This window comes from Theobroma cacao, chromosome 3 (assembly GCF_053813885.1).
Source record: "Theobroma cacao isolate CCN51 chromosome 3, ASM5381388v1, whole genome shotgun sequence".
NCBI classification, from domain to species: domain Eukaryota; kingdom Viridiplantae; phylum Streptophyta; class Magnoliopsida; order Malvales; family Malvaceae; genus Theobroma; species Theobroma cacao.
Window position 1 is genome coordinate 5,186,684 of NC_142641.1, and position 144,179 is coordinate 5,330,862.

General features: G+C 31.6%; 4 protein-coding genes and 5 long non-coding RNA genes across 11 annotated transcripts; 5 read left to right on the forward strand and 4 right to left on the reverse strand.

Moving 5' to 3' along the window:
* Positions 1-18,267: 18,267 nt before the first annotated feature.
* Positions 18,268-19,254, forward strand: LOC148763513 (21 kDa seed protein-like). The gene has a single exon (XM_088805064.1). It carries the CDS (start codon positions 18,374-18,376, stop codon positions 19,031-19,033), a length of 660 nt encoding a protein of 219 aa, XP_088661190.1. The 5' UTR covers positions 18,268-18,373; the 3' UTR covers positions 19,034-19,254.
* A 6,060-nt stretch (positions 19,255-25,314) lies between these two features.
* LOC148763514 (21 kDa seed protein-like) lies at positions 25,315-26,294 on the reverse strand. The gene has a single exon (XM_088804451.1). The coding sequence runs from the start codon at positions 26,197-26,199 to the stop codon at positions 25,540-25,542; it is 660 nt and encodes a 219-aa protein (XP_088660577.1). The 5' UTR covers positions 26,200-26,294; the 3' UTR covers positions 25,315-25,539.
* Positions 26,295-32,056: 5,762 nt separating this feature from the next.
* LOC148763515 (uncharacterized) lies at positions 32,057-39,520 on the forward strand. Of its 2 annotated transcripts, none has more exons than XR_016025558.1 (3): positions 32,057-32,156; positions 32,789-32,868; positions 39,415-39,520. It is a non-coding gene; the product is annotated as an uncharacterized LOC148763515 (long non-coding RNA). The 2 variants fall into 2 exon arrangements; XR_016025557.1 differs by lacking the exon at positions 39,415-39,520 and adding an exon at positions 33,738-34,008.
* Positions 39,521-49,039: 9,519 nt separating this feature from the next.
* Positions 49,040-51,498, reverse strand: LOC148763516 (uncharacterized). Its single transcript, XR_016025486.1, has 3 exons — positions 51,382-51,498; positions 50,646-50,725; positions 49,040-49,803 (listed from the first exon to the last, which is right to left on the reverse strand). It is a non-coding gene; the product is annotated as an uncharacterized LOC148763516 (long non-coding RNA).
* A 12,043-nt stretch (positions 51,499-63,541) lies between these two features.
* Positions 63,542-65,725, forward strand: LOC148763517 (uncharacterized). 2 transcript variants are annotated; one of them, XR_016025540.1, is made up of 3 exons: positions 63,542-63,655; positions 65,051-65,169; positions 65,544-65,725. It is a non-coding gene; the product is annotated as an uncharacterized LOC148763517 (long non-coding RNA). The 2 variants fall into 2 exon arrangements; XR_016025541.1 differs by having other exon boundaries at positions 65,528-65,553.
* Positions 65,726-94,822: 29,097 nt separating this feature from the next.
* On the forward strand, positions 94,823-96,731 carry LOC148763518 (uncharacterized). Its single transcript, XR_016025510.1, has 2 exons — positions 94,823-94,952; positions 96,530-96,731. It is a non-coding gene; the product is annotated as an uncharacterized LOC148763518 (long non-coding RNA).
* Positions 96,732-98,305: 1,574 nt separating this feature from the next.
* Positions 98,306-99,298, forward strand: LOC18604297 (21 kDa seed protein-like). The gene has a single exon (XM_018129749.2). It carries the CDS (start codon positions 98,417-98,419, stop codon positions 99,074-99,076), a length of 660 nt encoding a protein of 219 aa, XP_017985238.2. The 5' UTR covers positions 98,306-98,416; the 3' UTR covers positions 99,077-99,298.
* An 8,208-nt stretch (positions 99,299-107,506) lies between these two features.
* LOC148763519 (uncharacterized) lies at positions 107,507-109,427 on the reverse strand. Its single transcript, XR_016025524.1, has 3 exons — positions 109,300-109,427; positions 108,567-108,650; positions 107,507-107,708 (listed from the first exon to the last, which is right to left on the reverse strand). It is a non-coding gene; the product is annotated as an uncharacterized LOC148763519 (long non-coding RNA).
* A 20,726-nt stretch (positions 109,428-130,153) lies between these two features.
* LOC148763520 (21 kDa seed protein-like) lies at positions 130,154-131,138 on the reverse strand. The gene has a single exon (XM_088804383.1). It carries the CDS (start codon positions 131,041-131,043, stop codon positions 130,384-130,386), a length of 660 nt encoding a protein of 219 aa, XP_088660509.1. The 5' UTR covers positions 131,044-131,138; the 3' UTR covers positions 130,154-130,383.
* Positions 131,139-144,179: the final 13,041 nt, after the last annotated feature.

Sequence of the window (144,179 nt, forward strand, 5' to 3'; positions counted from 1 at the left end):
AACGACCCGGCTATGTGCGAGTAGGGAGTGCGCATAAGCCGATGATGATGATGACTCGGTTATGACAATGAATGAAGTAGGGTGGTGTACTTGTTGATATATGTTTATATATGTATATGTGATAACAAGTTTATGGTTATAATATATGATTGTTTTGAATGTTGATAACTTGATTATTGTCAATGTGTTCACTTTGATGTGTAATATGGTAAGAACGGATTATGTGGCATGTGAAAATCAATTAATTGTCATTTCCCCTTAATCTCGCTGTAGTGAGAAACTCTCGAGTGGTGGGGGCATAAACCAGCCTTGTTTCTCGCTGCAGCAAGATTCAATCTCATTGCAGCGAGGAAATTTCGTTGCAGCGAAAATAAATCTCGCTGCAGCAAGAAACTCTCAGGTTCTAATGCAGTACTTTTACTTTGATGAAGATTTTGACCACCTTCCCGTCCAAACTGGGAAAAGTGGTAAACATAAAAGTTATAGCCCTACCCTTTATCTTTCTAATGGTTTAGAAATCAGGTCAATTGGACTTCTGTAACAGGAGATATACTAGAAAAACTGAAATACATGCAAACTGACACTATTTCTCGCTACAGCGAGAAACTTTCTATTTTGGCAGCCCGAATCTCGCTGCAGCAAGAATGAACTTCACTGCAGTGAGAAACTTGCTGCCATGCTTGCTACCTTACTTGATTTTGACCTACTTTTCACCCATTTAAGTTCATGGATTGATCATGGGTTTGTGAAACACTATGAGGGTATTAATCAAAGTTTGAAATGAGGGGTTTTTAGTAAGAAATTAAATCAAGTGCATTGTTTTTGAAACAAGTGTATCATGATTTCCAAATTCTTCCTATCTATTGCTTGTTCCCTTCCTATGTTCGCTCACTGAATTTATACTTACGTTTTTAAACTTCATATTTTCATATTCAGAGGCAGTTGGGACCTAGATTGAGTCGCACACATATGCTCGCCTTCTTGGTAAGTACTATGGCATCTCAGTAGCTATACCTTCACCCACGATCACTCCACTAACGGTCAAGAGTCTTATGCTTGTGTACATGTATAAGTAATGAAGACCACTAAGATTCATGTAAAAAATCAAATATGTATATTTGATTACTGATGCCATTGTAAGGTGGCAAATGAGTGATACTATGTTAGCATAATACAAATGTGAATATTGGATTGCCATAAAACGTTACTGAAATATTTAAAATTGAGAATTGAAATATGTGGCTTTCGAAATGATGGTTGAGAATGATGATTGGGATTGCGTAAAAAGGCTTGCTTTGGCTTAGTGGGCTATGCCCATTAAGCCCATGCACCAATCATAACTTGGAATTTGGGCTGTGACACATACGTCCTTTTAATTTGAGAATTCGAGGAGTCTCTGCACATCGTTTGAATGCTGAAAAAGAACTTGATGGAAAACCATGGTACTATGATATCATGTAATACATTAGTCACCAGGTGTATCTTGAGAATGCTACAGAAAATGACAAGCGATTTCTCAAAAGGTTAGCAATGGGTTTTTTCCTCAATGGGGAGGTACTCTACAAAAGAAACCAGGACCAAATTCTCTTTAGATGTGTGGATGCAGTCGAAGCTAGTAAAATAATAGAAGAAGTCCATGAGGGATCATGTGCAGCTCACACCAATGGACATATGTTGGCCAGACAAATTATGAGAGCTGGATACTATTGGTTAACGTTGGAAGCAGATTGTATAAATTTTGCTTGGAAATGTCGCAAATGCTAGATTTATGTTGATAAAATCCATGCTCCACCATCTCCATTACATGTCTTCACAACACCGTGACCTTTTTCAATATAGGGAATGGATGTGATTGGGCTCATCACTCAAAAAGGTTCTAATGGACATCAGTTTTTATTAGTGGCCATCGATTACTTCACAAAATGAGTAAAAGCAGCTTCTTATGCTAATGTAACACAAAAGGTGATATGCAAGTTCATAAAAAGGGGGATAATACATCGATATGGGCTTCAAAAAAAGATCATTACCAATAACGTGAGCAATTTGAATGATACAATGGTAAAGGAGGTTTGTGCTAAATTCAAAATCAAGGATCATAACTCAACAACATATCGCCCAAAAATGAAAAAAATAGTAGAAACAGCGAACAATAACATCAAAGGATTATCGAAAAAATGAGTAAAGTTTATTAAGATTGGCATGAGAAACTTCCTTTTGCTTTACACACATATCGGACTTCTGTGCGTACCTCCACAAGAGCAACTCCATACTCATTAGTATACGGTACAGAAGCAATTCTATCCATGGAAGTGAAAATTCCATCATTGAGGGTGTTAATGGAGTCAGAATTGGAAGAAGCTAATTGGGTCCATTTTCGTCATGAACAACTAAATTTGATTGAAGAAAGAGGACTTGCAGCATTATGCCATGGCCAAATGTATCAACAAAGGATGATGCGGGCTTATGAGAAAAGAGTTCATCTTAGGTATTTTGAAGAAGGAAAGTTGGTTCTTAAAAGAATACTTTCCAATCAAAATGATTTTGGGGGAAAATGGATGCCAAATTAAGAAGGGTCGTACGTGATAAAAAAGGCTTTTTCAGAAAGAACTCTAATTTTAGCTGACATGGATGGAGGAGATTTGCCTAATCCGATAAATGCGGACGCGGTAAGGAAGTACTATACTTAAAAAAAAGACAAAACAAAAAATATATAAATAAAAAGAAAAAATGAGAGGATTTGTGTTGAAAACCCAAAAAGGGCAACTCGTATCCAAGGGAGGAGGCTCACGCTAAACACCCATAAAAGGCAACTTGAGGCTAAAAGGAGAAATATAGGGTGAAAATTGAATATGTTAGCTTAGATGAAATACAAAGGTGAGGTAAAAATACACTAAGAATAGAGCTTAACAATTTCATGAAACAAGCGGAAGTTGTGAAGTCCACAACCTACAGATTTGCTCAAAGCATCAATTGAGGACAATTCTTGAAGTCAAAAGATCATATTGTTTACTCTGAATGGTTTGAGTGTTAATTACTTAAAAGATCTAATGTCTGTTCTGTGAATTCCTTTATTCTTGAGTTATTTGCATTTTTATATATGAAATTCTCATTCTCTTCTTTATTTCAACCCTTTCGTTTTTTTTTTACCATCACATAATTCCACATACTGATTTTCACGAAAATGAATGATGACTGCTAAAAGAAACAAACTAATTAAGTAAGAAATTACATTCATTGTTCAATAAAAGACTTAACGATGAGGTAAAAAGGATGAGGAGCCTCAACATGAGAAAAAGGTCAAATGTCTAAAGAAAGGATGCTTAAAGGAAATCAGGAGCTTCCTAGAGTAACCAGAAAAAAGGTAAACAAGCAAAGATGATTGGAAGCTATGGAGAAAAGGTTGGATGAAACAAGAAAAAGTCTAAGAAACCTTAATGAATCATAAACATGAAAGCATTTTATCATGCATACATGTCTAATCATGCACATGATCATTTTCAAGCAAGAGTTTTGAGGTTGTAAAACTTCAATTAAGATGAAAGGATTTGAGTTTTTCATTTTTATAAAACAACCAATGAAGAAAGGATTTAAGCGTAATTGACTTGGTAGGAAAAATTCCAAGCCAAATTCAATTGACGCCAATATGAGTCTAAGTCCATTCTAGTTGGTACAAAGATGATGTTAACCTAATTAAGTTGGCATTAGAAAATTTGATATCGAACCTGTTGTGAGATAGGTCGAGCCTAAATCAAGTCTAGAAATTTTAATTTTTAAAATCAAACCTATTGTGAGATAGGTCAAGTCTAAGGATTTCAATTTTTCAAATCGAACCTACTTTGAGATAGGTCAAGCCTAGGAATCTTAATTTAAAAAAAAAAATCAAACCTATTGTAAGATAAGTCAAGCCTAGATCAAGTCTAGAAATTTTAATATTTAAAATCAAACTTCTTGTGAGATAGGTTGAGCCTAGGTTAAGTCTAGAGATTTCAATTTTTCAAATCGAACCTGCTTTGGGATAGGTCAAGCCTAGGTATCTTAATTTAAAAACAAATCATACCTGTTGTGAGATAGGTTGAGCTTAAATCAAGTCCAGGAATTTCATTTTTAAAATTGAACCTGTTGTGAGATAAGTTGAGCCTAGGTCAAGTCTAAGAGTTTCAATTTTTAAATCGAACCTATTTTGAGATGGATCGAACTTAGATTAAATTTAAGAATTTTGAATGATAAATTGAACTTAGTTTGAGATAAGTCAAGCATCGTGTCTACGTCTTTACACAATCCTTGATTCTCAAGGATACACAAATAGAGGCAACTGTAGTCACAATTAATTTTTTATTTTTATGAGCTTTTATTATTTTGTTATTTTATTTTTAGTTAATCTCAAACCCAATGTAAAGTTGGGCTTGGAACTTTAGTCTGTGGCCCAAAAATAGACCCAAAAAACAGTGAAATTATAATTTCAGATCAAAGAAACTAAACAAATTTAAAAGCAATAGTTAAGGATTAAAACTTACTAAAATACAAATTATTCTGTAAGCATAAAGAACAAAAAAATGAAACAAAACAAAACAAAAAATAGACCAACTCAACAAGGTGTGTTTGCACCCTGCCAAGGACACCCTTACTGTACTAGATGTAAAAAATTCACGTCTGGCAATGGCCTCATGATGCTAGGGATAACAGGTGGTTGCATCCCAAACACCAAAAAGAGAGATATAAAGCTGCCTTTTCTCAACTTAATAAGGCAGCCGAAATTTCAAAAAAAAAAAGAAACCTTCGCAAGAAAAAATCACAGCTTTGAGCCTAGCCAAAAACCCTAAAAATTTGAGAAAACCCTAAAACAAAAACCCTTGAAATCCTTACTACAAATCCTAAGTAACCTAGAGCCGAAAATATTAGCTTTTGTCACGACTCGGAACACCCATCGGGCTCATGACAACAATCGTAACGTCTCGATAGACACTCATTACCCGAAATGCAGATCGAAACCCCGTAAGGCTTAGCATCAGCTTCTGCATCTCCCCGATGAGCGACAGTTATTAAATCTCGCATTTCAAGAAATCATAAGTCATTTCCAAGTCACAACAATATAATATTTTTTTTTGGCTCACAGGGGCATTTTCGTCATTTTTCTTCAAAAATACCAAAACCAGCCAAAAACATGGTGTGTGGGTGAAAAACACATGTTTCATAATTAAAAGTAAATTTAGATGTCTAAAATAATTATTTGAAATGAAATTATAATTGTTTGAATAAAATAATAATATTCAATAAAATATTTTATTTTCTAAATAAAAAAATAATATTTATAGAGAAATTTGTAATTTAATTTCTGTAGTGTAAAAGCTAAATATATTCATACATACTTTAAAACAGATAACTGAAATATAAAATTACTTTTACAGTGACACGTGGGCCCTCAACTAACCAATAAGGTGCGAGTCTGTGAACCTACAATTTTGTCGATGCAAGGCTAACTGAAGTCCTTGATGCAATCTGCTATCTACCAGCTATCCCGAGCCTGAAATGTGGGGAATTGAGGGTGGTGAGATTATAAAATCCCAGTGAGTAAACAGATACCATCTAAACCATCTAAAGTCGAGTAAATGGAAACAAGTAAGATATTCCATTCCAGTATGTTTTTCATAACATCAATAATCAATTTACTCAAATAATCAACTTGGTTTATGTATTTCACAAAACTTGGCTCCTGCCAAAATCATTCTCGGGGATGCCTTGGCCTAGGCATCTGACCGAGACCACCAAGGCTGTTAAATGTCTTTACATCCGAAATTCTAGCCATGCCTTGGCATTGGCTGAGTCTCACTCTCACGCGGTGGTCCACGTGAAGTGCACTCAAATCTTTACCTCTAGAGAAACCCTACACACGGCTCTCTAATCGAGGTAAGGTATATCTGATTCTGTGCCCCCTCTCTTAGGTTGGTCCACAGAACCTCCATTGCAGGGATTATGAATTATTTTATCTACCACCTGATTTATAAAATCTTTTTCTGCATGACATGGCAATTTATCGCAATATAGCCTCTCAAGGCTGAATACATAGTATATATAATTTTGATACAAACACAGACTTTGTCATTCATGCTCACATATTGCTATAAGCCATATAATTTAAAACACAATTTATAACGCAAGCGGGCAGTCTCCAATTACTCTACTTTCAAAACCAGTATTTAATTTTTCAGAAAATTTATAAAATCATTTTATAAAATCACAATTTTTCCAAAAATATAGCAATTTACCATTTAAACCCATTTTCTATAAAATCACACAATTGAATAAAACTACTCTAGATAATTAAGACGATAATAAATTTACTCAAAGGTTTCAAAAGTTCAGATTTCGGGTGTACTCAGCTTAGTGATCCCCAAGCATAATTTCCTTGCCTTTGTCGAAGGGCACACCACCTTGACACAATATAAAATCAAGGAATTCACTACATTGCCCTTAAATTGAAATAACTAATTTAGATCACTAATGCATGGTATGAAATGCAAAAGGTCTAAATTTTGCCTAAATACCGTATTGACCTATTTCGGTCTTTTACCTGATAAATTGAAATATGCATCCAATTTAGCTCCAATTGATCCCATTTCTTTTTCTAATGCTTCAAATCACCAATGTCCAGCCAAATAACCCAAAAATCAGCAAAGCCACACTCATATTCCTTCTTGGAAAAATTCGGCCAAAATGGTGCATCATTGTCACAATTTTTCCTACTTGATTTTCTTTCCATAATTCATTAATTTTCATATAAAAAACCATGATTTCATAATCAAATAACCAAAAATAACATCACATTCTTCCTCACCATTGACTTGAAAATTCAGCTAAGGCTAGGTAATGGGAAAAATGAATGTTTTTCTACATATTTTGTTTACTAACATGCTAAACTAACACTAAACACTAACATATATCAAAATCAAATCAATCCAACAATTTTCTCTCTCTAGACCCATATGACCAGCCATGAAATCACCATGAAAACATGCAATTTAATCATGGAAACTAAGGAGAAATGCTTGGGAATAAGAAAACTCAAGCTTAATAGAAAAAATCTTACCTTTTTCACTTAATTTCCTTGAAAATTCACACTTTTTCTTTGATTTTCTCTCTCTAGGGTTTGGTTTTTGTTTTCTCTCTCTTCTTGCTGGTTTGGCCGACCATAGGGTGAAAGATGGGCTGGTTTTTGTGCCTTTTAAAAATGAAAAATAATAAATTAATAAAGGCATGACACGTGGCATAATGTCATTGGCCCTTTTTTTTTTTACTTTTCATTTTAATTTTCCACCACACCTTTATTCCATCTTTAGCCATTCCCACCATAATTAAATTCCACAAATTTGACAAGTGTTGGTGGTGTAAAATTACCATTTTGCCCTCGGTATGGTAAAATTACCGTTTTGCCTTTATACTCCAAATTATACCGAAATTAAAAATTTTCACTTCTAAACCTCAAATCATACTCAATACTCAAATCATACTCCAATATGTCGAATGGGGCCAAAAAAATCTTTTCTAAAATTCTCATTTTGTCCTCAAGTGGCAAATGACCATTTTGCCTCTAGATAGTGAAAATTCTGGTTTGACTCCAAATTGATCCTCGAACTCCAAATCACCATTTTAAATCATTCCTGGATTGTGAAACTCTTAGTTTCACCTTAAAATTTCTATTTGAACCAGTTCGAGGCTTAATCGACTTAATGGTACCATTATGGGCAATATCGTCTTTTAAAAATTTCTTGAACTTCCTAGATATGCAAACATTATATTGAGCATGTAAATGATGTCGTAATTATTTTATAAAACAGGGTTTGATAGCTTTCCTATTCTACCAACCTAGCAGCAACCAATAACCACAAAAAACCAAAAAATAAAAACCAAAAAACCTGCGAAACAAATATAAGGCAATTGAGGGGGAAAGATTTTCCTTTTTCTTTCTTTCTCATGGATTTAAGGGTGAGATTCAGAGTTATTAGGGTTTGGTTCAGAAAAAGGAGATGAGGTTTAGAGGGTTTTGAGTTGAATTAAGGTTTGGGGTTTAGTGCCTCGAGTTGTGAGGGAGAGTGAACAAAGGGAGTTTTTTGTTGAGAGAAAGGAAAAATGAGACATTTTTTAAAGAGAGGGAGGAAAACTAGTGGCTAGAGAGAAATAGAAAATGGGAAAATGAAGGGAGGAGGTGAAAAGAAAGCTTTTATACCTAAGGTTGGAGGATAAAATGGTGTTGTTTTGGTGAGGACATTTTAGCAACTAAAAAGCTTGAAACGACATCGTTTTGGAGGAAGGGGGTTGAGTTCTTAAAGTAGGCTTGCGGGCTTCCTACTGGTCCAGTCTTCCTTGGGTTAATATGGGCTCAAGCTTTGGGTAAGTAGTAGATCTTTGGTTTATTGGGTTTTCTATTTTGGGTATTTGAGTTGACTGGTTTCATTTAGAAAGTTCTTAATATAGTTTTATGAAAATAATATATATGGAAAAAAATACATAGTAAAATAGTAAAACTAAAATATATTATTGCTTTAGTATGAATATTAGAAATAGGGCAAAAAAATAAAATAAATAAAAGACTATAAAATAATAATAATAATAAAATATTTTAAATATGATTAATTATAAAAAGAACATGAACTTAGATAAATATTTAGTTAAAAATATATAGTTTAGGTAAGTTAAATATACATAAATATAAATTAGATTCCTAAATAAGAAAATATTTATGATGATAGATCTAGCCAAGGTAAAATTTATAAAAAAATAAATGTTTAGTAAAAAAGAGAGATTTAAGTAGAAAAATAGAAAATACCTATTTTTAAAAAAATAGACCTTTATAAATGAAAGAAAATATAAGAAAAATAAAATATATTTTAGTCATAAATGAAAATAGGTTAGATAGACAAGAGAAATTAAATATTTAGTTACACAAATTTATATAGATGTATAGATATATATAAATGAAAATATATGACATAATATGAAATTCTAAATATTAAAAAATCGAATGATTATTTTGAGTTAATCTGATGATGGAATTTCATCAGAAAAGGCAAAGAGTTGTCATTTTCGAGATGAATTTCCTAGGTGTGGAATTTAAGGAGAATTTTCACCAAAACGATTGGATAAATCTAAATCCTATATTCCAATACCCATCAATTCAAATAATCATTTTAAACGTTCAAAGAAATAAATTTATATAATATTATACCTAAATATAAATCAATATAGTTAGTTAATTAGTTTAAACAATTATTGCAAAATAAAGAAGTTAATTGTTTGTTCAATAAAGGAATGTATAGTTCAATAAAATATATTAACCCATAATATTAATTAAAAGTTGTCAATTTAAATAGAATGTTTCTAAAAGAGGTATATACAATAAAAATAAATAAGGTAGTAAATTACCCTAAACTATTAAATATGTTACGACGCGAAACTCCCATCGGGCCCGTGACAATCGCTGCGACGTCCCGATAGGCACTCATTACCCTGAATGCCGATCGGAACCCCGCAAGGCTTAGCATCAGCTTCCGCATCTCCCCGGTGAGCGACAGTTATTAAATCTTGCATTTCAAGAAATCATAAGTCATTTCCAAATCAAAATAATAAAATATTATTTTCTGGCTCACAGGGGCATTTTCGTCATTTTTCTTCAAAAATACCGAAACCCGCCAAAAACATGGTGTAAAAGCTAAATATGTTCATACATATTTTAAATCAAATAACTAAAGTATAAAATTACTTTTACAATGACACATGGGCCCCCAATTAACCAATAAGATGCGAGTCTGTGAACCTATAATTTTGACAATGCAAGGCTAACTGAAGTCCTTGATGCAATCGGCTATCTACCGACTATCCCGAACCTGAAATGTGGGGAATTGAGGGTGGTGAGATTATAAAATCTCAGTGAGTAAACAGACACCATCTAAACTATCTAAAGGCGAGTAAATGAAGACAATTAAAAATAATTAACTTCAGTAAATTTTTCACATCACGAATATTCATTCAACCAAATAATCAATATGGCTCGTGAATTACTCAAAACTTGGCTCATGTCAAATCCTGTACTCAGTGACACCTGGACCAGGGGTATCTAACCGAGTCCGCCAAGCCTGTTAAAAATTCATATTTCGCATAAATCATATTTTTATTTTGAAACATAGCCGCTCCTTGGCGTTGGCTGAGTCTCACGCTCACGCGGTGGTCCACGTGAAGTGCACTCAAAAAGCTCACCTCAGGAGATACCCTACGCGCCTCTACGACTAAGGTGAGAATATAAAGGAGTTTACCGTGTCCCTCTAATAGGTTAGCCCACAGAACCCCCCACCACTGCAGTAGCTAATCTTTTATCTACCACCTGATTTATAAAATCTTTTTCTGCATGACATGGCAATTTATCGCAACCTAACCTCTCAAGGCTAAATACACAGTACAAATAATTCTAACACCAAAATCAATTTAGCCATTCATGCTCATTTATTGTCATAAGCCATTCAATTTAAAACCATAAATTTACAACACAAGCAGGCAGTCTCCAATTACTCTATTTTCAAAACCAGTATTCGATTTTCCAGAAAATCTATAAAATCATTTTATAAAATCACAATTTCTCTTAAAACATAGCAATTTACCATTTAAATCCATTTTTCATAAAATCACACAATTGTATAAAACTACTCTAGATAATTAAGACAATAATAAGTTTACTCACAGTTTCCGAAAACTAAATTCGAGTACTCCAACTATTACTCCTCGAATGCGATTTCTTTGCCCTTTCCAGAGGATTCACCACCTTGAGAAATTGCACAATTAAGAGGTTTACTACTTTGGTACTAAACCAAAATAAACTAATTTATACTACTAATGCATGATATGAAGTGCAAAATATCTAAATTTTGCCTAAACGAGATGTTAGCCTATTTCGATCTTTTACCCGATAAATTGATATACGCGTCCGTTTAAACTCCAAATTAATTTTTTTCAATTTCTATACCTCAATTGCACCCAAATTGACTTAATGTTCCTCAGTGTGGTGCAAATTATCAGTCTCGATAGCAAATTACGAAAATACCCCTAGTGGGTAAAAATTCGTATTTTTGCTCCGAAAATTTCAATTATATTTTTAGGCTCATAATTCATCATTATTCATCGTAATTCCTCAAATAAACATCAAGATCAGCAGCCAATATTCCCCTAGAAAATTTGGCATAATGAGTTTCAATGGGAGAAAATTATTTCTTTAGCTTATTTTTGCTATATTTCAATATAACCTAACTAAAATCACTTAATTCAATTAAAATCAACCAAAACTCAAGTTCAAAACTCATCCATGGAGGTTTGGCCAGCATGGGTGTCCATACCCACTTTCTAATTTTGCATGGAAATGAGAAAAAAATGCATGGGTAGTGAAAATCACAAGGAAAATCAATGAAATTTACCTTTTTAATGCTTGATTTCTTGATTTCTCTTGATTTTCCCCAAATTTTTTCAGCTAGGGTTCTTATTTCTTTTCCCCCTTTTTCTCTCCTGATTTGGACAGCTGAAGAAGATGAGAATTCTGGAATTTTGACATTTTTAAAGGCTAAAATTATATAATATTATTTTATTCATTTTTTTTGTTTTATTAATTCCTTAAATTCTAGCCATCCATTTATTTCCAAATTTTCACCATACACTTGTCCCACATATCCATAGCTTAGATAAAATTCTCAGACTTATCCAAAGTCTTGGTGGAGTAATTTTTTAAATTTACACTTTTGCTCCCGTAAAAGTCAAAAATTACATTTTTACCCCAAAAACTGAAAAATTACCCATAGACATATTTTTCATCCCTTATACTCATACCATTCTCCAATTTATCAAATTTGATCTAAATTCTCTCCAAAACTCAAATTTTATCTGTGGGTGGAAAAATTACGATTTTGCCCCTACACTCCAAAAATCACCGAAATTAAACTTTTTCACTGCCAAACCCTCAAATTATACTCCAATACTCAAATCATACTCCAATAAGTTAAATGGGGCCAAAACAATCTTTTCTCAAAATTTCCATTTGTTCCTCAAGTAGCAAATGACCATTTTGCCCCTAGATAGTGAAAATTTCGGTTTGACTCCAAATTGATCCTCGAACTCCGAATTACCATTTTGAGTCATCCCTGAACTATGAAACTCTTAATTTCACCTCAAAATTCTTATTTGAACTAGTTTGAGGCTTAATCAACATAATGGTACCATTAGGGCCAATATCGTCTTTTAACGATTCCTCGAACTTCCTAAACATGCAAACATTCTATTGAGCATGTAAATGACGTCGTAATTATTTTATAGAATAGGGTTTGACAAAATAAAGTATTATATAAATTACAAATCAACTAAATTTATAAACGCGTTTATTTAAACATCATTCATAATTTTATTTTGGCATAGCATATGACTTATATTTTGTTAATGGGACGGGAACTCCAATTATGGGATTTTATTGAAGGACTAGTAGAGATGAGTTCTTCTTGGGATATATCTAGGTGAGGAAAACTTTGAGACTTCACCAAAACGTTGGAATGGTCTGCGAATGATTTTTCGATACAAGATTTTCGCAACTCATTTTTTTTAAAAAAAAAATTGGTAAATATGACATCATTTTACAACTGCATCATGTGCACTCATAAAATCAAATAAAAAGCTTTAATTTACTAATATAATAAAGAATTAATTAAGTAAACAAGGATTAGGGAAACATAGGAATAAAATCAATGGTTTAGGTTATAATAAGATAATTTATGATTAAATGGTACTATTCGTGGAACGGGCACTACGAGGGTGCTAATCCTCCCCCGTGCGTAATAGTACTCCCGAACCCAACTCTAAAAATTCAAGACCAGTTCATTGTTTTTTAGACAGACCTAAAATCAATTTAAGATTCCATCAAGTAGAACAAATTTAATAGGTGGCCAATCACACCTAGATAAAAAAGATTGGTGGCGACTCCTAACATTTATTTTTCCACATCTAGTAGTCGGGTTCCCAGATCTGCACATTATGACAATAATGATAAAAGGTGCAATTGGCCTGAGTTCATTGAGTAATGAGGCTTCAATGTGGAGAAAATTATGAGCCCTCAAATTGCCTAGGAAAATCCTTGTATTTTTGTGGAAGGTTTTGATAGGTGGTTTTCCTACAAGGAGTACACTGATTAGGAGAAGAATTAATGTTGAAACTGATTATCCCATATGTAGAGGTGAATTGGAAACAAATACTCATATTTTATGTGAATGTACATTTGCCAAAGTGATTTGGCTGTGTACTACATAGGCTTTTAAAGACATATCCAATCAATGTGCCTTGGTTGGAGATTGGATAAAGATGTTGTTGCAGCAAATGGATAAAGTAGAAATTGAGGAGATTGTGTGCATTGTGTGGGCTCTCTAGAAAGGCCAAATGAGAAGAGGTTACTGAATGAGATTGTGAAATTGGGAAGTGAAATGAGTTTATAGTTCCATAATGCCATAGTGGTGCAAGGTTCGAACCAAATGGCTTATTTAGTTGAAGAAAGACGATGGAGGCCGATTGGTTTTAGGCTATATTATGATGCATCGATATTTGATGCAAATGGTGAGAAAATGGTTAGGGCAAGCTTTATAGTACGAAACTCTAATGGAGATTTTGTATTAGTTGGAGAAGTAAGGATTGCCCATCATCTACATGCTTCAATGGCATAATTAAGCTCTTTACATTGGTCGCTTTTGACATGTTGCAGTGAAAGGGTGCTAGTGTTTGAAGCTAAAATTGATTGCTTATAGGGGGTCAATTGGATTAAAGGTAAACATTTCAATGGGGATATGGGGCATATTATAAAAGACTGTTGTTTAGTTTGGAGCAAGTAAGATGTATGGTAATATTACACTGTATAAGGGAAACTAATTCAGTAGCTCATGAAATTGCAAAAACAATAAAAGAGCTACATATGGACCATGTATTATGAAGGAAGATGTCTACTTTTCCTATAGTTGTTCAACAAGCTATTAAGGAGGATGGGTTGGTGGAGTTAAACTAGTGATAATTTAGATTGATATGATTGATGGGTATTCTTTTATCCTTCTCATGGGTTTTGTCACATTGGGTTTTCTAGTGTAAAGGTTTTTAATAAGTCTTATATTCATGTCATAGGAACGTTACAATGTTAAGGGCTATGGTTGTATTTATTTTATATGTCTCACGTTGTAACTACTATGGTTTTTCATTATGAAATGAAATTCTTGTTTCTAAAAAAAAAATAACACTCTCGTTGTCTCGTAAATACTAATTAATTTAACTTTTAATAGTAAAACTTTTTCAATTTTGAGTTCATTTATTTTAAATTAAAATATATAAAAAAGTTAATTAAAACTATTACTGAAGAGCTTTTCAAGTATATTTTTATAAATATGTCATCATGTTTTAATTATTCTAGCATTCTTGGTTACATACTTTGTATATAAAAATTTACTTCTACATATTTTTTTAAAAATATAATTTTAAATTATAAATAAGTAATGTTTTAATACTCAATTGGAAAACCCTAGAGAAAAATTCTAAGCCTTATTTTCCTTCTCTAGCCTTCATCTCAGTCTTGTATCAAGCTTTGAAGAATCATTCACTTGAAAATCCTTGAGAAAATATTTCTTCTCTTTGTACCAAGCTTAAACTTCTTAGCACTCAGCCTTTGTAGAGGCATTCTTGCTATACTTTATACTTATTTTGTAAAAGTTCTAATGTAACTTTGAAAAGTTATTTGTGGATTTATGGTTAACCCCATTAAAAACCTATTGTTGAAGGGTTTCACTTGCTCTCATGAAATAACATTGTTAAGGGTTTTGCTTGCTCTTGTGAAAAAGCGTGTTGAGGCTCCCCTTAAAAAAGCTTTGTGAGGGTTTAACGCTTGATCCTTTAAAATGCACATTTTCTTAAGTGGATTTGAAATTTCTTGATTTCCAAGGGAGTGGATGTAGGCATTAAAGAAAGCTGAACTACTATAAAATCTTTGTGACTTGATTTTAATTTTTCGCATTGTGATTTATTGGTTACATTTGCCTTAGAAAAATCTTTATTCTTGTTTTGCCTAAAGATTTGATTTTTACAATTTTTTTTAAAAGGTTTTTTTTAAATACAAATTCACTTCTTTTCATATATATTGCATTGAGCTCATGCTCAAGGGCGTAGGGTAATAGGACACAAAAATTTTAAAATTTTTTATTTTATATATATTTTTAATATTTTTCAAAATAATTTTGTATTCAATAATTAATATAAAATAATTTTTATTTATTATATTTTTCTTTTCTCTTTTTCTTTCTATTATTATTTTTTTTGTTCTATTTGCTAATATATTCATAGTTTTCATAGATTTTCTTTTGTAAATTTCTAGGAACCATCAACCATGTTTTTCTTCTTTCTTCTTTATTTTGTAGGTTTTATCTTGTACTTGTCATGTTCTTCTTTTTTCTGTTATATGAATTTTATTTTGTATAATGTTAATCTTTAAAAATTAAAAAATTATTATGTAATTCTCAAATATAAGTTATTGTGTTGCACTGTTGGCTATTGCTTAAAATTTCATCAATATATAATTTTTTATTAATCCTGCTTGATAGATTAATTCGTCTTGTTTTGACTCTTTCAGTTTCCACAACAACTATAAATAGAATTTTTTTCAGCAATGAAATTATGAAAATAAGACTTTGGAACAAATGGGTAATGAGTTTCTTATAGATAATTTAGTTATTTATATTGAAAAATACATTACTAGTTTTTTTAGTATAGAGTTAATAATTGAAGAATTAAAATTTAGGAAATATTGTTGAGCACAACTTTTTCTAAAAGATTATTATAAATCTTTCTTTTCTTATTCTTTTGTATTTACTTGCTATATAAAATTATTGTCTATTATGAATATTTTGATTGTTGGTTAAATTTAACATCTTAGTTTTAAAAATTTTTAGCTCTTATTTCTTTTCCCCTTTATCCTCTTCAATAAAAATTGGCTAGCTTCACCCTTGCTTATAATACTAACAAAATTCAAATTGTATGCAAAGGGAAAAGAAAATAAAAAAAATGTAAATTGTTTGATTGATTCATGAAAAAAGAGAATAGGCAAAAAGTTGAAAACCATGTGCAAAGGGAAAAAATAGAGTTGATGCTCTATAGTTGCTATAGAAATTGAAAGCGTTAAAATAAGTCAAATCAAACAATTCAGGAAAGGATATACAACTGATTTTTCTGTCTTTGACATTAACTAACATAACTTTGAAAGCGTTGAAACACTTTGCACACACGAATCTCACTTAATATCAAATTCAAAAAGTTAAATGTAAATGGTTTGATTGATTCACAGAAAAAAAAAAAGAATAGGAGAAAGAGTGAAAATCATGTGCAAAGAAAAAGAAAAGGCTAAAGGGCTTTAAAAATATTCAAACTGTCTGCAAAGGGAAAAGAAAATAAAAAAAGGAATGTAAATTGTTTGATTCATTCATGAAAAAAGAGAATAGGAGAAAGGGTGAAAACCATGTGCAAAGAGGAAAAAAAAGTTAACGCTTTGTAGTTGCTATAGAAATTGGAAGAGTTAAGATAAGTCAAATCGAATGATTCAAGAGAGGATATACAACTAATTTTTCTGTCTTTACATTAACTAGCATAGCTTTGAAAGAGTTAAAACACTTCGCAAACATAGATTTCACCTATTATCTAGTTCAAAATGCTAAATGTAAATTATTTTATTGATTCAAAAAAAATAAAATAGGAGAAAGGGTGAAAACCGTGTGTAAAGTAAAAAAAAAAAAAAACTGAAGGGTTTTAAAAAATTCAAGCTGTGTGCAAAGGGAAAAGAATTAAAAAAAGGAAAGTAATTAAGTGTTTGATTGATTCATGAAAACAAAGATAAAAAAAAAAGGGTGAAAACCATGTGCGAAGGAAAACAAAAGAACTGAAGGGTTAAAAAAAATTCAAAGCATATGCATAGGGAAAAGAAAAAAAAAAAAAAGGAGCATAGAAAGAAAAGGAATGTAATTAATTGTTTGATTAATTCACGAAAAAAGAGAACACAAGAAAGGGTGAAAATTGTGTGTGAAGGAAAACAAAAGAGTTGAAGGGTTTAAAAAAATTCAAACCATGTGCAAAGGGAAAGAAAATAACAAAAAAAAGAGCCTAGTAAGAAGTACACAATGCACATGAAAAAAAGAAAAAATTTATAAAATAAATTAGATGACTTGTCAATATTCCAAAACAATTTATTTGATTTTAATTAGGGATATGCTTGGTTGAGGGGAATGGAATAGCCATTCCTCCCCTATTATCATTCCTAAGATAAAATTACATTTGATTCAATGGAATGGCTATTCCGAATTGCTAAGAATAAAAAAAAAAGTTGATTAGACAAAAATATTATTTTACAATTTAATAAATTACCTTCTAAAATAATACCAAACCTATTTTTTCTCTCTCTTCCTTACTCTTTCTCTCTCTAAAGCACAAAAGAAACAAAATTTTTTTACTTTATTTTCAAAAAAGAAAGGAAATGAAAATATTTAAGTATTATTTAATATATTAATATTATTTAACTACAATAAATATTATAAAGAAAATTATTTAATATTATTATTTGAATAGAATAAACGTAATAAAGAATATTATTTAGTATTATTTAAATTTAATAAAGAATATATTTTTTCTTTTAATATTAAATATTATTTAATTATAGCAAAAGGTATTTTGATTTTATTACTTAAAATATTTTTATTTTTGAACAAAATAAATTCTTTAATTTTAATAAAGGGTATTCTACGAAAGAACAATTCTATTCCTCCTCTATTCCATTCTGTGAACCAAATGAACTCCAGGGGTGACAAAATTATATATTTCTAATTTTCTATATGCAATAATATGATAATTAAAAATCAAAAGATGACTGTCGCTGCCTTCAAGTGAATAAATTACTAAAATTAGTTAATTTTCATACACATGGTTCTATGTGTTACAAACTAATTTTACTATATAAAGATTACCTTTAGGTGCATAATGCATACCAAAACCAAAAACATTCCTAAAATATATAAGAACCATAATTCCGCGACACAATTCTAGTTTTTTATTTTTTAATAAAATTAAAATAAAAACCCATCGCTCGTGTCTCCCGAAAATAGCCATAGAAATAAATGGTGGGGACCAAAGAATTACGAAAAATTTTTGAGTTTAAGTGCCTAAACATGCAAAACAAATTGGTCCATATATGAAAGGTGTTATTTAGATGTTCGGGCCTTGATGAATTGAATAATTAGAAAACCAAGCAATCAGCATCCACAAACAACACATATCGGGCAAAAGATTAACCATGAAGACCACAATAGCTGCAGCTTTGCTCCTCTCTCTCTTTGCAATACAATCTGATTTCTTTGGGGTAGCCAACGCCACAAATAAGCCCGTGCTTGACACCGACGGCGAAGAGCTTCGCACGGGTGTTGAATACTACGTTGTGTCAGCATTATGGGCTGCTGGTGGTGGCGGGCTAGCTCTGGGCAGGTCTAGAAATCAAAGCTGCCCAGATATCGTTGTTCAAAGACGATCTGAACTTGACTATGGTATTCCGGTGATATTTTCACCAGTCAAACCCAACGATGTTTTTATCCGCGTATCCACTGATCTAATCATAGAGTTCGTTCCCCTTAGAGACAGCCTCTGCTTGACAACAGCTGTGTGGAAGCTTGACGACTATGACCAGTCGACAGGAAAATGGTGGGTGATAGCCGGTAGGGTTGCAGGTGATGCTGGTCCTCACACTTTTCCTAATTGGTTTAAGATTGAGAAGAATGGAGTTTTCGGTTACAAATTTACTTACTGCCCTTCAGTCTGTGATTCATGCACAACTCTATGTAGCGATATTGGAAGATATGAAGACAATGGACAAATACGGCTGGGTCTCGGTGACCAAGGATGGCCCTTTGTATTTACAAAAGCAACAAGGGCGATAAAACAAGTTGTTGGGAAGCAGTAGCTCTAAGTTTATTATGAAATTATTCAAAGTAGCAGTTCTTGCTGTTAGCTTTGAATAAATAAAGTTAAAAGTGTGTGCATCCTAGAAAGCTGGTTGTAATGCATAGTTGGATGTTTTTGTTAAGGTTGCCTTTGTTTGAGACTGGATATGTCCTCACTGGGTCTATCTTCACAACCTCTTTCCAACCTTATGAATAAACAATTTGCATCTTGGCTGAGCAATATGGAGTATATATTTGATAAGCTGACTTATGCTTTTTCTGCCGTTACGTATTGATTGCACTCATGAGCTTTGCGTATTGCAATCCCTCCGGTATTGTTGTCCCTTTTAAGTCTGTGAGGTACGGAAGGGGGGAAAAAAGAGGAAAGAGAAAAGAAAAAATAAAAAAGAATAAAACATGGGGAGGTTAATTTACGTTTATGATAAAATTTATTAAGTCAGTATTAATATTAAAGTTAATAATAATAGTCTCTTTGTCCCGTAAATACTATCTTAATTTAACTTTTAATAGTAAAACTTTTTTAATTTTGACTTCATTTTATTTCAAATTAAAATATAAAACAAAAAATTACTAAAAACTATCAGTGAAGAGCTTTTCAAGTATATCTTTATAAATATGTAGTTTAATTATACTAGCATTCTTGGTTACATGCTTTGTACATAAATATGTACTTCTATATTTTTCTAAAATGTAATTTTGAAATATAAATAAGTAATTTTTTTTGTTTTTTAATTTATAAGTAATTTATTATTAGAAAAAAAGACAAAATCCAATGAATAATAGCATAAAAAGGTAAAAACTTATTTTTGATAAATTTCATAACTAATTCATTTAGTAACTAGACACAATTTAAGATATTTTAGACCTACTTTTACTTTTATATAAGTTAGCTGGAGTCTCATTTTCAAGTCTAAATCTGATTTGCAACGTGACTGAATTGGCAGCCTAATCAAGATGCCTACAAAGTCGGTTTTCAAGTGGAGGATGGCCCGCCACATTCTCCTTATATTTGGCTGTATCCAATTAGGATAGTTGGAGATTAAAAAAAAGGATTTGATAACTCAAAAAAAAAATGGTAATTCGATTATATTTTAATTTATTTAAAAAATAATTTAGTTTAATCTGAACTTTATCATAATATTTTATTATTAGAGAGTATAAAAGTGGTAAGGATATATTTTGTCCTCAGAAAAGTTTCACACCTCCTATTTTGCAAACTCATGAGGTTCATTTAAAAGCAGTCGGTGAGACATATACAGCCTATCCATTCAAATCTTATTGCAAGTTGATATATAGATTTTCATTTATTTGCTTGATAGATTTTGTCTTTATCTTCTTAATTATTGTAATAAATTAGTCACGTTGTTGTTCAAAGCTAAAACCAATAGCACGAGGCCATCTATTTCTCCTTGACGGCATGTGATAAGTTGATTGCTACTTATGGTGAGCATTCGGCGTCGGATTCAGACATGTTATTTTGGTGCCAACAAAAATTATATTTTATTTTATTCTTTTCCATAATTATGTATTTCACTACATTTCTTAATATAAAAAAATAATATATAAAATTTTTGGAGCCTAGAGATCCACCTTTGCGAGCAATAGTGATGGTATTTGATCTACGCATGAATACCTTTTTTTCTAAACATATAATATATTAATACAAATTGTGTTCGCCCACGAGAAAAAATTTATTCATACTTTATATGACTAATATCATAAAACCAACCATAAAGTAAAGCCCTTTGATGATGTTAATCTAAGTTTTCTTTATATTTTAAACATCTATGTATATCACCAAAACTTTATTCAATCTTATTGTTATAAGACTAAGTATAAATTATATAAATTATAGATTACAGATATAACTAAATTGAAATTTTTTAAATATAAATTGTCAAATTGATTAATTGTTTCAAAGATAAGCTTAGAATTTTTCTCATTATTGCAAAAAAAAAAAAAAACACCATGGCATATTTGTTGACTTATAATATATCTATGGAAAGCGACGGTGAGACACAGTCCTTTCATTTCATTTAAATCTGACCACGTGATAATATGTAGCATTTGATTTATTTATCAAATTTTGTCTTGTCTTCTTAATTATTTTATATTCAAAAATAAAGTATTGATAGTAGCAGGCATCTGTTTCTCCTTTAACGATAAGAAAAAAAAAATCAGCAAAGAAGACAATAAAAGAAAAGGAAACATCGTTACGTTAATGATGTGAACGGCTGATACCTACGTGTGAGTTGGAAAATACTTCAAAGCAGTTAGATAATTTTTCTTCTCAATTGCTAGATCATCTTGAAGAACTTTAGTTTTTGTTCTTCTTTCTTTCCCACTTGAATTATCTATTTTTAATTAATACCAAATGAGTGGAAAATATTTTTTAATGTATCAAATCTTGTCATCAAATCTCCCAACTCTTCATGCGTTGCCAAAATTATTTTTATTGTACTCTGATGTTATATTTATAAATTCTATGGTACAAGTATGATTTTCATATATTAACTTCTCAGCAATGATAAAAAATTTAAACTATAATAACTTGAGTAAGACATATTCCAATTATGGTGTGGCAGCTTAAGGGGATGATTGTAATTTAAATACATGTTTAGATGTTTGCCAAGTATATTATAATCAATTATTTTCAATATAATGTTTTAATATGTTTGAAAGTTTTGTTATTGTAATTATTTTCAATTAGGTTTATCTTTTATGCATTGTCATCTATGAATTCTATACATTATCAGTGAATTAAATCATATCACTAATTAATAAATAAATTTAAAAGTTGAGAAATCTCAAAAATAAATATTTATAATTTTAAAAACATTTATTTTAAAAATTTTTTAAACTTTTATCTTGTCAGAATATATATATAAAAACCCTTCATAAATATAATGGCCACGTTGTTATAAAAACTGACAGGGCAGACAGTGCATTCATTGAGGATAAGGAAAAAGGCCCATGAACATTTGAACAAACATTATTTGATGTGATAGGTTGATAGATACATGGGTGGACAGAGAATGTTTCAATTATTATCAAGCAAGTGGCTTACGTATTGCCGCATAATTTTTTTTTTTATTTATCTAGAAATGAGAGGGTCCTGTGTTTTTTAAATAAAGGAGTGATGTATTAATTAATAAATTAAATATTTGAATGTATATGTATTGTGACGTTGTTATGGATAAAAAATTTAAGTTATTGAAGTTTTTATTATTTATTTATCTACTTTTGAAAGTAAAAAGATAAAATAGATATATTTGATATATATTGAAATAAATAATTCTTTTAGAATTTTACATTTAATATATATATTTACATTATATGATAAATACATAATTTTAATTTTATATAGACTCATTAATTGAGTTATAATTTGTGTTACATTTTAAGTGTTCATACTTTTTAATTTAATTATTATATTGTTGTTGACCTTTTGTTCTTGTTCTTGTTTTATAAAATGTTTACAAAACTAAAATAAAAAACCATTAACAAGTAATAAAAATATTAATTAAACAGAATCATTTTATAGCATTAATGAAAAATGTTTAACCTTTTTTTACATCCTAAAAATTTATACCAAATTAGAACAAAATAATTGGTAAATGAATTAAAATTCCTCGTAAGTTTAACTTTCTGATTTTATATGCAAAAATAATTACAATAATAAATCATTTAAAAAGTGACATATGCAAAATTTTAATCAAATATATTGTGTTTCAATTATAAAGTGGGATTAATGATAAGGCGTTGTTGAATTCATTTGAATTATAAATTGGCCCTTAAAATGATTAATAATTTTTTTTGGAGAAAATGAAGGTAAATAAGAAATTATATTTATTAAAAAAATAAAGAATTAGTATCTAAAAATGAAGCAATATAAGAAGATAGTCCTAGATAAAAAAAAATGTATATTGATCAAAATTATATTTATAATTTTCCTAATTATTAAAATTTTATTCCTTTTATTTTGTTGATCATTTCGTCCGGTGCCCAAGGGCGGAGCTAGCCAAATTTTATTGAGGGGGCCAAACACAGTTGAATAAAAGTTAAAAATTTTAAAAAACTAATATATTAAATTTGATCAACAATAAAAATATTGATAATAGAAATATGAAACTAAATATAAAATTATAATTTGTAAAATATAATAGTTAAAAATGATATATAAGATTAATAGTTTCTTCCTATATAATCAGAATTATTTAAATACTATAGATTCAAGATAATTTCATTTCAATTAAATATAAAATGTAAAGCATATAAAAAAATACTCAAGTTAATTTTCTCTTATATAATCAGGATTAATTAAAAAATGATACATTGATGAAATTTTAAAAAGCAATGTAACACTACAACTTATATTTGATAACTATATAATAATTTATTAATTAAAAAATGATACATTGATGAAATTTTAAGTAACAATATAACACTATAACTTATATTTGAGAACTATATAATAATTTATTAATTTTTAAAGATTCAAATCATAAAAAATAAAATTTACGTAGCATAAAAAAGAAGAGCATGACAAGTAGAAGGTAGATACTACATATTATATGACAAAAAAGGAAAAAAAGAATATGATTAATGGTTTGTAAAAATTTTTAAAAAAATTATAAAAACTTATAACACATGAACAAATAGAATAAAAATGAAATAAATAAATAAATATAAATAAAAATAATAATATAAATTGAAAAAAATATTTAAAGTTGGCTGAGATATGTGAAATCATTTTATTATTTTTTATTTATATTAATTATTAAATAAAAAATTATTTTGAAAAGGTCATTAATAGAATATATAAAAAAGATTTTAAAATTTTTATATGTTATGAAAATATTTTAAAAGTTTTGGGCCCCCCCATCACATAAGAAGGCTCCGCCTCTGCCGGTGCCCATTCTCACAAAATTAATAAATTATAAGCAATATCGGCATTTTTTTTTGTCCATACGTTAATCTTATCTTGTATCTTAATTGTGCATTTATTGAGGAACTTGACTGCATATATGGATAAGAAGACAAAAAATTAAATAATATCACAAATGGACAATAGCTGGTATTATTATTTGGAGAATTTGATTTTTAAGTATTTTGAATAAAATTAAAATAGTATAAATAATCACAAATAATTGAAATAATTTTTAATTGGATCAATTTAAGACTTAGACACCAATAAACTCAAGAATTTGAAATTTATAAACTTAGTTTTTCAAAAAAAAAAATTCGATTTTTAATCGAAATAGGTGTTTTAGATAAGAAAATTTGTGTTTTGATTTATGAAAACATGTTAAAAATATTTTAATCGGTGTCAAATTGTTTAAAAAAAAATAAGGAGAGTTTAGAGGATTTGAAGTTTTGGTTCATAAGTAACAATAACATTTTAGACATTAAAATGAAACAAAATGTTTTTGAATATGGCATGTAACAACAATATTTTTTTAATATGACGTATAATAACAATATTTGTTTCAACATGGTGTGTAACATGTTTATGTACATGACGTATAACAATAATATTTCTTTTTTTAACATGACATGTAACATGTTTTTGTACATGGTGTATAACAATAATATTTTTTTTTTAACATGACGTATAACATGTTTTTATATATGGCGTGTAACATCATGGCATGTAATTTTTTTAACGGTAATTTTATCCAATTTGACTAAAAATAGTTAAAATTATAAAAAAAGTTATTTTTGAAAACATATCATCTTTAAGGATTAATTTTAAAAATGCCCCAATTAATGTATATTCTTTAATATGTTCATATTTATCTTATTCCCCATTATCATCATGGCATTTATTCATGAGATGTGACTATTAAATTGAATGTTTGATACTTGCTGGCTGCCCCATTTTTGTTTGTTGCTGTGTTAGAGTTCCTGGTGTTTGCTGGATTTTTCAAGCTTTTTCCGAATCTACAATTGCTCTATTTTTGGCACTCAGATGAGCGCTCTAAAGTTCATTTGTATTGGTTTATTTTGACTACTCTGTTTGGGCTTTAGTAATTGATGAGTGCTTCAAAAAAAACAAAAACACCCCTAAGAAAAACATGTAAAAATGTTCATTGTGAGCACTTTTCTCTTGACTCTAGTAGTGGATTTTAAATTCCTTACTATATATCTTTTGTTTTTATTGAAAGACACTGTATACTTTTTGTTGGTTTGAAGCATATGCAGGTCATCGGCGCAATACAAAAAAAAATGCAGTAAAAGCACAAGCCAGCTTCTAACATAGTATATTTATACAAAAATATTGCTGAGGCAAGAGGCAAATTATTTATTCATAAAGCTGAAAGATCACAAAGCTGGGCTGTGAAGACAGACCCTTTAAGCACCTCCACCCTCAAGCAAGACTCTGACTACATATCAATACATTGCCGGCTTTTGGGGAAGCACAGAGCTAACCTTTTATTTAGTGGAAAGTAACGACCGGCTAGTAGTGCTACTAGGACGTACACTTGACACATAAAACTTAAAACTAATGCTTCGCATTAACAACTTGTTTTATTGTGTTTCTTGCTTTCTTAAATATCCATGGCCATCCATTTTCACTGAGAGCCAAACGCACCTGTCCATCATGTCCATGTCTTCCAAAATCGTTGCATAAATGTATGCATGAATCACAGACTGAAGGACAGAACCTAAATTTGTAACCGAGTGCTCCGGCATTCTCAATCTTAAACCAACTAGTCAAAGTGTTATGACCAGGATCACCTTTAACCCCATCAGTTGTCACCCACCATTTGCCTGTCGAGGGGTCATAATCGTCAAGCTTCCACACAGTTGATGTCAGGCAGAGTCTGTCCCTGATGGGAACGAACTCTATGTTTACATCAGTAGATAAGCGGACAACACCATCTTTGCCATCCGCATTTGAAAAGATCACGGGAATACCATCGTCGTCGGATCGTCTTTGAACGACAATTTCTGGACAGCTTTGACCTGTAGCCCTTCCTAGAGCTAGCCCGCCACCACCGGCACCCCATATTGCTGACACGACGTAATATTCAACCCCTGTTCGGAGTTCATCACCATCACTATCAAGCACCGGAGATTCATCAGGTCTGGCTACCCCAAAGAAATATGATTTTGATGTGAAGGCAAAGAGGAGTAAAACTACAGCTGTTGCGGTCTTCATGGTTAATTAATATGTTGCTGGATATGTGTTGACTTGGATGCCAATTGCTTGCTTTGCTACCTCAATTTATAGAGGAAGGCAAAGGATGCCTATCTCGGTTGGAAGCCATACATTATCTTGTGGTATTCATAAATCATCCCAATTCATGAATTCCTCAAAATTTCAAAATAACACGTTTCAAACATGGAGTCGGGAGTCGGGACCACCTTTTTTTTTTTTTTATTTTGTTTTTTCTTTCTTGTTTCTAAAGTTAAGACCACTTTCGTTTAATAGCACGAATATGGGTTAAATACCAAAATGGAAAAATGAAATTGTGAGAAATGACCTTCGTAGTAAGGTCACTTCAAAAACGACCGTCATTATAATTTTAACTGTTTTTAGATAATTTTTTGTAAGACTTGATAAGAATACCCTTTAAACCAATTAATCTAAATGAAGGCGTGTCTCGATTTTTTTCTCTTCTCTCACTATTTAGATAAAAATTTCAAAATTAAATCTCGATTTAGCTATCCTTTCGTCCAGCTCTCCAATGCCATTGGGATATATATCTCGCCGTCTAGCTCTCCAACGCCATCGAGGTCTATATCACTAGCAAACTTTCTCATGATCCCAAAGTGTAGAGATGATATCAAGATATTTGTTATGTGTTTTTGAGTTTATTTAGGGTTATTCATATAACGTAAAAGTTGATGGGTAAATTATATGAGTTTAGAAACTTAAATCTGGCTGGGAGTAGCAAAATAGATCAGTTTATAGACGATGCGTGAATATTTATTAGGCATTGCGTCACTAGATATTAAGGTGTGTGACTGGATATTAGGAATCGTAATCTATTTATTTGGCATCACATGATTGAATATTTGTTGAGCATTGCGTGACTGGTTTGTGGCATTACGTGACTGAATATTTGTTGAGTATTGCGTGACCTATTTGTAGGCATTACGTGACTTGTTTGTATGCATTGCGTGACTTTATCTACCAAATGCCGAAGGTGATTATCTACTAATTCAGCCCCCTTAAAAACAAATTCTGTAAAATTAGAAGAGAATTAGCCAAAAGTTCTTTGGTAAACTGTTTAACAAAATAAATTATATAAGTTATAATTTCGGTTAAAATTACCATAAAGGATATTTATGTCATCTTCAATCATCTAATAAGCTATAATGTAATGCTTGAAGTTTATATATAATTTAAGATGTTAAAATCAAAGAAATCAAAAAAGAAACGGAACAATTTTCATACTTGTATAGTAGCAATAGTATTAGATTTTGGTTGATCTAGCAAGCAATCGGACCATAATGCTTAAATTCTGAAAAAAAAAAGAGAAAAGAGGAAACGATGTATGTAACATCAAAATCCTTTTAAGTAGTGCATAAGAAAGAAAACCTTTAAATAGTATCTGAATGCAGTTTTGAATTTTAGATTTTTTTTTCACTTAATCTCTGTAAGAACAAAAAAATTCTAGATTTTGATATTCTGTTGTTGAGTCTTTTATTTTTTTTGTAGATTTTATAGAGAGAGGTAAAGGAGAGAGAAATCATGATTTACGTTAGAGAATGGTAATTTGTAGAGGGAATGAGAAGAGAGAGAGATTGATTGAGAAAGGGGTATTTTATGAAAAATTAATATATTTTTAAAAGAAGAGAAGAGAAAGCTCCTCCCTCGAGCTTTTCTTTAAGCTCTTTTTTTTTAAAAATTTTGTTCTTAAAAGAAGCTACTTTTTATTAAGAATTTCTCGAAAAATGATGTTTATCCTGACTTTTGCTTTTAAGAAGTCAATAAGATGAAAAAAGGCCAGGCCGAATAGGTACTTAATAACCAAATTAGCCCCCCTTAATTGCACTTATATCGGTGTAGAAACTAAAAAGTCAATGTTCATGCCTATAAATAAAGAGAACCATTAACTATTTTAATCAAATTCAATTATCTTAATCAAATCAAATAATTGTAAAATGGCCTCCAAACATCTAAGACTCGAGAGTGAGGAAGATGCTACCTCCGAGGAGGAGGAGATGCCTTTGAGGGAGTAAGTGGAGAAAATCCTGCAAGAGATGAACGCCTTGATCGACAAGTTGGTGGCCAAGACATTTGACCTAGAGGCTGATATCCTGGCCAACAACAAGATTCTCGTTGAGATATATGAACTAGTAGATGAACTTAGGAAGTAATGAACTACGATTCAAATTTTTTTTGTATCATCTCTTTTTATTTCAAAAAATCTAATTAATAAAATGTTAAGAATTTTCATTGAGCACATATTTTCTTATTTTCTTCGTTTAAGTTATATTATGTTGAATAACTTCATGAGCGAATGTTAGGTATTGCGTGACCTATTATTAGGTATTGGGAGACTGGGTTATAAGCACTACATGAATTGTGCAATGCACATCTTCTGTTGAGACATTGCGTGACTAGTTTGTATGTATATGGTGACGTGTTGTTATGTATTGCATGACGTTAGATCAATACGTGGATGGTTATGTTGGCATAACGTGAGTGGATATTAGGCATTGAGTGACTTATTATTAGGTATTGCGAGACTGTCGGTGCGTGACTAACTTGTGCAATTTATCCTTTGTTTTGAGGCTTTGGTTCACTAGCTTTTAGGGTTTACGTGACTAGTTTTTATATATTGCGTGACCTGTTGTTATGTATTGCATGAAATTGGGCCATTACGTGACTGGCTATGTTGGCATAATGTGTGTGAATATTACGTATTAACTTATTATTAGGTATTGAGAGATTGGTGCTGTGTGACTTGTGCAATTCACCTCTTGTTTTAAGGCTTTTGTTCATTAGTTTTTTGGCATTGCATGACTGGTTTTTATGCATTGCGTGACATTAGGCCAATACGTGACTGGTTATGTTGGCATAATGTGAGTGGGTATAAGGCATTGAGTGACTTATTCTTAGGTATAGTGAGACTGGCAGTGCGTGATTGACTTGTGCAATTTATGTCTTGTTTTGAGGCTTTTGGTCACTAGTTTTTAGGCATTGCGTGACTTGTTGTTATGTATTGCGTGACATTGGGCCATTACGTGACTGGTTATATTGGCATAATATGAGTGGATATTACGCATTAGGTGACTTATTATTAAGTATTGCGAGACTAGTGCTGCGTGACTTGTGCATATCACGTCTTGTTTTAAGGCTTTTGTTCACTAGTTTTTTGGCATTGCATGAATGTGTATTAGACATTGCAACACTTATTTTCTATTAAAATTTCAACAGTCGACCAAATGTGACTTAGGCATTACATAAGTGATTTTTATGCATTGAAGGGTAATTTTTGATAAATTGATTGATTGTGGCACTTATTTCCTGTTATGTCACGACCTGGAACTCCCCTTGAGCCCGTGACAATCGTCGTGGTGCCCCGATGGGCACTCATCTCTCAAAATACCAACCAGAACTCCGCAAGGCTTAATATCAGTTTCTCATTTCCCCCGGTGAGTAACCGTTGACAAATATTATGTTCCAAAGGATTTTGAGCTATTTCCAACTTAAAACAGATAAAATAAAAGTTTTTGTCTCACATGGGTGTTTTGGTCATTTTTCACTGAAAAATTTTGAAACCAGTTTAAAATTTAGTAAGCAAGTACTAATCGCATAATTCACAATCAAAAATAAGTGTAAGCACCTAAAACCTTTATTTAAAATGAAATTATAATTATTTAAATATAGTGAGAAGATAAAACAAAATATTCAATAAAATATTTTATTTTCTTATAAGCAGTATTTTTAGAGTTATACGTAAATACTTTTTGTAACATAAAAGCAAAATAATTTCATTCATAATGTGACACATTAAACCAATGCATTTAAATTAATTTAATTTAATTTACAATATCAAGCGGGCCCACGAATGACTAGAAGTGAGGAAAACGGTGAACCTACAGTTCGAAGGACGCAAGTCCAATGGAAGCCCTCGATGGAATCAGCTATCTACAGCCTACTCTGAGCCTGAAATGGGTGAAAAGGAGGGTGGTGAGATTATAAAATCCCAGTGAGTAAACAAACATCATTTAAATAAGATAAAGCCGAGTAAAAGGAGACAATTAAAATATCCCATCATTTTAAGTATTTCACAATTTGAAAATTTATCCCAACCCATGCAAACGGTTGTATTTCATTTAATTTCTCATTAAGGCTTATGACTTCCATAAACATTTGGCTCATGCCATCAAATAGTACTCGATGACACCTTGATCAGAGGCGTACACTCGAGCTCGCCAAGGTTGTTAAAATTTCGTATACACGTAAAACATATTTTTTTTTTAGTTTGAAAAACACAATCATTCCTTGGCGTTAGCTGAGTTCATCATCACGAGGTGGTTCGGCGTGACATGAACTCTGTCCATACCTCAAGAGATACCCTACGTGCCTCTCCGACCGAGGTACATATATATATCCGGATTCCGTGCCCCTCTAATAGGCTGGTCCACAGAATCCGCCTACTGCAGCAAGCTAAACCCACCATACAATAAAATTTTGACAGCATGACAAGGCTAATATTTTACTATCCAGCCCGCAAGGGTAAAATAAAACAATTCATACAATTCATAAAACATAGCCCAACCAGTCATGCCAACACAATAACAATATAACATAAGCCATCAATTTCCAATCATAAATTTATAACATACTGGTGGTCTCCAATTACTCTATTTTTAAAATCATTATTTAATTTCAAGACAATTTATAAAATATTTTCATGTAAACACATTTTGTTTGTAAAACACAAATATTTACCATTTAAACTCATTTTCATAAAATTTCATCAAAATCGATTAAAAACATACTTTAGATAATTAAAATGATGGTAAGGTTTGAAATACCCCATACTTTGATATGGTGATAAATAAAGTTGATCGAATGCAAATTGAGGTCAATTAAAATGTTTAGAAGTGATAAAAGACGAAAGGAGTAGTTTAGGATAAAATATTTCGCAAGGGAGAAAATAATAATAAAATAATAAAAATTTTATCAGAGGAGAATTTGTGAGATAAAAGGCGATTTGGAAGTCAAGTGAGGCATAATAAGGTATTTTGGGTACCAAGGAGACAAGATAAAATTTTTAGAATAAAATAATATTTTATTATTAAAATAATATTAAAATATTAATATTTAGCCGGATGTCGAAGTCAATCAAGCAGAAGGATCATATGGTTGATCCAAGTGGGGGAGAAGATGACAAGCCCGACTTTATAAAAATATTTATCATGACATACATGTGATGGATAGCATGTTTGCATGCTAGAAGAGTTCCGAAAAATTTACAAAAGTCGGTATTGTACCTAGAGGTACAATAAAGTTGATTTAAGCCTCGAACTAGATGAAATAGAGAATTTACGATGAAATTAAGAATTTTAAAGTCCTAGAATGGTTTAATATGGTGATTCGGAGTTTGAGGATCAATTTGGAGTCAAACCGAAATTTTCACTATCTAGGGGCAAAATGGTCATTTACCACCTGGGGACAAAATGGAAATTTTAGAAAAGATTTTTTTTGGCCCCATTTGACTTATTGGAGTATAATTTGACTCATTGGAGTAAGATTTGAGGTTTAGAAGTGAAAAATTTTAATTTCGGTATAATTTGGAGTAAAAGGGTAAAATAGTATTTTTGCCACCCCAAGGGCAAAATTGTAATTTTCCACCACCAGGACATTTTTCCAGCACATGGTCTTCCTTTATCCTCATTTTGACCATTGACTAATTGTGTGGTGGAGATAAAAAGGATTAAAATTTTTAAATTTTAAAAACGGGCCAATGACATGATGCCACGTGTCATGCCTTTATTAATTTATTATTTTCCTTTTTAAAAGGCACAAAATCAGCCCATCTTCCACCCCATGGCCGGCCAAACCAGCAAGAAGAGAGAGAAAATAAAAACAAAACCCTAGAGAGAGAAAATCAAAGAAAAAGTGTGAATTTTCAAGAAAATTAAGTGAAAAAGGTGAGATTTTTTCTATTAAGCTTGAGTTTTCTTATTCCCAAGCATTTCTCTTTATTTTCCATGATTAAATTACATGTTTTCATGATGAATTCAATTCTGAAAAAATGGGTTAGGAGAGAGAAACTTGTTAGATTAATTTGATTTTAAGTTATGTTAGTGTTTTAAGTTAGTTTAGCATATTTAGAAACAAAACAACAAGAAAAGAACTTATTTTCTCCCACAATCATTAATGGCTGAATTTACCATGTGTTGAGTGAGGATAAATTTGATTTTCATTCTAGGAGAATTGGTTAAGAAATGATGAATTATGAGCCTAGAAAAATAATGAAAATTTTCGGAGCAAAAATACGATTTTTTACCCACTAGGGGTATTTTCGTAATTTGCTATTGAGACTGATAAATTGAATCTCATTCACAGTCATTGAGGTAATTTGGTTATAATTGGAGTGTAGAAAGTGAGAAGAATTGATTTGGAGTTAAATTGGAGATAATAGGCCGAATTAGGTCAACACTGCATTTAAGCGGTAGTCGGATAAGTTATATATCCTATCATGCATATATACCGAGCCTGAATTGATTTTATAATGGTCAAGCATTGATGTGATGAATTATGTATTGTACATTGTGGATAGGTGGTGAGCAAAGTACACTGGTAAAAGTACAGAAATTGTGCTTGGAGACTGGGATTATGAGTATATCGACTCCTAGAACTGTGAGTGAACTTATTATCGTCTTAATTATCTAGAGTAGTTTTATACAACTATGTGATTTCATGGAAAATGGGTTAAAACGGTAAATTGCTATGTTTTAAGAGAAATTGTGATTTTATAAAATGATTTTATAAATTTTCTGAAAAATCGAATATTGGTTTTGAAAATAGAGTAATTGGAGACTGTCTGCTTGTGTTGCAAATTTATGGTTTTAAATTAAATGGCTTATGACAATATATGAGCATGAATGGTTAAACTGATTTTGGTGTCAGAATTATTTGTATTGTGTATTCAGCCTTGAGAGGCTAGATTGCGATAAATTGCCATGCCATGCTAGAATGAATTTTATTGAATTGGTGGAATATATATTAATTATTTACTGCAGAGGGGGTTCCGTGGACCAGCCTATTAGAGGGGCACGGTAAACTCCATTATATTATTACCTCGAACGGAGAGGCGCGTAGGGTATCTCCTGGGGTAAAGCTTAGGGTTCACTTCATGCCAAACCACCACGTGAAGGGGAACTCAGCCAACGCCAAAGAACGACTGTATTTTTCTCAAACTAAGAATATATTTTAAGTGTATACAAATTTTAACAGCCTTGGCGGACTCGGTTGGATGCCCTGCGCAAGGTATCACCGAGTATGAGTTTTGGCACGAGCCAAAGTTTTAAGAAATTCATAAGCCAAGTTGATTACTCGATTTTTATGGATTGATTTTATTTGGTTGAAATGAACTGAAAGGTAATGAAATTACAATATGATGACTTATTTTAATTGTCTCCATTTACTCGACTTTAGATAGTTTAGATGGTATCTGTTTACTCACTAGGATTTTATAATCTCACCACCCTCATTTCCTCACATTTCAGGCTCAGGGAATTCCATAGTTAGCTGACTTTGACAAGGACTTTCATTTGGACTCGAATCGGTAAAAGCTGTAGGTTTCCAGCTTCCGATGCATTTTGGATAGATGTGGGCCCACGTGTCACTATAAAAGAAATTTTATGCTTTGGTTGTTTGCTTTATAATATATATGAATATAATTATCTTTTACGCTATAAGAATTATGTACCGATAGTTTTATGAAAATTATTTTGTAAGAAAATAGTTTATTTTGTTGAATATTTTTATCATATTCAAATGGTCAAATTTTCACTTCAAATGAACATTTTAGATACTTAATTTTTTTAAATCATTAAATATATATTTTCGACGTACCTACTACATTTTTAGCAAGTTTCGAGGTTTTCGACAAAAATGACGAAAATGCCCCTGTGAGCTAAAAAAAATATGTTGTGTTATGATTTGGAAATGATTTGTAATCCTTCGTATTTTTATTATTTGATAACTATTGCTCACTGGGGAAGTGCGAAAGCTGATACGAGAGCCTTGTGAGGTTTCGATCGACATTCGGGGTGAAGAATGTTTGTCGAGGCTTCGCGGCGGTTGTCACGGGCTCGATAGAGAGTTCCGGGTCGTGACAAGGTTACTCAAAGTACTAGGAGTTCGATATACTCCTATTCTCGGTCTTCGGGCACAATCTCTCTACCCTTGTTAGAGGGCTCACCACCTATACATCATACGTGACACGAATTTTAATAAATTGTGTCAATTTATCATAAACTATTTTAGGCTCTCTAAATCTAAATGAATGCATGAGATGGGATGCAAAATGTCTGATTAATCACTTAAATGTGATATTCGACCTAAGTCACACTATACTCAGCCTAATCGGCTAAAATCTCCAATTTAACTCCAAATCAATTCTTCTCACTTTCTACACTCCAATTATACCTAAATTACCTCAGTGACTGTGAATGATATTCAATTTATCAGTCCCGGGTCAATAATCACACATGTCTATACATTAGGTAAAAATTCGAATTTTCACACCAAAATTTCCCATTTAATTTCTAGCCTCACCAAACATCAAATATCACCCAATAATCATGAAATATCATCAATTTCAGCCACAATATCCTCCCTAGAAAATTCAGCCAATGATGGTGATGGGGGAAAATGAATTCTTTTCTTGTTGTTTTATTTCTAAATATGCTAAAGTAACTAAAAACACTAACATAACTTAAAATCAAATCAATCCAACATCTTTCTCTCTCCATACCCATTTTGACCAGCCATGAATTCACCATGAAAACATGAAATCTAACCATGAAAAATAAGGAGAAATGCATGGGAAAGGTAGATCACAAGTCAAAATCAAGAAATTTTACCTTTGATTGCTTGATTCCTTGAAATCCACCAATTTTTCTTCAATTTTCCCACCTAGGGTTCTTGTTGTTTTTTCCTTTCCTCCTTTGTTCTTCTTTGGCCAGCCATATGAATAAGAAAATGGGCTGATTTGCATTAATTTATAAGCCAAATATTTAATGGTTATAAAATATGCCACGTGTCACCATTTCATTGGTCCATATTTATTTCTTAACTATTAAGCTTTCTCTCTCCACCATATAAATTCCTTCAATTATCCATGATAAAATTGGGTAAAATTCATTTGCTGGACAAGTGTTTTGGTGGTGAAAAATTACAATTTTGCCCCTAGGGCGGTAAAATTACCAATTTAGCCCTATACTTCGAAAAATACCGAGATCACCATTTTTTTTTAACTTCCCAACCTCAAATCATACTCCAATGAGTCAAATATGATCAAAATTTTTTAAAAAATTCCCATTTAGTCATCGAGTGGCAAAATTACCATTTCACCCCTAGATAGTGAAATTTTCGGTTTGACTCCAAATTGATCCTCGAACTCCAAATCACCATATTAAACCATTCTGGGACTTAATATTCTTAATTTCATCTTAAATTCTCTATTTGATCTAGTTCGAGGCTTAAATCAACTTTGTTGTACCTCTAGGTACAATACCGACTTTTGTAAATTTTTCGAGACTCTCCTAGCATGCAAACATGCTATCCATCACATGTATGTCATGACAAGTATTTTATAGAGTCAGGCTTAACATCTTCTCCCCTACTTGGATCAACCATATGATCCTTTTTCATCACTGATTTCGACATCCGACTAAATATTAATATTTTAATATTATTTTATTAATAAAATATTATTTTATTCTAAAAATTTTATCTTGTCTCTTTGGTTCCCAAAGTTCCTTATTATGCCTCAATTCGCATCCGACCAACTTTATTTATCACCATATCAAAGTATAGGGTATTTCCTGTTAAATTTCAACAGTCTACCAAATGTCAAGCTTATGATTACATACGATGGTCATTGGGTCTATGACAGTTATAAGGGTGGTGAGACACGAGTGAGGGGTGTTGGGAGTGATTTGTCATTTTGGGCCTATTGAAGCTGGTTGAAGAGGTTATTAGGGTCTACTTACATAATAATGAAATTGAGCTACATGCATCACTTAGTCATACGGTAGGGGTTTCCTGCACAATTATTAGGGATGATGAAGATGTAGCAAGTATTCTGCGAGATAAGAGGGTAGTTGTTGTGTTTGTGACAATTAAGGCACGAAATGCAAACGATATTCCACATGAACATGGTATCCAACATAGTAATCACCTACAACAAAATGTTAATTATTCTACCACACTATGCATTTCCTAACAAACAACCATGGCAATCACGTTTGACGTATCCTCATGAGTTTGAGCAGCCCGGCACACATATGAAGTGTTTGCATAATAATAGCATTGTTTAGATAGCTAGAGTAGAAGGTTTAGGGTTTTTAGTTAAGAAAGGGAAGAAAGGGTCTAGGGAAAATGGATAATTGTGTTTTCCCTATCACACAATATCTTATCAACTAGTCAAACATTCCATAAGTCATGCTATTGGCATATGCATACTCATGAACTCTGGAATGTAAATTGTGTAATCTTTCTAAAAAAGATATGAATAAAAAATAAACAAAGTTACTCTGCATTTCGACAATTGTAAAGCCAATAACTTCGTTTTGGTTAAAGCTAATAGCTTCATTACATTGCATTTCGACAATTGTTGCAGTATTTTAATGTTTATCTTGAGAACCTACTATGTATATTTCTGTTGTTACTATTTTGGTTAATGGCTAGGTACATAGGGTATCTTGAATCCATCAACACTATACATATATGTTACATTAGGTTGCTAATGGCTTTTGAACAATTTGTTTAAAGTAACTTTATTTATTATTGCCAATAGCTTGAAACAAATTGTTCAAAAGCCATTGGTGTCAAGCCCAGCTCTATTATATACTTGCCATGTCATTCATATATTTGATAACATGTTTGCATACTTGGAATGCCTTGGAGAATCGTTAAAAGTTGATATCGTACCTAGTGGTACAATTAAGTCGATTAAAATCTCGAACTAGTTTGAATAGAGATTTTATGATGTATTTGAGAGTTATTGAACCTTAGAATGTCTTAGTATGGTGATTCGGAGTTTGAGGATTGATTTGGAGTTAATTCGGGAATTTTCATAACGTAGGGGCAAAATGGTCATTTTGCCACTTGAGGGTAAAATTTGAATGTTGGACGAAATTTATGACCAAGTTTGACTAATTGGAGCATAATTTGAATTTTAGAAGTGAAAAATTTCAATTTTGACATTTTTTGAACATAAAGGCAAAACGGTCATTTTACGTGTCCACGGGGACGTAATTGGAAATTTTAGAATTTCACAATACCATAACACTTGTCAAGCCCATGAATTTCACCTATTATCATTTTATACTTGGAATAATTAAGAAATTACATGTGGTGGTAAGCAAATACTTAATTGTTAAGTTATTAACCATGGACCAATTACATGGTGACATGTGGCAAATTTTAATCCTTTTATAATTCTCTTTAAAAACCAGCACACACTTCTCCCATTTCATTCTTCATGGCCGGCCAAAGTAAAGAACAAAGAGAAAAGAATAAGAGCAAACCCTAGAGAAGAAAATCCAAGAGAAATTTATTGAATTTCAAGGAACAAAATAATCAAAGGTAAGATTTTTCAATTTTAGCTTAAGATTTACTTTACCCAAGCTTTCTTTTTCATTTTCTATGGATGAAACATAAGCTTCCATGAGGGATTGCATGCTGGCCGAACTTAGGGAAAGAGATTTTGATGGTGGATTTTGCTAGATTTCATGATATCTTAGTGTTTTTAGTTGTTTAATGATGTTTAGCATGAAAAACAAGCAAGAAAATCACATGCCCTTCAACAACCCACTTTGGCCGAATTATATGGGTGACATATTGATGATGGATTTAGTTGTATTTCAAGTTATTTAGCTAGTAATTGATGATTTATGGTATCGGATATCAAAATCAGAATGAATTTCCATTATAGTGAATTAAGTCACAATTAAGCTCATTGAGGTACTTAGGTGTATTTGGAATTTTGGAAGTGAAATGAATATATTTGAAGTTGAATCGGATGTTTTGGTTAATTTAACAGTGTATAGTTTGAGTTAGGTCGAATACAAATTCAATCCAATCATAATTGAACCCACGTAGAACACCATCTTTAAGTGATTATTCGAACAATTCTCATTCAATTTCATGCATTCATATAGAGCCTAAAATAGTTTTATAATAGTTTGGCACAAATATATTGCATTACGTATCGTGTATTATGTATAGATGGTGAGCCCTCTGATAAGGGTAAAGATATTGTACCCGAGGATCAAGAATAGGAGTACTCCAAACTTCCGCTATAGTGAGTAACAGACTTTCATCTTAACTATCTAAAGTTGTTTCTACTTGTTTTTATGTTTTAAAAAATAATGAGTTTAAATGGTAAATTATTATGTTTTAAAAATTGAATTGTTGGTTAAATGAAATGAGTTTTATAACTTGTTTTGAAATTGAATACTGGTTTTGGAAATTGAGTAAGTGGAGACTATATACTCGTGTTTTGATATATGGTTTGAATTGGTGGCTTATGACGATGTGATGGCATGAATGGCTGGATTTGTGTTTTGTGTGGAATATATAAACTGTTTTGTTTTGCCGTAACACAGGTTGGGTAATATCATATTAGCCATGTCATATTGCCAAAATTTTTATTGATTTGGTGGGATAATTGATTAGCTTACTGCAGTGAGCGGGTGTTTGTGGACCAGCCTATTAGAAGGGTACGGTAAGCCCCGTTATATTTTACCTTAGTATGAGAGGCACAAAGGGTATCTCCTAAGGTATATTTAGAGTTCACTTCACGCCGAACCACCACGTGAGAGTGAAACTCAACCAACGCCAAGGAACGGCTACGTTTTTAAATGTAAAAACATGTTTTATGTATATATCGTTGTAACAGCCTTGGCGGACTCGGTTGGAAGCCCGGGCCAAGGTGTCTCCGAGTACGAGTTTTGGCAAGAGCCAAGTTTTAAGAGAGTCATAAGCCTTACTGATTAATTTTGATGAAATGTAATTGTTTTATATGAATTGAAATGAGTTTTGAATGTTATGAATTATATTATGATGGGATAATTTAACTGTCTCCATTTACTCAGCTTTAGATGTTATAGATGAACTTTTGCTTACTCACTGGGTTTATAAAAACTCACCCCTTCTTTTCACCCATTTCAGGCTCAGAACAGTCTGTAGACAGCCGATTTTGTCAAGGATTGCTTTGGGATCTGCATCCTTAGAAATCGAAGGTCTACAGTCTTGCATATTTTCGGTTATATCAGGGCCCACATGTCATTGTAGAATATTTTGTATACCTGGCTGCGTGTGCCACTGCGTGTATGAATTTATTTTGCTTTTACGCTACAAAAATTATTTACGCAGAGTTCTATAAATATTATTTTATAAGAAAATGAAATATTTTATTTAATATTTTTATTTAGTTTGATTTGCCACAATTTCATTTTAAATGGATGATTTAGATTACTAAAATTATTTTTAGATACGAAATGTATGTTTTTCGATCGTATGCTGTATTTTTACTAGGTTTCAAAATATTTGGGTAAAAATGACCACAATACCTCTGTGTGGTAGAAATTATTTTTTTGTTTGTTTTGATTTAAAAATAGTTTATATTCCCTTAAAACATGATATTTAGTAACTATTGCTCACAGGGAAGATGTAAAACTGATGCGAGAGCCTTGCGAGGTTTCGATTGACATTTCGAGTAATGAATGTCTATCGAAACATCGCGGCGGATGTCACGGGCTGGAAGGGAGTATCGGGTCGTGACAATTGGCAACCCAATGTAACATATATGTATAGTGTTGACGGCTTCAAGATACCATCGTACCTATCCATTAACCAAATACGTACCTATCCATTAACCAAAACAATTTAATATTTAAACTTTTACCTTTTTACAATTATAAAATAAAATTTTATTATTAAATGATAATCTATAAATATATATAATGAAAATAACCTAAATATAAATCCTTCGTCTGAATGGTGTTAATTCTATAACTTCAAGATAGAAAATGATTCATGTAATACAGTGACTTGAATGAATAAACCTTGAGATGCACCTTAGAGAATGCAAAAATGGTTACTACACATGAAAAGCTTGATAAAAAATCAAAGAGTTAATATTGGTGGGCCTAGTGCCTTTATTGCCCATTTTTGAGTATGACCAATGATCTTGGACTAAATTCGTAATGCATAAGAACAAGATGAATTTGTGATAAAAATTTTGGGATTTGAAAAGTGAGATCAGGAATTTGAGTATGGAGACAAGGGGTTGTTGAAGTATGGATTCCGAACGTATATACAAAGTCGAGATAACTTGAGAGAAGAAATTTTGGAAGAGGCTCACGTTACCGCCTATATAGTACATCTAGGAGCCACTAAAATGTATCATGATTTAAAAATGGTTTACTGGTGGCCGGGGATGAAGAAGGATGTAGCTAAATGTGTAGCCAAGTGCTTAACTTGTTAACAAGTTAAAGCTGAACATGGGAAACCCCCAAGTTTGCTACAACCATTGCCAATTCTCGAATGGAAATGAGAACACGTGACTATGGATTTTGTGACGGGATTGCCCCGTGTTAGTGGAGGATATGATTCAATATAGGTAATAGTGGATCGATTGATCAAATCGGCTCACTTCATTCCAGTAAAAACTAGCTATGGATCGGCTAAGTATGCTAAATTTTATATTTATTATATTGTACGATTGCATGGAGTTCCTATGACCATAGTGTCTGATCGAAGGCCATAGTTTACTAATAAGTTTTGGAGAAGTTTACACAGAGCTTTAGGCACTCGTTTAGACTTTAGTACTGCATATCATCCTCAAACGGATGGTCAGTCAGAGCGTGTGATACAAACGCTCGAAGACATGATAAGGTCAATTGTATTGGATTTGGGAACCACGTGGAATCAACAATTACCTTTAGCGAAATTTGCATATAATAATAGCTACCAAGCTAGTATCGGAATGGCTTCTTTTAGAAGCATTGTATGGACGAAAGTACAAATCGCCCATTGGATGGTTTGAAGTGGGAGAAAGGAAATTGTTAGGTCTTGATTTGGTGCAACAAGTAACTGAGGTGGTGAGTTTAGTAAGGGAATGTCTAAGGATAGCCCAAAGTAGACAAAAGTCTTATGCAGATAATAGGCATCGTCCATTGGAGTTTCAGGTGGGAGATTTTGTATTTCTGAAGGTATCTCCCTTGAAATGAAGTAAAAGATTCAGGAAGAAAGGGAAATTGAGTCCAAGATATATTGGACCTTTTGAGATTCTGGAACAAATTGGGTCCACAGCATATCGGCTAGCCATACCGATGGAACTAGCTCTAGTGAATCCTACATTTCATGTGTCTATGTTAAGGAAGTACATTAGGGACCCGACACATGTTATACGTTATGATTTGGTTCCATTGGATAAAGGATTAACCTACGAAAAGTAGCTAGTGGCAATATTAGACCGTCAAGTAAAGCAATTGTGCTACAAGGAAATTGCCTCAGTAAAGGTCTTGTGGTAAAATTGTTTGGTGGAAGAGGCAACCTGGGAACTCGAAGAGGAGATGAATAAGGAATACCCACACCACTTTCATGACTAAGGTATGCATTACCAACCCATTTTATTTAAATTCGAGGACGAATTTGTTTTAAGTGGGGGAGACTGTAACACCCTGTACCCTCATTTAGTAGACAAATAAGACCCTATCAATTTAAGTGCCATAGAGCAGGAACGGGTAAAAAGAATATTTTAGAATAAAATATTATTTTATGAATAAAATAATATTAAAATATTAATATTTTATCAATTGCAAAAATTGGTCCGAAAGAAGGATAATATGACTAATCTAACTGGAGGAGAAGAAGTAAGAAAGAATTTTAAAGGAAAAACGATATTAGTGGGGCTCGCGCGTTTTTATTAAATTAAGCTAGCTCGAGTAAGTAAATATTTAAATATTATGATGATACCCCGTTGAAGTTCAACTTCGATATTTTGATTGTATCTGTGTAAAGGAATAAAGATAGAAGGAAAATTGAATTTAAAACGTGGTGGGAGGACCTAATTGTAAAAGCTAAAAGTTTAGAGGGTATTACTGTAAACAAAAGAAAGCTTGAGGATTTATATGTAAATTTTAAGATTTAGAGATAAATAGGAAATTATTGGTCAAAGAAGAAAAAGTCAAAAGACATTAAGCATGGGCAAGCCACCCATGAGGACATTGTAGGGAGAAAAGAAGAAGATAAAGATGAGAGAAAAATACAAGTTAAGAAATAAAATAATAAAAAAATATATATGATAAAATAAAAGATGAGTGGGTAGCCGCCCATGTGAGAAATGAGGGAGTCAAGAATCTATTTTAAGCTTGTCTTCGGATGTAGGGGTTGATCATGAAAAAGAAATAAAAAAAGATAAGAAGGAATCTTTGAGAAAGAATAAAGAAATGAAAGGAAAAATGGTAAAAAATGTAAAAAAAAAGTGTGTGGCGGGTGGCTTGTGAAAGTGGCTTTTTGCCATGTGATTCCAACCTTCAAAACAAGTGTAAAACAAAGTCAAGGAGGCCATGAACCTTGGACAGTCCTCCCATGATGAGAGAAAAAATAAAAAACATGGGGAACCCGCCACACACTTTTCTTCACCTTTTTCACTATTTTTCCTTTCATTTCTTTATTCTTTCTCAAAGATTCTTTCTTATCCTTTTTAATTTCTTCTTCATGGCCAGCCCCTACATCCCAAGACAAGCTTAAAATAGATTTTATCATTTAAATCTCATTCTTTCATTTCATTTAAATCTTACCACGTTGTAATATGCAACTTTTGATTTATTTACCAAACTTTGATTTATTCAGCATTAGTACCTATTTTTTTAATTTACTCTTATGTTAAACTTATAAATTCTATGGTACGAGTATGATTTTCATATATTAACTTCTTAGAAATGATAAAAAATTTGAATCTATAGTTATTCGAGAAAGACATATTCCAATTATGGTGTGGCAGCTTAAGAGGATAATTTTGTTTTAAATACATGTTTAGATAACTTAAATATAAACCATTGGTTGATATAATAGTCACGTTATTCTAAAAATCGACAGCGCATTCATTGAGGATAAGGAAAAAGGACAAAGAAAATCTGGGTCCAACATTATTGATGTGATAGGTTGATAGATATATGAGTGGAAAGAAATTATTCCAATTATTATCAAACATTAATTATATGCACTCATTGATCATGAGTCTTGTGACTTTAGTAAGTGAACAAGAAAACATTATGTTGATCTACGTGTTGTCGCATCATTATGGATAAAAGATTGAAGTTATCCACGTTTTTGTTATTTATTTATCTATTTTTTAAAGTAAAAAGGTCAAAAAATATTTATTTTTAGATGATAAATATATATATATTTAATATATTTATATTTCAAGTAGAATATATTTCATTTGATAATATTCAATATTAGAAAAGAATATGATCCTTAAAAAAAAGTACTTTATTTCAATTTTTTTCTTAAAATTTATTTTATTTTTATACTTTTTACCTTTGTGGTTACTTGTTTAAGGGACCATTCTTATACATTTCACAAATTTTATCGTTGCTTTTCTCATTATCTTCTCTCTTCGTTATCTTTAACAGCTATAAAAATGAGTGGCGCAGATATTTTTGTTTTTGAAAGGTAAGATAGTCCAAGGACTACCACAAGGAAACCCAATCTCACTAAAACAACACAATACAAGGTACTGAACAATCAACTAAGTGCAATAACCAAAATCAACAAAAAATCTCGACATAACCTACTAGGCCATAAATGAGTTTATATGTCAAAGGGAGAAAACAAAACAAGGAGCCATTCAACAATACCTAACCAAATCAACCTTAGCAACCCACTATAAAAACAAGAGGAAATTGTGGGAAATGACCTTTGTAGTAAGGTGACTTCAAAAATGACCGTCTCTATAAATTTAACTATTTTTAGCCGATTTGTGGCACGACTTGACAAGAATACCCTTTAATCCAATTAATCCAAATGAAGGCGCATCTCAGTTTCTTTCTTTCTGCTCTTCCGCCATTCAGCTTAAAATTCCAAAATTAAGTCTCGATTTAGATTAAGCTATCTCTCCGTCCAGCTCTTCAGGGCCATCGAGGTCTATATCGGCAACCATCTTTCTCACGATCCTAAAGTGTAGAGATGACATCAAGGTATTTGTTATGGGTTCTTGCGTTTATTTAGGGTTATTCATAGAATGAAAAAGTTGATGGGTAAATTATATGAGTTTGGAAACTTAAATCTGGCTGGGGGTAGCGAAATCAATCAGTTTATAGGCGATGCGTGAATATTTCTTAGGCATTAAGTCACTGGATATTAGGGTGGGTGACTGAATATTAGGACTCGTAACCTGTTTATTTGGCATTAGGTGCCTGAATATTTGTTGAGCATTGCGTGAGTTCTTTATAGGCATTACGTGACTGAATATATGTTGAGCGTTGCATGAGAGTTAATACGTGACTGAATATTACCTGACTGAATATTTGTTGAATATTGCGTGAGTTTTTTATAGGCATTACGTGACTGAATATTTGTTAGTGTTGCGTGACAGGCGTTACGTGACTTAATATTACATGACTGAATATTTGTTGAGCATTGCGTGACCTATTTGTAGGCATTGCGTGACTTTAGCTACCTAATGCTGAAGGTGATTCTCTATTGATTATCTTCAATAACCTAATAAGCTCTAATGTAATTCTTGAAGTTTATATATAATTTCAGAATTGTATAGTAGCAATAGTATTAGATTTTGGTTGGTTTACCATGATGCCTAAATTAAAAAAAAAAAGAAAAGAGGAAACGATAACGAATTTCTTGGAAAAGAGAAAAGAGGTAACATTAAAATCCTTTTTGATTAGTGAAAAAGAGAGAAAACCTTTAAGCTGCTTTTTATTAAGAATTTCTTGAAAAATGATGTTTGGCCTGGCTTTTGCTTTTAAGAGGTAGATAAGATGAAAAGGCGGGTCAAATAGGTACTTAATAACCAATTCAGCTCCCCTTCATTGCATTGATATGGCTATAGAAAATGAAGAGTCAGCTTTCATGCCTATAAATAAAGGAAACCATTAACTATTTGAATCAAATTCAATTATCTTAATCAATCTCAGATAATTGAAAAATGACCTCTAGAGATCCAAGAGTCGAGAAGGGGAAAGAGGCAGCCTCCGAAGAGGAGGAGGTGCCTTTGAGTGTGAGGGACCAGTTGCACATATTCTTGAGTGTAAGGGACTAGTTGCACATATTCTTGAGTGTGAGGGACCAGTTGCACATATTCCAACAGGAGATTTAAGTCCTCATCGAAAACCTGATGCAAAGGACTTTTGACCTGAAGGCTGCCATCCTGAGCAACGAAAAGATTCTCGTCGAGATAGAGTTCAAAGTAGATGAACTTATGAAGAAATGAGCTACAGTTCATTTTTCTTGTATCATCTCCTTGTATTTTCGGGGGGTGTTTTTAATAAAATTTGAATACAATTTATAGCAATTTTTATGTTCATTGAGCACATATTTTGTTGAGTTATTTTCTTCGTTTAAGTTATATTATGTTGAATAACTTCGTGAGTGGATGTTAGGCATTGGGTGACCTATTATTAGGTATTGGGAGAGTGGGTTATACGCAACGCGTGAATTGTGCTATGCATATCTTCTGTTGAGACATTGCGTGAGTAGTTTGTATGTATATGGAATAGAGTACCTATGGTGACGTGTTGTTATGTATTGCGTGACGTTGGGCCAGTACGTGACTGTTTAAGTTGGCATAACGTGAGTGGATATTAGGCATCGATTGACTTATTATTAGGTGTTGTGAGACTAGTGGTGCGTGACTAGTGCAATTAACCTCTTGTTTAGAGGCTTATTATTCATTGGGTGACTTATTCTTAGGTGTTGCAAGCATGGCGGTGCGTGACTGACTTGTGCAGTTCATGTGTTGCTCTAAGGCTTTTGTTCAGTAGTTTTTTAGGAAGTACATGACTGGTTTTTATATATTATGTTACCTATTGTAGCAAGAGTTGTGGCGCGGGACTTGTGCAATTCATGTGTTGTTTTGAGGTTTTTGTTCAATAGTTTTTAGGCTTGCGCATATGTATGGAGTTTGACTGTGGATTACTTGTGCGATTCACCTCTTGTTTTTTAGGTGGTAGCGCTTCTTCTCTGCTTTGCTCGTAAAAAGAGGTTTAAAACCCCTCAGCAAGTAATCCACGGTCAGACTCCACACATATGTGCCCTATGGGAATGCATTCCACTCATCGATGTTCTCGACCAGCGACAACAACCATGGAACCACAGATTGTCTGTAGTCTTGACCGAATAAAACATCGGTCACGATCAAGATGAGGGCCATCTTGCTCGCGTCTCCCTCCTGTTGAAACTGCCTTCCCTTGAACGTATCTAAAACCTATTGGATCTTCACCTCCTTCCTCGGTCCTTAATATCTTAGGTGAATTCCTGAAACAGAATAATTAATCCAAGTGTGGAGCATGGATTATTAAGTAAATCAACATATATACATTAAAGCATTACAGTTGACCCAAAATAATACAGAAGGAACCCATGCAGATAAATTTCATGCAATTATGACACTCGTGCAATTTCCTACAATAATAGCCACGCAATGCCTAATCAATTAGTCACGCAATTACTAACATTAAATCACGCAATTCTAAGAACAACTAATCGAATCACGCGCACACTAACTGATAACATAGAAACCAGTCACGCAATGACCTATCAATCAGTCAAGCTAAGTTGAACCTTTTTTCAATCACACAACCCCAACATGACCTCATGCCAAAATCCACTAACGCAAACGGTGCCAATCATCTAAGCACGCCCTCACTCATGCAATATCCAAACCCTCAACCGAATTCCTAACACATACACATCAACCAGTCACGCATGGCCGGTCACCTTTCCACCCCTAAACACCAACAATACCACCTTCATGTTTATATTCAAAAATTTCAAACAACAAAAATATCAATATGAACGTGCAATATGTACAGGTTTATGCTCAAAAACCTTAACCCTAAACATGAACAATAACCATTCTATCAAAAACCTCCACATGGTTGAAAATAAAATAAAATAATTCATAAAAAAATATTATACCTTTCTCAGCGTAATGTCAACTTCCTCACACTGCTCAATATGTGAACTACCTTTGTGCGAATAATAACCACTCCAAAAGGCTCCTACCACTACCAAAATGCTCAGAAGTTGAGCTGTTGAGGAATGCTTTTGCAAACTTACTTATGAGGATATGTACGGTCTCTCGATGAAACCGAAGAGTTGTGGTCCACATAAAGGACACACTTGACCCGTTAATAGGTTTTGGGTTGAAGCGCAGAGCCTAGTGAAGGGGTCGGTTTCATTAAGAACAATTTTGTCCAATTTTTTTTTCTCTTGGTTAAAAATAGTTAAAATTATAAAGAGGATCATTCTCAAAAACGCCTTATACCTAAGGCCCATTTAAGAAGAGGACTCTAAAAACAAAGTTTGAAAAAGCATAACTTTAATTAAACTTAATAGAATTATGATCATCATCACCCATACAATGAATGGACAGCAACTCTTTCTTGCTCCCTTAGAACACCCTATTTGACCAAAAAATCAACTTCACCGTTAGGACTTCTAAGCACATATTTGGACTTCACATTATTAATTTGAATTTTAAACTTTTCAATTGCTAAAATATGAAACCTAAACTTCTCATTTTTAATGGGATCTTCAAGAAATTTTTGGCTCAATTTCTGGACTATTTTTTGAACCTAGAAGCATGATTTTGTTATATTCCTAAGCTTTATTGAACCTTATTGCTATAAGATTAAGTACAAATTATATAAATTATAATTTATAGATATAACTAAATTGAAATTTTTTAAATATAAATTGATTAATTATTTTAAAGATAAGTTTAAAACTTTTCACATTATTGCACCAGGAAAACGTTATATCGTATTTGTTGACTGATGATGTGCCTATGAAAAGCAACGAGTGAAACACAATGCTTTTCATTTCATTAAAATCTTACCATGTGATAATATGCGGCCTTTGATTTATTTACCAAACTTTGATTTATTCAACATTATTACCTTTTTTTTTAATTTACTCTTATGTTAAACCTTTAAATTCTGTGGTACGAGTATGATTTTCATACATTAACTTTTCAGAAATGATAAAAATTTAAATATGTAGTTATTCGAGCAAGACATATTTCAATTATGGTGTGGCAGCGATTTCAAAAAAAAAAATTTATGGTGTGGCAGCTTAAGGGAATAATTTTATTTTAAATACATGTATAGATGTTTGCCTAGTGTATTATAGTCAATTATTTTCAATATAATGTTTTAATTTGTTTGAAAGTTTTGTTATTATAATCTTTTATTACATGACTGATATTTATTAATCTATTAACATGTTTTATAATTAGATTTATCTTTTATGCATTGTTATATATGAATTCTATATATTATAAGTGAATTAAATTATATCACCTCATTTATAAACAAATTCAAAATTGAAAAATCTCAAAAACAAATATTTAAAATTCTAAAAATATTTATTTTGAAAATTTTTTAAACTTTTATCTTTTTACATTTATAAAATAAAATTTTATAATTAAATGATAATCCGAAGACCAGTAAGAATTCTTGTGTCATGTGTAACTTTTTTGGAATGAGAGGTTGAAGTATAAATTGAAGGATTGGAGTGGGACAAAAGAAACGGGCGGAAAACCGACATTGCATTCATTGAGGATTAGGGAAAAAGACAAAGAAAATTTGGTTCAACATTATTTGATGTGATGAGTTGATGGATACATGAATGGAAAGAAATTGTTCCAATCACTATCAAGCATTAATTAGGCACACATTGATCATGGGTGTCACGACCTGGAACTCCCATCGGGCTCGTGACAACCGCCGCGACATCCCGATAAGCACTCATTACCCCGAATGCCGATCGAAACTCCGCAAGGCTTAGCATCAACTTCCGCATCTCCCCGGTGAGCGACAGTTATTAAGTCTCGTATTTCAAGAAATCATAAGTTATTTCTAACTCAAAACAATAAAATATTATTTTCTACCTCACATGGGCATTTTCATCATTTTTTATTTTTTTTGTTTTTAAAATTTTGAAATCCGTAAAAATGTAATATGTAAGTGGAAACACATATTTCATGATTTAAATTAAATTTTGAAGTCTAAAACATTCGTTTAAAGTAAAATTATAGCTATTTGAATATAATAAAAATATTAAATAAAATATTCTATTTTCTTAAAACGCAATATTTTCAAAGTCTTCATAAAATAACTTTTGTAGCGTAAGAGTAAAATAAATTTATTCATATAGTAATAAAGATAATTAAAGTATGAAATTTCATTTACAGTGACACGTGGGCCCTCAACTAACCAAGAAGGTGTAGAGCTACGAACTCTTACTTCCTATGATGCAACTTCGAGATTAATTCTCGTCTTAATCAACTATCAACAAACTGTCCTAAGCCTGAAAAATGGATAGGAAGAGGGGTGAGATTATAATTACATAATCCCAGTGAGTAAACAATTATCATCAAAAGCATCTAAAGCCGAGTAGATGGAGACAATATAAAAACGTTATATCTCAATAATGTTCATAACACAAAATTCGTTTCAATCTATACCAAATAATTTCTTTTCATCAAAATTTTTCGGCTTATGAATTTCTTAAACTTGGCCCCTGCCAGAATCATTCTCGCGGGTACCTTCGTCAAGGTATCCCACTGAGACCGCCAAGGCTGTTCAATGACCCATACCCATAAACATGTTTTCACATCTAACACACAGCCGTTCCTTGGCGTTGGCTGAGTCTCACTCTCACGTGGTGGCCCGTACGTGAGGTGCACTCAAATCATACCTCAGGAGATACTTCACCCAACATCTCCCCCCAGAGGTAAATATATAATTGAGTTACCGTACTCCTCTCATAGGCAGTCTACGAAAATCCCCACCACTGCAGTGACCGTTTAATATACCACCAGACCCATAAAAATTCCAGTAGCATAATATGGCAAATAAAATGTAATTCAGTCTACCAAGACCAATCCCAAAAATTTAGCCATCATGCTACTATAGTGTCATAAGCCCCAATTTCAATAACATATAAAATCATAAATTTCAACACAGTCTCCATATACTCAATTTTCCCAAAACAATATTTGATTTCAAATCCAGTATGAATCTCATTTTTATTAAAAAAACATTTTAATTGGAAAACATAATATTTTATAATTTAAATTCACCATTCAATAAAAGCATTAAACAAGTATAATTACTCTAGATATTTAAGACGATAAATTGTCCACTCACAGCTCTAGGAGTCGATGTACTCCTAATCCCAGTCTTCAAGCACAATTTCTGTACTTTTACCAGTGTACTTTGCTCACCACCTATCCACAATGTACAATACATAATTCACCACATCAATGCTTGACCATTATAAAATCAATTCAGGCTCAGTATATATGCATGATATGATATACAACTTATCCGACTATCGCTTAAATGCGGTGCTGACCTAATTCGGCCTATTACCCGATTAAATTGATATACGCGTCCATTTAAACTCCAAATTAATTTTTTTCAGTTTCTACACCTCAATTGCACCCAAATTGACTTAATGTCCCTCAGTGTGGTGCAAATTATCAGTCTTGATAGCAAATTACGGAAATACCCCTAATGGGTAAAAATTCATATTTTTGCTCCGAAAATTCTCATTATTTTTCTAGACTCATAATTCATCATTATTCATCATAATTCCTCAAATAAACATCAAGATCATCAGCCAATATTCCTCTAGAAAATTCGGCCAATAATGGTAATGGAGGAAAATAAATTCTTTTGTTGTTGTTTTGTTCCTACATATACTAAACTAACTTAAAACACTAACATAACTTAAAATCAAATTAATCTAACAAGTTTCTCTCTCCTAACCAATTTTTCAGAATTGAATTCATCATAATAACTCAATTTTCAACCATGAAAATCAAGAACAAAAGCATGGGTAAGCTAGGTATCAAGGAAAACTAAAGAAATTCTAACTTACCTAGCTTCTTTCCTTGATTTCTTCACTTTTTCTTTGAATTTTCACCTAGGTTTTCTTGTTTTTCGCTTTGTTCTTCCTCTCTTTCTCTCTCTTCCTTGCTTGGCCGGCCATATGAAGAAAATGGGCTGATTTTATGCCTTTTTAATAAGAAACAATAAAATAATAAAGGTATGACACATGGCATTTTCTTATTAGTCTATTTTTAAAATTTTAAAATTTTAATCCTTTTTATCTCCACCACACAATTAGTCAATGGTCAAAATGAGGATAAAGGAAGACCATGTGCTGAAAAAATGTCCTGGTGGTGGAAAATTACAATTTTGCCCCTAGGGTGACAAAATTACCATTTTACCCTTTTACTCCAAATTATACCGAAATTAAAATTTTTCACTTCTAAACCTCAAATCTTACTCCAATAAGTCAAATTATACTCCAATAAGTCAAATGGGGTAAAAATAATCTTTTCTAAAATTCTCATTTTATCCCCAAGTGGCAAATGACCATTTTACCCCTAGATAGCGAAAATTTCGATTTGACTCCAAATTGTTTCTTGAACTCCGAACCACCATATTAAACCATTCTGGGACTTTAAAATTCTTAATTTCATCGTAAATTCTCTATTTGATCTAGTTCGAGGCTTAAATCAACTTTATTGTACCTCTAGGTACAATACCGACTTTTGTAAATTTTTCGGGACTCTCCTAGCATGCAAACATGCTATCCATCACATGTATGTCATGATAAATATTTTTATAGAGTCGAGCTTGTCATCTTCTCCCCCACTTGGATCAACCATATGATCCTTCTTCTTGATTGACTTCGACTTCTGGCTAAATATTAATATTTTAATATTATTTTATTAATAAAATATTATTTTATTCTAAAAATTTTGTCTTATCTCCTTGGTACCCAAAATACCTTATTATGCCTCACTTGACTTCCAAATCACCTTTTATCTCACAAATTCTCCTCCGATAAAATTATTATTATTTTTTCACTTGCGAAATATTTTATCCTAAACTACTCCTTTCATCTTTTATCACTTCTAAACATTTTAATTGACCTCAATTTGCATTCGATTAACTTTATTTATCACCATATCAAAGTATGGGGTATTTCAATGGGTCTCATGACTTTAGTAAGTGAACAAAGGTATATGAATGTGATATATGTGCTGTCGCATGTTATGGATAAAAGATTTAAGTTATCCTGATTTTATTATTTATTTATCTGCTTTTGAAGATAAAAAGATAGAAATAAAGGTAGAACATCTTAATTTGTTAAATTTTAGTTAAAATTTTAAACGAATTTATTAATTTTTGAAATGAATATTTTATCTCAAAAATGAAAATACTATTAACAAAAATTAAAAAAATAAAATATTTTTTATCAATTTTAAAAATTATTATTATATTTTAAAAAAATAAATAAATAAAGCACCAATCTCCCAAGAATGGGGAGCATCGATTGGTGCCCCCCTCCCGGGGAGCTTAAGAGCTTCCCATTTGAGGAGGTTTTTTCTTTTATAATTGATAAAAAAAATTAAAAATTTAATAAAATTATATAATAGTAATTTTAAAAATTAATCAAAGATAAAATTATCATTTTTCTCCTATCACATCATCGAATTGATAAAAACATTAATGATTGACTAATGGTTAGACTAGGGTGTCCAGTGAAAAATTTTTTTTTAGGGTGGAGTGTCTATTTTGAAAACTAATGGACTTCTATACAATTTCGATCAAAACTTAAGGGTTTAGGGTATTTTACCCTAAAAGAAAATATATATTAGATATTGAAATCAATAAATTTTTTAGAATTATGCATGTAATATACATATATATATAATTCTTTTTAATGATAAAATACATGATTTTAATTTTATATAGATTAATTAATTAAGTTATAATTTGTGTTACATTTTAAGTATTCATACATTTTGATTTAATTATTATATTGTTGTTGACCTTGTGGTTTTGTTTTTGTTTCATAAATTTTTTTAGAAAATTAATATGTAAGTAACCAATAACAAGAAATAAAAAACTAATCAAACAAAATCTTTTTATAGCATTTAATGAAAAATGTATTTAATTTTTTTACGTCCTAAAAATTTATACCAAATTAGAACAAAAAAATTGAAAAATGATTTAAGTTTAATTTTTTGATTATATGTGCATATAATTACAATAATAAATCGTTTTAAAGGTGATATATTCAAAATTTTAATCAAATATATTGTGTTTCATTTATAAAGTGGGATTAATGACATGTTGTTGTTGAGTTCATTTGAATTATAAACAGGCCCTTAAAATGATTAATAATTTCTTTTGGAGAAAATGAAGGTAAATTAAAATTTATATTTATTAAAAGAATAAAGAATTAGCATCTAAAAAATAAAAGCAATATAAGAAGATAGCATTAGCTAGAAAAAAAAGTGTATTGATCAAAATTATATTTTTAATTTATATTATTCCTTTTGCTTTGTTGATTATTTACATCCACTATTCATTCTAGACGTGGCAATTTATATTTTAATGTCTTTATTGTGTCGATACGATTAACACATGAAATATGATAAGGTTAAATACCAATACGACACGAATAATTATTCGTATCAGCATTTGAAACACGTACACGGATATATTTAATAACCGTATAACACGACACGATATGACTATCATGTTTATAAATCCTGTTAAGATTTTTTATACAACACAACAAGATTAATAAATATGATTACCATAATTTTTCCTAACAAGTTTAATATGATTAACTTAAAATATTTACAATTAAATATAATTTTATTATTAAAATTTAAAATCAATAATTACAAAAATAATTATAACAAAATAATAATAACATCAAATATAATAAAATTTAACATAAATAACATACATAAAATTCATTATCATATTAATAAAATTTATCATTAATATTAAACATGTCATTTACACACGTTTAAACACAATAATACGATTACTATGATTAATTAAACATATTTAAATATATTTTAAATGAATTAATCATATTTGACATGATCAAGACACAAAATTTAATATCATATTTTTTTGTATCATGTTATCATATTTTGTCTAAATTCTCATATCTAATATATTCTCATAAAATTAATAAATTATAAGCTATACGGACAATATTTTTTGTCCATACGTTATCTTATCTTGTATCTCAATTGCCTCTCACTATTATCGTCACAAAACTTGTGCATTTATTGACGAACCTGTCAAGACCAATGATGACAAAACAAAATTGACAAGACCTTATGTTACCTGCCACGTATGATATATTTTTCTAATTTTATTTGATATTTTATCCATATTTATACTATACATTTCATACTTACGTCAAGTACACATTATAAAAATAAATCAAATAATAAATTTTAGGTCATAAATAAAATTAAAAATTAAACAATAAATTAGGATTAAACGAAGTGGGATAAAAATAAAAAATTGGTAAATAATAAATTTACCAAGCTTTATCTTCTCTTTTAATTATTTTATATTCAAAAATAAAAAATTGATATATAGTAACAGGGCGTCTCAAATAAAGAAGTCACGTTGCTGTCCAGAGCTAAATGCAATGATACAAAGGCATCTGCTTCTCCTTTAATGGTACTAGCGCGTGGTCACAAGCTCTTTTAACATTTTCTGACTTACGATTTTCGTCCGTATGTCTATTATTGCTATCGATTTTGGTCTTCATCTCATAACCATGCAATTGAATGAATAACTTAAAAAAAAAAGCAACAAAGGTGGCCCAACCTTGAGATGAATTATGAATATGACACGATGATGCATGGCTTCCAACCTCTATGAAAAAAAGGTGCGTAAAGGGTGTGTCTTCACAGCCCAGCTTTGTAGTCTTTCAGCTTTATGAATAAATAATTTGCCTCTTGCCTCTGCAACATTTATGCATATACGATGTTATAAGCTGGCTTCTGCTTTTACTACCATTATTTTAGTATTGCTCTGACGACTTCCATATGATGCAATCAACAAGAGAAAATTGCTCACAACGAACTTTTTTTCATGTTTTTAATACAAATGTTTTTCTTAGGGGTCTTTATTGTCACGACCCGGAACCCTTATCGGGCCCGTGACAATCGCTACGACGTCTCGATAAGCACTCATTACCCCGAATGCCGATCGAAATCCCGCAAGACTTAATATCAACTTCCGCATCTCCCCTGTGAGCGACAGTTATTAAATCTCGCATTTCAAGAAATCATAAGTTGTTTCCAACTCAAAACAATAAAATATTATTTTCTAGCTCACAGAGGCATTTTCGTTATTTTTTTTTTAAATTTCGAAATCCGTAAAAATGTAATATGTAAGTGGAAACACATATTTCATGATTTAAATTAAATTTTGAAGTCTAAAACATTCGTTTAAAGTAAAATTATAGCTATTTGAATATAATAAAAACATTAAATAAAATATTCTATTTTCTTAAAACACAATATTTTCAAAGTCTTCCTAAAATAACTTTTGTAGCGTAAGAGTAAAATAAATTTATTCATATAGTAATAAAGATAACTAAAGTATGAAATTTCGTTTACAGTGACACGTGGGCCCCCAACTAACCAAGAAGGTGTAGAGCTACGAACCCTTACTTCCTATGAGGCAACTCCGAGATTAATTCTCGTCTTAATTAACTATCAACAAACTGTCCTGAGCTTGAAAAATGGATAGGGAGAGGGGTGAGATTATGATTACATAATCCCAGTGAGTAAACAATTACCATCAAAAGTATCTAAAGCCGAGTAGATGGAGACAATATAAAAATGTTATATCTCAATAATGTTTATAACACAAATTTCGTTTCAATCTATACCAAACAATTTCTTTTCATCAAAATTTTTCGGCTTATGAATTTCTTAAACTTGGCCCCTGCCAGAATCATTCTCGCAGGTACCTTCGTCAAGGTATCCCACTGAGACCGCCAAGGCTGTTCAATGACCCATACCTATAAACATGTTTTCACATCTAACACACAGCCGTTCCTTGGCGTTGGCTGAGTCTCACTCTCACGTGGTGGCCCGAACGTGAGGTGCACTCAAATCGTACCTCAGGAGATATTTCACTCAACATCTCCCCTCGGAGGTAAGTATATAATTGAGTTACCGTGCCCCTCTCATAGGCAGTCCACGGAAACCCCCACCACTGCAGTGACCGTGAGGTGCATTCAAATCTTACCTCAAGAGATATTTCATCCAGCATCTCCCTCCGGAGGTAAATATATAATTGGGTTACCGTGCCTCTCTCATATGCAGTCCATGGAAACCCCCACCACTGCAGTAACCGTTTAATATGTCAAACCCTGCTTTATAAAATAATTATAATATCATTCACATGCTCGATAGAATGTTTGTATATTTAGGAAGTTCGAGAAATCGTTAAAAGACGATATTGCCCCTAATGGTATCATTAAGTCGATTAAGCCTCGAACTAGTTCAAATAGGAATTTTAAGGTAAAATTAAGAGTTTCACAGTTCAGGGATGACTCAAAATGGTAATTAGGAGTTCGAGGATCAATTCGGAGTCAAATTGAAATTTTCACTATATAGGGGTAAAATTGTAATTTTTCCATCTGCGGACAAAATTTGAGATTTTGAGAGAATTTAGATCACATTTGACAAATTGGGGAATGATATGAGTATAAGGGATAAAAAATATGTCTATGGGCAATTTTTCATTTTTTGGGGTAAAAATGTAATTTTTCACTTTACGGGGGCAAAAGTGTAATTTTTAAAAATTTGCTTCACCAAAACTTTGGAAAAGTCTAGAAATTTCATGGAGGACATGGATAAGTGAAGAGGATTGAGTGGTAGAAAAAGAAAGTAAAAAAAAATGGCTAGAAAAAAATAAAATAATAAAATATTCAAAAGGTAAATAAAATAATAATATTTTATTAAGCCTATTAAAAGGCTTGAAAGTTCCAGAATTCTTCATTGGGATGGTCAGCCAAAACCAGCAGGAGAGAGAGAGAAATAAGAACAAACCCTAGAGTGAGAAAATTCAAAGAAAAAGTGTGATTTTTCAAGGAATCAAGTGTTTAAAGGTATGATTTTTCAAGCTTAGCTTAAGATTTATCATTTCCATGCATTTCTTATCATTTTTCATGGTTGAATCATGTGATTTGAGGATGAATTCAATTCTGGAAAAATGGGTTAGGAGAGAGAAACTTGTTAGATTAATTTGATTTTAAGTTATGTTAGTGTTTTAAGTTAGTTTAGCATATTTAGGAATAAAACAACAAGAAAAGAATTTATTTTCCTCCATTACCATTATTGGCTGAATTTTCTAGGGGAATATTGGCTGATGATCTTGATGTTTATTTGAGGAATTATGATGAATAATGATGAATTATGAGTCTAGAAAAATAATGGAAATTTTTGGAGCAAAAATATGAATTTTTACCCATTAGGGGTATTTTCGTAATTTGCTATCAGGACTGATAATTTGCACCACACCGAGGGACATTAAGTCAATTTGGGTGCAATTGAGGTATAGAAACTGAAAAAAATTAATTTGAGATTAAATTGGACGCGTTAGTAATTTAATCGGGTAATAGGCCGAATTAGGTCAGCACCGCATTTAAGCGGTAGTCGGATAAGTTGCATGTCATATCATGCATATATACCGAGCCTGAATTGATTTTATAATGGTCAAGCATTGATGTGGTGAATTATGTATTGTACATTGTGGATAGGTGGTGAGCAAATTACACTGGTAAAAGTACCAAAATTGTGCTTGAAGACTGGGATTAGGAGTACATCGACTCCTAGAACTGTGAGTGGACAATTTATCGTCTTAAATATCTAGAGTTATTATACTTGTTTGATGATTTTATTGAGTGGTGAGTTTAAATTATAAAATATTATGTGTTCCAATTAAAATGTTTTTTAATAAAAAAGAGATTTATACTGATTTTGAAATCAAATATTGTTTTGGGAAAATTGAGTATATGGAGATTGTGTTGAAATTTATGATTTTATATGTTATTGAAATTGGGGCTTATGACACTATGGTAGCATAATGGCTAAATTTTTGGGGTTGGCATGAAATATATGAATAGTTTTGGATTGGTCTCGGTAGACTGGATTACATTTTATTCGCCATATTATGCTACTGGAATTTTTATGGGTCTGGTGGTATATTAAACGGTCACTGCAGTGGTGGGGGTTTTCGTGGGCTGCCTATGAGAGGGGCACGATAACTCAATTATATACTTACCTCCGGGGGGAGATGTTGGGTGAAGTATCTCCTGAGGTATGATTTGAGTGCACCTCACGTTTGGGCCACCACGTGAGAGTGAGACTCAGCCAACGCCAAGGAACGGTTGTGTCAGATGTGAAAACATGTTTATGGGTATGGGTCATTGAACAGCCTTGGCGGTCTCAATGGGATACCTTGACGAAAGTACCCGTGAGAATGATTCTGGCAGGGGCCAAGTTTAAGAAATTCATAAGTCGGGGAAATTTTGATGAAAAGAAATTATTTGGTATAGATTGAAACGAATTTTGTGTTATGAACATTATTGAGATATAACGTTTTTATATTGTCTCCATCTACTCGGCTTTAGATGCTTTTGATGGTAATTGTTTACTCACTGGGATTATTTAATCTCACCCCTCTTCCTATCCATTTTTCAGGCTCAGGACAGTTTGTTGATAGTTGATTAAGACGAGAATTAATCTCGAAGTTGCATCATAGGAAGTAAGGGTTCGTAGCTCTACACTTTCTTGGTTAGTTAGGGGCCCACGTGTCACTGTAAACGAAATTTCATACTTTAATTATCTTTATTACTATATGAATAAATTTATTTTACTCTTACGCTACAAAAGTAATTTTATTCTTCAGTTATTTGATTTAAAGTATGTATGAATATATTTAGCTTTTACACCATGTTTTTGACGAGTTTCGGTATTTTTGAAAAAAAAATTGACGAAAATGCCCCTGTGGGCTAGAAAATAATATTTTATTGTTTTGAGTTGGAACCAACTTATGTTTTCTTGAAATGCGAGATTTAATAACTGTCGCTCACCGGGGAGATGCGGAAGTTGATGTTAAGCCTTGCGGGGTTTCGATCGGCATTTGGGGTAATGAGTGCTTATCGGGACGTCGCGGCGGTTGTCACTGGCTCGATGGGAGTTCCGGGTGGTGACATAATATATCACCAGACCCATAAAAATTCTAGTAGCATAATATGACGAATAAAATGTAATTCAGTCTACCGAGACCAATCCAAAACTATTCATATATTTCATGTCAACCCTAAAAATTTAGCCATCATGCTACCATAGTGTCATAAGCCCCAATTTCAATAACATATAAAATCATAAATTTCAACACAGTCTCCATATACTCAAATTTCCCAAAACAATATTTGATTTCAAAACCAGTATAAATCTCATTTTTATTAAAAAACATTTTAATTGAAAAACATAATATTTTGTAATTCAAACTCACCATTCAATAAAAACATCAAACACGTATAATTACTCTAGATATTTAAGACGATATATTATCCACTCACAGTTCTAGGAGTCGATGTACTCCTAATCCCAGTCTTCAAGTACAATTTTTGTACTTTTACCAGTATAATTTGCTCACCATCTATCCACTATGTACAATACATAATTCACCACATCAATGCTTGACCATTATAAAATCAATTCAGGCTCGGTATATATGCATGATATGACATGCAACTTATCCGACTACCGCTTAAATGCGGTGCTGACCTAATTCGGCCTATTACCTAATTAAATTACTAACGCATCCAATTTAATCTCAAATTAATTTTTTTCAGTTTCTATACCTCAATTGCACCCAAATTGACTTAATGTTCCTCAGTGTGGTGCAAATTATCAGTCCCGATAGCAAATTACGAAAATACCCCTAATGGGTAAAAATTCATATTTTTGCTCTGAAAATTCCCATTATTTTTCTAGACTCATAATTCATCATTATTCATCATAATTCCTCAAATAAACATCAAGATCATCAGCAAATATTCCCCTAGAAAATTCAGCCAATAATGGTAATGGAGGAAAATAAATTCTTTTCTTGTTGTTTTGTTCCTAAGTATGCTAAACTAACTTAAAACACTAACATAACTTAAAATCAAATTAATCTAACAAGTTTCTCTCTCTTAACCCATTTTTTTCAGAATTGAATTCATCCTCAAATCACATGATTCAATCATGGAAAATGATGGGAAATGCATGGAAATGATAAATCTTAAGCTAAGCTTGAAAAATCATACCTTTAAACACTTGATTCCTTGAAAAATCACACTTTTTTTTTGAATTTTCTTACTCTAGGGTTTGTTCTTATTTCTCTCTCTCTCCTGCTGGTTTTTGCTGACCATCCCAATGAAGAATTCTGAAATTTTCAAGCCTTTTAATAGGCTTAATAAAATATTATTATTTTATTTACCTTTTGAATATTTTATTATTTTATTTTTTTCTAGCCATCTTTTTTACTTTCTTTTTCTACCACTCAATCCTCTTCACTTATCCATGTCTTCCATGAAATTTCTAGACTTTTCTAAAGTTTTGGTGGAGTAAAATTTTAAAAATTACACTTTTGCCCTCGTAAAGTGAAAAATTACATTTTTACCCTCAAAACTGAAAAAAATTCCCCATAGACATATTTTTCATCCCTTATACTGATGTCATTCTCCAATTTGTCAAATGTGATCTAAATTCTCTCAAAATCTCAAATTTTGTCCGCGATTGGAAAAATTACGATTTTGTCCCTACACTCCAGAAATCACCGAAATTAAACTTTTTCACTTCTAAACCTCAAATCATACTCCAATACTCAAATCATACTCCAATAAGTCAAATGGGGCCAAAAAAAATCTTTTCTAAAAATTTTCATTTTGTCCCCAAGTGGCAAATGATCATTTTACCCTTGAATAGTGAAAATTTCGGTTTGAATCCAAATTGATCATTGAACTCCGAATTACCATTTTGAGTCATCCCTGAGCTGTGAAACTCTTAATTTCACCTTAAAATTTTTATTTCAATTAGTTCGAGAATTAATCGACTTAATGATACCATTAGGGGTAATATCGTCTTTTAACGATTCCTCGAACTTCCTAAATATATAAACATTCTATCGAGCATGTGAATGACATTATAATTATTTTACAAAGCAGGGTTTGACATTTATTATAAGAAAATAAATTAAACTTTACATATAAATTTATGCAACTATAAAGAGTACTTCTCATCGTAATTATGAACTAATATAATATATATTTTTCCATCATTGATAACTCATTCTGATGTGAAAGTATAATTTAGTTAAATATCAACTTTATCATAATATTCTTTTAGTTAAATTCCACGTACATTTCTTGTGATATAATCTTTTCTCACATAATACCATGAGGTTAGTTTTTTTTCATATAAATTTGTTGTTTTAGTTGTTTTCTCAAAATGGATGATAATGTTAAAGTTTCAATTCATTTTTTCTATAAACAGACAATAATAACCTTTATTTTAATTTTTTTATATTTTATTTCTTTAATTAAAAATTATTTCAACTTTTGATTTTTTTTCCTTTTTCTCTCACATTCTCATTGTTCGAATCAGGAAAGAGATTTTTTCTTTCTTTAAATTTCAAACAGTTCAAAAGATTTAATATTTATTTTTGTTTTCAAATTTTCCTCTCTCATTTTGTTTTCATTTTTTCTGTTCATTTTTTCTGGAGCAGGTCATGATGTTCAACTCCATTGTCCTCGTCAAGCTTTTATCCTCTTCAGATCATTTCCGTCGATGAATAAGCCAAAAAAAAAAATTATAGAATTATTTATATAGAGAGCCACAAAAGGAGTTGCAAAAAGTGACACATTCTTCTCGTGTGTTGAACGAAAAGGAAAATGTAGAACAATATAGATTTGGAGTTAGAATTAGAATACAAACTTTATCAAAATTTTGTAATATTTGTATGAATTGTATTCTTTATGGGACTTAAAATAATGACACTGAAAATATTGATAAAAAAAATATTTCTTCTCTTTATATGATTCCATTCTTAGACCAACTATGAAGCAACTGAAAAAAAATTCTTGGAATATTTTTTAATTAAATAAAGAAAATAAAAAAGGATTAAAACAAAAGATATTATTGTCTGTTTATAAAAAAACTAACTGAAACTTTAACACTGTTGCCCCTTTGGGAATAGAATTAAAACACAAAAGTTTATAAGAAAAAAAAATAATCTGAAGGTGCTGTGCGAGAAAAAAAACTATACCATAAGTGGTGAGTAAAGAGTTTACTCTATTTTATTATTAAAAAAATATAAAAGTGATAAATTACATTTATATACAGTTTAGATTATAATTATAAGTGTATTAAATTTAAATTTTAAATGAAAACCTTGTTCGATTTAAATTCAAGAACAAATGCCTTTTCTTTTCAACAAAATTTCAAGAATTTTCACACTATTGCACTAGAAAAATATTGTAAAGCCCGACCTTATAAAATACTTGTCATGACATACATGTGATGATAGCATGATTGCATGCTAGGAGAGTCTCGAAAAATTTATAAAAGTAGGTATTGTACCTAGAGGTACAACAAAGTTGATTTAAGCCTCGAACTAGATCAAATAGAGAATTTGAGATTAAATTAAGGATATTAAAGTACCAGAATGGTTTAATATGGTGATTTGGAGTTCGAGGATCAATTTGGAGTCAAACGAAATTTTCACTATCCAGGGGTAAAATGGTCATTTGCCACCTGGGGACAAAATGAGAATTTTTAGAAAAGATTTTTTGACCCCATTTGACTTATTAGAGTATGATTTGAGTATTGGAGTATGATTTGAGGTTAAGAAGTGAAAAAAAAATTTAATTCTTGTATTTTTCAGAGCATAGGGGTAAAATGGTAATTTTACCACTCCAGTGGCAAAATTGTAATTTTACACCACCATGACATTTGTCAAGCTCCACAATTCTACCTCTTATTATTTTATGCTATGGATAAATATTAGAGCATTTGTGGTGGTGAGAAAAGGCTTAAAAATTAAGTTAAAACAAGTGGACCAATAAAAAGGTGACATGTGTCAAAAATTTAATATTTTTATATTGCCATTTAAAAACCAGCCCACACTCTTCCACTCAACATTTCAAGGCCGACCAGCACCTGCAGATAAGAGAAGAAAAGAAAAGAAAAACCCTAGGGAGGAAAAACTAAGGAAAAATTGTTGAATTTTCAAGAAATTGATGACTAAAGGTAAGATTTTTAATATTAAGCTTGAAATTCATCTTGCCCATGCATTTTTTTCCATTTTCCATGAATTAAATTCAAGTTTTCATGAGGGGCAATATGCTGGCCAGATTTGGAGAGAGAAAGTTGGTGATGAATTTAGTTGAATTTCAAGGTAACTTAGTGTTTTTAGGTGTTTAGTAACATTTAGTATGAAAATTAAGCAAGGAATCCACATGCCCATTTTAGAACCTATCTTTGCTGAATTTTATGGGTGAGGATTGATGATGAATTTGGTTGTTTTTCATGCCATTTAGATGTATTTAGTGCTTAGGAATCCTAAAAATCGAAAACGGGTACCGAAAAATTTTACTCCCGTTGTTGGCAATTTGCACCATAATGAGAGATATTTTGGTAATTGCACTTAGAATAGACTTGTAGTGAAGTTTGTGAAATTTTGGGGAGTACTGAAGTGCAATAAATTAATTAGAATCGAATTGGACGTTTAGACCGATTAAATAAGGGCAAAGGTATTGCACCCGAGGATCAAGAATAGGAGTGTTGTTAAATCCCGTCAAAGTGAGTAACCACTGTTCATCTTATCTATCTAGAGTATTTTTACAATCGTTTTTATGATTTTAGGAATATTGAACCTAAATGAATTTTATGTTTTATGACTAATAATCGATTTAAGGAATAAGGTTTATGACTTATTTTACAATTCAATAATATTTCTGAAAATGTGAGTATGTGGAGACCAACCTTTGATGTTGCTTATATATTTAGGTTTACGTACCTATGTTTGAAATTGATGATTTATGAACTGATACGTGATTTTGGGTTGTGAAATATATAAACTGTTTGTTTTCCTTTGACAGGCTGGGTAGTATTATGTTAGCCACGTTATGCTGTCAAAATTTTATTGATTGGTGGGTTATTTAATTAGCCACTGTAGTAAGCGGGTTTTCGTGGACCAGCATATTAAAGGGGCACGGTAAACCCCGTTATATTTACCTTAGTAGGAGAGGCGCAAAGGATATCTCCTAAGGTACGATAGAGTTCACTTCACACCAAACCACCACTTGAGGATGAACTCTGCCAACACCAAGGGATGGCTAAACTATGTTTTTATGAGTAGTTGTTAACTTAATAACCTTGGCGGACTCGATTGAATGCCTCGGCCAAGGTATCACCGAGTATGATTTTTGGCATGAGCCAAGTTTTTAAGAAAATCATAAGTCGTGATGTGTATTATAATGAAATGTGTTGTTTTATATGATTTGAAACAAGTACAAAATGTTATGGATTATGGTATGATGAAAAGTTTACTGTCTCCATTTTCTCGGCTTTAGATGTTAATGACGTACTTTGTTTACTCACTGAGTTTATGAAAACTCACCCTTTCTTTTTTAACCATTTCAGGTTCAAGATAATTTGTAGGCAATCGATTTCATCAAGGATTTCTTTTGGACTTACTTCCTTGGAAATCGTAAGTCTACATTCTTGCACACTTTTGGTTATCTCGGGGTCCATATGCCACTGTAAGATAATTTTGAATACCTGGTTTACTGTATTACTATGTGTATGAATTTATTTTGTTCTCACGCTACAGAAATTATTTATGCATAGTTCTATAAAAATTGTTTTATAAGAAAATGGAATATATTATCGAATATTTTTATTTAGTCTAATTAGTCAACTTTTCACTCCAAATGGATGATTTAGATTGCAAAAATTTATTTTAATCAGAAATGGATATCTTTCTACCATACGTTGTATTTTTATCAGGTTTCGAAATTTTCAGGTAAAAATGACCAAAATACCCCTGTGTGGTCAAAATTTTATTTTGACTGTTTTCGATCTAAAATAATTTATATTCTCTTAAAACTCGATATTTAGTGACTATTGCTCACAGGGGAAGTGGAAAACTGATGCAAGGGCCTTGCGAGGTTTCGATTGACATACCGAGTAATGAATGATTACCGAGACTTCACGACCGTTGTCACGGGCTCGAAGGGAGTGTCGGGTCGTGACAAATATCATGTCCTATTTTGTAGACTCATGATGTTCATTTAAAAGCAATTGCTGAGACCAATATCGCCTATCCATTCAAAATTTATTACATATGTTAATCAATTTTCATTTATTTACTTATGAGATTTTGTCTTTATGTCTATGATGAAACTGTGACAGATTTGACAAAGGTTAGTGAATTTATTTTAGTTGATCAATTATAATGGGATGAGAGGAAAATTAGAGAATGCTTTCCACCATATGAAAGCTCTCTTATTTTAACACTACCTTTGAGCATAAGGCGTCTAGAGGACAAAATAATTTGGCATAACAGCAAAGATGGGGAGTACTCGGTTAAATTGGGTCACCGATTGTTATGCACAACTGTAGACACAACTAATTTTATATTTTTATGAGTTTTTATTATTTTGTTATTTTATTTTTAGTTAATCTCAACCCCAATGTAAAGTTAGGTTTGGAACTTTAGTCTGTGGCTCAAAAACAGACCCAGAAAATAGTAAAATTAAAATTCCAGATCAAACAAACTAAACAAGATTAAAAGCAATAATTAATGATTAAAACTTACTAAACTTCAGAGTCTGGAAGCATAAAGAACAAAAAATAAAATAAAAGAAAAAAGACTAGCTCCGCCTTGCCAAAGACACCTTTGTTGTACCAAATGCAAAAAATTCAAGTCTAACAATGGCCTCACGATGCTGGGGATAATAGGTGGTTGCATCCCCAACACCACAAAGGAGATATAAAGCTGCCTCTTCTCAACTTAATAGGGTAGCTGGAATTTCAAAAAAAAAGAAACCTTGGAAAGAAAAAATCGTAGATTTGAGCCTAGCCAAAAACCCTAAAAATTTGAAAAAACCCTAGAACAAAAACCCTAGAAATCCCTACTACAAATCCTAGGTAACCTAGAGCCGAAAATGTTAGCTTTCCTATTCTACCAACCTACCAGCAGCCAATAACCACAAAAAATAAAAAAATAAAAACCAAAAAACCTACGAAACAAATAAAAGGCAACCGAAGGGGAAAGATTTCTTTTTTCTTTCTTTCTCACAGATATAGGGGTGAGATTTGGAGTTCTTGGGGTTTAGATTGAAAAAGGGAGATGAGGTTTAGAGGGTTTTGGGTTGAACTAAGGTTTGGGGTTTAGTTTCACAAGTTGTGAAGGAGAGTGACGAAAGGGAGTTTTTTGTTGAGAGAAATGAAAAAAGGACATTTTTTAGAGAGAGGGAGGCCGACCGGCGACTAGAGAGAGAAAGAAGATGGGGAAATGAAGGAAGGAGCTGAAAAGAAGGCTTTTATACATTGGATCAGAGCATAAAATGGTATTGTTTTGGTGAGGACGTTTTGGCAACTAAAAAGCTTGAAACATCACCGTTTCGAAGGAAGATGGTTGAGTTCTTAAAGCAGCCTTGCGGGCTTCCTATTGGTCCTGTCTTCCTTAGGCTAACTCAAGCTTTGGTTAAGCAGTAGATCCTTGGTTTATTGGGTGTTTTGTTTTGGGTATTTGTGTTGATTGGTTTCATTTAGAAAGTTATTAATATAGTTTTATGAAAATAATATACATATGGAAAAAAACAACATAGTAAAATAGTAAAACTAAAATATATTAGTGCTTTAGTATGATTATTAGAAATGTAGACACTGAAAAAAAATATAATAAATAATAAAATTTTAATTAATTAGAAATCATAAAATAATTATAATATAAAATTTAAAAAAAATTAAAAAACAAGTAGCACTCATCCGGGGAGCCCAAAAAAAAAATCTGAAAACCCCAACAACTTGCAAAAAAGAACAACAAGCAATTCAAAAATTTCTAGCTTCCTAGCAACCGAGAGCAACCACAAATTCTCAATCAAAAAATACAAAAAAATCAAAAAATATAGAAAAAATATACAATGGTAAGGGAAGAGAGCTGTGTTCTGGGGATCTTTTTTAATTAGTTTGTTTTAAGGTAGGTCTTGGGAGTCTTTGGAGGGTTTTGGGTAGTCGACCCTCGAAGATCTAGGTCTGTGCCGTCGATTTTAGAGAAAGAGAAGATATGGGTCTTACCGCCGACGGAAGGAAGAGGAGAAGAGAGAGAAGATCTAGGTCTAGCCGCCGGCAATGGTCAAGAGAGAGTGAGCAAAAGAGAGAAGATCTAGGTCTTACTGTCGGTAAGAGAAGAGTGAGCGAAAGAGAGAGATCGATTTTCTTTGGAGTGACCGGCTGCTGCAAAGTCAGAAAGGGGAAGAAAGGCCAGCGACTTGTAGAGAGAAGGGAGAGAGTATGGTCGGTAAAGAGAGAAAATGGTGAAAGAAAATGAAGAGAAGGTGAAAAAAGAGACCTTTTATAGCTAAGTTTATAGACCAAACGACGCCGTTTGGTATAGAAGCTCAAGCAACCCAAGAAGCCCGAAACGAGGTCGTTTTGGAGAGAAATGAGGCTGAATTCTTGAAGTAGGCTTACAAGCTTTTTGGGTCAGTCCGATCCACCTTGAGTCGGGTTAGGCTAAAGCTTTGGGGTAAGTTTTGGATCATTGATTTATTGGGTTATGATTGTGGTATTTGTGTTGATTGTTCAAGTTAGAAAATTTTTAATGTAGCTTTATGTTAAGGATAGTAAAATAATATAAATAAGGTATATTAATGTTGTAGAATGAATTTTAAAATATATTAGGAAAGAAAATAATTAAAAAATAGAAAATATATAAATATAAAAATAAAAATAATAATAATAATAAAGATGTCTAAAAATGTAAAAATGTGAAGAAAAAAAAGAGAGATTGGAATAGATAAGAAAATAAAGAAAATATATGTGCAATTATATGACAATAAATGATAAAATTAGATAGAAGAAAATATTTAGTTATAAAAATAGATTCAAGGATAAAATATATAAATAGAGAGAGATAAATGAACATTTAGTAAACAATAATAATAATATAATAAATAGGTTTAGGTAGATATTGATCTAGAATATAGCTAAGAGAATATATAACGTAGGAAGAGTTGAAATGCTAGACATGATCACAAAATATATATAATTATGTGAATTTATAGGAATGAAAATGAGTTAGGAAAATTAAAAAAATAAAATAAAAAATGTAATAGAATAAAATATGTGGATATCAAATTAATTAAAAAAATAAAATAAAAAATGTAATAGAATAAAATGGAGAGGGATATAAATGAAGAGAGAATGAAAATGAAAAGATAAAGAATTATTAATATAAATAAAATAATTCATATCGATGATGGGATGATCGGTCTGGACGCGAGAAGTCGCAATCTCAGGCCCATATTCCCTAGGTTCGGAATCCGAATCAAGGCTCCACCAGTACGATGGGAGGGCCTCGATTTCAAGATCTTGAAATTTTTAATAAATAAAAAATTTAATTATATAAAAATTACTCAATAAAAAATAAATAAATAACAATAGATAAAAAAAATGATGATAAAAATAATAATAATAATTCAAAAATATAGTAAATAATTAATTTGTGAAAATGCAACATACATGACATTAAATAAATAGGAAAATAAATAAATAAATAAATAATAAAAAAAATCTAAGACAACAACTAATTTAAAATTAAGCATTAAATGGAATCATAAACAATTTATCTAATTATAAAAGGAAAATATAAGAGTAACCTAGAAAAAAATGTAAAGTATAAAAAATAATAATTAGAAATAAAATAAAAAATATGATAATAAAAAATAAAATAAAATGAAAATAATAATTAAATAATAAAAAATGACAAAAAAATAGATAATTGTATTAACATAGCATATATATATATGTTGCATATAAATATTTTTGTTTTCGAGTTTAAGTCCCGATGATGGGATTTTTTCGAGGATCTTGTGAAGGCAAGTATTTATCGAAAAGTTTCCTAAGTGAAAAGATATCCTCGGGTCCCACCAGTATGATGGGAGGGCTCGGGAAACATCTTTAATAAAAGGCTTTTGCTTGTATTAGGTTCATTATTCACAAAAATATTATTTAAAAAAAAAACGTACGATAACCCTGATGATGGGAATTATTCGTTGAATTTACGAAGGCGAGTTTCTCGGATAATTCCCTAGGTGAGAGAACACCCGGATCCCACCAGTATGATGGGTGGATTCGGGAGAACGTCCTCGATAAAAGGTTATTCGTCTGACATTTTTATCCCACGTCATGCATTTCATCTTACCTTACACTTGCATTTCATTTTAAAATCAAACAAAATAATTTAAAAATTAGGAGATAAAATAAGCGAATAATAGCTAAGGAAATAAAATGAACTTAAAAATTAAAGCCTAATAAGATAATCTAAAAATGGTAACGTTCATGGAACGGGCGTCCCGGGGGTGCTAATCCTTCCCCGAGCGTAACCGTACTCCCGAACCTAGATCTGAAAAAAAAAAAGTAGACCAGTTTAAGGTTCTTTCGGCGAGCTTAAATCTAATTTAGACTCCGCCGATTAGAATCGAATCAATAGGTGGTCAATCGCAACTAGTAAAAAAGATTGGTGGCGACTCCTAGTTTTAGAGTTTTCACTCGCGTCTAGCGGTCGGGTTCCCGGACCTGCACGTTACGACAAGAAATAGGGTAAAAAATTAAAATAAATAAAAGACAATAAAATAATAATAATAAAAATAATATTTTAAATATGATTAGTTATAAAAAGAACATGAACTTAGATAAATATTTAGTTAAAAATATATAGTTTAGGTAAGTTAAATATATATATATATATAAATAGAAATTAAATGCCTAAATAAAAAAAGGTATTTATGATGATAGATCTAATCAAGGTAAAATATATAAAAAAATAAATGTTTAGTTAAAAAGAGAGATTTAAGTAGAAAAATAGAAAATACCTAGTTTTAAAAAAAATAGAACTTTATAAATGAAAGAAAATATAAGAAAAATAAAATATATTTTAGTCATAAATGAAAATAGGTTAGATAGGCAAGAGAAATGAAATATTTAGTTATACAAATTTATATAGGTATATACATATATATAAATGAAAATATATGACATAATATAAAATTATAAATATTAAAAAATAGAATGATTATTTTGAATTAATCCAATGATGGAATTTCATCTGAAAAGGCAAAGAGTTGCCATTTTTGGGATGAATTTCCTAGGTGTGGAATTTGAGGAGGATTTTTGCCAAAACGTCAAGATAAATCTAAATCCTATATTCCAATACTCATTAATTCAAATAATCATTTTAAACGTTCAAAGAAATAAATTTATGTAATATTATATCTAAATATAAATCGATGTAGTTAGTTAATTAATTAGTTTAAACAATTATTGCAAAATAAAGAAGTTAATTGTTTATTCAATAAAGGAATGTATAGTTCTATAAAATATATTAACCCATAATATTAACTAAAAATTATTGATTTAAATAGAATGTTTCTAAAAAAGGTGCATACAATAAAAATAAATAAGGTAGTAAATTACCCTAAACTATTAAATAACTTATTATATAAATTACAAATCAACTAAATTTATAAACTCGCTCATTTAGGCATCATTCATAATTTTATTTTGGCATAGCATATGACATATATTTTACTAATGGGATGAGAACTTCGATGATGGGATTTCCTCGAAAGACTTGTAGAGACGAGTTCTTCCGGGGATATCCCTAGGTGAGAAAAACTTTAAGACTTTACCAAAGCGTTGGGATGGTCTACGAATGATTTTTGACACAAGGTTTTCGCTACTCTTTTTTTAAAAAAAAATTCGTAAATCATGATATCATTTTGCAATTGCATCATGTGCACTCATAAAATCGAATAAAAAGCTTTAATTTACTAATACAATAAAGAATTAATTAAGTAAACAAGGATTATGGAAACATAGGAATAAAATCAATGGTTTAGGCTATAATAAGATAACATATGATGAAATGGTACCGTTCGTGGAACAGACGCCATAAGGGTGTTAATTCTTCCTCATGCATAACTGTACTCCCGAACCCAACTTTAAAAATTCACAGACCAGTTCATTGTTCTTTAAATAGATCTATAAAATCAATTTAGGATTTTGTTGAGTAAAAGAAATTTAATAGGTGGCCAATCACACCTAGATAAAAAAACATTGGTGGTGACTTCTAACATTTATTCTTCCACTTCTAACGGTCGAGTTTTCGGACTTGCATGTTATGACAACTTGGCGACTCCACTAGGGAAAAGGAGAGTCGAACCATTAATTAATTATAAGTTATCTTAAGCCATAAATAATTCAGTGTTTCCTGTAGTATTAATGATTTATTTTGCATACTTTTGTTTGATGTATTTATTTATTTCATTATTATCATTTTATTGCTTTTAATAATAGCGGGGAGTTTAGGATAGAGGGATGTGAGATTATTGGTCCAAGGTTGATATATTCCTTCACACACACGACACATCTTGCATTCATGCATAAGCCTTCTACCCGGGCTATGTCCTTCGTTAGGACGGAGTTTAGTCGCTACACTTTCATGAGGTGATAACCTTTACATGGGCTAGTGAAGACTCCCACTCAGATCGAACCTAGTCTATTTGAGGCCTATAATGGGTGAGGACTGGGGTGCTTTACTAGTCCTTGCAGTCGACAGTAAGGAGCAATTTGGGAACCTTTAGCTCTATTTTTAACCCGAACTCAGCATATAAAACACCATGAGTAGCCTTTTCCTAAGTAAAGCCTTACCCGTGAGAGTATACCCTCTAACTAGGTGCATATGAAGGAATTTCTTTTACTCCCTTTATTCTAAATTTTCACCACAAAATAATGAAGGAATCGTGGAGTAGATAACGTATGATGACATTATGGATACCCATGATACTAATTATTATCATTCGTTTCTTTTAATCAGAATTACTCTTGAAATCTCTATTTACTATACTGACTTGAGCTTGTTGTCACTTTTTATTTGCATATGCATATTTGCATCATAATTTTGCATATAGGAAAAGTATTGGTCACCTAACAACCATTGACGAGGAGGATCCAATTGCATTCATGGAGTCATCATGGCCAGCTTCAGGCTACGACGGGATATGTGAAGTGACTCAGCATATGGCAAGCGCCCAACGAAATGAGGGAGATTGCCTGGCAAAAGGTCATATTTCATCATTACCTAGTAGGGTCCACCTTGATCTTAAACAAAACTACTTACAGACTTGGTTGATATATGAGAAAGGTGATGGGCCACAACGCAAGGGAATTTTGATAAGAGTTATAGCCACATAACCCGACTCTTTAAGGTTCAAATTGATGATCAATTATTGAAGGCCATTGTGCAATTCTAGAATCCATCGTATAGATGTTTTGCTTTTGAAGAGGTGGATATGGTGCCGAAAATTGAAGAGTATTCAGCTCTGCTCCAAATTGATCTTGACAATCCAGACAAAATATATTAGAGAGAAGAAATGACTAGGCATAAATAGAAACTAGCCAAGATGATGGGTATAACTCCGGAAGAAGTTGACCAAAACTTAAGGAAAAAGGGAAATAATGAATGTATCCCATGGAGGTTTTTACACAGTTACATCATGAAGCATCAGGACACCGAGCAAGGTCAGCTTGCGATGGCGTTAGGGATCTACGAGCTAGTAATATTTCCCAAAGTCTTGGGGCATATAAAGGTGGGACTTATAGACTTCTTCGAGCAAGTTATCAACAAGGCCAACCCTTCACCATCAATCCTAGCAATAACTCTCAAATCACGAAACTATTGTCAAAAAAAAGGAGAAAGACGATTTGTGGGATGCACATAACTTCTTTCCATCTAGATAATAAGTCACTTTGAATGTAAAGTCAAGCGGTTCAAAAAATCGTTTCATCCACAAAGTGCCCCCATCAAAGAATTCTGTAAGAGTGAATAAGACTAAGGAGCAATGGATTTCCAAGCTTAGAAAACTCATAAGTGCGGAGGTAACGTGGAGATCTCCATGGATGCCCCGTCGCCTAGTTATGTACATTTGTGGAGATGAACTTTGGGTACCATTAGTGGGACCATGGGGACCGATCAGTCATGCCCTAATCATGGTGAGAAGGCAATTCAGATTAGAGTAATTATACCGAGGACACATCGACTCAACACTTTGGAGTTTGCTTATGGAGAGCCGAGCTTCTTGAAAAAGATTGAGAAGATTGTGTGAGCATGGAAAAAAATAGGCTGGGTAAACTGAGGAAGGTATGCTAATGAAGTTATTATTGGGTGTCTGATGTGGCATGCCTAACGAGCCAAGGATGTGGTATACCTGAAGGAAGATGCACTTCATTGCCCAATTGATCCAGAACCTCAAGATGCTTTGCTGGAGAGTGAATTGGTTCGAAAGAAGTAACGATATGAAGATCTCCAAAAAAGTGTGAGAAGATGAAGAAGGAAGCAGTTGAACAAAGGATGAAAGTCTAAAAAATAAAGAGTGATTTGGAAAAGAAGTACGAAGGCTTGAATAACAAGTTATCTGCCATGACCAATGAACTCCAAAGGGAAATACAAGAGAAAATTGAGGTAATGAGCTTCAAGCATACAATGATGGATTGAGAAATAAGGTGTGATTCTAGCAAGAATCCATCCAACTACTAAGACAAGAGTATGATGAGCTTGTGGGGATTATGAGAACTTATCAACGAGAATATGAGTGCCTCAAGTAGGAAAGCACTCAAATCTAATAGTGGGGTGAATCCTACAAACAAGACTATGTGGAGAAGCAAGACAAGATGGATTATTTGATCAGGCAAATGAGAGAGGTGGCTTACAGGGCAAGAAGAATGGCTAGAAAGATAGACGTACTGAGAAGTAAAGTCTTCCCAATGGGGAAACAAGAGCAACAGCTGATTGAGTATTATGATAAAGTGTATAACCATTGTAGTAGAATTGGTGAATAATTCTAGATATAAAAGATGACTCCTGAATTGTAATTAAAAGCAATATTTTATGTAATGGATCATTTTGTTGATAAGTGTTATGTGACGAATACTTTTAGCACATGACCATTTATTATGCATGCATAAACACTTATTTCATGACAATAAGTACTTTCACTTTTAAATAATAATTAACTTATCAAAGACAATGGGCTCATTTCTTTTCATTTCATTCATGAACTGATAATGCATATGATTCATGTTTATGATTACAAAAGTTTTTCAAAAATAGCTCGACCACTTAAACTAAGTGATCAACGCGTCCATTACACTCATCGACGAACGAAAGGCATGGAAAAAGAACAACAAAGTCGATTGGACAGGATGCAAAAAGCTTAGGAAGAGATGAAAGATCAATTAGCAAAAATGATGGAGTTGATGATGATTTTAAGCAAAGGAAAAAGAGTGGTTGGAGATTCGGCCCCAACAAAAAACCAAAGCACTGATAATTTGAGAAATGATCAACCTTGCTGGCCAAGATATTTCATCCCATGCACAAACATCTCAGGGGGTTCACTCGTAAATGGCACAACCAATTGGAAGATTTCCTTATGCTTACTACAACTTCTCACCTTCATTAGGTCTTCAGCAAGTCCATGCACAATTCGAATCAAACATGGGAATGAATCCTACTGAACCAATACAAGTCCCTCACTTAAATGATCCAAAAAAGCAAAAAAGGTTGAAGAAATATTCATTAGAGATAGTAGAAAACGACAAGGTTGAGAAAAAATATGATTTGTTAAAGGAGCACCTTCGTGCTATGGAAAGAATGGATAAGTTCATAACTATGGATGCAACTGAGTTATATTTGATACCCGATGTGGTAATTCTTGTCAAATTTAAGGTGTTAAAATTTGAGAAATATGATAGGACAAAATACCCAATGGCACACATTACCATGTACTGTTGAAAAATGGCTACACAATCGCATGATGATAAGTTGTTCATTCACTTTTTCCAAGATAGCCTAACTAGATCAGCTGTAAGATGGTATGTACAGCTTGATCAGAGTCATGTCAAAACTTAGAAGGATTTGGTAAGAGCCTTTATGGCACAACACAAGCATGTTGCTGAGTTTAGCCCTTGACCGCTAGTCACTCTAGACCATGGAAAAAAAGACTAGTAAGAGTTTTAAGGAGTATGCCCAAAGATGGAGAGATGTAGCAACATAAGTTCAACCACCCCTGACAGATAAGGAAATGACTGTATTGTTCATATATACGCTTAGCGCTCTTTTCTATGAACGGTTGATTGGCAATGTCATCAAAAATTTTATAGATCTAGTCTTATTAGGTGAAATAATACATGGAGCAATCAAGAATGGTAAAATTGAGGGGAACGAAACCACTAGCTCAAAGAAAGGGACTACATTCAAAAGAAAGAAAGGGGATATACAAGCAGTTGCTTAGATTGGTCCACAGACCCATAATTTCAATCCCTACCATCCATATCCTCCATATCAACCTTTCTATCCAAGTATAGGAAACATTGCCTAGAATCCCTATATCTATCAACCTGCCCCACAACCAGCATTTCAAACCAATGTCCTCCCACAAACTCCAACACCAATACCCATATCTTCTACCAACAACTCTGGTAATGGTCAGAAAGGATCCAAAACTACCTAAGAAAAAACTCAATTCGATCTCATCCCAATTTCTTACACTGCCCTATTACCGCAATTGTTTGAAATTGACTTTTTTCTCGTACCCCTATAGAACCACTTAAGCCTCCTTTTCCAAAGTGGTATGACCAGAATGCAGGATGTGATTATCATTTTGGGATTCAAGGACACTCCACAGAGAGCTGTACTACATTGAAACATAAGGTCCAAGCACTCATTAAGGTAGGACTTTTAAATTTTGCTCAAAAAAAACAATTCAAATGTTGATTGGAATCCCTTACTTGACCATGGAAGGCCGACAGTAAATGCTATATATGAAGGCATGACACGAAGGGTGAAAAAAAGTATCGATGAGATTCAAACACTAATGGATAGAGTGTTCGAGGCATTGCCCAAAGGAAATGCCATCACTCCAGAACCAATAGACACAAAAAAATTAGGGCATAATCTCAATTTTTCTTGTAAATTCCATATGGGTGTCGTTGGACATTCTATCCAAAATTGTGATGGCTTTCGTTGTAAGTTACAGAAGTTAATGGATTTGTCAATAATTAAGTTTTATGTAGAAGGTGAAGAAGATTTGGTTGGAACCATAAATGAAGATTCCCTAAATGAAGTAGCATCAAGTTCATCCGACATGAGTAAACCTAAGCCTCTCACTATCTTTTATGAAGAAAAAAGGGAGTTCAATGAATGATAAGCTCCCTACTATTGTCAAAAATGGTATCACTATTAAAATTTTCAGCCCATTCTTGTACAAGAGTGAGAATGTTATTGCTTGTAATTATGAATGTAATATTTTAGGTACAACCTCCCTTCCTTTCCAAGTATCTTCTGCAGACCTAATTGGCGTGGGAGGTATAACGCGAAGTGGGTGATGTTACTCTCTTGAGATAGCAGAAAGTGTTGAAAAAGGAAAATCCAAATAGGGAGAAGAAGATTCGAAAGAAGCAAATACCCTTCCTAAGGACCAAACTACTAAACCTACAGTTGTTCGGAACATCGATGTAAAAAAGATTGCCACAGAGAAAAAAGCAAGCGAGTTCCTCAAATTCATCAAGCATAGTGAATATAATGTAGTAGAGCAATTAACAAGAATGTCTGCTCGCATCTCATTGTTGTCTTTGCTTTGAATTTAGAAGCACACAGGAATGCATTGCTCAAAGTATTGAATCAAGCTTACGTGGCTCATAATATATTGATTGAAAAGTTGGATCATATTGTGGGGAATATCACAGCGAGGAACTTCATTGCCATTAGTGATGAGGAAATTCCATCAGGTGGCCGAGGAAGTAACAAGGCTCTCCACATAACCATCAAGTGCAAGGACCATGCCTCTTACCTAAAGTGTTGATTAACAATGGTTCGGCCCTAAATGTCATACCTCATTTTACATTGACAAGGTTGCCAATTGATATGTCTTATATGAGGGCCAGTCACATGTTAGTAAGAGCTTTCGATGGAACCAAACGAGATAATGGTAGGTGTTATTGAAATACTAGTGAAAATCGATCCCTGCATATTTTATATCCAACTCCAAATGATGGACATTACCCTATCTTATAATTACCTACTAGGGTGCTTGTCGATCCATATGGCAGGAGCTGTACCATCTTTTTTGCATCAAAAAATTAAATTCATAATTGAAGGCCAATTAGTAAGCATCTATGTGGAAGAAGACATATTAGCCATCCAATCCTAATTTACTCCCTAGGTAGAATGGCGAAAGAAGTCCCTGAATGCTCTTTCAGATCCTTTGAGTTTGTTAATGTGAATTATGTGGGAGAAGAGGTAGTGAGACTAACTCCTCGTTTGTCAACAGCAACTAAAATCGAAGTTAAATAGATAGTGGGAAGAGGGTTCCGTGCTGGTCTTGGACGAGGAAAAAATCTACAAGAAATTAGTCGACCTTTGATTTCGATCAAGAATGAGGAAAGGTTTAGTTTGGGGTACAAACCCACCAAAGAAGAAAGAAGGAAGTTGGCAACCCAAAAGAAAATCAAAAGGATGGTTCAAATTGAAGGAAAACAAAATTTTGAGAAAAAGACAATTCCATACTTGTACGAGACCTTCCACTCCACAAGTTACATTCATCTTAAAACGTTAACAAAGGTTAATGGGGTTCTGCAAATGTTTGATGAGCTATCGATTCACATGATCAAAGACGAAGATCCTCAAGAGAAGGTCCATATGGTGTATCTAGTACCGCTAGGAGAAAAGCTAACCAATTGGACAACAATGGAGTTACTTGTCATCTTTAAGTTTTTGAAAATGTAATGAAGAATCTCACCTAAATGCCTATGCCCAAGGACATTAGAAGTAATTTCTTATTTAAATGGGGTTTTCTGTTACTTTAATCATTCAAATAAATGACAAACCATGATGTGTTCTGTTGTTCATCAACTTTTTTTGCATATTTCCTATTCATTTATTATTTTAGCCAATAAATACTTACCCGTACACATGTTTCCAATTTCACGTATTTGCAGGTCTTTAAATAATGAACACAAAGACAATCTAGAGAACAATTTGAATTTTGATTTCGAGAAAATTTTGAGCATTAATGAATTGAAAAATGAAGATGAAGCAGATAACTATGACTTACCCCATGATTTGTCGAGATTATTGGAACAGGAGGAAAGGAAGATTTTATCTCATCGAGAACTCATAGAAATGATTAACTTGGGAAATGTAGAAGATAAGAAAAATGTTAAGATTGGTACTTTGCTATTAGCTGGTGAACGGCAAAAGTTAGAAGAGTTGCTTCGTGAGTATATGAATGTGTTTGCTTGGTCATACCAGGATATGTTGGGTCTTAATACTAACATTGTTGTCCACAAGTTACCTTTGAAACGGGATTGCAAGCCGATTAAGCAAAAATTGAGGAGGATGAAGTTAGATATGTTGTTGAAGATTAAAGAAGAAGTAAAGAAGCAATTTGATGTTAGGTTCTTAGAGGTGGCCAGGTATCCTGAATAGGTAGCTAATATAGTCTCAGTTTCTAAGAAGGATGGAAAAGTTTGAATGTGTGTATATTATAAGGATTTGATTAGGGCAAGCTCGAAAAATGGTTTCCCTTTACTGCATATCGACACTTTTGTGGATAATACAAAAAAACATTCTTTATTCTCGTTCATGGATGGTTTTTTTTGGATAAAATCAAATTAAGATTGCACCCGAAGATATGGAAAAAACAATGTTCGTAACCATGTAGGGAACTTTCTGTTACAAAGTGATGCCATTTGGATTAAAAAATATAAGTGCCACCTACCAAAGGGCCATGGTAACTTTGTTCCATGATATGATGCATAAAGAAATAGAGATATATGTGGATGACATGATTGCCAAATCTCGTAGGAAAGGGGATCATGCTATTAATCTCAAGAAATTATTCGAGAGATTACAAAAGTTTCAGCTCAAGTTGTATCTTGCAAAATTTACTTTTGGTGTTACTTCTGGGAAATTGTTAGGGTTCGTAGTAAGCGAAAAAAGGATCAAAGTAGACCTAGACAAAATACCAGCTATTCAAGAATTGTCACCTCCCAAAACATAAAAAAAAAGTGAGAGGATTCTTAGGGAGGTTGAATTACATTGCTCGATTTATATCCCAACTCACCTCTAAATATGATCCAATTTTCAAACTGCTTCGAAAGCAAGATTCAGGAGAGTGGAATGAATATGTCAAATAGCTTTTGATAAAATCAAAGAATATCTCACAAATCTACCGGTGGTGGTACCATCAACGTTGAAAGATCTCTTATTTTGTATTTGACCGTGAGCAAGAATTCCATGGGATGTGTATTGGGGCAGCATGACAAAATAGGCAAGAAAGAGCATGCCATATACTACTTGACCAAGAAATTCACAAAGTATGAATCCAAGTACTTTACGCTTAAAAAGATGTGTTGTGCACTAGCGTGGACTGCTCAGAGGCTCCAGCTATATATGTTGTATCCTACAACGTGGTTGGTGGCAAAATTGGATCCTAGCAAATATATTTTTGAAAAACCTTTCTTGTCCGAAAGAATAACACAATGGCAAGTTTTATTGTCTTAGTATGATATTGTGTATGTGTCCCAAAAATCAATTAAAGGGGAGCGTCATTACTGATTTCCTTGCAAATCAGGCTACTGAGGATTATGAGCCTATAAGTTTCAATTTTCTAAAGAAGATTCGATGACCATCTTGCACATAGAAAATGAAGGTCCCAATGAACTTAGTCCCTAGAAGATTTATTTTGATGGAGTATCCAACGCTTTGAGGCACAAGATTGGAGCAGTATTGATTTCTCCAAATGAAAAGTATTATCCAGCCACGACAAGATTAAATTTTAACCGTACCAATAACATGGCAGAGTATGGGGCATTGGTGATAAGATTACAAACAGCAATCGACATGCAAGTCGACTCAATAGAAGTCTATGGAGATTCTGCTTTAGTGATTTGTCAAATACGAGGTGAATGGGAAACTAAAGATTTTAAACTGATTCCATATCAAAAGTTAGTTGCAAATTTAAGTAAACAGTTCAAGAAAATTAACTTTAATCATTTACCTTAAGAAGAGAACCAGATTGCCGATGCTTTAGCCACCCTTACAAAGATGTTCAAAACAAATAACGAGGCTAACATACTATAGTACCCCATATTTTGATACGGTGGCTAATAAAGTTTACGGATACCAATTAAAGTTGATTATTGAGTTAAAAGGGTAATTCAGAAGTGAACCTGTGAAATCTCGATCTCCATAGACACATAACTAAAAGTAAACACAATAATGCGGACCAAGGGTAATTTCGTAATTTCTCTTAGTGAGCTCCTACGAGTGGGTTTTTTTTATGCTATTAAGGTCTAAATAGGCCTAAGAAATGAATAAATGGTGTTTATGATGGTAAATAAATGAAGAAGATAAAAATAATGATAATTTCCACGGTAGGGGCAAAATGGTTATTTTGAATCTCGGGTCTAAATTTTTATGTTTTCATGAACCCGAGTATTTTTAGACTATTATGGACCTTACCCTAGTGTCAAAAGAGTAAAAGGTTGCACAAAGGATGAGAGGAAGACAAAGTTACCATGTTAAGGGCATTTTGATAATTTAAATGAGAAATGGATAAACTTTAGATATAAATATCTAAAGCTCCAGCAATTTCCAGCAACTTCCAACCATTTCTTCTTCCTTCCCATCTCACGTTTCTTCATCTCCATGGGAGCCTCCCATAAAGCTTCCATAACTTTCTCTTTCTAGCTTCAATTTCATACTTTTAAGCACTTCTTCATGGAACCTTTTGTTCTCTTTCACTCTGTCACCTTAAAACCCTTAAAATGTCTTTGTTCAACACTTTCTCTCACTAGCTAGAAATTTTAGAGAGAGAGAGAGAGAGAGAGACTTTCCATGATAGCTTGTGTATTCTTGAAAAGGAATTCAACTACAAATCCACCAAGGTGAGTAATGAATGAGGATTGATTTTAGGTTGTTGATAATGGCTAGTAATTGGAGTTGTGAGTTATTTTATTATTAAGGTTTGTTTATTTATTTCTAGTGTTACTAGAGTAGAGAGAATAGATAGCTAATCAAAAAGGTAATTGGAAGCTAGTTAAGAATAACAAGTAGAGCTTGATTTAAGAAATAGCTTTTAGAAATGTATTTATGAAAATTGGGTTGGTAGTGATGTTGTGTGTGTGTGATAGGTTCCAATGAGGCCTCACATGTCTATTTGAAGCAATAATCAAAGTTAGAATCGATTAAAGAATTAACAAGACCGGTGAGTGAACTTGCATTTTAAAATTGTTTTGGAAATGTAAATATATTTGCACAAAACATTTGTATGATTTTAACCAACTTTTCTTTAAAAATGTGTGTTGGGGAACAAGCCATTGATAAAACGTTTTGATGTTGCTAAAATGTGAAATGTGTAAAAGGATGAATCCATGTGCTCCTATATTATGCTGTTATGTATATATATATATATATATATATATATATGAATATATGTTGTACATTGATGAACAATGTTGTGTGATGATGACGACCCGGCTATGTGCGAGTAGGGAGTGCGCATAAGCCGATGATGATGATGACCTGGCTATGACGATGAATGAAGTAGGGTGGTGTACTTGTTGATATATGTTTATATATGTATATGTGATAGAAAGTTTATGATTATAATATGTGATTGTTTTGAATGTTGATAACTTGATTATTGTCAATGTGTTCACTTTGATGTGTAATATGGTAAGAACGGATTATGTGGCATGTGAAAATCCATTAATTGTCATTTCCCCTTAATCTCGCTGTAGTGAGAAACTCTCGGGTGGTGGGTGCATAAACCAGCCTTGTTTCTCGTTGCAGCGAGATTCAATCTCGTTGCAACGAGGAAATTTCGTTGCAGCGAAAATAAATCTCGCTACAGCAAAAAACTCTCAAGTTCTAATGCAGTACTTTTACTTTGATTAAGATTTTGACCACCTTCCCATCCAAACTGGGAAAAGTGGTAAACATAAAAGTTATAGCCCTACCCCTTATCTTTCTAATGGTTTAAAAATCAGGTCAAATGGACTTCTGTAACAGGAGATATACTAGAAAAACTGAAATATATGCAAACTAACACTATTTCTCACTACAGCGAGAAACTTTCTATTTTGGCAGCCCGAATCTCGCTGCAGCGAGAATGAACTTCGCTGCAGTGAGAAACTTACTGCCATGCTTGCTACCTTACTTGATTTTGACCTACTTTTCACCCATTTAAGTTCATGGATTGATCATGGGTTTGTGAAACACTATGAGGGTATTAATCAAAGTTTGAAATGAGGGGTTTTTAGTAAGAAATTAAATCAAGTGCATTGTTTTTGAAACAAGTGCATCATGATTTCCAAATTCTTCCTATCTATTGCTTGTTCCCTTCCTATGTTCGCTCACTGAATTTATACTCACGTTTTTAAACTTCATATTTTCAGATTCAGAGGCAGTTGAGACCTAGATTGAGTCGCACACATATGCTCGCCTTCTTGGTACGTACTATGGCATCTAAGTAGCTGTACCTTCACCCACGATCACTCTACTGATGGTCAAGAGTCTTATGCTTGTGTACATGTATAAGTAATGAAGACCACTAAGATTCATGTAAAAAATCAAATGTGTATTTGATTATTGATGCCATTGTAAGGTGGCAAATGAGTGATACTATGTTAGCATAATACAAATGTGAATATTGGATTGCCATAAAACGTTACTGAAATATTTAAAATTGAGAATTGAAATATGTGGCTTTAGAAATGATGGTTGAGAATGAAGATTGGGATTGCGTAAAAAGGCTTGCTTGGGCTTAGTGGGCTATGCCCATTAGGCCCATGCACCAGTCATAACCTGGAATTTGGGCTGTGACACATACGTACTTTTAATTTGAGAATTCGAGGAGTCTCTGCACAGCGTTTGAATGTTGAAAAAGAACTTGATGGAAAACCATGGTACTATGATATCATGTAATACATTAGTCACCAGGTGTATCCTGAGAATGCTACAGAAAATGACAAGCGATTTCTCAGAAGGTTAGCAATGGGTTTTTTCCTCAATGGGGAGGTACTCTATAAAAGAAACAAGGACCAAATTCTCCTTAGATGTGTGGATGCAGTCGAAGCTAGTAAAATAATAGAAGAAGTCCATGAGGGATCATGTGCAACTCACGCCAATGGATATATGTTGGCCAGACAAATTATGAAAGCTGGATACTATTGGTTGACGTTGGAAGCAGATTGTATAAATTTTGCTTGGAAGTGTCGCAAATGCCAGATTTATGTTGATAAAATCCATGCTCCACCATCTCCATTACATGTCTTCATAGCACCGTGACCTTTTTCAATATAGGGAATGGATGTGATTGGGCTCATCACTCAAAAAGGTTCTAATGGACATCGGTTTTTATTAGTGGCCATCGATTTCTTCACAAAATGCGTAGAAGCAGCTTCTTATGCTAATGTAACACAAAAAGTGGTATGCAAGTTCATAAAAAGAGGGATAATATATCGATATAGGCTTCAAAAAAGGATCATTACCAATAACGTGAGCAATTTGAATGATACAATGGTAAAGGAGGTTTGTGCTAAATTCAAAATCAAGGATCATAACTCAACAACATATCGCCCAAAAATGAAAAGAACAGTAGAAACAGCTAACAATAACATCAAAGGATTATCGAAAAGATGACTAAAGTTTATTAAGATTGGCGTGAGAAACTTCCTTTTGCTTTACACACATATCGGACTTCTGTGCGTACCTCCACAAGAGCAACTCCATACTCATTAGTATACGGTACAGAAGCAATTCTATCCATTGAAGTGAAAATTCCATCATTGAGGGTGTTAATGGAGTCAGAATTGGAAGAAACTAATTGGGTCCATTTTCGTCATGAACAGCTAAATTTAATTGAAGAAAAAGGACTTGCAGCATTATGCCATGGCCAAATGTATCAACGAAGGATGATGCGGGCTTATGAGAAAAAAGTTCATCCCAGGTATTTTGAAGAAGGAAAGTTGGTTCTCAAAAGAATACTTTCCAATCAAAATGATTTTGGGGGAAAATGGATGCCAAATTAGGAAGGGCCGTACGTGATAAAAAAGGCTTTTTCAGAAAGAACTCTAATTTTAGCTGACATGGATGGAGGAGATTTGCCTAATCCGATAAATGCGGACGCGGTAAAGAAGTACTATACTTAAAAAAAAAGACAAAACAAAAAATATATAAATAAAAAGAAAAAATGAGAGGATTTGTGTTGAAAACCCAAAATGGGCAACTCGTATCCAAGGGAGGAGGCTCACGCTAAACACCCATAAAAGGCAACTTGAGGCTAAAAGGAGAAATATAGGGTGAAAATTGAATATGTTAGCTTAGATGAAATACAAAGGTGAGGTAAAAATACACTAAGAATAGAGCTTAACAATTTCATGAAACAAGTGGAAGTCGTGAAGTCCACAACCTACAGATTTGCTCAAAGCATCAATTGAGGACAATTCTTGAAGTCAGAAGATCATATTGTTTACTCTGAATGGTTTTAGTGTTCATTACTTAAAAGATCTAATGTCTGTTCTGTGAATTCCTTTATTCTTGAGTTATTTGCATTTTTATATATGAAATTCTCCTTCTCTTCTTTATTTCAACCCTTTCGTTTTTTTTTTACCATCACATAATTCCACATACTGATTTTCACGAAAATGAATGATGACTGCTAAAAGAAACAAACTAATTAAGTAAGAAATTACATTCATTGTTCAATAAAAGACTTAACGATGAGGTAAAAAGGATGAGAAGCCTCAACAAGAGAAAAAGGTCAAATGCCTAAAGAAATGATGCTTAAAGGAAATCAGGAGTTTCCTAGAGTAACCAGAAAAAAAGTAAACAAGCAAAGATGATTGGAAGCTATGGCGAAAAGGTTGGATGAAACAAGAAAAAGTCTAAGAAACCTTAATGAATCATAAACATGAAAGCATTTTATCATGCATACATGTCTAATCATGCACATGATCATTTTCAAGCAAGAGTTTTGAGGTTGTAAAACTTCAATTAAGATGGAAGGATTTGAGTTTTTCATTTTCATAAAACAACCAATGAAGAAAGGATTTAAGCCTAATTGACTTGGTAGGAAAAATTCCAAGCCAAATTCAATTGACGCCAATATAAGTCTAAGTCCATTCTAGTTGGTACAAAGATGATGTTAACCTAATTAAGTTGGCATTAGAAAATTTGAAATCGAACCTGTTGTGAGATAGGTCGAGCCTAAATCAAGTCTAAAAATTTTAATTTTTAAAATCAAACCTATTGTGAGATAGGTCAAGTCTAAGGATTTCAATTTTTCAAATCGAACCTACTTTGAGATAGGTCAAGCCTAGGAATCTTAATTTTAAAAAAAAATCAAACCTATTGTGAGATAGGTCAAGCCTAGATCAAGTCTAGAAATTTTAATATTTAAAATCAAACTTCTTGTGAGATAGGTTGAGCCTAGGTTAAGTCTAGAGATTTCAATTTTTCAAATCGGACCTGCTTTGGGATAGGTCAAGCCTAGGTATCTTAATTTAAAAACAAATCATACCTGTTGTGAGATAGGTTGAGCTTAAATCAAGTCCGGGAATTTCATTTTTAAAATTGAACCTGTTGTGAGATAAGTCAAGCCTAGGTCAAGTCTAAGAGTTTCAATTTTTAAATCGAACCTATTTTGAGATGGATCGAACTTAGATTAAATTTAAGAATTTTGAATGATAAATTGAACTTAGTTTGAGATAAGTCAAGCATCGTGTCTACGTCTTTACACAATCCTTGATTCTCAAGGATACACAAATAGAGGCAACTGTAGACACAATTAATTTTTTATTTTTATGAGCTTTTATTATTTTGTTATTTTATTTTTAGTTAATCTCAAACCCAATGTAAAGTTGGGCCTGGAACTTTAGTCTGTGGCCCAAAAATAGACCTAGAAAATAGTGAAATTATAATTTCAAATCAAAGAAACTAAACAAATTTAAAAGCAATAATTAAGGATTAAAACTTACTAAAATACAAATTATTCTGGAAGCATAAAGAACAAAAAAATGAAACAAAACAAAACAAAAAATAGACCAACTCAACAAGGTGTGTTTGCACCCTTCCAAGGACACCCTTACTGTATTACATGCAAAAAATTCACGTCTGGCAATGGCCTCACGATGCTAGGGATAACAGGTGGTTACATCCCAAATACCAAAAAGAGAGATATAAAGCTGCCTTTTCTCAACTTAATAAGGCAGTCGAAATTTAAAAAAAAAAAAAAAACCTTCGCAAGAAAAAATCAATGCTTTGAGCCTAGCCAAAAACCCTAAAAATTTGAGAAAACCCTAGAACAAAAACCCTCGAAATCCTTACTACAAATCCAAAGTAACCTAGAGCCAAAAATATTAGCTTTTGTCAATACCCGGAACACCCATCGGGCTCATGACAACCGTCGTAACGTCCCGATAGGCACTCATTACCCGGAATGCCGATCGGAACCTCGCAAGGCTTAGCATCAGCTTCTGCATCTCCCTGATGAGCGACAGTTATTAAATCTCGCATTTCAAGAAATCATAAGTCATTTCCAAGTCACAACAATATAATATTATTTTCTGGCTCACAGGGGCATTTTCGTCATTTTTCTTCAAAAATACCAAAACTCGCCAAAAACATGGTGTGTGGGTGAAAAACACAGGTTTCATAATTAAAAGTAAATTTAGATGTCTAAAATAATTATTTGAAATGAAATTATAATTGTTTGAATAAAATAATAATATTCAATAAAATATTTAATTTTCTAAATAAAAAAAATAATATTCATAGAGAAATTTGTAATTTAATTTCTGTAGTGTAAAAGCTAAATATATTCATACATACTTTAAAATAGATAACTGAAATATAAAATTACTTTTACAGTGACACGTGGGCCCCCAACTAACCAATAAGGTGCGAGTCTGTGAACCTACAATTTTGTCGATGCAAGGCTAACTGAAGTCCTTGATGCAATCTGCTATCTACCAGCTATCCCGAGCCTGAAATGTGGGGAATTGAGGGTGGTGAGATTATAAAATCTCAGTGAGTAAACAGATACCATCTAAACCATCTAAAGTCGAGTAAATGGAGACAAGTAAGATATTCCATTCTAGTATGTTTTTCATAACATCAATAATCAATTTACTCAAATAATCAACTTGGCTTATGTATTTCACAAAACTTGGCTCCTGCCAAAATCATTCCCGGGGATGCCTTGGCCTAGGCATCTGACCAAGACCACTAAGGCTGTTAAATGTCTTTACATCCGAAATTCTAGTCATGCCTTGGCGTTGGCTGAGTCTCACTCTCACGCGGTGGTCCACGTGAAGTGCACTCAAATCTTTATCTCTAGAGAAACCTTACACACGGCTCTCTAATCGAGGTAAGGTATATCTGATTCTGTGCCCCCTCTGTTAGGCTGGTCCACAGAACCTCCACTGCAGGGATTATGAATTATTTTATCTACCACCTAATTTATAAAATCTTTTTCTGCATGACATGGCAATTTATCGCAATCTAACCTCTCAAGGATGACTACATAGTATATATAATTTTGATACAAACACAGACTTTGCCATTCATGCTCACATATTGCTATAAGCCATATAATTTAAAACACAATTTATAACGCAAGCAGGCAGTCTCCAATTACTCTACTTTCAAAACCAGTATTCAATTTTTCAGAAAATTTATAAAATCATTTTATAAAATCACAATTTTTCCTAAAATATAGCAATTTACCATTTAAACCTATTTTCTATAAAATCACACAATTGAATAAAACTACTCTAGATAATTAACACGATAATAAGTTTACTCACAGGTTTCAAAAGTTCAGATTTCGAGTGTACTCAGCTTAGTGATCCCCAAGCGTAATTTCCTTGCCTTTGTCGAAGGGCACACCACCTTAACACAATATAAAATCAAGGAATTTACTATGTTGCCCTTAAATTGAAATAACTAATTTAGATCACTAATGCATGGTATGAAATGCAAAAGGTCTAAATTTTACCTAAATACCGTATTGACCTATTTCGGTCTTTTACCCCGATAAATTGAAATACGCATCCAATTTAGCTCCAATTGATCCCATTTCTTTTTCTAATGCTTCAAATCACCAATGTCCAGCCAAATAACCCAAAAATCAGCAAAGCCACATTCATATTCCTTCTTGGAAAAATTCGGCCAAAATGGTGCATCATTGTCACAATTTTTCCTACTTGATTTTCTTTCCATAATTCATTAATTTTCATATCAAAAACCATGATTTCATAATCAAATAACCTAAAATAACATCACATTCTTCCTCACCATTGACTTGAAAATTCAGCTAAGGCTAGGTAATGGGAAAAATGAATGTTTTTCTACATATTTTGTTTACTAACATGCTAAACTAACACTAAACACTAACATGTATCAAAATCAAATCAATCCAACAATTTTCTCTCTCTAGACCCATATGACCAGCCATGAAATCACCATGAAAACATGCAATTTAATCATGGAAAATAAGAAGAAATGCTTGGGAATAAGAAAACTCAAGCTTAATAGAAAAAATCTTACCTTTTTCACTTAATTTCCTTGAAAATTCACACTTTTTCTTTGATTTTCTCTCTCCAGGGTTTGGTTTTTGTTTTCTTTCTCTTCTTGCTGGTTTGGTCAACCATAGGGTGGAAGATGGGCTGGTTTTCGTGCCTTTTAAAAAGGAAAAATAATAAATTAATAAAGGCATGACACGTGGCATAATGTCATTGGCCCTTTTTTTTTTTACTTTTCATTTTAATTTTCCACCACACCTTTATTCCATCTTTAGCCATTCCCACCATAATTAAATTCCACAAATTTGACAAGTGTTGGTGGTGCAAAATTACCATTTTGCCCTCGGTATGACAAAATTACCGTTTTACCCCTATACTCTAAATTATACCGAAATTAAAAATTTTCACTTCTAAACCTCAAATCATACTCCAATACTCAAATCATACTCCAATATGTCAAATGGGGCCAAAAAAATCTTTTCTAAAATTCTCATTTTGTCCTCAAGTGGCAAATGACCATTTTGCCCCTAGATAATGAAAATTTCGGTTTGACTCCAAATTGATCCTCGAACTCCAAATCACCATTTTAAATCATTCCTAGAATGTGAAACTCTTAGTTTCACCTTAAAATTTCTATTTGAACCAGTTCGAGGCTTAATCGACTTAATGGTACCATTATGGGCAATATCGTCTTTTAAAAATTTCTTGAACTTCCTAAATATACAAACATTCTATTGAGCATGTAAATGATGTCGTAATTATTTTATAGAACAGGGTTTGACAGCTTTCCTATTCTACCAACCTAGCAGCAACCAATAACCACAAAAAAACCAAAAAATAAAAACCAAAAAACCTGTGAAACAAATAGAAGGTAACTGAGGGGGAAAGATTTTCCTTTTTCTTTCTTTCTCATGGATTTAAGGGTGAGATTCAGAGTTATTGGGGTTTGGATCAGAAAAAGGAGATGAGGTTTAGAGGGTTTTGGGTTGAATTAAGGTTTAGGGTTTAGTGCCGCAGGTTGTGAGGGAGAGTGAACAAAGGGAATTTTTTGTTGAGAGAAAGAAAAAAGAAGACATTTTTTAAAGAGAGGGAGGAAAACAATGGCTAGAGAGAAATAGAAAATGGGAAAATGAAGGGAGGAGGTGAAAAGAAAGCTTTTATACCTAAGGTTGGAGGATAAAATGGTGTTGTTTTGGTGAGGACATTTTAGCAACTAAAAAGCTTGAAACGACATCGTTTTGGAGGAAGGGGGTTGAGTTCTTAAAGTAGGCTTGCGGGCTTCCTACTGGTCCAATCTTCCTTGGGTTAATATGGGCTCAAGCTTTAGGTAAGCAGCAGATCCTTGGTTTATTGGGTTTTTTGTTTTGGGTATTTGAGTTGACTGGTTTCATTTAGAAAGTTCTTAATATAGTTTTATGAAAATAATATATATGGAAAAAAATACATAGTAAAATAGTAAAACTAAAATATATTATTGCTTTAGTATGAATATTAGAAATAGGGCAAAAAAATAAAATAAATAAAAGACTATAAAAGAATAATAATAATAAAATATTTTAAATATGATTAATTATAAAAAGAACATGAACTTAGGTAAATATTTAGTTAAAAATATATAGTTTAGGTAAGTTAAATATACATAAATATAAATTAGATGCCTAAATAAGAAAATATTTATGATGATAGATCTAACCAAGGTAAAATTTATAAGAAAATAAATGTTTAGTAAAAAAGAGAGATTTAAGTAGAAAAATAGAAAATACCTATTTTTAAAAAAATAGACCTTTATAAATGAAAGAAAATATAAGAAAAATAAAATATATTTTAGTCATAAATAAAAATAGGTTAGATAGACAAGAGAAATGAAATATTTAGTTACACAAATTTATATAGATGTATAGATATATATAAATGAAAATATATGACATAATATGAAATTCTAAATATTAAAAAATCGAATGATTATTTTGAGTTAATCTGATGATGGAATTTCATCAGAAAAGGCAAAGAGTTGTCATTTTCGAGATGAATTTCCTAGGTGTGGAATTTGAGGAGAATTTTCACCAAAACGTTTGGATAAATCTAAATCCTATATTCCAATACCCATCAATTCAAATAATCATTTTAAACGTTCAAAGAAATAAATTTATGTAATATTATATCTAAATATAAATCAATATAGTTAGTTAATTAGTTTAAACAATTATTGCAAAATAAAGAAGTTAATTGTTTGTTCAATAAAGGAATGTATAGTTCAATAAAATATATTAACCCATAATATTAATTAAAAGTTGTCAATTTAAATAGAATGTTTCTAAAAGAGGTATATACAATAAAAATAAATAAGTTAGTAAATAACCCTAAACTATTAAATATGTCACGACCCGGAACTCCCATCGAGCCCGTGACAACCGCTGCGACGTCCCGATAGGCACTCATTACCCCGAATGCCGATCGGAACCCCGCAAGGCTTAGCATCAGCTTCCGCATCTCCCCAGTGAGCGACAGTTATTAAATCTTGCATTTCAAGAAATCATAAGTCATTTCCAAATCAAAACAATAAAATATTATTTTCTGGCTCACAGGGGTATTTTCATTATTTTTCTTCAAAAATACCGAAACCCGCCAAAAACATGGTGTAAAAGCTAAATATGTTCATACATATTTTAAATCAAATAACTAAAGTATAAAATTACTTTTACAATGACACGTGGGCCCCCAACTAACCAATAAGATGCGAGTTTGTGAACCTATAATTTTGACAATGCAAGGCTAACTGAAGTCCTTGATGCAATCGACTATCTACCGGCTATCCCGAACCTGAAATGTGAGGAATTGAGGGTGGTGAGATTATAAAATCCCAGTGAGTAAACAGACACCATCTAAACTATCTAAAAGCAAGTAAATGGAAACAATTAAAAATAATTAACTTCAGCAAATTTTTCACATCACGAATATTCATTTCAACCAAATAATCAATATGGCTCGTGAATTACTCAAAACTTGGCTCATGCCAAATCCTGTACTCGGTGACACTTGGACCAGGGGTATCCAACCGAGTTTGCCAAGGCTGTTAAAAATTCATATTTCACATAAATCATATTTTTATTTTGAAACATAGTCGTTCCTTGGCGTTGGCTGAGTCTCACTCTCACGCGGTGGTCCACGTGAAGTGCACTCAAAAAGCCCACCTCAGGAGATACCCTACGCGCCTCTACGACCGAGGTGAGAATATAAAGGAATTTACCGTGCCCCTCTAATAGGTTAGCCCACGGAACCCCCCACCACTGTAGTAGCTAATCTTTTATCTACCACCTGATTTATAAAATCTTTTTCTGTATGACATGGTAATTTATCGCAATCTAGCCTCTCAAGGCTAAATACACAGTACAAATAATTCTAACACCAAAATCAGTTTAGTCATTCATGCTCATTTATTGTCATAAGCCATTCAATTTAAAACCATAAATTTACAACACAAGCAGACAGTCTCCAATTACTCTATTTTCAAAACCAGTATTCGATTTTCCAAAAAATTTATAAAATCATTTTATAAAATCACAATTTCTCTTAAAACATAGCAATTTACCATTTAAACCCATTTTAGTAATGAAATTATGGAAACAAGACTTTGGAACAAATGGGTAATGAATTTCTTATAGATAATTTAGTTATTTATATTGAAAAATACATTACTAGTTTTTTTAGTATAGAGTTAATAATTGAAGAATTAAAATTTAGAAAATATTGTTGAGCACAACTTTTTCTAAAAGATTATTATAAATCTTTCTTTTCTTATTCTTTTGTATTTACTTGCTATATAAAATTATTGTCTATTATGAATATTTTGATTGTTGGTTAAATTTAACATCTTAGTTTTAAAAATTTTTAGCTCTTATTTCTTTTCCCCTTTATCCTCTTCAACAAAAATTGGCTAGCTTCACCCTTGCTTATAATACTAACAAAATTCAAATTGTATGCAAAGGGAAAAGAAAATAAAAAAAATGTAAATTGTTTGATTGATTCATGAAAAAAGAGAATAGGCGAAAAGTTGAAAACCATGTGCAAAGGGAAAAAATAGAGTTGATGCTCTATAGTTGCTATAGAAATTGAAAGCGTTAAAATAAGTCAAATCAAACAATTAAAGAAAGGATATACGACTGATTTTTCTGTCTTTGACATTAACTAACATAACTTTGAAAGCGTTGAAACACTTTGCACACACGAATCTCACCTAATATCAAATTCAAAAAGTTAAATGTAAATGGTTTGATTGATTCACAAAAAAAAAAAAAAAAAGAATAGGAGAAAGAGTGAAAACATGTGCAAAGAAAAAGAAAAGGCTAAAGGGCTTTAAAAAGATTCAAACTGTGTGCAAAGGGAAAAGAAAATAAAAAAAGGAATGTAAATTGTTTGATTCATTCATGAAAAAAGAGAATAGGAGAAAGGGTGAAAACCATGTGCAAAGAGGAAAAAAAAGTTAACGCTTTGTAGTTGCTATAGAAATTGAAAGAGTTAAGATAAGTCAAATCGAATGATTCAAGAGAGGATATACAACTAATTTTTCCGTCTTTACATTAACTAGCATAGCTTTGAAAGAGTTAAAACACTTCGCAAACATAGATTTCACCTATTATCTAGTTCAAAATGCTAAATGTAAATTATTTTATTGATTCAAAAAAAATAAAATAGGAGAAAGGGTGAAAACCGTGTGTAAAGTAAAAAAAAAAAAAAAGAACTGAAGGGTTTAAAAAAATTCAAGCTGTGTTGTCAAACCCTGTTCTATAAAATAATTACGACGTCATTTACATGCTCAATAGAATGTTTGCATGTTTAGGAAGTTCGAGGAATCGTTAAAAGACGATATTGCCCCTAATGGTACCATTAAGTCGATTAAGCCTCGAACTTGTTCAAATAGGAATTTTGAGGTGAAATTAAGAGTTTCACAGTTCAGGGATGACTCAAAATGGTAATTCGGAGTTCGATGATCAATTTGGAGTCAAACCGAAATTTTCACTATCTAGGGGCAAAATGGTCATTTGCCACCTAGAGGCAAAATGGAAATTTTGAGAAAAGATTTTTTTGGCCCCATTTAACGTATTGGAGTATGATTTGAGTATTGGAGTATAATTTGAGAGTTTGGCAGTGAAAAAGTTTAATTCCAATGATTTATAGAGTATAGGGGCAAAATCGTAATTTTTTCATCCACGGATAAAATTTGAGATTTTGAGAGAATTTAGATCAAATTTTACAAATTGGAGAATGGTATGAGTATAAGGGATGAAAAATATGTCTATGGGTAATTTTTCAGTTTTTGGGGTAAAAATGTAATTTTGACTTTTACGGGGGCAAAAGTGTAAATTTTAAAAATTACTCCACCAAGACTTTGGATAAGTATGAGAATTTTATCTAAGCTATGGATATGTGGGACAAGTGTATGGTGAAAATTTAAAAATAAATGGATGGCTAGAATTTAAGGAATTAATAAAACAAAAAAAAATGAATAAAATAATATTATATTATTTTAGCCTTTAAAAATGTCAAAATTCCAGAATTCTCATCTTCTTCAGCTGTCTAAACCAGGAGAGAAAAAGGGGGAAAAGAAATAAGAACCCTAGCTGAAAAAATTTGGGGAAAATCAAGAGAAATCAAGAAATCAAGCATTAAAAAGGTAAATTTCATTGATTTTCCTTGTGATTTTCACTACCCATGCATTTTTTTCTCATTTTCATGCAAAATTAGAAAGTGGGTATGGACACCCATGCTGGCCAAACCTCCATGGATGAGTTTTGAGCTTGAGTTTTGGTTGATTTTAATTGAATTAAGTGATTTTAGTTAGGTTATATTGAAATATAGCAAAAATAAGCTAGAGAAATAATTTTCTCCCATTCAAACCCATTATGCTGAATTTTCTAGGGGAATATTGGTTGTTGATCTTGATGTTTATTTGAAGAATTATGATGAATAATGATGAATTATGAGCCTAGAAAAATAATAAGAATTTTCGGAGCAAAAATACGAATTTTTACCCACTAGGGGTATTTTCGTAATTTGCTATCGGGACTGATAATTTGCACCACACTGAGAAACATTAAGTCAATTTGGGTGCAATTGAGGCATAGAAATTGAAAAAAATTAATTTGGAGTTTAAACGGACGCGTATATCGATTTATCGGGTAAAAGATCGAAATAGGCTAACATCTCGTTTAAGCAAAATTTAGACATTTTGCACTTCATACCATGCATTAGTAGTATAAATTAGTTTATTTTGGTTTAGTACCAAAGTAGTAAACCTCTTAATTGTACAATTTGTCAAGGTGGTAAATCTTTTGGCAAGGGCAAAGAAATCACACCCGATTAGTAATAGTTGGAGTACCCGAATTTAGTTTTCGAAAACTGTGAGTAAACTTATTATCGTCTTAATTATCTAGAGTAGTTTTATACAATTGTGTGATTTTATGGAAAATGGGTTTAAATGGTAAATTGCTATGTTTTAAGAGAAATTGTGATTTTATAAAATGATTTTATAAATTTTCTGAAAAATCGAATACTGGTTTTGAAAATAGAGTAATTAGAGATTGCCTGCTTGTGTTGTAAATTTATGGTTTTAAATTAAATGGCTTATGACAATAAATGAGCATGAATGGCTAAACTGATTTTGGTGTTAGAATTATTTATACTGTGTATTTAGCCTTGAGAGGCTAGGTTACAATAAATTGTCATGTCATGCAGAAAAAGATTTTATAAATCAGGTGGTAGATAAAAGATTAGCTACTGCAGTGGTGGGGGGTTCCGTGGGCCAGCCTATTAGAGGGGCACGGTAAACTTCTTTATATTCTCACCTCGGTCGTAGAGGAGCGTAGGGTATCTCCTGAGGTGGGCTTTTTGAGTGCACTTCACGTGGACCACCTTGTGAGAGTGAGACTCAGCCAACACCAAGGAACGGTTATATTTCAAAATAAAAATATGATTTATGAGAAATATGAATTTTTAACAGCCTTAACGGACTCGGTTGGATACCCCTAGTCCAGGTGTCACCGAGTACAGGATTTGGCATGAGCCAAGTTTTGAGTAATTCATGAGCCATATTGATTATTTGGTTGAAATGAATATTCGTGATGTGAAAAATTTGCTGAAGTTAATTATTTTTTAATTGTCTCCATTTACTCACCTTTAGATAGTTTAGATGGTGTCTGTTTACTCACTAAGATTTTATAATCTCACCACCCTCAATTCCACACATTTCAGGTTCGGGATAGCCGGTAGATAGCCGATTGCATCAAGGACTTCAGTTAGCCTTGCATTGTCAAAATTATATGTTCACAGACTCGCATCTTATTGGTTAGTTAGGGGCCCACGTGTCATTGTAAAAGTAATTTTATATTTTCGTTATCTGATTTAAAATATGTATGAACATATTTAGCTTTTACACCATGTTTTTGGTGAGTTTCGATATTATCAAAAAAAATGACAAAAATGCCCCTGTGAGCTAGAAAATAATATTTTATTATTTTGATTTGGAAATGACTTATGATTTCTTGAAATGTAAGATTTAATAACTGTCGCTCACCGAGGAGATGCGGAAGCTGATGCTAAGCCTTGCGGGGTTCCGATCGGTATTCGGGGTAATGAGTGCCTATCAAGACGTCGCGGCGGTTGTCACAGGCCCGATGGGAGTTCCGGGTCGTGACATGTGTGCAAAGGGAAAAGAATTAAAAAAAGGACAGTAATTAAGTGTTTGATTGATTCATGAAAACAAAGATAAAAAAAAAAAGGGTGAAAACCATGTGCGAAGGAAAACAAAAAAGCTGAAGGGTTAAAAAAAATTCAAAGCATATGCATAGGGAAAAGAAAATAAAAAAAAAAGGAGCATAGAAAGAAAAGGAATGTAATTAATTGTTTGATTGATTCACGAAAAAAGAGAACACGAGAAAGAAAATAACAAAAAAAAGAGCCTAGTAAGAAGTACACAATGCACATGAAAAAAAGAAAAAATTTATAAAATAAATTAGATGACTTGCCAATATTCCAAAACAATTTATTTGATTTTAATTAGGGACGTGCTTGGTTGAGGGGAATGGAATAGCCATTCCTCCCCTATTATCATTCCTAAGATAAAATTACATTTGATTCAATGGAATGGCTATTCCGAATTGTTAAGAATAAAAAAAAAAGTTGATTAGACAAAAATATTATTTTACAATTTAATAAATTACCTTCTAAAATAATACCAAACCTATTTTTTCTCTCTCTTCCTTACTCTTTCTCTCTCTAAAGCACAGAAGACACAATTTTTTTACTTTATTTTCAAAAAAAAAGGAAATGAAAATATTTAAGTATTATTTAATATATTAATATTATTTAACTATAATAAATATTATAAAGAATATTATTTAATATTATTATTTGAATAGAATAAACGTAATAAAGAATATTATTTAGTATTATTTAAATTTAATAAAGAATATATTTTGTCTTTTAATATTAAATATTATTTAATTATAGCAAAAAATATTTTGATTTTATTACTTAAAATATTTTTATTTTTTAACAAAATAAATTCTTTAATTTTAATAAAGTGTATTCTACAAAAGAACGATTCTATTCCTCCTCTATTCCATTCTGTGAACCAAATGAACTCTAGGGGTGACAAAATTATATATTTCTAATTTTCTATATGCAATAATATGATAATTAAAAATCGAAAGATGACGGTCGCTGCCTTCAAGTGAATAAATTACTAAAATTAGTTAATTTTCATACACATGGTTCTATGTGTTACAAACTAATTTTACTATATAAAGATTACCTTTAGGTGCATAATGCATACCAAAACCAAAAATATTCCTAAAATATATAAGAACCATAATTCCGTGACACAATTCTATTTTTTTATTTTTTAATAAAATTAAAATAAAAACCCATCGCTCGTGTCTCCCAAAAATAGCCATAGAAATAAATGGTGGGGACCAAAGAATTACGAAAAATTTTTGAGTTTAAGTGCCTAAACTTGCAAAACAAATTGGTCCATATATGAAAGGTGTTATTTAGATGTTCGGGCGTTGATGAATTGAATAATTAGAAAACCAAGCAATCAGCATCCACAAACAACACATATCGGGCAAAAGATTAACCATGAAGACCACAATAGCTGCAGCTTTGCTCCTCTCTCTCTTTGCAATACAATCTGATTTCTTTGTGGTAGCCAACGCCACAAATAAGCCCGTGCTTGACACCGACGGTGAAGAGCTTCGCACGGGTGTTGAATACTACGTTGTGTCAGCATTATGGGCAGCTGGTGGTGGCGGGCTAGCTCTGGGCAGGTCTAGAAATCAAAGCTGCCCAGATATCGTTGTTCAAAGACGATCTGAACTTGACTATGGTATTCCGGTGATATTTTCACCAGTCAAACCCAACGATGTTTTTATCCGCGTATCCACTGATCTAATCATAGAGTTCGTTCCCCTTAGAGACAGCCTCTGCTTGACAACAGCTGTGTGGAAGCTTGACGACTATGACCAGTCGACAGGAAAATGGTGGGTGATAGCCGGTAGGGTTGCAGGTGATGCTGGTCCTCACACTTTTCCTAATTGGTTTAAGATTGAGAAGAATGGAGTTTTCGGTTACAAATTTACTTACTGCCCTTCAGTCTGTGATTCATGCACAACTCTATGTAGCGATATTGGAAGATATGAAGATAATGGACAAATACGGCTGGGTCTCAGTGACCAAGGATGGCCCTTTGTATTTACAAAAGCAACAAGGGCGATAAAACAAGTTGTTGGGAAGCAGTAGCTCTAAGTTTATTATGAATTTATTCAAAGTAGCAGTTCTTGCTGTTAGCTTTGAATAAATAAAAGTTAAAAGTGTGTGCATCCTAGAAAGCTGGTTGTAATGCATAGTTGGATGTTTTTGTTAAGGTTGCCTTTGTTTGAGACTGGATATGTCCTCACTGGGTCTATCTTCACAACCTCTTTCCAACCTTATGAATAAACAATTTGCATCTTGGCTGAGCAATATGGAGTATATATTTGATAAGCTGACTTATGCTTTTTCTGCCGTTACGTATTGATTGCACTCATGAGCTTTGCGTTATTGCAATCCCTCCGGCATTGTTGTCCCTTTTCGTCTGTGAGGTAGGGAAAGGGAGAAAATAAGAGGAAAGAGAAAAGAAAAAAAAATAAAACATGGGGAGGTTAATTTACGTTTATGATAAAATTTATTAAGTCAGTATTAATACTAAAGTTAATAATAATAGTCTCTTTGTCTCGTAAATACTGTCTTAATTTAACTTTTAATAGTAAAACTTTTTAATTTTGACTTCATTTTATTTCAAATTAAAATATAAAAAAAAAGTTACTAAAAACTATCAGTGAAGAGCTTTTCAAGTATATTTTTAGAAATATGTAGTTTAATTATACTAGCATTCTTGGTTACATGCTTTGTACATAAATATGTACTTCTATATTTTTCTAAAATGTAATTTTGAAATATAAATAAGTAATTTTTTTTTATTTTTTAATTTATAAGTAACTTATTATTAGAAAAAAAGACAAAATCCAATGAATAATAGCATAAAAAGGTAAAAACTTATTTTTTGATAAATTTCATAACTAATTCATTTAGTAACTAGACACAATTTAAGATATTTTACACCTACTTTTACTTTTATATAAGTTAGCTGGAGTCTCATTTTCAAGTCTAAATCTGATTTGCAACGTGACTGAATTGGCAGCCTAATCAAGATGCCCACAAAGTCGGTTTTCAAGTGGATGATAGCCCGCCACATTCTCCTTATATTTGGCTGTATCCAATTAGGATAGTTTGAGATTAAAAAAAGGATTTGATAACTCAAAAAAAAATTATGGTGATTCGATTATATTGCAACTTATTTAAAAAATAATTTATTTTAATCTGAACTTTATCATAATATTTTATTATTAGAAAGTATAAAAGTGATAAGGATATATTTTGTCTTCAGAAAAGTTTCATACCTCCTAAACTACACTTATATATTGTTTAGATTATAGTTATATGTACAATTAAATTCAAATTCTAAATGAAAACCTCTTTAAATTTAAATTCAGAAACTAATGCCTTTTCTTTTCAATAAAAATTCAAGAATTTTCACATTATTGCACGAGAAAAATATCATATCCTATTTTGCAAACTCATGAGGTTCATTTAAAAGCAGTCGGTAAGACATATACAGCCTATCCATTCAAATCTTATTGCAAGTTGATATATAGATTTTCATTTATTTGCTTGATAGATTTTGTCTTTATCTTCTTAATTATTGTAATAAATTAGTCACGTTGTTGTTCAAAACTAAAACCAATAGTACGAGGACATCTGTTTCGCCTTGACGACATGTGATAGGTTGATTGCTACTTCTGGTGAGCATTCGGCGTCGGATTCAGACATGTTATTTTGGGGCCAACTAAAATTATATTTTATTTTATTCTTTTCCTTTAGTATGTATTTCACTATATTTCTTAATATAAAAAGATAATATATTTCTAAGTATACCTTTTTTTTGGGGCCTACAGATCCACCTTTGCGAGCAATAGTGATGGTATTTGATCAACGCATGTATACCTTTTTTTGTGTTCGCCACGAGCAAAAGTTTATTCATGCTTCATATGACTAATATCATAAAACCAACCATGCAGTAAAACCCTTTGATGATGTTAATTTAAGTTTTCTTTATATTTTAAACATCTATGTATATCATCAAAACTTTATTCAATCTTACTGTTATAAGAATAAGTATAAATTATATAAATTATAGATTACAGATATAACTAAATTGAAATTTTTTAAATATAAATTGTCAAACTGATTAATTGTTTCAAAGATAAGCTTAGAATTTTTCTCATTATTGCAAAAAAAAAAAAAAAACACCATGGCATAGTTGTTGACTTATAATATATCTATGTAAAGTGACGGTGAGACACAGTGTTTTCATTTCATTTAAATCTTACCACATGATAATATGTAGCATTTGATTTATCTATCAAATTTTGTCTCGTCTTCTTAATTATTTTATATTCGAAAATAAAGTATTGATAGTAGCAAGGCATCTGTTTCTCCTTTAACGATAAGAAAAAAAAATCAACAAAGAAGACAATAAAAGAAAAGGAAACACCATTATGTTAATGATGTGAAAGGCTGATACCTAAGTGTGTGGGAAAATACTTCAAAGCAGTTAGATAATTTTTCTTCTCAATTTCTAGATGATCTTGAAGAACTTTTAGTTTATGTTCTTCTTTCTTTCCCACTGAATTATCTTTTTTTAATTAATACTAAATGAGTGGAAAATATTTTTTAATGTATCAAATCTCGTCATCAAATCTCCCCACTCTTCATGCGTTGCCTAAATTATTTTTATTGTACTCTGATGTTATATTTATAAACTATGTGGTACGAGTACGATTATCATATATTAACTTCTCAAAAATGATAAAAAAATTTAAATCTATAGTGACTCGAGTAAGACATACTCCAATTATGGTGTGGCAGCTTAAGGGGCTGATTTTATTTTAAATACATGTTTAGATGTTTGCCTGGTATATCATAATCAATTATTTTCAATATAATGTTTTAATATGTTTGAAAGTTTTGTTATTGTAATCTTTTTGTTACATGACTGGTATTTATTGATCTATTAACATGTTTTATAATTAGGTTTATCTTTTATACATTGTCATCTATGAATTCTATACATTATCAGTGAATTAAATCATATCACCTAATTAATAAATAAATTTAAAAGTTGAGAAATCTCAAAAATAAATATTTATAATTTTAAAAACATTTATTTTAAAAAAATTTAAACTTTTACCTTTTTACAGTTATAAAATAAAATTTTATAATTAAATGATAATGTATAAATATCATATAATGAAAATAGCTTAAATATAAAGCTTTCGTCTGAATGGTGTTAATTATATAACTTGAAGATAGAAAGTGATTCATGTAATACAGTGACTTGGATGAATAAACCTTGAGATGCACCTTGGAGAATGCAAAAATGGTTACTACACATGAAAAGCTTGATAAAAAATCAAAGAGTTGATATTGGTGGGCCTAGTGCCTTTATTGCCCATTTTCGAGTATGACCAATGATCTTGGACCGAATTCGTAATGCCTAAGAACAAGATGAATTTGTGATAAAAATTTTGGGATCTAAAAAGCGAGATCAAGAATTTGCGAATGGAGACAAGGGATTTTTGAAGTATGGATTCCGAACGTATGTACGGAGTCGAGATAGCTTGAGAGAAGAAATTTTGGAAGAGGCTCACGTTACCGCCTATACAATACATCCAGGAGCCACTAAAATGTATCATGATTTAAAAATGATTTACTGGTGGCTGGGGATGAAGAAGGATGTAGCTAAATATGCAACCAAGTGCTTAACTTGTCAACAAGTTAAAGCTGAACATGGGAAACCCCCAAGTTTGCTACAACCCTTGCCAATTCCTGAATGGAAATGAGAACACGTGGTTATGAATTTTGTGACGGGATTGCCCCTTGTTAGTGGAGGATATGATTCAATATAGGTAATAGTGGATCGATTGACCAAATCGGCTCACTTCGTTCCAGTAAAAACTAGCTATAGATCAACTAAGTATGCTAAAATTTATATTTATTGTATTGTACGATTGCATGGAGTTTCTGTGACCATAGTGTCTAATTAAGGGTCATAGTTTACTAATAAGTTTTGGAGAAGTTTACACGGAGCTTTAGGCACTCGTTTAGACTTTAGTACTGCATATCATCCTCAAACGGATGGTCAGTCGAAGCGTGTGATACAAACGCTCGAAGACATGATAAGGTCAATTGTATTGGATTTGGGAACCACGTGGAATCAATAATTACATTTAACGAAATTCGCATATAATAATAGCTACCAAGCTAGTATCGGAATGGCTCCTTTTGAAGCATTGTATGGACGAAAGTGCAGATCGCCCATTGGATGGTTTGAAGTGGGAGAAAATAAATTGTTAGGTCCTGATTTGGTGCAACAAGCAACTGAGGTGGTGAGTTTAGTAAGGGAACGTCTAAGGACAACCAAAGTAGACAAAAGTCTTGTGCAGATAATAGGCATCGTCCATTGGAGTTTCAGGTGGGAGATTTTGTATTTCTGAAGGTATCTCCCCTGAAATGAAGTAAAAGATTTGGGAAGAAAGGGAAATTGAGTTTAAGATATATTGGACCTTTTGAGATTCTAGAATGAATTGGGTCCACAGTATATCGGCTAGCCTTACCGATGAAACTAGCTCGAGTGAATCCTACATTTCATGTGTCTATGTTAAGGAAGTACATTACGGACCCGACACATATTATACGTTATGATTTGGTTCCATTGGATGAAGGATTAACCTACGAAGAGTAGCTAGTGGCAATATTGGACCGCCAAGTAAAGCAATTGTGCTCCAAGGAAATTGCTTCAGTAAAAGTCTTGTGGTAAAATCGTTCGGTGGAAGAGACAACTTGGGAACTCGAAGAGGAGATGAAGAAGGAATACCCACACCTCGTTCACAACTAAGGTATGCATTACCAACCCACTTTATTTAAATTTGAGGACGAATTTGTTTTAAGTGAGGGAGATTGTAACACCCCGTACCCTCGTTTAGCAGACAATAAGACCCTATCAATTTAAGTGCCATAGAGTAGGAACGGGTAAAAAGAATATTTTAGAATAAAATATTTTATTTTATGAATAAAATAATATTAATATTTTATTAATTACGAAAATTTGTCTGGAAGACGGGTAATATGACTAATCTAAGTGGGAGAGAGGAAGTAAGCAAGAATTTTGAAGGAAAAAAGATATTAGTGGGGTCCACGAGTTTTTATTAAATTAAGTTAACGCGAGTAAGTAAATATTTAAATATTATGGTGATATCGCGTTGAAGTGCAACTTCGATATTTTGATTATATACATGTAAAGGAATAAAGATAGAAGGAAAATTCAATTTAAAACGTGGTGGGAGGACCAAATTGTAAAAGATAAAAGTTTGGAGGGTATTACGATAAATAAAGAAAAGTTTGATGATTTATATGTAAATTTTAAGATTTAGAGATAAATAGGAAATTATTAAGCATGGGCAAGCCGCCCATGAGGAAATTGTGGGGAGAAAAGAAGAAGATAAAGATGAGAGGAAAAGACAAGTTAAGCAATAAAATAAAAAATATATATATGATAAAATAAAAGATAAGTGGGTAGCCGCCCATGTGAGAAATGAGGGAGTCAAGAATCTATTTTAAGCTTGTCTTCGAATGTAGGGGCCGGTCATGAAGAATAAATAAAAAATGATAGGAAGAAATCTTTGAGAAAGAATAAAGAAATGACAGGAAAAATGGTGAAAAATGTGAAAAAAAGTGTGTGGCAGGTGGTTTGTGAAAGTGACTTTTTGCCATGTGATTCCATCCCTCAAAACAAGTGTAAAACAAAATCAAGAATGCCATGAACCTTGGGCAGTCCGCCCATGATGAGAAAAAAAATAGAAAACATGTGGAACCCGCCACACACTTTTCTTCTTTTCACTATTTTTCCTTTCATTTCTTTATTCTTTATCAAAGATTCCTTCTTATCCTTTTTTATTTCTTCTACATGACCGGCCCCTACATCCCAAGACAAACTTATAATAGATTTTATCATTTATATCTTATTCTTTCATTTCATTTAAATCTTACCACGTGATAATATGCAACTTTTGATTTATTTACCAAACTTTGATTTATTCAGCATTAGTACCTATTTTTTTTAATTTACTCTTATGTTAAACCTATAAATTCTATGGTACAAGTATGATTTTCATATATTAACTTCTCAAAAATGATAAAAAATTTGAATCTATAGTTATTTGAGAAAAACATATTTCAATTATGGTGTGGCAACTTAAAAGGATAATTTTATTTTAAATACATGTTTAGATAACTTAAATATAAACCATTGGTTGATATAATAGTCACGTTATTCTAAAAATTGACAGTGCATTCGTTGAGGATAAGGAAAAAGGACAAAGAAAATTTGGATCCAACATTATTGATGTGATAGGTTGATAGATATATGAGTGGAAAGAAATTATTCTAATTATTATCAAACATTAATTATATGCACTCATTGATCATGAGTCTTGTGACTTTAGTAAGTGAACAAGAAAACATTCTGCTGGTATACGTGTTGCCGCATCGTTATGGATAAAAGATTGAAGTTATCCACGTTTTTATTATTTATTTATCTATTTTTCAAAGTAAAAAGGTAAAAAAATATTTATTTTTAGATGATAAAAATATATATTTAATATATATATATATATATATATATTTCAAGTAGAATATATTTTATTTGATAATATTCAATATTAGAAAAGAATATGTTCCTTAAAAAAAAGTACTTTATTTCAATTTTTTTCTTGAAATTTATTTTATTTTTATACTTTTTACCTTTGTGGTTACCTGTTTAGGGGACCATTCTTAAAAATTTCACAAATTTTATCATTGCTTTTCTCATTCTCTTCTCTCTTCATTATCTTTAACAGCTATAAAAATGAGTGGCGCAGATATTTTTGTTTTTGAAAGGTAAGATAGTTCAGGGACTACCACAAGGAAACCCAATCTCACCAAAACAACACAATACAAGGTACTGAACAATCAACTAACTGCAATAACCAAAATCAACAAAAAATCTCGACATAACCTACCAGGCCAGAAATGAGTTTATATGTCAAATGGAGAAAACAAAACAGGAACCCATTCAACAATACCTAACCAAATCAACCTCAGCAACCCACCGTAAAAACAAAGTCTGAAAAGCATAACTTTAATTAAACTTAATAGAATTATGATCATCATCACCTACACAATGAATGGACAGCAATTCTTTCTTGCTCCCTTAGAACACCCTGTTTGACCAAAAGATCAACTTCACCGTTAGGACTTCTAAGCACATATTTGAACTTCACATTATTAATTTGAATTTTAAACTTTTCAATTGCTAAAATATGAAACCTAAACTTCTCATTTTTAATGGGATCTTCAAGAAATTTTGGCTCAATTTCTGGACTGTTTTTTGAACCTAGAAGCATGATTTTGTTATATTCCTAAGCTTTATTGAACCTTATTGCTATAAGATTAAGTACAAATTATATAAATTATAATTTATAGATATAACTAAATTGAAATTTTTTAAATATAAATTGATTAATTGTTTCAAAGATAAGTTTAGAACTTTTCACACTATTGCACCAGAAAAATGTCATATCGTATTTGTTGACTCATGATGTGTCTACGAAAAATAACAAGTGAGACACAATCTTTTCATTTCATTAAAATCTTATCATGTGATAATATGCGACCTTTGATTTATTTACCAAACTTTGATTTATTCAACATTATTATTTTTTTTTTAATATACTCTCATGTCAAACTTTTAAATTTTGTGGTACAAGTATGATTTCATATATTAACTTTTCAGAAATGATAAAAAAATTTGAATATGTTGTTATTCGAGTAAGACATATTTCAATTATGGTGTTGCAGCGATTTTCAAAAAAAATTTATGGTGTGGCAGCTTAAGGGGATAATTTATTTTAAATACATGTTTAGATGTTTGCCTACTGTATTATAGTCGATTATTTTCAATATAATGTTTTAACTTGTTTAAAAGTTTTGCTATTATTATCTTTTATTACATGACTGATATTTATTGATCTATTAACATGTTTTATAATTAGGTTTATCTTTTATGCATTGTCATATATGAATTCTATACATTATAAGTGAATTAAATTATATCACCTCTGTCACGACCCGAAACTTCCATCGAGCCTGTGACAACCGCCGCGACGTCTCAATTTACATTCATTACCCGGAATGTCAACCGAGACCCCGCAAGGCTTTAATATCAGCTTCTCATTTCCCCTGTGGGTAACTGTTTCCAAATACCACATTTTAAAAGATTTTAAACTGTTTCCAACTTAAACAAATGAAATAATAATTTTCGTCTCACAAGGGTATTTTTGTCATTTATCCCAAAAATCAAAAAAAATCATCTAAAAATATAGTATGTAAGTGGAAAACACATATTTCTTAATCAAAAATAATTTTGGATGTCTAAAACATTCGTTTAAAATGGAATTATGACTGTTATAATAAAATAAAAATATTCAATAAAATATTCAATTTTCACATAAAACGATATTTTAAGAACACTGCATAAATAATTTTTATAGCGTAAAAGCAAAATAAATTCTTACATACCGTAATACAGATAACCAAAGTATAGAATTTAATTTACAGTGACACGTGGGCCCCCGAATGACCAAAAGTATAAAAAGAAATGAACCTACAGTCTTTGGATGTGGCAAGTTCAACTGTAATCCTCGCCGATATCAGTTATCTACAATCTATTCTGAACCTGAAATGGGTGGAAATGAGGGTGGTGAGATTATAAAATCCCAGTGAGTAAACAAACATCACTCAAAATATCTAAAGTCGAGTAAAAGGAGACTATTAAAACATTTCATCAAACTGTAATTTATCATCTTTCAACTTATTTCAACCAAATGAAATCAATTTATTTAAAGCAAGTAATCAGTATGGCTTATGAATTTCTTAAAAAGCTTGGCTCATGCCAAAAATTATTATCATACTCAGTTATTTGGGATACCTTGGCCGAGGGCTATCCCAACTGAGTCCGCCAAGACTATTAGAAAGTCATGTTTTTATTTTGAAAACATAGTCATTCCTTGACGTTGGCCGAGTTCCCCTTCACGAGGTGGTTTGGCGTGAAGTGAACTCTAAAAGTTATACCTCAGGAGTTACCCTACTCGCCTCTCCAACCGAGGTAAAAATATAACAGGATTCCGTGCCCCTCTAATAGGCTAGTCCACAGAATCCAGCCCACTGCAGCAGGTCAAACCCACCATACAATAAAATTTTGACAGCATGACAGGGCTAATATATTACTACCCAGCCTGCAAGGGTAAAATAAAGCAATTCATATAATTCATAAAAACACAGCCCAGCCAGTCATGCCAATACAATAACATAAGCCATTAATTCAATTTTAAATTTACAACATATCAGTGGTCTCCAATTACTCTATTTTTCAAAATCGTTATTTCGTTTCAAGACAATTTATAAAATATTTTCATTTAAACTCATTTTGTTTACAAAACATAAAAATTTACCATTTGAACTCATTTTCATAAAATTCACCAAAACCGAATAAAAACATACTTTAGATAATTAAAATGATGGTAAGGTTACTCACCGTGTCTAGAGTGAGGATTTTCGAAATACTCAAACTATTGGTCCTCGGGTGCAATTCCCTTGCCTTTATTAGAGGACTCACCACCTTGACACAGTACAAAATCGAGAAATTCACCACATTGGTACTAAATTGAAATTAAACTAATTTAGACTACTAATGCTTGATATGGAATGCAAAAATGTCTAAATTTTTACCTAAATGCGGTGTTAGTCTATTTCGATTTTTTACCCGATAAATTGATATACGCGTCCGTTTAAACTCCAAATTAATTTTTTTCAGTTTCTATACCTCAATTGCACCCAAATTGACTTAATGTCCCTCAGTGTGGTGCAAATTATCAGTCCCGATAATAAATTACGAAAATACCCCTAGTGGGTAAAAATTTGTATTTTTGCTCCGAAAATTTCCATTATTTTTCTAGGCTCATAATTCATCATTATTCATCATAATTCCTCAAATAACCATCAAGATCAGCAGCCAATATTCCCCTAGAAAATTCAGCATAATGGGTTTCAATGGGAGAAAATTATATTTCTAGCTTATTTTTGCTATATTTCAATATAACTTAACTAAAATCACTTAATTCAATTAAAATCAACCAAAAATCAAGCTCAAAACTCATCCATGGAGGTTTGGCCAGCATGGGTGTCCATACCCACTTTCTAATTTTGCATGGAAATGAGAAAAAAATGCATGGGTAGTGAAAATCACAAGGAAAATCAATGAAATTTACCTTTTTAATGCTTGATTTCTTGATTTCTCTTGATTTTCTCCAAATTTTTCAGGTAGGATTCTTGTTTTTTTTTTTTCCCTTTTCTCCCCTGGTTTGGACAGCTGAAGAAGATGAGAATTCCGGAATTTTCACCTTTTTAAAGGCTAAAATAATATAATATTATTTTATTCATTTTTTTAATGTTTTATTAATTCCTTAAATTCTAGCCATCCATTTATTTCCAAATTTTCACCATACACTTGTCCCACATATCCATAGCTTAGGTAAAATTCTCAGACTTATCCAAAGTCTTGGTGGAGTAATTTTTGAAATTTACACTTTTACCCCCGTAAAAGTCAAAAATTACATTTTTGCCCCAAAAATTGAAAAATTGCCCATAGACATATTTTTCATCCCTTATACTCATACCATTCTCCAATTTGTCAAATTTGATCTAAATTCTCTCAAAATCTCAAATTTTGTCCGCGAGTGGCAAAATTACGATTTTGCCCCTACACTCTAGAAATCACTGGAATTAAACTTTTTCACTGCCAAACCCTCAAATTATACTCCAATACTCAAATCATACTCCAATAAGTCAAATGGGGCTAAAAAAATTCTTTTCTAAAAATTCCCATTGTGTCCTTGGGTGGCAAATGACCATTTTGCCCCTGGACAGTAAAAATTCTAGTTTGACTTCAAATTGATCCTCGAACTCCAAATCACCATATTAAACCATTCTGGGACTTTAATATTCTTAATTTCATTTTAAATTCTCTATTTGATCTAGTTCGAGACTTAAATTAACTTAATTGTACCATTTGGTACATTGTCGTCTTTTAACGATTTTTCTTTCAGGACTTTCCAAGTATGCAAGCATATTGTCAATCATATGAATGACATGGAAAGTATTTTATAAGGTCGGGCTTGATAACCTCATTTATAAATAAATTCAAAAATTGAAAAATCTCAAAAATAAATATTTAAAATTTTAAAAATATTTATTTTGAAAATTTTTTAAACTTTTATCTTTTTACATTTATAAAATAAAATGTTATAATTAAATGATAATATACAAATATCATATAATGAAAGTATGGCTAAAATTTTTTTCACGACCAGTAAAAATTCTTGTGTCATGTGTTATTTTTTTGGAATGAAAGGCTGAAGTATAAATTGAAGGATTGGAGTGGGACAAAAGAAATGGGCGGAAAACGGACACCGCATTCATTGAGGAAAAGGGACAAAGAAAATTTGGCCCAACATTGTTTGATATGATGGGTTCATGGATATATGTACGGATATATGTATGGAAGGAATTTGTCAAGTTATCCACCATTTTATTATTTATTTATCTACTTTTGAAGATAAAAAGATAGAAAAAAAAGATAAAATATTTTATTTTTTAAAATTTTATTTAAAATTTTAAATCGATCTATTAAGTTTTGAAATTAACACTTTATCTCAAAAATGTAAATACTAATAACAAAAATTAAAAAAAATAAAATATTTTTTATTAATTTTAAAAATTATTATTATATTTTAAAAAATTTTAAAAAAAAGTACCAATCTCCCCAAGAAAGGAGCGCACCGATCGGTGCTCCCCTCCCAGGGAAACTCCAGAGCTCCCCATCTGGGGAGGTTTTTTCTTTTATAATTGATAAAGAAATAAAAAATAATAAAATTTTATAATAATAATTTTAAAAATTAATTAAAAGTAAAATTATCTTTTTTCTCTTGTCATATCATCAAATGAGATCTTCAAGAAATTTTGGCTCAATTTTTGGACTGATTTTTTGGACTAGAATCATGATTTTGTTATACTCCTAAGCTCTCCAAAGTCATAAAATCCAAGGGTAAATTTTTCTTTATATGACTAATATCTTAAAATCAACCATACAGTTTGTATGGTTATACTTATAACCATACAGTTTCTATGATTTTTTCAACTCTTCATACAGTTTGTATTTTTTTTTAATTTACTCTTATGTTATACTTATAAATTCTGTGAGATAAGTATGATTTTCATATATTAACTTCTCAAAAATGATAAAAATTTGAATCTATAGTTATTCGAGTAAGACATATTCCAATTATGGTGTGACAGCTTAAGAGGATGATTTTATTTTTAGCACATGTTTAGATGTTTGCTTGGTGCATTATAATCAACTATTTTCAATATAATGTTTTAATTTGTTTGAAAGTTTTGTTGTTGTAATCTTTTATTACATGACAGGTATTTATTGATCTATTACAATGTTTTATAATTAGGTTTATCTGTTATGCATTGTCATATATGAATTGTATACATTATAAGTAAATTAAATTATATCACCTCATTTATAAATAAATTTAAAAATTAAAAATCTCAAAAATAAATATTTATAATTCTAAAAATATTTATTTTGAAAATTTATTAAACTTTATCCTTTTACATTTATAAAATAAAATTTTATAATTACATGATAATCGGAAGACCAGTAAAAATTCTTGTGTCATGTGTAATTTTTTTGGAATGAAAGGCTGAAAAATAAATTGAAGGATTGGAGTGGGACAAAAGAAATGGGCGGAAAACCGACACTGCATTCATTGAGGATAAGGGAAAACGACAAAGAAAATTTGGCCCAACAGTATGTGATGTGATGGGTTGATGGATATATGAATGGAAAGAAATTGTTCTAATCACTATCAAGCATTAACTAGGCACACATTGATCATGAGTCTTATGACTTTAGTAAGCAAACAAGGGCATATGAATGTGATATGTGTGCTGTCGCATGTTATGGATAAAAGATTTAAGCTATCATGATTTTATTATTTATTTATCTGCTTTTGAAGATAAAAAGATAAAAAAAAAAAGTAAAATATCTTAATTTTTTAAATTTTAGTTAAAATTTTAAATTGATAAATTAATTTTTGAAATGAATACTTTATCTCAAAATTGCAAATACTATTAACAAAAATTAAAAAAAATTAAAATATCTTTTATCAATTTTAAAAATTATTATTATACTTTAAAAATTTTTTTAAAAAAAGAGCACCAATCTCCCCAAGAAAGGAGAGCATCGATTGGTGAAGGGAGCTCTAGAGCTTCCCATCTTAGGAGGTTTTTTCTTTTATAATTGATAAAAAAATTAAAAAATAAAAAAATTATATAAAGTAATTTTAAAAATTAATCAAAGGTAAAATCATCTTTTTTTCTCCTATCATATCATTAAATTGATAGAAACACTAATAATTGACTAGTGGTTCGACTTGAGTGTCCAATGAAAAATATTTTTTTAGGGGGAGTGTCTATTTTAAAAACTAATGGATTTCCATGCAATTTCGATCAAAACTTAACAGTTTAGGATATTTTACCCTAAAAGAAAATATATATTAGATATTGAAATCTATAAATTTTTTAGAATTATGCATGTAATATACATATATATAATTCCTTTTAATGATAAAATACATTATTTTAATTTTATATAGATTAATTAATTAAGTTATAATTTGTGTTACATTTTAAGCATTCATACATTTTGATTTAATTATTATATTCTTGTTGACCTTGTGCTTTTGTTTTTGTTTCATAAAATTTTTTAGAAAATTAATATGTAAGTAACCAATAACAAGTAATTAAAACATTAATCAAACAAAATCTTTTTATAGCATTTAATGAAAAATGTTTTTAATTTTTTTATGTCCTAAAAATTTATACCAAATTAGAAAAAAAAATTGAAAAATGAATTATAATTCCTCGTAAGTTTAACTTTTTGATTATATAGGCATATAATTACAATAATAAATCATTTTAAAGGTGACATATTCAAAATTTTAATCAAATATATTGTGTTTCATTTATAAAGTGGGATTAATGACATGGTGTTGTTGAGTTCATTTGAATTATATACGGGCCCTTAAAATGATTAATAATTTCTTTTGGAGAAAATGAAGGTAAAATAAAAATTATATTTATTAAAAGAATAAAGAATTAGCATCTAAAAAATAAAGCAATATAAGAAGATAGCATTAGCTAGAAAAAAATTGTATTGATCAAAATTATATTTTTAATTTTCCTAATTTTTAAAATATTATTGCTTTTGCTTTGTTGATTATTTATGTACACTGTCCATTCTAGACCTGGCAATTTATATTTTAATGTCTTTATTGTGTCGACACGATTAAGACCTGAAATTTGATAAGGTTAAACACATATACGACACAAATAATTATTCGTATTAGTATATGAAACACGGTACACGAATATATTTAATAACTGTATAACATGACACAACACAACTATCATGTTTATAAATCCTATTAAGATTTTTTATACGACACAACATGATTAATAAATATGATTAACATAATTTTTCCTAACACGTTTAATATGATTAACTTAAAATATTTACAATTAAATATAATTTTATTATTAAAATTTAAAATCAATAATTATAAAAATAATTATAACAAGATAATAATAACATCCAATGTAATAAAATTTAATTATTATATTTGAGTTTTCTCTAGTAATTTTCTATGTGAGAGTGTATCCTCAAGTCCCACCAAAATGATAGGCAAATTTGGAAAGTAAACTCAACAAAAGGTTTTTGACATTTTATCGAGATTTATACCATGTATTTCATAATTGCATGATATATACACTATACAAATAAACCAAATAATGGACTTTACGTCATGAATAAAACAAAAAATAAAAAATGAAACAATAAATTATAATTAAGGGAAATGGGATAAAAATAAAGAATTAAAGTTAAATAAGGATAACACATAATTAATTGATACTGTTCTTTGAACAGGGGTTGTGGGGATGCTAATATCTTCTTCACACATAACCATACTTCTAAACCAAAACACTATTCTGTAAGTCAGAGCTTATTTCGTTAAAATGAACTTAGGTTAAGGTTAAGTAATATTTTTAAAAAATAAACTCAAATAAATGACCAATCACACCTTACCAACAAACATTGATGGTAACTCCATTTCACATCGAGCGATTGAGTTCTCGACTCTGCATGTAACGACCATAATTAATTGATCAAATGTAACATTTTGATTATATTGTACATCAAATGCATAAAATATTTACGCCCAATCATTTCAAGTAGAATATATATTACTTGATAACATTTAATATTACAAAAGAATATATTCCTTAAAAAAAGTGTACTTTATTTTAATTTTTTTCTTAAAATTTATTTTATTTTTATACCATTTACCTTGTGGTCACTTCTTTAGGCGACCATTCATATAAATTTTAGAAATTTTATCATTGCTTTTTTCATTTTCTTCTCTTTTCGTTATCTTTAATAGTTATAAAACTGAGTGGCTTAGATATAAAAATAGAATCAACATTAATGAGATCTTCAAGAAATTTTGGCTCGATTTTTGGACTGCTTTTTTGGCCTAGAAGCATGATTTTGTTATACTCCTACGCAGTCCAAAATCATAAAATCCAAAAGTAAATTTTTCTTTATGTGACTAATATCTTAAAATCAACCATAAAGTATAAATTATATAAATTATAGATTACATATATAATCAAATTGAAATTTGTTAAAATATAAATTTTAGAACTGATTTTTTGTTTCAAAGATAATTTTAGAGAAATTTTCACTTTTTTTTAAAAAATGATAATATGCTTTTATTAAGCAGAGAAGAAATTCCACCACCAAACCGATGGAAAAACACAAGAAACTGGACAATATACCCACAAATGTCCAAGTATATCCCACCAAACCAAAATGACATCATCCACAAGGACCCAAGGACAATACAAAAAAAAAACTTTAAATACTCCCTGATGAACATCAAACTAGATAAATAAAACATATAGCCAAACTAAGTGAAACCAGATGAGAATTTTGCATATTGTTGCACGAGAAAAGTGTCCTTTCATCTCATTTAAATCTTATCACGTGACTAATTTCTGTCAGATATCTTCAAACTGAGCCGATTGCAGAGCAATAGTGAAAAGGTTCGTAGGGTTTTTGATTTATTTACCAAACTTTGTCTTGTATTCTTAATTATTTTGAGTCGAAAATAAAAGATTGATATATAGTAGCAAGGCATCTCAAATAAAGAAGTCAAGTTGCTATTCAAAGCTAAAACCAACGGTGCTAAGGCATCTGTTTCTCCTTTAACGATAAGAAAAAAGAATCAACGAAGAAAAGAAGGTTATAATATTGATGTGAAAGGCTGATACCTACGTGTGTGGTAAAATCCTTCATAGCAAGTAGCTGATTTTTTTTTCTCAATTTCTAGAAGATCTTGAAGAACTTTTAGTTTATGTTCTCTTTTCTTTTCCACTTGAATTATTTATTTTTAATTAATACCAAATGAGTGGAAATTTTTTTTTAATGTACCACATCTTGTCATCAAGATCATCTCTCAACTCTTCATACATAACTTATTTTTTTTTAATTTACTCCTATGTTATACTTATAAATTTTGTGATATGAGTACGATTTTCATATATTAACTTCTTAGAAATGATAAAAAAAAATTGAATCTATAGTTATTCAAGTAAGACATATTCCAATTATGTTGTGGCAGCTTAAGAGGATGATTTTATTTTTAGCACATGTTTAGATGTTTGCCTGGTGTATTATAATCAACTATTTTCAATATAATGTTTTAATTTGTTCGCAAGTTTTGTTATTGTAACCTTTTATTACATGATTGGTATTTATTGATCTATTAACGCGTTTTATAATTAGGTTTATCCTTTATTCATTGTCATATATGAATTCTATACATTATAAGTGAATTAAATTATATCATTTCATTTATAAATAAATTTAAAAATTGAAAATTCTCAAAAATAAATATTTATAATTTTAAAAATATTTATTTTAAAAAATTTTTAAACTTTTATCTTTTTACATTTATAAAATAAAATTTTATAATTAAATGATAATATATAAATATCATATAATGAAAGTATGGCTAAAAATTTTTCCACGACCAGCAAAGATCCCAAGACCAGTAAAAATTCTTGTATTACTGTGTTAGTTTTTTGGAACGAGAGGCTGAAGTATAAATTGAAGGATTCGAGTGGGACAAACGAAATGGGCGGAAAACCGACACTGCATTCACTGAGGATAAGGGAAAAGGACAAAGAAAATTGGTCCAACATTATTTGATGTGATAGTTTGGTGGATATATGAACGGATGGAAATTGTTCCAATCACTATCAGGCATTAATTAGGCGCACATTGATCATGAGTCTTATGACTTTAGTACGTAAACAAGGGCCTATGAATGTGATATGTGTTGTCCCATCTTATGGATAAAAGATTTAAGTTATCCACGATTTTATTATTTATTTATCTACTTTTGAAGATAAAAAAATAAAAAATAAATATATTTGATATTGAAATCAATAAATTTTCTAAAATTATACATTTAATATATATAATTCCTTTTGATGATAAAACACATGGTTTTAATTTTATGTAGATTAATTAATTAAGTTATAATTTGTGTTACATTTTAAGTATTCATACATTTTAATTTAATTATTATATTGTTGTTGACATTCTGTTTTTGTTTTTGTTTTATAAATTTTTTTAAAAAAATTAACATGTAAGTAACCAATAACAAGTAATAAAAACATTAATTAAACATGATATAACACGACATGATTAATAAATATGATTAACATAATTTTTACTAACACGTTTAATATGATTAATTTAAAATATTAATAATTAAATATAATTTTATTATTAAATTTTAAAATCAATAATTATAAAAATAATTAAAATAAAATAATAATAACATCAAATATAATAAAATTTAACATAAATAACGTATATAAAATTCATTATCATATTAATAAAATTTATCGTTAATATCAAACGTGTCACTTATATACGTTTAAATACAATAATAAAATTATTATAATTAATTAAATGTGTTTAAATATAATTTAAAGGACTTAACCCTATTTGACATGATCAATATACAAAATTTAATATCATATCTTTTTAGATCGTGTTATCATACTATGTCTAAAATTATCAGAACCAATCTATTTTCACAAAATTAATAAATTATAAGAAACACCTATAATTTTTTATTTTGTATCTCAATTGCCTATTTCTAGACGAACATGTCAAGAGCAATGATGACAAAACAAAATTGACAAGACCTTATATTACCTGCCACGTATGATTTATTTTTCTAATATTATTTAATATTTTATCCATATTAATACTATACATTTCATAATTACATCAAGTACACATTATAAAATAAATTAAACAATAAATTTTGGGTCATAAATAAAATTAAAAATTAAACAATAAATTAGGATTATATGAAGTGGGATAAAAATAAAAGTTAAGATTAAGTAAGGGTAACACAAAAATTTTGGCCCAATTTTTGGACTGCTACTTCGGCCTAGAAGCACGATTTTGTTAAACTCCTTAGCTCTCCAGAATCATATAATCAAAAGGATAAATTTTTCTTTATATGACTAATATCTTAAAATTAACCATCAAATATAAATTACATATATAATCAAATTGAAATTTTTTAAGATATAAATTGTAGAATTGTTTTTTTATTTCAATGGTAATTATAGAATTTTTCACATTATTACACCAGAAAAATGCTATATCATATTTGCAAACTCATGATGTACCTGTGGAAAGCAACAAGTAAGACATAGTCCTTTCATCTCATTTAAATTTTATTACGTAAAATAATTTTTGTCTGATATTTTCAAATTGGACGATTATAGAGTGACAGTGAATAGGTTTAGTAAGGTCTTTGATTTATTTACCAAACTTTATCTTGTCTTTTAATTATTTTATATTTGAAAATAAAGGATTGATATATAGTAGCAAGGCATCTCAAATAAAGAAGTCACGTTGTTGTTCAGAGTTAAAAGCAATGGTACTGAGGCATCTGTTTCTCCTTTTATGGTACTAGCACGTGGTCACAAACTCTTTTAACATTTTCTGACTTACGATTTTCGTCCGTATGTCTATCATTGCTATTGATTTTTGTCTTTATCTCATAACCATGCAATTGAATGAAAGTGGTCCTAACTTAAAAAAAAGAAAAGAAAAAAAGGTGGCCCAACCTTGGGATGAATTATGAATATGAAACGACATGCATGGCTTCCAACCTCTATGAAAAAAAGGTGCTTAAAGGGTGTGTCTTCGCAGCCCAGCTGTGTAGTCTTTCAGCTTTATGAATAAATGATTTGCCTCTTGCCTATTTTATTACCATTATTTTAGTACTGTTCTGACGACTTCATATGATGCAACCAACGACAGAAAATTGCTCACAATGAACCTTTTTTCATGTTTTTAGAACAAATGTTTTGTTTGGGGTCTTCATTAAAAGAAAATAAATTAAACTTTACATATTAATTTATGCAACTATAAACAGTACTTCTCATCGTAATTATGAGCTAATATAATATATATTTGCTCCATCATTGATAACTCATTCTGATGTGAAAGAATAATTTAGTTAAATATCAACTTTATTATAATATTTTAGTAGGTAAATTCTATGTACATTTCTTGTGATGTAATCTTTTCTCACATAATTTCATGAAGTTATTTTTTATATATAAAATTTTCTGTTTTAGTTGTTTTTTCGAAAGGGATAATAGTGTTAAAATTTTAATTAAGTTTTTGTAAATAAAAAATAATAATATTAATTTTAACCCTGTTGTATTTTAACCTTTTTCTTTTCTCTTTTTCGCAAAAAGAGACACATTCGTCTCGTGTGCCCCTCCATTCTTGGCCTGTATATGTTGAACGAAAAGGAAAATGTAGAACAATGTAGATTTAGAGTTAGAATTAGAATCCAAACTTTATCAAAATTGTGTAATATTTGTATGAATTGTATTCTTTATGTGACTTAAAATAATGAAACTGAAAATATTGATAAAAAAAAAACCATTTCTTCTCCTTATTTGATTCCATTCTTAGACCAACTATGAAGCAAATGAAAAACATTTCTTGGAATATTTTTTTAATTAAATAAAGAAAATAAAAAAAATTTAAAACAAAAGTTATTATTGTCTGTTTATAAAAAATTAACTCAAACTTTAACACTGTTGTCCCTTTGGGATAGAACTAAAACACAAAATTTTATAAAAAAAATAATATCAGGGTGCTATGTGAGAAAAAACTATACTACTATTAAAAAATAGTTATAAATTACATTTATATACAGTTTACTCTATTTTATTATTAAAAAATATATAAAAGTTATAAATTACATTTATATACAGTTTATCTTATAACTATAAGTGTATTAAATTTAAATTTAAATGAAAACCTTGCTCGATGTAAACTCAAGAACTAATGCCTTCTCTTTTCAAAAAAATTTCTAGAATTTTCACAATATTGCATTAGAAAAATATCATGTCCTATTTTGCAGACTTATGATGTTCATTTAAAAGCAAATGGTGAGACAAATATCGCATATCCATTCAAATTTTATTACATATGTTAATCAATTTTCATTTATTTACTTATGAGATTTTGTCTTTATGTGTGTGATGAAACTGTGATAGATTTGACAAAAGTTAGTGAATTTATTTTATAGCTGATCAATTACAATGGGATGAGAGGAAAATTGGAGAATGCTTTCCACCATATGAAAGCCCTCTTATTTTAACACTACTTTTGAGCATAAGGCGTCAAGAGGACAAATTAATTTGGGAGGAAATTGTGAGAAAAAGACATCGTGATAAGGTGTTTTCAGAAATAATTACCCATATAAAGTTTTCTGTTTCTAGCAAAAAAGAAACATGAGTAGACCAAAATGCCCTTAAAACATCGTTTCAAATAAATGCTCAACTATTTGAGCTATCTCCCTCCCGTTAGAGAGAAAATAAAAAAAATAAAAATAAATGCTCAACTGTTTGAGCTCGGTCATCTTTCTCTTTCAACTCTCTGAACTGTCTCAACTCTACCAAGTCTTTGTTGAGCACCATCATCGTCAACTCTCTCCGATCTCTGAACTGTATGAGCTCTGTCAACTCTCTGTTGAGCACCATCATCATCGGGTTGTGGTCTATCTCTCAACATCTGGTCATATTGTCGTAGATTAATAGACCCTATAGCAAAAATGACATCAAGGTACCTGTTATTGGGTTTATTGCTACAACACACTTAAATTTCTGAAACATTTGGTGTAAATTAGAAGATGGATTGGAAACATTACCCAGAGTTATTACACGCCATGCATTTATAACATGTGTTAGCGTTATTTTAGCGTGTCACGACATTGGTTATATGCATGACGTGTTACAACATTTTACGTTATATGCATGGCGTGTTACAACATTTAACGTTATATGTATGGCGTGTTACAACATTTTACGTTATATGCATGGCGTGTTACAACATTTAACGTTATATGTATGGCATGTTACAACATTTTACATTATATGCATGGCGTGTTACAACATTTAACGTTATATGTATGGCGTGTTACAACATTTTACGTTATATGCATGGCGTGTTACAACATTTAACGTTATATGCATGGCGTGTTACCACATTTTATGCTATATACATGGCGTGTTACAATATTTTATATTATATGCATGGCGTGTTACCACATTTTACGTTATATGCATTGTGTGTTACGACATTTTAGGTTTTATGTATGGCGTGTAACAACATGACTAACAAATTTTTGAACACGGCATGTATTGTGTAAAATGATTGACAAATTTTTTTTTTCAAAATTTCAGTGGGGTTCCAATTGTGTGACTTGTGATAAGACACAATGGTCAGTGGGTCGATGGCATTTACAAGGGTGGTGAGTCACGAATGCAGAGGGTTAGGAGTGATTTGTCATTTGCGGGCTTGATGAAGCTGGTTGAAGATGTTGTTGGGGTAAACTCAGAAATTGACGAGATTGAGTTACATGCATTGATTAGTACACCTGGAGAGCTATCATGGCCAATTATCAAGGACGATGAGGATGTTGCATTAATTTTGCTAGAACAGAGGAATGTTCCAGCTGTGTATGTCAGCATTAAGGGACGCCAAATAAAATGTTATATCGCATGAATAAGTTGAACAACATGGTAATCAGCTCAATCAAAATGAGATTTATAATGCTTCACATATACCACAGCATTCGGTCCGTAACCCACGACAATGGCAATTGAGGTATGCAGAAAAGTTTGTGTAGCTAGGTAGACAGAAGACATTCACAGAACAATTGGCTGCACAATTTCGATCAGGATGTACATCAAACCAATTACTTGCTTCTGTCTAACAAATGCAACGATCGGGTAAAACTGTAGAGTGTATAATGCCATTGTCAAATGAGAATACGACAGTTGAGGACAACAATGTGAGGTTGAAGGGTGACATTATGATGCTGAAGGATAATACTGCATTTGATAAGGGAAATGAGGATTTGTTCGTTGCCGGTGAAGATAGATTTGATGACAATTCAGATGATGGGCTTGAACAATGGTATGATGACAGTTCAGATGATGATTAGCTTTATGACAGTGACATTCTAATCTGCAATAATGTTGAAGGCGAAATGGAACCTGTTGGAGGTGTTGATGTCAAGCCCTACTCCATTATATACTCATCATAACATCCATATACTTGATGACACATCAGCATGTTAGAATGCCTTAGAAATAGTTAAATAATCGGAATCGTAATTAGTTATGCAACTAAGTTAATTTAAAGCATCGAACTAGTTCAAATAGGAATTTTAAGATGAAATTGAGAATTTTAAAACCCTAAAATGACTTAATATGGTGATTTGGAGTTCGAGGATTAAATTGGAGTCAATTATGAATTTTCATACCATAGGGGCAAAATGGTAATTTTGCCACCCCAAGGGCAAATTTGGAAACTTGGATGAAATTTTTGATCAAGTTTGACCAATTGGAGTATAATTTGAGATTAAGAAGTGAAAATTTTCAATTTCGAGCATAAAGGCAAAAATGTCATTTTTCGGGTCCACAAGGGCAAAATTGAAATTTTACGATTTTACACCACCATGATATTTGTCAAGCTCCAGAATTTTACCTATTATTATTTTATGCTATGGATAAATATTAGAGCATTTGTGGTGGTGAGAAAAGGCTTAAAAATTAAGTTAAAACAAGTGGACCAATAAAAAGGTGACATGTGTCAAAAATTAAATATTGCCATTTAAAAACCAGCCCATACTCTTCCACTTAGAAATTGAGGGCGGACCAGCACCTGCAGAAAAGAGAAGAAAAGAAAAGAAAAACCCTAGGGAGGAAAAACTAAGGAAAATTTGTTGAATTTTCAAGATATTGGTGACTAAAGATAAGATTTTTAATCTTAAGCTTGAAATTCATCTTGCCCATGCATTCTTTTCCATTTTCCATGAATTAAATTCAAGTTTTCATGAGGGGCAATATGCTGGCCAAATTTAGAGAGAGAAAGTTGGTGATGAATTTAGTTGAATTTCAAGGTAACTTAGTGTTTTTAGGTGTTTAGTAACATTTAGTATGAAAATTAAGCAAGAAATCCACATGCCCATTATAGAACCTATCTTGGCCGAATTTTATGGGTGAGGTTTGATGATGAATTTGGTTGTTTTTCATGCCCTTTAGATTGTATTTGATGCTTAGGAATACCAGAAATCGAAAACGGGTACCGAAAAATTTTACTCCCGTTAGTTAGCAATTTGCACAATAATGAGGGATATTTCGGTAATTGCACTTAGAATAGATTTTTAGTGAAGTGTGTGGAAATTTGGGGAGTACTGGGAGTGCAATAAATTAATTGGAATCGAATTGGACGTTTAGACCGATTAAATAGTGTATAGTGCGCGATAGGCCGAACACCTCCCATTTTATTGCATGCATTCATATAGAACATAAAATAGTTTTGTGACAATTTAGCATAAGTATATTAAATTTCCTGTTGCACATTATGTATAGGTGGTGAGCCCTCGAATAAGGGCAAAGGTATTGCACCCGAGGATCAAGACTAGGAGTGTTGTAAATTCCCGTCAAAGTGAGTAACCACTATTCATCTTATCTATCTAGAGTATTTTTACAATTGTTTTTATGATTTTAAGAATATTGAACCTAAATGAATTTTATGTTTTATGACTAATAATCGATTTAAGGAATATGGTTTATGACTTATTTTACAATTCAATAATGTTTTTGAAAATGTGAGTATGTGGAGACCAACCTTTGATGTTGCCTATATATTCAAGTTTACGTACCTATGTTTGGAATTGATGATTTATGAACTGATACGTGATAACATATGTGGCTGGGTTTTTGGGTTGTGAAATATATAAACTGTTTGTTTTTTGTTGACAGGCTGGGTAGTATTATGTTAGCCACGTTATGCTGTCAAAATTTTATTGATTGGTGGGTTATTTAATTAGCCACTGCAGTAGGCGGGTGTCCATGGACCAGCATATTAGAGGGGTATGGTAAACCCCGTTATATTTATCTTAGTATGAGAGGCGCGAAGGATATCTCCTAAGGTACGATAGAGTTCACTTCACGCCAAACCACCACTTGAGAATGAACTTTGCCAACGCCAAGGGATGGCTAAACTATGTTTTTATGAGTAGTTGTTAACTTAATAACCTTGGCAGACTCAGTTGAATGCCTTGGCCAAGGTATCACCGAGTATGATTTTTGACACGAGCCAAGTTTTTAAGAAAATCATAAGTCGTGATATGTATTATAATGAAATGTGTTGTTTTATATGATTTGAAACAAGTACAAAATGTTGTGGATTATGGTATGATAAAAAATTAACTGTCTCTATTTACTCGGCTTTAGATGTTAATGATGGACTTTGTTTACTCACTGAGTTTATGAAAACTCACCCTTTCTTTTTTAACCATTTCAGGTTCAGGATAATCTGTAGGCAGTCGATTTCATCAAGGATTTCTTTTGGACTTACTTCCTTGGAAATCATAGGTCTACATTCTTTTATACTTTTGGTTATCTCGGGGTCCATATGCCACTGTAGGATAATTTTGAATACCTGGTTTACTGTATCACTATGTGTATGAATTTATTTTGTTATTACGCTACAAAAATTATTTATGCATAGTTTTACAAAAATTGTTTTATAAGAAAATGAAATATATTATCGAATATTTTTATTTAGTCTAATTAGTCAACTTTTCACTCCAAATGGATGATTTAGATTACAAAAATTTATTTTTAATTGGAAATGGATATCTTTCTACCATACGTTGTATTTTTATCAGGTTTCAAAATTTTCAGGTAAAAATGACCAAAATACCCCTGTGTGACGAAAATTTTATTTTGATTGTTTTCGATCTAAAATAGTTTATATTCTCTTAAAACTTGATATTTAGTAACTATTGCTCACAGGGGAAGTGGAAAATTGATGCAAGAGCCTTGCGAGGTTTCGGTTGACATATCGGGTAATGAATGTTTACCGAGACTTCGCAGCGGTTGTCACGGGCTCGAAGAGAGTGCCGAGTCGTGACAGTTGATGTAGGAGATGTTAAGTGTGATGACCCCATATACAATAACCCCTTCGCTGGTGAGAACTGGATTCGTTCCCTTAATACATTACTCGATGACAATTATTAGGAAAGGGAAAATGGAGAGATATCTTGTATGTGACTAATTGCAGGTGTAGAAAGGTTCTCTTTCCAACCAATTACTACTGAGGAGTCGACATGTGCCGATGATCACTTATACAAAGGAAGAATGTTTTCGTCGAAGGCCGAGTTGAAACGAGCTTTGAACATGTTGGTTATAAAAGAGAAGTTTGCGATAAGAGTAAAAAGGTCATGTAAAGGTTGTTATGAGGTTGGTTGCAAGGACAAGGCTTGCAAGTTCAGTTTGCGTGCAACGAAGTTACTTGAAAGAGGAGAATATTGGCAAGTTCGGACGTTCCACAAAGTACACACCTGTACTGTTGATGGTTTGCAAGGGCGATTTCCAACTACGAGTGCGAAGATAATTGGTGAACTTATATCACACAAGCTTCGGGCTAATGGAGTAGCATTGAGACCTAAGAACATAATTTGTGAGATGAGGGTTCAGTGGGGATTGGAATGCTTGAATGGTAAGGCTTGGCAAGCGAAGGAGTATGTGGAGAGGCTTGTTTTCGATCTATCGGAGGAGTCATTTCAACTACTACCCTCGTATTTTTATATGTTGGAACAAGAAAATCCTAACACACTGACTGCAATGGCTACTAATGAGGCAGAAAGATTCAAATATTGTTTTTGGTTATACGGGACTTGTATTCGGGGGTTTAGGGATGTAATGCGTCCTACGGTTGCAATTGATGCGACACATCTGAAAAGTAGGTTCAAGGGTGTTCTGTTTGTCGCTACATGCAAAGATGAGAACCAGTGCGTATATCCAGTTGCGTTTGGCATTGGCATTTTTCTAAAATGTACTTCTACATTTATAAGTACTTCTACATCGGCGTTTTGCAAAGATGCAAATATGTACTTCTACATTTTTCTAAAATGTAAGCTTGAAGCATTTGATTTATTTATCAAATATGTAGCATTTGATTTATTTAACTCTTCATGCGTTGCCTAAATTATTTTTATTGTACTCTAAAGTTATATTTATAAATTATGTGGTACGAGTACGATTTTCATATATTAACTTTTTAGAAATGATAAAAAATTTAAATCTATAGTGCCTCGAGTAAGACATACTCCAATTATGGTAGGGAAAGGGAGAAAAAAAAGAGAAACAGAAAAGAAAAAATAAAATAAAAAGACATGGGGAGGTTAATTTACGTTTATGATAAAATTTATAAAGTCAGTATTAATACTAAAGTTAATAGTCTCTTTGTCTCGTAAATACTATCTTAATTTAACTTTTAATAGTAAAACTTTTTAATTTTGACTTCATTTTATTTCAAATTAAAATATAAAACAAAAAGTTACTAAAAACTATCAGTGAAGAGCTTTTCAAGTATATTTTTATAAATATGTAGTTTAATTATACTAGCATTCTTGGTTACATGCTTTGTACATAAACATGTACTTTTATATTTTTCTAAAATGTAATTTTGAAGTATAAATAAGTAATTTTTTTGGTTTTTTTAATTTATAAGTAATTTATTATTAGAAAAAAGACAAAATCCAATCAATAACAGCATAAAAAGGTAAAAACTTATTTTTGATAAATTTCATATCTAATTCATTTAGTAACTAGACACAATTTAAGATATTTTACACCTATTTTTACTTTTATATAAGTTAGCTGGAGTCTCATTTTCAAGTCTAAATCTGATTTGCAACGTGACTGAATTGGCAGCCTAATCAAGATGCCTACAAACTCGGTTTTCAAGTGGACGATGGCCCGCCACATTCTCCTTATATTTGGCTGTATCCAATTAGGATAGTTTGAGATTAAAAAAAAGGATTTGATAACTCAAAAAAAAATATGGTAATTCGATTATATTGCAATTTATTTAAAAAATAATTTAGTTTAATCTGAACTTTATCATAATATTTTATTATTAGAAAGTATAAAAGTGATAAGGATATATTTTGTCTTCAGAAAAGTTTCATACCTCCTAAACTACATTTATATATTGTTTAGATTATAGTTATATGTATAATTAAATTCAAATTCTAAATGAAGACCTCTTCAAATTTAAATTCAAGAACTAATGCCTTTTCTTTTCAATAAAATTCAAGAATTTTCACATTATTGCACTAGAAAAATATCATATCCTATTCTGCAAACTCATGAGGTTCAAGCAGTCGGTGAGACATATACAGCCTATCCGCGTTCAAATCTTAATACTTGACAGATTTTCATTTATTTACTGGACAGATTTTGTCTTTATCTTCTTAATTATTGTAATAAAGTAGTCATGTTGTCTTTTCAATAGCATTTGATTTATTTATCAAATTTTGTCTTGTCTTCTTAATTATTTTATATTCAAAAATAAAGTATTGATAGTAGCAAGGCATCTGTTTCTCCTTTAACGATAAGAAAAAAAAAATCAACAACGCAGACAATAAAAGAAAAGGAAACATCGTTACGTTAATGATGTGAAAGGCTGATACCTATGTGTGTGTTGGAAAATACTTCAAAGCAGTTAGATAATTTTTCTTCTCAATTTCTATATCATCTTGAAGAACTTTTAGTTTTTGTTCTTCTTTCTTTCCCACTTGAATTATTTATTTTTAATTAATATCAAATGAGTGAAAAATATTTTTTAATGTATCAAATCTTGTCATCAAATTCTATGGTACAAGTATGATTTTCATATATTAACTTCTCAGCAATGATAAAAAATTTAAACCTATAATAATTCGAGTAAGACATATTTCAATTATGGTTTGGCAGCTTAAGGGGATGATTTTATTTTAAATACATGTTTAGATGTTTGCTTGGTATATTATAATCAATTATTTCAATATAATGTTTTAATATGTTTGAAAGTTTTGTTATTGTAATCGTTTATTACATGGCTGGTATTTATTGATCTATTAACATGTTTTATAATTTGGTTTATCTTTTATGCATTGTCATCTATGAATTCTATACATTGTCAGTGAATTAAATCATATCACCTAATTAATAAATAAATTTAAAAGTTGAGAAATCTCAAAAATAAATATTTATAATTTTAAAAATATTTATTTTAAAATTTTTTTAAACTTTTATTTTTTTACAGTTATAAAATAAAATTTTATAATTAAATGATAATCTATAAATATCATATAATGAAAATAACTTAAATATAAACCCTTCGTCTAAATGGTGTTAATTCTATAACTTGAAGATAGAAAGTGACTCATGTAATACAGTGACTTGGATGAATAAACCTTGAGATACACCTTGGAGAATGCAAAAATGGTTACTACACATGAAAAGCTTGATAAAAAAAAAAAAAAAACAAAGATGTATTTCGCATGTTCTACATGAAGCCAACAAAGAAGCTAATACATACGTATTAGATACATTTGGGAGTGCAAAGGGTTGATGCATTACATACGTATTTCGTATGTAGTAGGATTGCTGTACATCCCAACTCCAGCACAACATTTTTCTTTCCTCATGTGCTAATAAGCTTATAAGCTTTTTTTTTTTTTAACTTATTGCATATTACAATAATCAAAACATATTTGTCAGAATATATATAGAAACCCTTCATAAATATAATAGTCTCGTTGTTATAAAACTGACAGTGCAGACAATGCATTCATTGTAGATAAGGAAAAAGGACCATGAACGTTTGAACCAACATTATTTGATGTGATAGGTTGATAGATACATGAGTGGACAGAGAATGTTTCAATTATTATCAAGCAAGTGGCTTACGTATTGCCGCATAATTTTTTTTTATTTATCTAAAAAAGAGAGGGTCCTGTGTTTTTTTTTTATTTGAATGTATATGTATTGTGACGTTGTTATGGATAAAATAGATATATTTGATATATATTGAAATAAATAATTCTTTTAGAATTTTACATTTAATATATATATTTACATTAGATGACAAATACATAATTTTAATTTTATATAGACTTATTAATTGAGTTATAATTTGTGTTACATTTTAAGTGTTCATACTTTTTAATTTAATTATTATATTGCTGTTGACCTTTTGTTCTTGTTCTTGTTTTATAAAATGTTTAAAAAACTAAAATATAAAAAACCATTAACAAGTAATAAAAATATTAATTAAACAGAATCATTTTATAGCATTAATGAAAAATGTTTAACCTTTTTTTACATCCTATAAATTTATACCAAATTAGAACAAAATAATTGGTAAATGAATTAAAATTCCTCGTAAGTTTAACTTTCTGATTTTATATGCAAAAATAATTACAATAATAAATCATTTAAAAAGTGACATATTCAAAATTTTAATCAAATATATCGTGTTTCAATTATAAAGTGGGATTAATGATAAGGCGTTGTTGAATTCATTTGAATTATAAATTGGCCCTTAAAATGATTAATAATTTTTTTTGGAGAAATGAAGGTAAATAAGAAATTATATTTATTAAAAAAATAAAGAACTAGTATCTAAAAATGAAGCAATATAAGAAGATAGTCCTAGATAAAAAAAGTATATTGATCAAAATTATATTTTTAATTTTCCTAATTATTAAAATTTTATTCCTTTTACTTTGTTGATCATTTCGTCTGGTGCTCAAGGGCGGAGCTAGCCAAATTTTATTGAGGGGGCCAAACACAGTTGAGTAAGAGTTAAAAATTTTAAAAAATTAATATATTAAATTTGATCAACAATAAAAATATTGATAATAGAAATATGAAACTAAATATAAAATTATAATTTGTAAAATATAAATAGTTAAAAATGATATATAAGATTAATAGTTTCTTCCTATATAATCAGAATTATTTAAATACTATCGATTCAAGATAATTTGATTTCAATTAAATATAAAACGTAAAGCATATAAAAAAATACTCAAGTTAGTTTTCTCTTATATAATCAGGATTAATTAAAAAATGATACATTGATGAAATTTTAAAAAATAATGTAACACTACAACTTATATTTGAGAACTATATAATAATTAATTAATTAAAAAATGATACATTGATGAAATTTTAAGTAATAATGTAACACTACAACTTATATTTGAGAACTATATAATAATTTATTAATTTTTAAAGATTCAAACCATATAAAATAAAATTTACGTAGCATAAAAAAAAAGAACATGACAAGTAGAAGGTAGATATTACATATTATATGACAAAAAAGGAAAAAAAGAATATGATTAATGGTTTGTAAAAATTGTTTAAAAAATTATAAAAACTTATAACACATGAACAAATAGAATAGAAATGAAATAAATAAATAAATAAAAATAAAAATAATAATATAAATTGAAAAAAATATTTAAGCAAAGAGGCAAGAGGCAAATTATTTATTCATAAAGCTGAAAGATCACAAAGCTGGGCTGTGAAGACAGACCCTTTAAGCACCTCCACCCTCAAGCAAGACTCTGACTACATATCAATACATTGCCGGCTTTTGGGGAAGCACAGAGCTAACCTTTTATTTAGTGGAAAGTAACGACCGGCTAGTAGTGCTACTAGGACGTACACTTGACACATAAAACTTAAAACTAATGCTTCGCATTAACAACTTGTTTTATTGAGTTTCTTGCTTTCTTAAATATCCATGGCCATCCATTTTCACTGAGAGCCAAACGCACCTGTCCATCATGTCCATGTCTTCCAAAATCGTTGCATAAATGTATGCATGAATCACAGACTGAAGGACAGAACCTAAATTTGTAACCGAGTGCTCCGGCATCCTCAATCTTAAACCAACTAGTCAAAGTGTTATGACCAGGATCACCTTTAACCCCATCAGTTGTCACCCACCATTTGCCTGTCGAGGGGTCATAATCGTCAAGCTTCCACACAGTCGATGTCAGGCAGAGTCTATCCCTGATGGGAACGAACTCTATGTTTACATCAGTAGATAAGCGGACAACACCATCTTTGCCATCGGCATTTGAAAAGATCACGGGAAGACCATCGTCGTCGGATCCTCTTTGAACGACAATTTCTGGACAGCTTTGACCTGTGACCCTTCCTAGAGCTAGCCCGCCACCACCAGCACCCCATATTGCTGACACGACGTAATATTCAACCCCAGTTCGGAGTTCATCACCATCACTATCAAGCACCGGGGATTCATCAGCTCTGGCTACCCCAAAGAAATATGATTTTGATGTGAAGGCAAAGAGGAGTAAAACTACAGCTGTTGCGGTCTTCATGGTTAATTAATATGTTGCTGGATATGTGTTGATTTGGATGCCAGTTGCTTGCTTTGCTACCTCAATTTATAGAGGAAGGTAAAGGATGCCTATCTCGGTTGGAAGCCATACATTATCTTGTGGTATTCATAAATCATCCCAATTCATGAATTCCTCAAAATTTCAAAATAACACGTTTCAAACATGGAGTCGGAGTCGGGACCACCTTTTGTTTTTTTTTTTTTTTTTTGTTTTTTCTTTCTTGTTTCTAAAGTTAAGACCACTTTCGTTTAATTGCACGAATATGGGTTAAAGACCAAAATGGAAAAATGAAATTGTGAGAAATGACCTTCGTAGTAAGGTCACTTCAAAAACGACTGTCATTATAATTTTAACTGTTTTTAGATAATTTTTTGTAAGACTTGATAAGAATACCCTTTAAACCAATTAATCTAAATGAAGGCGCGTCTCGATTTTTTTCTCCTCTCTCGCTATTTAGATAAAAATTTTAAAATTAAATCTCGATTTAGCTATCCTTCCGTCCAGTTCTCCAACACCATCAGGATATATATCTCGCCGTCTAGCTCTCCAACGCCATCGAGGTCTATATCACTAGCAAACTTTCTCATGATCCCAAAGTGCAGAGATGATATCAAGGTATTTGTTATGTGTTTTTGGGTTTATTTAGGGTTATTCATATAACGTAAAAGTTGATGGGTAAATTATAAGAGTTTAGAAACTTAAATTTGGCTGAGAGTAGCAAAATCGATCAGTTTATAAACGATGCGTGAATATTTGTTAGGCATTACGTCACTGGATATTAAGGTGTGTGACTGGATATTAGGAATCGTAATCTATTTATTTGGCATCACATGATTGAATATTTGTTGAGAATTGCGTGACTTGTTTGTGGCATTACGTGACTGAATATTACATGATTGAATATTTGTTGAGTATTGCGTGACCTATTTGTAGGCATTACGTGACTTGTTTGTATGCATTGCGTGACTTTATCTACCAAATGCCGAAGGTGATTATCTACTAATTCAGCCCCCTTAATAACAAATTCTGTAAAATTAGAAAAGAATTAGCCAAAAGTTGTTTGGTAAACTGTTTAACAAAATAAATTATATAAGTTATAATTTCGGTTAAAATTATCATAAAGGATATTTATGTCATCTTCAATCATCTAATAAGCTATAATGTAATGCTTGAAGTTTATATATAATTTAAGATGTTAAAATCAAAGAAATCAATAAAGAAACGAAACAATTTTCATACTTGTATAGTAGCAATAGTATTAGATTTTGGTTGATCTAGCAAGCAATCGGACCATGATGCTTAAATTCTGAAAAAAGAAGAGAAAAGAGGAAACGATGTATGTAACATTAAAATCCTTTTAAGTAGTGAATAAGAGAGAAAGCCTTTAAATAGTATCTGAATGCAATTTTGAATTTTAGAAATTTTTTTCACTTAATCTCTGTAAGAACAAAAAAATTCTAGATTTTGATATTCGGTTGTTGAGTCTTTTATTTTTTTAATAGATTTTGTAGAGAGAGGTAAAGGAGAGAGAAATCACGATTTACGTTAGAGAATGGTAATTTGCAGAGGGAATGAGAGGAGAGAGAGATTGATTGAGAAAGGGGTATTTTCTGAAAAATTAATATATTTTTAAAAGAAGAGAAGAGAAAGCTCCTCCCTCGAGCTTTTCTTTAAGCTCTTTTTTTTTTTAAAAATTTTGTTCTTTAAAAAAGCTACTTTTTATTAAGAATTTCTTGAAAAATGATGTTTAGCCTGGCTTTTTCTTTTAAGAAGTCAATAAGATGAAAAAAGGCTAGGCCGAACAGGTACTTAATAACCAAATTAGCCCCCCTTAATTGCACTTATATCAGTGTAGAAAATGAAGAGTCAATGTTCATGCCTATAAATAAAGGGAACCATTAACCATTTTAATCAAATTCAATTATCTTAATCAAATCAGATAATTGTAAAATGGCCTCCAAACATCCAAGACTCGAGAGTGAGGAAGATGCTGCCTCCGAGGAGGAGGAGATGCCTTTGAGGGAGTAAGTGGAGAAAATCCTGCAAGAGATGCACGCCTTGATCGACAAGTTGGTGGCCAAGACATTTGACCTAGAGGCTGATATCTTGGCCAACAACAAGATTCTCGCTAAGATATATGAACTAGTAGATGAACTTAGGAAGTAATGAACTACGATTCATTTTTTTTGTATCATCTCTTTTTATTTCAGAAAATCTAATTAATAAAATGTTAAGAATTTTCATTGAGCACATATTTTCTTAGTTTCTTCGTTTAAGTTATATTATGTTGAATAACTTCATGAGCGAATGTTAGGCATTGCGTGACCTATTATTAGGTATTCGGAGACTGGGTTATAAGCACTACATGAATTATGCAATGCACATCTTCTGTTGAGACATTGCGTGACTGGTTTGTATGTATATGGTGACGTATTGTTATGTATTGCATGACGTTGGATCAATACGTGGATGGTTTTGTTGGCATACCGTGAGTGGATATTAGGCATTGAGTGACTTATTATTAGGTATTGTGAGACTGTCGGTGCATGACTGACTTGTGCAATTTATCTCTTGTTTTGAGGCTTTGGTTCACTAATTTTTAGGGTTTGCGTGACTAGTTTTTATATATTGCGTGACCTGTTGTTATATATTGCGTGAAATTGGGCCATTATGTGACTGGCTATGTTGGCATAATGTGTGTGAATATTACGTATTGAGTGACTTATTATTAAGTATTAAGAGATTGGTGCTGTGTGACTTGTGCAATTCACCTCTTGTTTTGAGGCTTTTGTTCATTAGTTTTTTGGCATTGCGTGACTGGTTTTTATGCATTGCGTGACATTAGGCCAGTACGTGACTGGTTTTGTTGGCATAATGTGAGTGGGTATAAGGCATTGAGTGACTTATTCTTAAGTATAGTGAGATTGGCAGTGCGTGATTGACTTGTGCAATTTACCTCTTGTTTTGAGGCTTTTGGTCACTAGTTTTTAGGCATTGCGTGACTTGTTGTTATGTATTACGTGACATTCGGCCATTACGTGACTGGTTATATTGGCATAATATGAGTGGATATTACGCATTGGGTGACTTATTATTAAGTATTGCGAGACTAGTGCTGCGTGACTTGTGCAATTCACGTCTTGTTTTAAGGCTTTTGTTCACTAGTTTTTCGGCATTGCATGAATGTGTATTAGACATTGCAACACTTATTTTCTGTTAAATTTCAGCGGCCGGCCAAATGTGACTTAGGCATTGTGTAAGTGGTTTTTATGCATTGAAGGGCAATTTTTGATAAATTGATTGATTGTGACACTTATTTCCTGTTATGTCACGACCCGAAACTCCCCTCGAGCTTGTGGCAACCGCCACGGTGCCCCGATGGGTACTCATCTCCCGAAATGCCAACCGAAACTCCGCAAGGCTTAATATCAGTTTCTCATTTCCCCCGCTGAGTAACCGTTGACAAATATTATGTTCCAAAGGATTTTGAGCTATTTTCAACTTAAAACAGATAAAATAAAAGTTTTCGTCTCACAGGGGTGTTTTGGTCATTTTTCACTGAAAAATTTTGAAACCAGTTTAAAATTTAGTAAGCAAGTACTAATCGCATAATTCACAATCAAAAATAAGTTTAAGCACCTAAAACCTTTATTTAAAATGAAATTATAATTATTTAAATATAGTGAGAAGATAAAACAAAATATTCAATAAAATATTTTATTTTCTTATAAACAGTATTTTTAGAGTTATACGTAAATACTTTTTGTAACATAAAAGCAAAATAATTTCATTCATACTGTGACACATTAAACCAATGCATTTAAATTAAATTAATTTAATTTACAATATCAAGCGGGCCCACGAATGACTAGAAGTGAGGAAAACGGTGAACCTACAGTTCGGAGGACGCAAGTCCAATGGAAGCTCTCGATGGAATCAGCTATCTACAGCCTACTCTGAGCCTGAAATGGGTGGAAAGGAGGGTGGTGAGATTATAAAATCTCAATGAGTAAATAAACATCATTTAAATCAGCTAAAACCGAGTAAAAGGAGACAATTAAAATATCCCATCATTTTAAATATTTCATAATTTGAAAATATATCCCAATCCAAGTAAACGGTTGTATTTCATTTAATTTCTCATTAAGGCTTATGACTTCCATAAACATTTGGCTAATGCCATCAAATAGTACTCGATGACACCTTGATCAGAGGCGTACACTCGAGCCTGTCAGGGCTGTTAAAATTTCGTATACACGTAAAACATATTTTTTTTTAGTTTGAAAAACACAGCCATTCCTTGGTGTTAGCTGAGTTCATCATCACGAGGTGGTTCGGCATGACGTGAACTCTGTCCATACCTTAGGAGATACCCTATGCGCCTTTCTGACCGAGGTACATATATATATCTGGATTCCGTACCCCTCTAGTAGGCTGGTCCACAGAATTCGCCTACTACAGCAAGCTAAACCCACCATACGATAAAATTTTGACAGCATGACAGGGCTAATATTTTAATACACAGCTTGCAAGGGTAAAATAAAACAATTCATACAATTCATAAAACACAGTCCAGCCAGTCATGCCAACACAATAACAATATAACATAAGCCATCAATTTCCAATCATAAATTTATAACAGACCTATGGTCTCCAATTACTCTATTTTCAAAATCTTTATTCAATTTCAAGACAATTTATAAAATCTTTTCATGTAAACATATTCTGTTTGTAAAACACAAATATTTACCATTTAAACTCATTTTCATAAATTTTCATTAAAACCAATTAAAAACATACTTTAGATAATTAAAATGATGGTAAGGTTACTCACAGTACTAGGAGTTCGATATACTCATATTCCCGATCTTCGGGCACAATCTCTCTACCCTTGTTAGAGGGCTCACCACTTATACATCATACGTGACACGAATTTTAATAAATTGTGTCAATTTATCATAAACTATTTCAGGCTCTCTAAATCTAAATGAATGCATGCGATGGGATGCAAAATGTCTGATTAATCACCTAAATGTGATATTCGACCAAAGTCACACTATACTCGGCCTAATCGGCTAAAATCTCCAATTTAACTCCAAATCAATTCTTCTCACTTTCTACACTCTAATTATACCTAAATTACCTCAATGACTGTGAATGAGAATCAATTTATCAATCTCGGGTCAATAATCACACGTCTATACATTAGGTAAAAATTCGAATTTTCACAGCAAAATTTCCCATTTAATTTCTAGCCTCACCAAATATCAAATATCACCCAAATATCATGAAATATCATCAATTTCAGCCACAATATCTTCCCTAGAAAATTCGGCCAATGATGGTGATGGGGGAAAATGAATTCTTTTCTTGTTGTTTTCTTTCTAAATATGCTAAACTAACTAAAAATACTAACATAACTTAAAATCAAATCAATCCAACATCTTTCTCTCTCCATACCCATTTTGACCTGCCATGAATTCACCATGAAAACATGAAATCTAACCATGGAAAATAAGGAGAAATGCATGGGAAAGGTAGATCACAAGTCAAAATCAAGAAATTTTACCTTTGATTGCTTGATTCCTTGAAATCCACCAATTTTTCTTCAATTTTCCCACCTAGGGTTCTTGTTGTTTTTTCCTTTCCTCCTTTGTTCTTCTTTGGCCGGCCATATGAATGAGAAAATGGGCTGATTTGTGTTAATTTATAAGCAAAATATTTAATGGTTATAAATATGCCACGTGTCACCATTTTATTGATCCATTTTTATTTCTTAACTATTAAGCTTTCTCTCTCCAACATATAAATTCCTTCAATTATCCATGATAAAATTGGGTAAAATTCATGTGTTGGACAAGTGTTCTGGTGGTGAAAAATTACAATTTTGCCCCTAGAGCGGTAAAATTACCAATTTAGCCCTATACTTCGAAAAATACCAAGATCACCAATTTTTTTTTAACTTCCCAACCTCAAATCATAGTCCAATGAGTCAAATATGATCAAAATCTTTAAAAAAATTTCCATTTTGTTCTCGAGTGGCAAAATTACCATTTTACCCCTAGATAGTGAAATTTTCAGTTTGACTCCAAATTGATCCTTGAACTCCAAATCACCATATTAAACCATTCTAGGACTTTAATATTCTTAATTTCATCTTAAATTCTCTATTTGATCTAGTTTGAGGCTTAAATCAACTTTGTTGTACCTCTAGGTACAATACCAACTTTTGTAAATTTTTCGAGACTCTCCTAGCATTCAAACATGCTATCCATCACATGTATGTCATGACAAGTATTTTATAGAGTTAGGCTTGACATCTTCTCCCATACTTGGATCAACCATATGATCCTTCTTCATGACTGATTTCGACATTCGGCTAAATATGTCACGACCCAAAACTCCCATCGAGCTCGTGACAACCGCTACGACGTCCCGATAGGCACTCATTACCCCGAATGCCGATCGAAACCCCTCAAGGCTTAGCATCAGCTTTCGCATCTCCCCAGTGAGCGACAGTTATTAAATCTCACATTTCAAAAAAATCATAAGTCATTTCCAAATCAAAACAATAAAATATTACTTTCTGGCTCACAAGGGCATTTTCGTCATTTCTCTTCAAAAATACCGAAACTCGCTAAAAACATGGTGTAAAAGCTAAATATATTCATACATACTTTAAATCAAATAACTGAAGCTAAAATCAATACTTTAAATCAAAAACATGGAGTCGGGAGTCGAGACCACCTTTTGTTTTTTTTTTTTTGGTTTTTCTTTCTTGTTTTTAAAGTTAAGACCACTTTCAATTAATTGACGGATACGGGCTGAAGACCAAAATGAAAAAATGAAATTGTGAGAAATGACCTTCGTAATAAGGTCACTTCAAAAATGACCGTAATTATAATTTTAACTATTTTTAGACAATTTTTGGTAAGACTTGATAAGAATACCTTTTAAACCAATTAATCCAAATGAAGGTGCGTCTCGGTTTCTATCTCCTCTCTCGCTATTTAGATAAAAATTTCAAAATTAAATCTCAATTTAACTATCCTTCTGTCCAGCTCTCCAACGCCATTGGAATATATATCTCGCCATCTAGCTCTCCAACGCCATCGAGGTTTATATCACTAGCCAACTTTCTCATGATCCCAAAGTGCAGAGATGACATCAAGGTATTTATTATGTGTTCTTGGGTTTATTTAGGGTTATTCATAGAAAGTAAAAGTTGATGGGTAAATTATATGAGTTTGGAAACTTAAATCTGGCTGGGAGTAGCAAAATCGATCAGTTTATAGGCGATGCGTGAATATGTGTTAGGCATTGTGTCACTGGATATTAGGGTGTGTGACTGGATATTAGGAATCGTAATCTATTTAGTTGGCATCACATGACTGAATATTTGTTGAGCATTGTGTGACTTGTTTGTGGCATTACGTGACTGAATATTACGTGATTGAATATTTGTTGAGTATTGCGTGACCTGTTTGTAGGCATTACGTGACTTGTTTGTATGCATTGCGTGACTTTATCTACCAAATGCCGAAGGTGATTATCTACTGATGCATCCCCCTTAATAACAAATTTTGTAAAATTAGAAGAGAATTAGGCAAAAGTTGTTTGGTAAACTGTTTAACAAAATAAATTATATAAGTTATAATTTCGGTTCAAATTACCATAAAGGATATTTATGTCATCTTCAATCGCCTAATAAGCTATGATGTAATGGTTAAAGTTTATATATAATTTGTCACGACCCGAAACTCCCATCGAGCCTATGACAACCGCCGCGAAGCCTTGACAGACATTCTTCCCCCGAATGCCCTTCGAGACCTTGCAAGGCTTTTGTACCAGTTTTTCCATTCCTCTCTCTTTTTTTCTTTTGAATAATAAAATAAAATAAAAATATTAATTAAAATAATCTATTTTAATGTAAAACAATATATATATATTTTTGAAACATCAAAAATTAATTTTTTGCACATAAAAACAAAATAAATTTATACATACTGTAATATAGAAAACTGAAGTATGCAATTTAAATTACAATGACACGTGAGCCCCCAAATAACTGAGAAGGTTTAAGTCTATAACCTTGTTTTCTAGGATGCAACTCTGAAATTTACTTCTCAATGCAATTGATAGTCTACTGCCTATTCTGAGCTTGAAAAATGTATAGGAAGAAGGGGTGAGATTATAAAATCCTAGTGAGTAGACAGACATTATCAAAATAATCTAAAGCTGAGTAATAGGAGACAATTAAAATAATTCATTCCAACCCATATAAATAATTGGATTTCATCCAATTACTCAACATGAGTTATGCACTTTTCAAAAGCTTGGCCCTTGCCAAAAATCCATTCTCAGGGATACCCCGCGGAGGCATCTTACCGAGACCACCAAGGCTGTTTATTGTCACACACAAACACATTTCACCTCTGACAACACAGCCGTTCCTTGGCGTTGGCTGAGTCTCAGTTTCACGTGGTGGCTAGCGTGAAGTGTACTTAAATCCTACCTCGGGAGTTATCTTACGTGCCTCTCCAATCGAGGTAAGCTCAATAATTGGGAACCGTGCCCCTCTAATTAGGCTGGCCCACGGAACCCTCGTCACTGCAGTGCCCACTTTATAATCCGCCAACCAATAAAATCACAATAGTATGACATGTCTCACTTAACACATTCAAGGCAAATCAAAACAGTTCACATATTCTTTAAATCATAAAAATAACCAGTCATACCCACATTATCATAAGCCATTTAATGTAAAATCATGGATAAACAATACAATCATAGTATAGGTCTCCAATTACTCTATTTTTTAAATCATTATTAAATTTTCAAAAATTTTATAAAATTATTTTATAAAATCTCATTTTCCCATAAAACACAATAATTTTCCAATTAAACCATTTTTTCATAAAATCACACAATTAAATAAATCTACTCTAGATAATTAAGACGATAGTAAGTTTACTCACTGTACTAGGAGTATATATACTCCTATTCTCGATCCTCGGGTGTAGTCTTTTACCCGTATCAGATAGCTCACCACCTATCCACAATACATGACACAAAAAATTCAATAATTTGTGTCAAATCAATATATATTATTTCAGGCTCTTATCCATGCGTATGCACTAGATAGGGTGTGAAATGTTTGGACAATCGCCTAATTACAGTGTTTGACCTAACTCGCCTATACACGGTGTAAATTTCTAAAATCTCCAATTCAACTCCAATTCCATCCATTTCAATTTCAATTATCCAATTATATCCACAATACCTCAATGACTGTGAATGTGGTCCAATTTATCAATTCAGACCACAAATTACACTTTTACCCCTAGTGGGTAAAAATTTTAATTTTTTTGCACAAAAAATTCCCATTTAATTTCCAACCTCATAATTCATCATTTTTTCATCTAATTCTCTTAAAATAAAGTCAACCTCATCCTCACACACCATTGGCTAGATTCGGCCTAGAGAAATTCATGGAGAAAATGAATATTTTTCTTGTTGTTTTACTCATAAACATGCTAAACTAACACTAAACACTAACATAGTTCAAAATCAAATTAATCTAACAACTTTCTCTCTCTAAACCCATATGATCAGATTTGAATCCATCATCAAAACACATAATTTAACCATGAAAAATAAGGAGAAATGCATGGAAATGATAAATCTTAAGCTAAGCTTGAAAAATCATACCTTTAAACACTTGACTCATTGAAAAATCATACTTTTTCTTTAAATTTTCTCACTCTAGGGTTTGTTCTTATTTCTCTCTCTCTCTTGCTGGTTTGGGCTGACCCTCCCAATGAAGAATTCTGAAATTTTCAAGCCTTTTAATAGGCTTAATAAAATATTATTATTTTATTTACCTTTTGAATATTTTATTATTTTATTTTTTTTTAGCCATCTTTTTGACTTTCTTTTTCTACCACTCAATTCTCTTCACTTATCCATGTCTTTCATGAAATTTCTAGACTTTTCCAAAGTTTTGGTGGAGCAAATTTTTAAAAATTACACTTTTAACCCCGTAAAAGTAAAAAATTACCAAAATGCATAATTTTCACTCCTTATACTCATATCATGCTCCATTTAATCAAATTTGATCTAAATTCTCTTGAAAAATTCAATTTTGTCCTCGGGTGATAAAATTACCATTTTGCCCTTATACTCCAAAAATATCGAAAATTCATATATTTTCATTGCTAAATCTTCCAATTGTACTTCAATACTTATATCATACTCAAATATGTCAAATGGGGCTAAGAAAATCTTTTTTTTTTTAAATTCCCATTTTGTCCTCAAATTGCAAAATGACCATTTTGCCCCATAACCGGTCAATTTTCCTGATTGATTCCAAATTGATCCTCGAACTCCGAATCACCATTCTAAGTAGATTTTGGGGTTTCAGAACTCTCAGATTCCTTTTAAATTTTTCATTTGAACTAGTTCGAGGTATAAATCAACTTCACAGCACTACTAGGGGCAATACTATCTTTTGTCTATTTTTCGGGCTTCCTCAATATACAAACATTCTATCGAGCATGTGAATGACATCATAATTATTTTACAAAGCAGGGTTTGACATAATTTAAGATGTTAAAATCAAAAAAATCAATAAAGAAACAAAACAATTTTGGTTGATCTAACAAGCACTCGGACCATGATGCTTAAATTCTGAAAAAAGAAGAGAAAAGAGGAAACGATGTATTCAACATTAAAATCCTTTTAAGTAGTGAATAAGAGAGAAAGCCTTTAAATAGTATCTTAATACAGTTTTGAATTTTAATTTTTTTTTCTTTTAATCTCTGTAAGAACAAAAAAAATTTAGATTTTGATATTCTGTTGTTGGGTCTTTTGTTTTTTTTAGTAAATTTTGTGGAGAAAGGTAATGTCACGACCTGGTACTTTCTTCAAGCCTGTGACAACCGTCGCGATATCTCGAGAGACATTCATTACTCGAAATGCCAATCGAAACCTCGTAAGGCTTTAATATCAGTTTTCTCACCTCCCTTGCAAGTAACAGTTGCTAATATCATATTTTAAAAGATTATACGCTATTTCCAAACCAAAATAATAAAAAAATAATTTTCGTCTCTCGGGGGTATTTTGGTCATTTTTCCTAGAAAATTTTGAAACCAGCTAATAATGTAGTATGCGAGTGCAAAACACATATTTCATAATCAAAAATAAGTTTAGATGTCTAAAACATTCATTTAAAGTGAAATTATGACTATTTGAATATAATAAAAATATTCAATAAAATATTCCATTTTTTGATAAAATAATTTTTATAGAGATATCCGTAAATAATTTTTGTAGCATAAAAGCCAATAAATTCATACATACTGTAATACAGATAGTCAAGGTATGTAATTTAATTTACAATGACACGTGGGCCCCCAAATGACAAAAGTGAACGAAGGCTGTGAACCTACGATTTTTTAGGAAGTAAAGCCAACTGTAGCCTTCGACGATATCAGCTATCTACAAATTATCCCGAGCCTAAAATGGGTGAAAAGGAGGGTGATGAGATTATATAATCCCAGTGAGTAAACAAATATCATCTAAAATATCTAAAGCCGAGTAAATGGAGACGATTAAAATAGATCATCATAAAATGGTTCATAACATCAAAACACATTTCAAATCATCTAAGCCAGTTACATTTCATCCAAAATATACAACGAGGCTTATGAATCTCTTAAAAACTTGGCTCGTGCCAAAACTCATTCTCGGGGATACCTTGGTCGAGGTATTTAACCGAGTCCGCCAAAGTTGTTAAAAAGTCATATACACGCAAAACACATTTTTACATTTAAAAACATGGTCGTTCCTTGACGTTGGCTGAATTCACTTTCACGTGGTGGTTTAGCGTGAAGTGAACTCTAAACTTTACCCCAGGAGATACCCTACGCGCCTCTCCGACAGAGGCAAAAATATAATTGAATTTCTTGCACTTCTAATAGGCTGGCCCACAGAACCCACCACTGTAGTGACCAATCTATAACCCACCAATTAAATAAAAATTCAACAGCATGACATGGCAATTTTATCATTATCCAGCCTATCAAGGCAAACAACAGTTTTTACATTTTCAACATAAATACCCATCCAGCCATTCATTCCCACATTATCATAAGCCATTCAATTCAAAACATAATTTACAATATAGCAAGTAGTCTCCAATTACTCCATTTTCCAAGTCATCATTCAATTTCAAGACAATTTATAAAATCATTTCATTTAATCACATTTTGCTTATAAAACATAAAGATTTACCATTTAAACTTATTTTTCATAAAATCACAAAATCGAATTAAAATTCACTTTAGATAATCAAGATGATGATAAGGTTACTCACAATATTAGGAGTCGAAGTACTCCTAGTCCAGGTCTTCGGGTACAACTTCTTTGCCCTTACCGGAGGATTCACCACCTAGACATAATGCATAATCAAGCAATTTACCACATTGGTGCTAAATCGTTATAAAACTAATCTAGGCTCTATATGAATGCATGAAATGAAATGCGAATTGTTCGGATCATTGTCTAAACACGGTGTTCTACATAAATTCAATTGTGTACCTAAATAAAACGGTATTGGCCTAATTCGATCTATCACCCGGTTAATTGGCCAATATGTCCAATTTAACTCCAAATAACTCCATTTCCTTCCCAATACTCTAAATCATTAAACACAATTTAAATAACTTGAAATGTGACAAAATCTTCACATTTCTTCTTGGGAATTTCGGCCATGGTGGGTGCATGAACACTATGATTTTTCCGACTTGATTTTTACACCATAAATCATTAATTTCTAACCAAATCACTTGAAATAAAATCAAGTCCACCATCAACACACCATAGGGAAAATTTGGCCAATGGTGGGTGATAGAAGAAAATGAATTTTTCTTGTTTGCTTTTCATGCTACACATCACTAACTAACTAAAAACACTAGAATATATTGAAATCTAACCAAATTAACCATCAAAACCTCTCTCTATATTTTCGGTCAGCAAGAGATCCATCATATAATCATGAATTTCAAACATGAAAATAAGAAAGAATGCTTAGGAAAGATAGATCTCAAGTTAGA

Excerpts from the sequence above, each read along its gene's own strand:
- LOC148763513 (XM_088805064.1), top strand. The coding sequence starts at position 18,374 with ATGAAGACCACAATAGCTGCAGCTTTGCTCCTCTCTCTCTTTGCAATA.
- LOC148763514 (XM_088804451.1), bottom strand. The coding sequence starts at position 26,199 with ATGAAGACCGCAACAGCTGTAGTTTTACTCCTCTTTGCCTTCACATCA.
- LOC18604297 (XM_018129749.2), top strand. The coding sequence starts at position 98,417 with ATGAAGACCACAATAGCTGCAGCTTTGCTCCTCTCTCTCTTTGCAATA.
- LOC148763520 (XM_088804383.1), bottom strand. The coding sequence starts at position 131,043 with ATGAAGACCGCAACAGCTGTAGTTTTACTCCTCTTTGCCTTCACATCA.